Here is a 121896-nt window from a genome sequence, read left to right on the forward strand (position 1 = left end):
TCAGTTTTTATTGTTGAGATGGAGATCCTTCCTGTGGTGGACATGCTTGCTAGACTTCCCTGAGCTTTTCCTCTCCCCTTCAGTTCCTGCTTTCATTCTCTTTCCCCCCCTCCGTTCCTCTCGCCCTCCCTCTTTTTCCTTTCTTGCTTTCTTTCTTTCTTTCTTCCCCCTTGCTCCCTCCTTCAAACATCACGCCTGGAGCTGACACTGAGCGTGACCCTGCCTTTATTGTTGCAGCGGGGCAGAGGCGCAAACACAGGGCAGGGACTGTCACCCCAGTGATTAAAGAGCGCATGTTTTCAGTCAAACGCCTCAGAGGGGAGTGATCCCAGAGAGAGAAATAAGGAGGAAGGAGTGGGAGGGAGGGGGAGACAGGCAGGGAGAGGCTCGGAGAAGGGAGATAAAGAGCTTCTAGCGTTTTCACAGCTGAAAAATAAAAGCATTTTGGGGAAAACAAAAAGCACAAAAGTGACATTTGCAAAGAGTTTGGGATTGATACATCGTGCTGATACTTCAATAAAGTAAAATTACACATATTAGTCAGTGTATTCCTCTGATTATATGATAAAAGACTGCAGCTTTTCAGGAGTGACAGTCTGGAAAACATGCACTGAACTTTGTGTCACCATGCCTCGAGGAGCTGCTAACCCACTGAAAAGATTCAATTAGTATGGAGTTTTAACATCACATGACGGCCTATTTTCTGTTTCAGATACTTTCTTCTTTTGCTTTAAAACTGTCATATTTCAACATGTTAACAGGCAAAAAATATATTGCCACTGTCATCTAAGCTCCATAAACTCTCATTGGGACCACCACATGTGTGCAGGCAGGACCAGCAAAATGCAGCTATAGGCAGATGTGTCCTTGGCGGTTCAGAATGAAGCAAATAAAAGAGCGGCTTGTTGAGTTATGGCTAAGAGTAGGAAAAAGAGAGAGTCATAGATGTGACATTTTGACCATTAGACCTTGCGCCGCAAAATATTATTTTTATTAATGTGAACAGAAATCGGTTTCTCCTACAGCACTCACGAGGATTAAAACAAATAGGGCCATGAAAGCGCCAGGCAAGGAAAGAAATAAATAAATAGCATGACTGCCTACATATTTCATGTAACAGTCACCTCCAAGAGCTGTGGGCCTCTGTGTTAGGCGTCCAAGCTAAACACTTGGAAGTTTGCTCAGTCATAAATTAACAGCTTGACAGTCTAAAGTGTTCAAACTAATTTGTCAAATCTCGCTTGTTTTTTTTCCACCGTTTAAATTCATTACAGCAGTTTTTCTTTCTTTCCACAAGACTTCCAGAAATATGTTTCCCAGTACCATGCAGTACTCTGAGAAGATAATTCTGGAAACTAAAAGCCTTCGACTGTACATCACTGTGTCGAAACCAAAATCCATCAATTCCCCTGCAAAGAAAGAGGCTTGAATTAATTCCCACCCAAGTACAATTTATCTCCACGGGTTGCTGTCAAGGGATTGGGCTCTGAAGAACCTCCAGGCATCAGATCAACTTTCATGGCTCATCAGCTCAACAACTTGTATTTCTGTTAATTCAGCAGTCATGTTCTGCTAAAGTGGGATAATTATTATTGACAAGTTTTTGCCAAACATGCCAGTGCAGAGTAAACACAGATGATGCCTTTGGCTTAGAGCTGCAGACGAACAAATGTCATGCAGGCCAAACAGAAACAATACTGCTGCATGAAGGCTGTGCTGAGTATCCATAGTAATAGAATGGAACTGGTCCTGCAACTGATTCCCTTTGAAAGGAGGCACACTGCAAACCTATATTCCCTTTCCTTTCTTTCCCCTCTCACATATACAATGCAATGATTCCCAACCAGAGATACTTCTGCATTGACTGAGAAAGATTGTGGAATACCTCAGTGATTTAGGAAAACATAGAAATTATGATTTGATCAAACAAATAAATATGAACATAGATACAGTATGCTTTAAAGAAAATATCCTAACAAGATACCCGAACCACCTCAACTGCCTCCTTCGACTCAAAGGTGCGGCAGCTCTACTGTGCCCTGATGTCTAATCTTCTCTACCTATCGCGAGGGGCTGAGCCCACAAACCCTGCTGAGAAAACTCATTTCATTTTGTTTCCACAGTCCCATTCTTTCGTTCACTACCCAAAGCTCATGACCATAGGTGGAGGTTGGAACGTAGATCGACTGGTAAACTGAGAGCTTTGCCTTCCAGCTCAGCTTCCTCATCACCACAACAATCTGGTACAGCGGCCACAGTACTGCCGATGCCGTTCCAATCCGTCTGTCCCTGTCATGCTCCATTTTGTTCTCACTTCTGACGCAAAGATACTTGAACTCTCTTGCATGGGGGCCAACCTCACTCCCAACCTGGAGGGAGCAATCCACCCTTTTCCTGCAGAGAACCATGGCCCCAGTCTTGGACATGCTTACTTCACACTCAACAGCAAACCACCCGCGTGCATTCTGGAGGTCACAGTGTAAAGAAGCCAACGGGACCGCATCATATGCGCAAAGCTGAGATGCAATTCTAAGGTTCTCAAACCCGACGGTCTCATCATCTTGGCTGCGCCTTGAGATCTTATCCATAAATATCACTAATAAACTGCCCTGTGTTTGTGTCAAAATATGATTATATGAAAACTATATATTAGAAATTGAATCATGAATATACAACTATACATACACTGTAATATATATTACAAATATTGAAATATATCAATACTTTTGAATATCTTTGTTAACCTCTTTGCTAACCTCTTTTGGAAATTATGGTAGTAAGCTAATACAGTTGTGGCCATTATTTCTTGTCTCATATGTATTCAGAAATAGATTTTTGTGGACTGCTAAGGTGGATTAAGTGAAAGTTTGCATTGCCTACTTCACGCAACGGTAAGAGCTTCACACTGTGCAGCACAGTAAGGCGAGGTCAAATGCATGCTCAAGATTCTTTTGCCAATCAGTATACACACGGCAGATTTTGCTTTTGTTTGCAACCTGCATACTACATGCTACATGTTGGCCAAATCAGTGTGTGCTGCTAGTATAGCGGGGATATTGAATGCAGCCTACTTCTTGGCCGGACACAGTTACTTCCTCAGATACGCGCTGCTTGCCAGACAGCCACAGTGATGACATGATTTCAGATGGTCAATGCAAGCAGCAAGCAAAAGTCTGGCACATGACCCCCCCATAAAACCGCTTGTTGTTTTTGCATTACAATTTTGTACAGATTAAACAAATGAGATATAATGTGTTGACAGGTTTAGGGACTGGCTCCAGCCCCTCCGTGACCCTGACAGATAATCGGTATAGATAATGGATGAATGGATGGATAGACAGATTTACAGATACTGGTTGGTATTTTTTTTTACCATTGCAGTGAGTCAGACTAGGTGTTTCCCCTCATTAACAGTCTTAGTACTAAGCTAACCAGTTCTTTAATGTAGTTTAATATTTAACCAGAGCTAAGAGAGTGGCATCAATCATTTCAACTAAGTCTCAGTAAGGAAGCAAATAAACGCTTTTCCCAAAAGTCTTTTGTTTTGGTGTCATGAACAACATCAACAAAGTAATGCATATCTGAACAGCCAACAGGCTCAGTCCCCTTTGCAATCCTTATTAGAGTTTCCTCTCATCCAGTTCCTGACACATGTCAACTCCCATCTCACATCTTGTCTCATCATCACATCTAGAGCCACATACTAATCCATGTTCCCTTCCCAAACCCTTGGCTGTGTGTGCATGTGTGTGTGGTCTACGTGACTGTGAATGCATATGTGTGTGCGCTGTAACCAAAGAGACAGACAGGCACACGAGCATGAAATCCACCAAACCTCCTCTAATTCCTCCTGTAATTTATGGCTCTCAGATACATGTCAGGCTGAGGCTAAACAAACGGTCCTTTGTCACTGGCAGCAGCCTTTGATCAGGATGAATCGGATTCGCTGTCTCGCTGCCGCAACAGATCTGCCCTGCGCTGCTGCCGCTGCTGCCGCAATGATGAGTTCTACTCACACACACACACATGTGCAGCCTATTGGTACTCAAAGTTTTCTGCTCACACCTCAACTCACACACATTCTTCCTAAATTCAAAGCCTGACTCCCTTCATCTGTTTACTCTGAACTTGTGACCCTGCCTAACACCCCACACACCCAGTCTCTCTGCAGGATGTCTTTACAGCCGGCCCCACTGGGTGATTGACAGCCGTGGGGGGAATTATCGAGCCGTGGGAGGAAAAAGCAGGAGGCGAAGCTCTGAGGTCAAGCAAATGCAAGCAGAAAGGAGAGTTCAACATCTGTAGAGTCACACAAGCTGATGTGGGTACAAACTACCAGGGCCTCTGCCAGGCCAGCTCACACAGACACACACACACACACACGTAAATATACACATTCTCACCTGTTGGCTGCCATGTTGGAAGCCACTCACTGCAGATTCCATCCAAATGAAAACATAAGTTTTTGGCTGGGATGTTTTGAAATGTGTGGTGTCGTGGGATCCTATTTAAGCTGTCAGCGAAAGCGACATGCGAGTGCGTGTTTGTGCATGTGTCCACGTGTGTCTGTGTGTGAGGAGTAGTGGTGTAGAGTGATTAAGCACGTCACTGTTGGCCTGTGGGATTGACAGTAACGCCGACTGACTTGGACTCACAAGGGGGAGAAAGACTGGGGGCACTTGTGTAACAGAGACGCACAGGCAGGTACTGTTCTCCCGCCGAGCTCGAAACAAACCGCTGTTGACATCCCTGTCACCACCACTCATTTCTAGCGCTCAACGAGATTAGACTCAACTGGCGTTGGTAGAGACAGAGGCATCAAATTAAGCGAAAGCGGCTGACAGCAAGCATGTTCACTGCGCTGGCTTTCTGCAGGCTGTTTTCTTCCGCTTTGCCTTGCATGAAATGTTATCTTTCAGCCCGCATTCCGAGAGGAGGGATCAAAGATTAAATTTGGGGTAGATTTGGGGAGCCGTTTGAAGAGCGAACACACCAAAAGGAAAACTGTGGGTTCAAAAAAGGTGAACTTTGAGGTAGAGATGCATTCAAGGCATGCCTGGTGAAGAGATTTCATCATTTGCCTTCAACTTTTGCAGACTTTGTAGCAATGACATGGGCATAATTCAGTGCTCTCTCTTTTTCATTGTCACACACATATACAGATATCATGTTCCCCACCCATTCATCCACCCACCCACACACACTTTCATACATCTTATCCCTCACACACATGCACACACAGACAAACACACTATCCCCACCCACCTACCTACCCGTGCGCTCACATGAAGGCTTTTTGACAGAGTAAAGTTGTCAGGGAAATGGAGAGGAAATGACACAGGGCATATTTTCACAAATCTCCCCTGTTGGCATACTCCACTCTGGCACAGGGCCTGTCAGCAGCCTGTCTCCTCAGTTTAGCCATCAGACACAGTCAGAGTGCCAAACTCACTGGGACATGCTTGTCCTCAGACGGGAGGGAAGACAGAGAGAAATGTCAACGGAGAGAGACACAGAGGTGTGTGTGTGTGTGTGTGTGTGTGTGTGTGTGTGTGTGGATAGGTTTAAGAGAGTGACTCTGAGGATGAGACAGAGGACAAACTGTAGAAGGGAAATGTAAACCGAGAAGGAAACAGAGGAATACAGAGGCATGCTCAAAGAAAAAAGTCAAAAAGAGTTAAACTAGTGGCGCGATTAAGAATTTTCACATGCTTAGAAAGAGGTTAAGTCCAGTGCTAACCCTGCTGCTCTCACCGCTCCTCCCCCATACAGAAATGTCAAATGCCAGGCTATTATCCCTTTTACCGGTATTGTAACATAAACCGCGGGGCTTGGGGCGCCATGCGTCACCGCGACTTTGGGAAAGTGACTTTGATGAGGTGGCGGACGGCCAAGGCAGGCGGTCGCACATCTACCTGCTTCACTGGAGACACTGCATTGGCCCTGGTGGCTGTCTCCGACAACCCCCTGCTCTGCTCCTAAACACACACTCCCCAGCTGTGTGTGCCATCCTACGGCTGCAACACACACTCTGCTGTTCTGTCACACACCTCAGGGCTAACACAGCCTCCTGTCACACAGCCCAACTAATTATCTTGGCATAAAGAGGAAAAACACCAACAGGAGATGTTGCACATATTTTAAACAAATGCTGAGACTATATATCCTGCATGACAGACATGGCAGAGGCTATGAGCATTCAGGCTATTGCTCCAGTTATTTTAAAGCGGAGGTCTCAAACTACCTGCCTCAGGACCGGCTCCTGCCACACAACAATTTTATAAGGACTCTGTCGTGCTAACGTGCTTAGAATGTATTGTTAACTGTGATTTTTTTTTTTTAAAGAGGATTTTAGAGGACATTTTATTTTTCTACAGTAGCAATGTTGCAAAAATCAGAGAATAATATTTAAACAAAGCAAGCAACACCTTTTACAATTTAGCTCAGCAAAACACTACTCTGTTTCAACCAATGTGGACAGCTGATTCGTTTCTCAGAAGTAATCTCATAAGTTTAATGTGACTGCTACCTGGGTATAGCAATATGCATAGGATATATGAATGGACAATGCTAAATGGTTGCATGGGCATGAGACTCTCCTGGTTGAATCATCAGTGCACGGAAATGAACTAATTAAGTCATCTATGACTCCTAAGCAGCATTTACCTATGAAACATTCAGTCACCAAGTCTAAGATATTGCATCATTGGTGGCAGTGAGTAGACACTAAGGATTACACAATGATACATGACTCAGTTTAAAGTATTTACCCAAATACAACAATGAAGTGTTCTGAATATTCTACAACTATGAGTCGCACCTCTGACTGGCCTCTGCGTAGGATTAGTGGCTGAGCCCTATAACATATTAAATGAAAGAACGTGATTTCTCAGAAACAGTTGAAAGGTTGCAATAATTAAACGTGATACCAATCTACACTTTTGTTAAATTATCCAGGAGACTCGTGGCTCTCTATGTTTAGTCGAACGCAGGAAATCATCCCGAAAAGAAAGAAATGGGAATTTGCAGTCACCGCTGCACAGCTCTGCACTGTAACTGACAGACGTGATGTGGTGTTTCTGGACATTTGGCAACCACAACCAAAGCTTTCAAAAGGTAGGAGCACAACAGGAATTGGTAGCTTTCTTTTTGAAGGGTAAAGAGCTGAAGGAGAATGGAGGTCAGTCTGCTGCTGCCGGGCTGCGTGGAAGCCTCGTGGGAAAGACGGAGGCCAGAGCCACCTTTCACCACCACCCTGTCTGCAACAGGGACAGCGCCAGGAGTACAAACAAGGACATGTATGTCTGCTGCTGTTTCCTGTGTGTGTGTGTGTGTGTGTGTTTGTTTACATCATTCTACTGGTTTCTGCCCTGGGACTTTTGATTATCCTGTCCTGGGGGAGCCGTCTCCCTGGGGATTGTGGGTGATTAGCTTGTGGCCATTGCCTGTCACCGCTTCCCCCCTCATCTTTGCACACGCACACACATATTACGCACACTGGGAGCAGGAGATATGGTTTACATGTACTCCCTAGGCAGTGTGAGGTCACCCAGTTCTCTATTTCAAAGGAGACAGGGTCGCTGCTGAGCCAGCCGAGGCCCTGTGGAAGCAACCAGTCATGTGTGATTTTCCAGTCCAGTGCTCCATGATGAGCGAGTATGGCCGTGGCGCAGCCCCAAGGGCCCGGCCCGCAGAGAGACTGGCGGGCTTGGAGCTTGTCCACCTTCTGCTGTGGCGTTGTCGCATCATTGGGAATGAGAACTCATCATCGCCTGCCAACCAGCGCTGCAGTCATCATTCTCCTCCGCTCCCTCGGTCTCACTGGGGCCCCAGCCCTGGTAAATTATGCTTACCCACACCATTATTAGACTCATTATAGACCCATTTGAGTGGCTTTCAGCCTGTCACACACGCTCAACTATGTCTTCGGCTTGACTTGATTTCCTCTGACAGGCTTTTCTTAAACTAAAAGGCTTGGGAGGGGAGTGGAGAGACGGGATAGTGGAGAGAAAGAAGAGAATGCAGCTTGAAGGAGTCAAGCAAGGGTCTGGAGGCTGATGTAGAACATTGATTTGCTTTTATGATGAGACACATATTACAGGTTTTGGCGTGGCTCACCATATCTAAAGAAATACATTTTGCATTTCAGTTGGGAGCCTACAGTTATAAATGGTTTGAGGGGTAAGAAAACTGGCAGCTTTAGTCTATCTTGCTGGTTGTTGACACATTTTTAAACACAGTTGAGAAATGACCCTCATTTCTGGAAACCTAAGGCCTTTCAATTTTACTGTGCTTGGCAAACCGATGCAGCTCACTTGGATTCGCAATTGCCTGTCAACTGCTGTGTCTGCCATCCATTCATTTCCCAAGTTGTGTCCCCGCTAAGCCCTTTGCAACATCTTTCATTCTGTCATCACAAACATGATAGGGAATTCCCCAGGAGAAAGGGAAACTTCACTGGGAAAAGTTAGGAGAAGTGTGTACCAGCTCCCCTCCATGCTAAACATGAACAGAGCCAAGATCTCTCGATCTGTGATGGCTCATTTGGAAATGTGGCCCTGGGCTCTTGTTCCCTCTCGACCCTTGCCAAATACAATAATTCTTTTTCATTTCTCCAGCTCAATTTTATAATTTTGTGATTTTTCACTGTCAGCTATGGCCTTTTGAAGTATCTTATTGAATTTCCTGCTGGACTTCGCTCTGAAGTCCATTTTTCGTTTTGCCTCAGCTAAGCTCCCGACTGCTGTTTCACTTTTCTGTCTCTGACAGTATTTTGCAACATGGTCAACCTCTAAAGCTTTCCCAGTTCACTTTCCGGTCTTAAACCCACTTTTTAAAAAAGCTCTCCTCCTCCTGCCATCAGTTGCAATCATTATTTCTTCATCTGGATTTCCCGTTATTTTTACCAATATTTCTTTGCTTTTCACCTCTCGACTCTGTCAAGAGTAGCTGTGGGTGATATCATTGTCATGTCACTGCTTATTTACATCACATGGATTGACAGGAGGGCCCGGGCCAGCTCTGCTTCTGATAATGGCTGATCTAATCCATACCACTGCGTACTTTCTCCCACTCAGCTCTTCTGTTCTTGGCATCGATGCCTTTAAACCCAAAAAGCCTCTCACTCTCACCCCCCTACATGTGTTTGCAATTCCCCTCCAGGGGGTTATGATTCAACAGCGGCATCATCTCAATTCGTCTCAAAGCATGAAGCATCGCAAGAGAAACTAAAGTGGGAGACAAGACGGCCCTCTCTGCCCCCCTTTTAGAGGCAAGAGCTTGAGTGTGTTTGGCGGAGTTGGACGTGAGGCTCGCTCTTTGGGATGTGGGAGTTTAAGAAGAGAGTGCCACGCTGGCCTAATCACATTATGGGTGCCATATTATGTGTCAAGCTGTCACTTTCAATTTGAGCCACCACACTGCAGCGGCGGGCCCTGGTTTTTCTTCATATTTCTGTTTTGATTGGGGCTTGATAGTGACGAGGCTGGAGCTGGGTGAACACGGGAAGCAACGGAGACGCCATTCTACCGAAGAAAGCTGATCATATGTTTACAATTAGTATTGGCTGGTGTGTGGACTGAGGGCATGTGTGTCTCTATGGAGGCTGGGGCAATTGTTCCCACTGACCTCTTCACACCGAATCACATGTCTAATCTCATCTTGTCTCCCGTTTGAACTGATGTCATGTGTCTCATCGTCCAATCTGTCACACTGGTTGACGTGGAAACCATGTCGAAAGGCTGTTGGGGGGGGGGGGCAGGGAAGGGCCGTGGGGTTGGTGCAGGAAAAAGTCTGCATAGTCGCTCAGCTCCATGAGCAGGGTAAATTGAGGAGATAGAGACTGACAAGAGGGAAGGAGAGGGTAGAAGGGGTTATGGGATGGGGGGAGCAGGGCGTGAGTTCAGTCAAAGCCAATTGTTCTTCAATTGAGTGGAATGACTCAGAGGAATTGGTAGAAGTTGGGTCTTTTGTGTGCAAGCAGCTGAAACATTTGAGAGATCGAGTCGAAATCCCCCGTTTTTATACTCTGGAGAATCTGTTTTTACAGCTATTCAGATCCAGCCTCCCCTGAGCAGTCACTGTCCTCCCTTTCTCTCTCCCTCTTTACCACCCCTCCATTTATCTATCTTGCACTCCATCTCTCCATTTGTCTCTGTCCAATAGATCATTGGCTTGGTCATAAAGCCCAACCTGCCAAGGCTGAGGGCTTCGAGCTGCTCTTTCAGACGAAGCCTCACTATCAGTTGAAAGAAGAAACAAAAGTAAGTGCAGATGAGAGACAGAGGGAGAGGAGGAGGGGAGTAGAGAGGGAAAGTGAAAGGGAGTGTCGGGCCTTGGTGACCATGCTGACATCCTGAGACATCCAGCTGGGAATCTGTCATTTCTAATGGGTTTTCATCTCAATCTCCTCTCGAAATGCTAAATATTCCCTGCTATCAGAGGGATGTTTTACAGCCAGTAGATGACTGAGACAGAAAATCTCATCCTCACCGTATCTAAATTTGAATCAGCAGTCTGCAGTTGAATGAAAAGTTGCTGTTAGCTGTGAAAATACATATGAATATTATAGGTCTTACAACATAGTCTTCTCTCAAAGGGTGATGGAAAAATGGTTGGAAGAAGCCCAGCACAAATATATTTGCAGATGAAAAAAAAGCAGGAGCCATCCATCCTTTGTCGATACCGCTTATCTTTAAGGGCCGCGGGGGGGCTGGAGCCAATCCACCTGACACTGGGCGCGATGCGGGGTACACCCTGAACTGCAAGTCAATCACAGGGCCAAGACATAGACACAGCCCTCACAAGCACGAGCAGAACATACAAACGGCACACAGAAAGACCCAGGCAGGAACCGCTGGCTGTTTGTGTCAAGCGATTCCATAATGCAAGTATTGGCCCAATGTGGCAAATCAGCTTGGACCTGAAAAAATCTGATTCTGATACAGATATTTACTATCAAACTGATAAAGAGTCGTGGCTACTAACAAACTAGTTAAGAAAAATCAGAGCATACACTTAACAAAGCAAAGCAAAGCTGTCAGATAAGTGTATAACAATGTGGCAGCTTAGTCTACTAACTACTCATTACATACTCCTTATGAATTTTATTTATTTTTTATATGCCAGTACATAGGGGAAGACACCACAATGCCAGGAGCAGGTCTTCCATTTCATACAGGGTGTAGCTCAGTGGAGTGGATGCCGCACGGCAGTCACGTTGCTGAAGCTACATGTTTTCTTCCCGGTCATTACCAAACCCAGTATGTCTCATGCTTCTGTGAGGCACTTTGAACAATTTATTTCTGTCGCTTTGTTGTTAATGCAAGACTAATCCTGTGAAAGGCAATATATCCATCGGTCGTCAACATTACTCATGCTTAGTTCCTGTATGATTCTGGCCAAGTTACAAAGGACAAATGATACAGCACAAGGACCTGATTATCTGAATGCAGTTAACAAGGCATCCATATAAGCGCAAGTAACTTGTCATGCTCGGAGTGTTTCATTTGACTTGATTTATTATGCCTCATTTACATTCCTGCTTCTCACTGAGCTAATGGTTCATAAATCCTGTGTAGATAATGTCCATAGATTAAAGTGAAATAACAGGCAGTATAAATCAATCCCAGAACAGAGTGATCCGTTGTTTCAATAATGTGCACCATTAGTTTGAAAAGCAGGACTCTTTTTCTTTTGTTTCTTTCTATAACTCCTTTTACTCATGAAAAATGGTAAAATAGTTACATTTCTGCGTGAGTCAGTAGCTTCTGGCATTCATACATGACATGCCTGTTTTGTACAGATTACTGTTTGGTTTTTTTCCTGTCACAGAACCCCTCAATGCTGTATTTTTAATTTTTTTGCAGTTGAATGAATGTTTTTCCCCCTGGCTTGACTACTAAACCCACTTTGGTCACCCTGCTAGCATCCTCACACCAACGTAACTGCTATTATATTTTTAGTTGAGCTGTAGAAAGAAATGCTACAAAAGAGGTGAGTGGGGGGATTGGAAAAGCACATCTGACAAAAAAAAAAAAAGATGATAGAAATTTGCAGAGCATATAGAGACTGGTGGGGACTTATCTTTCTGACCCTTTTGACACAAATCCAGCATCTGTACATATTAGAGATACCTTGTGAATGAATATTGAGTTGAAGATGTAGCAGGTTGGTTGCAAACTATAACCCTGATACTTCCTGGTCCTGCGTAAAGTACTTCCCCTAAAGCGTGGATGTTTTGGGAGCCTTGAACTGTGGTCCCTGAGCTACATTTCCACTGGTAAAGTGGCTTAAAAGGTTCCTGGAAAAGTTTGTCGCAAAGGGCTATATTTGATCAGATTGTTCCGTGTTTAAGAGTTCCACAGGTTCTAATACATGAACTAAAAAGTCGAATTTGCCCAGAGCTATGAACCCAGGAATTAGATTTAGAGCCTGTTTCCTACAGTCGAATGGCAGGTCAAGTTCTTCGGTTCCCAACAAGGTTCTTATTTTCCCAAAAAGGCTCCTGTAATGAAAAAGGTGTGTATGTCTTTTTCTGTACTACAAACTCAAATACGCAATGAACATCACATTTCTCACACATATTAAGATGAACGCTCATGAACCACACTGATGGAACAACAGTCCCACTCATATAATAACAAACACAGACACACACACACACACACACACAGACACACACACAAACAAGCCTATATATTTAATCCAGCATCTAAGGGAGGACTGAAAAAACAACATGCTCAATGGTTTATGAACACACTCAGCAGTTCCCAGCACAAGTGGGGTTTAATATTTTATGAGAGACCAAAAGTTATGGACTCTAATAAATATGCACACATGTGCAACTTGTGCAGAGTTATTGGCACTGGCAAGCTACATTAATATGTCACATTAAAGTAGACCGCCTGTTGACAAGCCCTTTTTTACCCTGTCAGTGTGCACGCTCCACACACACTTACACACTCAGCGCCATTGCATGTCTTCAATGATCTGTATTTTAAAGACTCGTTATGCACTTGTATCCTAAAACTCACAGCAGAATGTATTATGTCTCCAAGGTTCAGTAACACAATGCATGTGTGCCAACCTCTAGTGAGAGGAAGTAGCAACTCTAACAGACAAGAGTAAGAACAAAATTTAGAGAGAGAGAGAGAGAGAGAGGGAGGGAGAGAGACATCAAAGGCCAAGTGTTTTCCATACAAGAGGGCGAGCAGGGCTTCAGATCAGACAAGCTCCTCTGTAAACAGCCTCCTCAGATCCTACCAGCAGGAGGTTCCCCTTCAGCACGCTGCTTTGTCTATCAAAGTGCTCCCATAGTATTGAAGGGGCACAGGAGCAGTCCTCCTTGCCACTTCCCTCCCTCCCTCCTCATATAGAAAACCGGGCCTCTACACCCCCCCTGACACTGAATCACAAAATAAAGGTGATTATCTCCTCCCACCCTCACCAGCATTTCCACCTCTTCTTTCCCTTTCCAGCACCTCATTCTCTGTGTTCTCCTTCATGTGTTTCAAAGGTTTCCTCTCTTAAAACTTTCTCCTTTCACCTCATTTCCTCCTGCTTCTCCTCCTCCTCCTCTGCCACCCTTCAAACAGCTGTTTTGTTCTTGGGAAAACACTTTTTTACAGGAGGCATACTCTAGATCTGCTAGATTTTGTCTTTTGGCCACGGCTTGTTTTCAGCGACTATGGAAACTAGAGGAAGGAAGAGGAGCAAGAAAACCAGCAAAGAAACATGGAGGCCAAAGTGCAGGCTACACTTAATAGCAAGAATACTGGGTCTTATACTGTGGAATTTCGGGGCTGATTCCTTGTTCTTCTTCTTGTTCTTCTTCTCCTTCTTCTTCACTTTACAATGGGGCTTCAGGAGCCAGCTTTACAAGCTCTTCCCTGCTCTCATCCTCCACTGATCAAAGCCCGCTCGCACAGATATATTTCCCCTCACAGACAATGCCTCTTCTCAAGGTGCTGTCAGGTTCCCTTCTTTGCTTTAATTTCATCTCTTAAACTTTTTTTTAATCCCCGTACCCCCTGCCTCCCTTCCCTCTCCTTCTTTTGTGAGGGCTGTCAGCCGTGACAGTTTGTTGCCGGGAGGGACTTGTGGGAAGAGAAGGTAGGTGCACTTTTACAAAGAGCCGCCGCCTGGCTGCACCTCACTCACACTGTCACTCAAAACAGCCCGACTCGCGCTCGCACACACACACACACATGCACACACACAGGCGAGGTGACACACCCCGGCTTTCATGCACCGGCTTTGGCAACAACGTGATGCTTGCACATTTACACTCAAACCCACACGGCGAAACATGACAGACACCTTGACCTTGTGTTTGTTGTGTCACGTAAGGTATCAGCACTGAAGAGAGGGGGCCCGGACGGGGAGAGAGTGTGGTGAGTTGGACTGTGAAGCCAGTTGCACTGTCTGGGCGTCTCAGATCATAAGCCAGAAGGAAACTCGGAGCGACAGAGCTGTGATGGAGCGCTGGCAGAACCGGCGCTGACAGGGCTTAGATGACAGACAGAGGCTGACAGACGCTGACATCTCCCTGTCGCCTCAGGGAGACACGCGGCCCTGAGTGAAACCTGAGGAGTCCTCCCTGCAGCCATAACTACCAGCCAGCCCTCGCAAGCCTAATCCCTTAAAGTTCACACAAAGACGCCCGGGTGACAGAAGGGCAGGAGCAAAAAGGAAGACAAGAGGAGTATCATTTAATTTTCTGAAAGAGAAAGATGATGAGCAGAGAGTTCGCCTTGAGGGGAGGGACTGAGTTTGTGAAACATTAATTACACCTTTTCCCTCCCCCCCTCCGCCCCCCACCCATCCCGACGCCCTGTCTATCTGTCTTCATTTTGGCAGTGCTGGGGAAGCTTACAGCAGGTGAATAGCTTCATCTGTTTTTGCGATAGCAGTTGTAGGCAAGCAGGGGAATTATTCTGATGTTTGCACCTATGCTTCAACCAGCATAATATTAACAGAAGATGCCAGTAGCCAACATTTTGTAATGATATTCAGCATCTCAGCTAGAGCAACTCCAGTGTCTGAGATAGCCTCTCTTTTCATATTTAAATGTCGAGTGTTGGATAACAAACACCTCCAGCTACATGAAGCTAAATCCGAGATCTTTCTTTTATGTCCTTGTCACGCTATTAACAATATCCACTCTTATGTAGGAAGCCTCTCTGCTAATGTTAAGTCTGCTGCTGGTTTAGCTGTCATGTGTGATTTTGACCTTTCCTTTGATGGTCACATAACAAAGGTTGTGCAATTATGTTTTGTTCCCAAAGTAGCTTTCCCTTTAAAAAAAAAACCTGTTCCAGTCAGTGTGGAAACACAAAATAGAAAATCAAAAATGAAATACAAAAAGACGTACCGCATCATCGGGTAAGGAGGGGCCGACACAGTTCAGTGACTCTCCTGTTTCACAGCAGGTCTTATTCTCACTTATATTGTCTTTCAAAACAATTCTTATTGACAAATTTTTCTGTCTCTGCTGTCAGACAGGTAAAGGAGTACCAGAGAGTGTTTTCATTGTAGCTCATAAATCCTACCTGTTAACCAAGGTGAAGAGCAATTCCTCCATGTCAATCAAAATCTAACCTGTCTGACAGCAAAAACCGTTGTTTTCCTGACACAGGTGACAGTTTTACCACACCCACTATAGAATACTGAACAATAAAACGTCCCTCGTGAAATGCTAAATTTATTCATGCGTGGGGTCTGGCTTTCCGAACGGCGTTTTTTGTTTTTGTTTTGTGCATAGAGCCCCTCAGTGAGGACTGTGGCTCAGTCAGGGCTTATTTAAGCACGGGCCAACAACACAACACTATATGCTGAAACTGGCAGGTGGTATCTGGAGGGCATCTGAGGACTTGCATTCCAAATACTCTCCTGCCATTATTAAGCCATTTTTAGCCTCAAAATTGTAGTACGCCATCAGGAAATCTAGCACAAATTTGAATGCAGCACAATGCAATGTCATCTACTTGTGCATTGTGTTACCGCCTGAACTGCAAGTTTACCTTGCAAACATGGAGGCATAAAAACCGCCATAAAAACTTTATAGAGTTATAGTTTTGTAAACTGCTGTATGTTGTTTTGGCATCTGAGAAGTCTGAAAAGTCAGGGATCCACCCCTCAAACTGAACTTCATGGATCATGTTTCATAGCTTCACCAGTACCTTTAGAAACAGGCCCGCACCAACACCGCCTCCTGTGTGAGGTTTGGTCAAAAAAGTTTTTTTGAAAGTTTATTTCATTAAATTTATGCTTATACTATTTCAAATGAGAGGTTATGAAGAAGGTCAAATTACTTAAAAATAAGAGAGTAGTGCGTGATGTTTGACGAGATCCTACTTCTACGTGAGTTTGGAGTTTTCTAGGCAGCAATGAACACTTAAGCTCCAAGTAGATGACGGAGTGTCAGAGGTGTTTTCTAGAAGCTCACTGACGGCGATCAGAACATGTATGAGTCTGCATTAGTGTAAATGAATCTCCCCACCCTTACCCCCCGGCCACCCCACCCCACCCCACCTGTGCTGAATGTCATGGCTAAAGAGATGGTTGTGCTGTCTTTGATGAGCAAAGGTGCCTAATTTCACACCTCCCTTTAAAACCTCAAGAGGCGAACACTCAACTCCCAGGAATGAGGATATTAGCTTGTCAGTGGGGTGACAAGTTTAGCACAATGGGTGGTGTTTGGCTGTAGCGGATATATTGGGCAAGTCAAGGGGTCGCAGAGGAGCAGTCACATGCTATTAGGCTAATGCTGGTTCATGTTGCAGGGGAAAAGGAGGCAAACTGTTTCTTTTTGTGGGCTCGATGCCTGTTAGGCTCCCTTACCAAACTCACTTGTACTTTAGCCTTACTGAAATGAAGCAATGTGGGAACTGCACATCCAGTTTGTTGGAGTATTGTTATCTAAAAAGTGTAGCATGCACACAGACACAACTTTGATAAAAACCAAACTATGTCTCAACATACTTACAGAAAGTCAGCAGCCTTTTTTTATTTCAACCATTTGGTAAGTAACACACATTAAAGCTGCATCGTCTCAGATCGTATGTAATGTTTGAGTCGAGGGAAGTGCACCCATACATCTGTTTTGCAACCTTCAAAGTTATAGTCTGTGATCTTGGGTGTGAATGTTGAGTGAGTATCTATAAGACATAATGTATTCTCCACAGTTATAACCACCCCCCTCCCCCCCAGCCTCTTTAACCCAGTTCCTCCAGTGGCAAACAACACATTACTTTGACTGACAGCTCCAATCATTCTACTGTGTTTGCTTGGCAAGTTCCAAATGTGACTGACACTCAGCTCATTGGATGGGGGTTGCCAGGAAAGGAGGGGAAAGGGGCAAGAAATTAAACAGAAAACAAAATCCTCCCTGCATGACAACTCCCCCCTCCTTCTGCCATCTTCAATCCCCCCGCCTCCATTCCTCCTCTTCCATCCTTTTCCATCATCTTTCCATTCCTGTCATTCCTTTCTTCCGCAAAATCCGTTTTGATAGCAAATCACCACGGGCCCGCCAAATGACAGATAATCCTTCACAGTTTTATCACTAAACCCTCTTCTTCTTATTTTGTCTTGGAGCATGTACAGTACGTACAGCTGCCGTGTTTGCTGATACAATCTGCCAGCCAACACGAGCCGTGGCAGATCGCACCAAAGAATGGAAGAAGCTCGCCTCCACAGCCGCAGATAAATCATAGTAATATTCTGGATTTTTTATTTTAAAAAGATGACGCATTTTCGCGTGTTTATGAACTGATGTTCTCCGTGTTCCAGTATTCTACATTTATTCTGCCTCCCACCTCATCCTGACCCCTACTGAATAAACAGATACAGAAATAGAACCATACATGACACACTAGAGATTTGCATGACCATAAATCAATAAAGGAATGTGATGGAGCAATTTGCATTTTCATCACAATCTGTCATAAAATCTTAGACTAATATATGAATGCCAGCATTTTCATAGTATGGCAGATGTTACAAATTGAAGTCAAAATGAAATTTAACATATTACTGGAATCAGGAAGGCTTTTATCTTGGACTTAATATCTATCAATTTGAATAGGAAAAATTGTTTCAGCTTAGTTGTAATAAAATGAAATGACATTTTGCCAGTTATCAGCTTCCAGCCGCTGTGTGTGGACCTGTTGAACCCAATGTTTTCAGTCTCAATCGCAATGACAGAAGAAGGGAAGGGGCCGATTTACTGGACTGTATATTATCATCAGGGTAAAGCATCCAAATAGAGAAAAAAGTAGCCCAATGATCACAAGCCGCTCAAAACTATTTTTTATCTGTCCAATTGAGCAAGAGTTGCCCAAATGGGGCCCAAACTTGCAACACTGATCACCAACTATTGTAGTGCCCAACCACAGAGATATTGTACCCGTCAAATTAACAGTCCCCAAAATGTCAGAGCATAGACTGATACTGTATATACTGATTTTGTACCAAAAATGACTTTGATTTCAGGCTGACTTTGTGAAACTACATTTCAAAGAAGTGACTTTTTTCCCCCCAACATGCTGCCAGTTTTCTTTGATTTTTAAGAAGGATTGATGCCTAATAAACATAATTTGAGACTCGATGCAAAAGATAAACATAATAGAAGCTACTGAATAGAAACTCCCTAAGTAGGCATTGACAGCCATGACAGAATGTGAACTGCCCCTATAATTTACCTGTTACATGGCAATTATATCTATTAAGAATGAGGAACGTGTTTTGTAGTACGGCTGCATAATGACTGATCATAAGCAACTGTAATTTATTGTTGTCAGTCTCACGACAAGTCAGCCCGGCTGGCTCATCAAAGAGAGCAACGCCTGAAAGAGAGGCGGATGACAAATCCGGGTGGTGAGAAAGTAAGGCAAGGAATTAACCAGATGATTTACTCCGGAAAGCTCTGCCTCCAATAATGGGTTGGCCTGAGGGATGACTCTGATCCAGCAGAGAGAAAGAAAGAAAGAGAATAAAGACAGTAGAGAGCTTCGACTCTTCATTGTTTAGAACATTTACCCTCCGATGTTAAAATCCTCATCTGATGAAGAGGTAAATCCTCCCAGTCTTTTATTGAGCGCTTGATATAAAGGAGGGTGAGCCTGAGAATTCATTCATACACCTGCACAGGGTGTAATGCCTACATCCTTCTCCCTTAGGGTCAAACAGGCAGTAAATCTCTTTGTAAAATAACTTCCTTTCAGCGGCCTTATAGCAGATGTGTCAAGAAGCACAAAACAATAAAGGAAGAGAAAGAGAAGCATAGTGGGGGCGTAAAAAGAGGATCGATAGAGAAATGAAAAGGCAGAGGAGGGTGGAAGTAAAGTTGAGAACACGAAAGGAGGATCTTTGATGTGGTTTGTTGGTGTTACTGTGAACAGAGCGAAAGGTTGTGTAATATGTTAAGTGCATATGAAAAATAAAGGATCCACCATTGGAAATGTTTTGGGAAATCGTAACACTCTGACACACTGAATTCTCAACATCATAGAGAATTCAATTCAATAATGAGCTTACGGTCCTTTTCCCCCAGACACAGCTGAAGGGGTGTTTGTGCTCACCTTTGTTTGATCTATGTGGCATTGTGAGTGTAGGAACAGTATGTGTGCGCTTCTCAGTGCGAAAAAAACAGTGTTATGTTAAGTGTTATGTTGGATTTGCAAGGGAACATGATTTATTTTGTGGAACTTTGATCTCCTAAAAGGCTTTGGGATTTTAAACAACAATAAGTCTCCTTGGCCTCAGTTTAGATAAATGATGTGCCTGTTGCGAGAGTCCAGAATAGGTTTTATTCGAATGATCAGTGTTTGACACAGCAAGAGAAGAGGAGGACATTTTGACAGGTTTTGGCAACCCAATTCCGAAGACGAGAAATTATGAGATCATGTAACTTTATGTCAAAACAAGGCCTATAAATGGAGGCTGTTATTTATTGGAAGTAATAATGCATTTTTTAAAGTGCATGTCCGCTGGACCAATTCATACAATGCTAATGGGCGGCAACCGGGCGGCTGTGGTCAGAGGGTAACCAACTTGCATGGCTTATGTGTGTGAATGGATTAATGTGGATGTAATGTAAAAGCATAGTCACTGTGGCTATGCCTGTCAAGTTTTCTTTTTTCGCACAAGATACAGTCTACAGTACTAACAATACCAGATTCAGAAATTCTTAACAACGTATTTGCAAAATGGGTCAGTGATTTCACTCAGAGACAGACAAAGCTAAGTAGCTAATTATCATTGGCTCCTTAAATAAAAGGCTCCTTAATATCTGCTGGATGGCGACATACAAAATATCATTCTAAAATTCGGAGGCTAAAGCTATAAGCCCAGCTGATGATCTGTGCCGAAGACAAAGAAAATAAAGGAGCGCATAAGCCCTTTTTAAAGACAAATCTCACAATACTGCTGTAAAGAAGACCTGACACATTATACTGACTTTGCTATTTTACCCTGAACCAAACAATGCCGGCATAATGCTGCCCTAGTGTGTGATTTTAGATAGCATGCTGGTGTTCCAGAGGCAGAGGAGATGTGACAGGCGTGACGTGTAGCATAACAGCGTTGGATAACAGGTCTAAACAACAGAAACACACCCCTGTCCCATCCTGTCACTTCACCATTTTTACACAGACTCTGATTCGGCTCTGTTACACAATAATGCCCCGTGTTCCGTGTTTGGACATTTTACACAGAGAGTGAGGCGAAATATTAACTAGAACTAGTGAAGATAATGGAGAATTTAAAATCAGACTTTTTATCTTCTGACCTAACTCTGATTGGATGTTTAGCTTGCAGAAAAACATATTTGGACATAGAATTTCTAATGGTTACAGGATTTATTCCTTATTGTTTTTATTGTATTGGATCAACGTGTTTGGCACATGTAACGCTGACACGATTGGGCCGGAGCTGCGGGAGTGTAAAGGCCCTCAAATCAGGCAGAGTCACTGATGCTTCACTGCACTCTGACATGACAGCACCCAGGACTGGCTCTCTTACTCCAGCACACACACTTCCTCCATGCACACTTGAAAGGGCTGCAAAGGTCGAAAAGCTGTGAGCTCATTATGAAGCAATTTTTTAAAAAAGAGTTGGGAAATCAGAAAAATTGAAAAATATATCAAACATGATTAACTGATCACCGGGGAGAAATGTGCTTCTTTTCTAATCCCCAAGTGCTGAAGAGGTCAGAGGTCATTTTCAGCCCTGGGATCTGGTCTGGGTCTGTGCCTTTTCCCAGAGGCACTTCGGCACAGCGTATGTTTGCTGACTCCCAGGCCTTGACCTTGGAGCCGCCTGTTGGAAGGGCAGATTCTCCCTACTCACTACAGATAAACAGATACAATACGCCAACTCACAAGAACAGAATGGGAAACACAATGTGAGGCCTTGTCTCGGTTACACAAGGAAAAGATTATAGATACAAAGAAATGCCTTAAATGATTTCCAGGGAAATTGGATTTCTGTTTCTGAGTGTACGACGGGACATGGTCTGTGTTTCTCATTATGTTTTGTGTAATAAGCAGTGATGAAATCTCTGCAGCCTGCTCTCCAAGTGTGTGTGTATGTACGCACACGCACACACACACTCTTACAGCTGCGCTACAGGATGAGGTAACCTTAAAATGAGCACGCACTATGATAATGTTCCTTATAAGGCCACGTGACTGCTAAAAAACAATTAAGTCACTTAAATTTAGATCACTTAGACTCACGTTCCTTACATGAGGATGTGAGTCTAAGTGATGTCTGTCTGTCTATTTATCTATAGATAGATCTCCTATTTCACTCAGGATGTCTGTGGAATATCATGTAAAATTACATTACATTACATTTGTGGAAGCATAGCGGTAAATCTGATGCAAGGACAGATTGATATATACACACATGTATACACTTTTACTCCCATCTGTCATTTTCCCCTGTAGGCAGTCTGTCAGGAGAAGAATTCCTCCCTGCAGGCCTACTGAAATGAACAACCTCGGCCAGGCCATGGATTTGGTTTTAATAGCAGCTCACACAAACACTGTAAATTTACAGCTTTGAACTGCTCACTGAAAAGAACCTCAAATTTGCCAAAGCCATAAGTCCAGTCAGCAGTCTCTCACTCTAACCATGTCTCCTTCCTGTTCTCTCACATTTCTTCAGTAAAAAGTGACTCTCTCTTTTTTTTCCTCTCTCTCACAGACGTGTTCAACCTGCATATGACCAACCATGCAGACTGGTCTGCTCATTATGTCCTGAACAAGGCCAAATGTTATCAATAAAAAGCACTTTTAGCCACACTAGCGGCTTCGCTCCAGGGATGGCAATGTCAGTTGGTCCACCACTATTTTTGTCATGGTCCCCAGAGGATGAATCCCAGAGACTACTGATGTTTTTCACGTTCCCCTCAGGATAAATTGTACCATCTTTAGTGAGCCCTTGACCTTTTATCTATTGCCATCACCGCATCAAAATTTCAATTAGTCCAATACTAACTGCTGTTGTATTTAGTGCTGAAGAGCATGTTAGCTTGCCATTTTCGTGAGCACATTACCATGTTGACGTTCGCATTTAGGTCAAATCAAAACTGTCTGCCTGACCAAGCTGCTAATGTGGCTATAGTCCCCTCAGATGGTGTATATGATGCTGTGCTACTGTGCTATTTTTAACCTTTATTTTATTTTATTATGTGTGTTCCATTGAACCATTTCTGTTCAGGTAGATAGAAGACGGAACCAAAAAAATGTGAGACAAACTAAACAGTGACTAAAGCTAGCATTATTAGGTGTTAGGGTTAGTGCGTTAACAGTACAAATCCTTAGGTAACATGCTCCACGTACTGCCTCATGTCCACTTTTCACATAAAGCTTTCCACTACTGTCAGAGTTAGTCCAAACGTACTTTATGACCACCCATTGTGAATAGAACACACACTTAATCTGTCTGAAACATTCATATTTTGTGATTAAAGAGTCAATACTCAAGTCAGAGTTGTTCCACATAGAAAACCTTCGTGCAAACCACAGAGACTGTGACTTTACTCAGAAGAACCAAGAAAATGTTTTGGGCTCCACGTGGTAAGGGAGTTTCTCTGTCTTTCTTCGTTGCTGGCAGCTGGAGGTACTCAGCACTGACTCTAAAATGGAGCTTTGAAATAGCAATCAATGCCTTTATACTGCAGGGAGGGCTCGTAAAAGTGTCGTTGGGAGGAATATATGATGTCGTATTTCACCCTCCCCTCCCTATTTTTAAACACTGAGTTATGGCTGCAGAAATGTGTACCCATTAAAGGTGATATGATGTATTTTCTGCCTTGTTCAGAAGCTCATTCATCACCATGGACCAAAAAGAAAGCTGCACTTACTCTTTCACCCCTTCCTCCCTCATCTTCCCTCACCCCAACACACCCCACCCTGTTCTTGTACGCTGTCTTGAGTAATTTACGATACACCGGTAGTGCAACCTCCTGGCAGGAACTGCAAGAGCAGCCTGCTCTCTCTCCTGGCAACTAAATAACCTTTTATAAAAGACCATACTTGGCCAAGTCATCTGCTGCTGCACATTAAGACAGAGCTGGACAGAGACTGCAGACTGCAACATACAGACAGAGGGAGGGTGAAGAGGTGAGGTCCCGATGGCTAATGTGGATACAATCCATGACATTCTCCTTTCTCAGCGTGAGCAAAGAAAGGCCATGTTGTTTTGAATTTCATGAATAATCAGATGTTTGTAAAACTCGATTCATTATCCTGAAGGTTGAATTGTCATCTTTAATTTGGGTTTCCGAACTTCACCAAAGTTTCAGCAAACAGATTCTTTGACTTAACTTTTGAATGTTGGATCCTGTCTGAATTGTGGACACTAAAAATACTTCATACTTGAATTTGCAGAAATTTCTAAAACTCGATTTTGAATTTTAGGAAGGGCTTTCAGCCGGCATACATTCATGCATTATTTTTCATACATTCAATTTCACAATTAGATATTAAGTTTATTTGTTAAGCCATTAAATAAACTCCCTGCTTTTCTATAATTCCATTATGAGAGAACCTATAAATCTATATCCCAACATCCCAGCTACTGTAACCAAAGCAAATGTGTACCTACCCCCTCCCCCACCCACCACGGTGGCTCCACAGCCAGGTCTCTCGTTCGTTGTAGACGTTGTGCTACCATGTTAGCTCAGTAACTTGGCAGTGGCTCTGACTTGTTTTTCAGCTCAGTTTCACTGTGCTACTCACTGAACGATTCATTGACTCACATGCACTATTATGCGTGGTGACTGCCCTGACGTCAAAACAGAAGACGGAGAAGCTCAGATTACAACACACACATAGTAGGTGTGACTTCATTCTTTGCTCAGGTCCCCATTATTCCACGGTATCTTTACAAAGTAAATCATTGTTTCATGCTACATTCATGTTCTTAAATAGCTTCAAAGAGCTTTAAATTACACTTCTAGAGTGCAATAGCTATGTTGCTTTGTTGCTACTGTGTTCCTGTATTGTCTGCACCTTGCTCATTTGAGTGTGTGTGCAATATATGCTGTAGGATTGTGGTTCACAGCTTTCATTGCATAGCATCGAAGTCTCTTCGAACCTCCCTTGTCACAGGCACACTATCAAGTAGATAAATCAACTGAAGCTGTAATTATTCCTACCAGAACAGAGTTGTTGCTGGTGCTGTTGCTACTTCTATGTTTTGTAGTCACCAAAGGTAGTGCATGAGTGTGTGTGTGTGTGTGTGTGTGTGTGTGTGTGTGTGTGTGTGTGTGTGTGTGTGTGTGTGTGTGTGTGTGTGTGTGTGTGTGTGTGTGTGTGTGTGTGTGTGTGTGTGTGTGTGTGTGCATGTGTGAGTGTGTGTGCACATGCTGCTGTTGCAGTCTGCTCCCAGTGTCTGCCGACAGAGGATTAATCTCCCCAGCTGAGGCAGTAGCTAAGGTCAGCAAGGGAAATATTTCATAAGTGTCAGCTTGGCCCGTAGCCCTCAACACAGAGTTCGAAATGAGAATGCACGGTCGCATAACAAACGGCCGTGTGTGACTTTGTGAGGCTCACACGGAGCACATGAGGAGAGGGGGGGCGTGATATATGGCAGTGCTTCACTTTCATGTATTCATCTGAGGCGGTGAATTACTGCCAGGGACAAGCACGGTGCTTTGTCACCACAAGGACCCAGTTGAGACAAATATTTTGGCCACACGAGGTCTGTGTCTGGAATGCATTTTCCATTACTGCCTGTTCTCAAACCCCTGTTTTTCTTATTTAAGGAGAATTCATAAAAGTAAAATCCAACTTCTGCTTAGTTCAACTGAATAAAGCAGGATCATCTAGAAAAAAAAAAAGCAATGAATGTGTTGTTTTCCATTGGGCAAAAATGGTCTTATATATTAATTTTGTCGTATTCACTTCATTTAATACTCTCGCTCTCCTGCGATGACCCAGGGTTGGCAAGAACATGCAGAGAGATTAATGGCATGGGCGGGCCGCTTCAGTAACCGTTTGTTTGATGTGTCAAGCATGAAAGGCGCTGATTTACTTACACATTGATAGGCTTTTAATTGAGCAATGCCATCCTTTGTCACGTCAAAGCTATGGCAGCTAACATGACTCTGCCTAACAGCGGGTTGTGATGATTGACATGTAGGCGTACTGCTGAGCCCTGCCTGTCCCTTTCTCGTCACCATCCACAGTTATGTTTGGCAGGAACTTTGCAGCTACTGCAACCTCCAATAACTTCTGTTGCTTATCAGGTCATGAATACCAGATGGAGTCTATCTGAGTTTGAGCTTCTTTTCAAACCTCAACCTCATTTCCCCGATGGGCGAATGCATTGTTTTTTGACTGAATGCATGCTTCCAGCAGCCTTCCCTTCAACAAAGGTTGGATGATGAAGACACAGAGGCGGTGACCATGAGTGGAGGAAGCAGCATTGACTTTAACAAGCGTGAGGAATGTGCTGGGAAGATTTTCTTTGCACGGCCTGTTGTTCTTCCTTTAACCAGACCTGTCACGGATCCAGCTTGTGAATACCTTGACTGTGCTTCTATCAAAATGACCCCCCTCCGTCGTCAGACCAATGGAAAAAAAATAATCTTTTGATGTCATCTAAAATTTCACACAACAATGTAGGACGATCTGATTCGAGGCAGACGCTGTCTGGCAGTGCAGACTCATTCTCCCTCTGCCTACTCCCCTCGTCTCCTCCTCCTCCTCCTCCTCCTCTCCCTATGCTCTTGATAACTTCTCAGTGTGGAGGACAATAGTGGCTTTTGTTTCCAAGTGTGGAGAGAGGACTTAAGGTTGCACGGGTGTGGGCAGTGTGCAGTCTACGTGCCTGTCTGCGAATGCGTTTCAGGTGTTGCAAGCACGACAAGGCGGAACTCTGCATGGTGTAGGATTCGGAAATAAAAGTGCCAATCTGCGAACACAGAGGGAAGCCTATTATCCCAGTGTGATTATAATGCAGACAGATAGACGACAGGTAGGCAGAGTGGATAAGAGCGTTAGCTTGTGAGACGTGAGGAACTGACAAGAGAGACAATCTCCCTCCTAAACTGGAGAGATAAGGTTGACAGCCACAGTTCTGACTCTGACACACACACACACACACACACACACACACACACGCACACACACACACACACGCACGCACACGCACACACACAGATATAGTATGTAGACAGTCAGATAGATGGCACTGTAAAAGAACTACAAAAACACACACTTTTAAGATGGTATCATGCACAGTACGGCCTGTCTAATTGTGTTTTTGTGTACAGGCTACATTTTCTTGTGTGAGTGCTTGCACATTCAACTGTGAAAGGATTAGTATGTGTATGTCAAAGACAGAGGGAGAGGCAACCACAGAAAGATAAACGAGGAAGTGTGAATACATTAAGTACACTGTGTAGATATTGTTTGTGGACCTTTCAGCTCAAGGAAATCCTTGTTTCAACATTCTGTCCTGGCTGGAATGTTGCCTGCGAGGCTCTTTTTAAGTGTTTGGGTCTGAATGCCATGTCTGCTACACCCCATGAAACTGTCTTAATCCACTTTTTTTCCTTTGGTTTTATTACTGCTGGAGAAAACACTAGGGGTAAAGCAGAGCCCAGCCTCAGGCCTCTATTCCCATTCCACACACCCCATAAGTCAGTCACAGATAATTAAATAGGAGTTATTTACACTCGTTTTCCCTCCTCTGCCTTTCTGGCGCTTTTATCATCTCTGTCCTTCTCTTTGTACAGTACAACACGCAGCCAGACCTTGTCAAAGTCTGGCTGACATCAGTGAAGGCCTTTAGAAATATAATAACTTGAAAAGAAAAAAAGAAACAAGACTCTTATGAGCTCACATCAATGTCAGCCCCTCATTAAACAATCACGCAGAGCATCTACATAACGCTAATCCCGGTGTGCGCCACAGAACGCCTCAGCACTTCCAGACACAGAGCAAAAGACAAACGAGCAGATGAGGATTTGCTTGAGCCAGGTTTGAAGAATTCAGCTGCCTAATGTCAGCATTATATATTTACTCTGGAGTCAGGCAAACAGCAGCTTTTCAACACGGGGATGAATTAGGCCCCGCCACAGAGCTATGGCGTCCATTACAGGCCTCAGCAGCTCTATAAATCACAGGATCACAGGGGCATGTGGGGTCCGCTCCTCCTCACTCCTCCTCAGCCCCTATCAGCCCCATCCTGGGGGTTTTGTTTGGCTGCTGGTCCAGCCAAACCCACTGCTTTGATAGAGCCATGGAGAGGGATGGAAATGCCCCGAGGGCCAGCGGGACCTGGACATGCTGAGAAGCCTCTTCAACGGTAAAGCTGTCCCCTTAAAATATCCACAACAGGAAACAGCCATCAGTCATCGACATGCCAAAACAGCTGTTACCAGCCTACATCAAGGGGACACATGAAAGGAGTTGCTCCCTGTTGTTTGAGCCCTCCCTTGTTTCATTCTCTTGCTGCCTTTGTCTGGCTTTTCCCAATGCCCTCCTCTTTGGTCTCCTTTTAAAACACCCCCCTTCTTTATGCAACTCCACCCACGCTGCAGCGACTTACCCACTCACCCTTTTAGCAAGTGGATGACTGTGTGATAAACAAGAGCACAATCGGAAACCTCATAACTTCACTAGCAGTCTGTGTTGTAAAGAAATATTCGAAATCCCCTTTAAACTCTCCGCGGTACCTTTAAATCTCACACGGAGAAAGCAGTTGTTGCACGTCACCTGTTTACATGCCTCGGACCAAGGTGATGACAGACAGTTTTAAACAAACAGACGGATTTAAAAGAAGATTGTACTGCACTTAGCCCTGCGGCGTCCACATTTGCGTTCACATATTCTTGGAGCTCTGCAGGTCATTGAAGCATGAGTGGCAGTGTGTGGGTGATGAGTGACGACTAAGCCTAATGATGACAGGTCAAACGGTGATGCTGTTGAGCGAGACTGAAGTGACTTCATCCTTCTCACGCTGCCTTTCCTCTCAGCTGCAGATAAATGGCAGCAGCCATTATGATCAAGGAGCAGGCTGATGGCAGATCAGTTTGATAAGTCCAGCCTGTGTTGTGAAATGTCAAACAAGTTTACTTATTAAAACCTCAGAAAGAAAGTCTTGTTCTGCTTTTCTGTAGCCAGTAATCGATGATCCATGACACTACTTTATACAGACTGAATGTAACAGTGCTGTGAAGTGTTAGATCATGGATCGGATAGCTCTGGCCAAGCCGTCTGATTAGGTGAAGGAGTGTTCCAGCCAGGATGGAAATCCCCATAAACACAGCTTGTTGTTCTTTATGGAAAAATTAAGTTACTGGGCTTACTAATGTGGTAACCCTCACCCTAACCAACTCCATTGTCTTTTTGTTTCCTCTGTTTCATGTTTATACACAGGATGGAGACGACTTTTAAAAGTGGCATTGATGTAAAACTCGTGTAAAAAAGCGTATCCATGGAATGTTTTTAAAGTGTATGACTGTAAACCCCAAAACTGTAGATGTCATTCACTGTCACAGCAAAATACATGAAAATCGAATTATGTCAATTTGCTTTCATCTGGAAAAATCGAATCAAGTCCGGTAGCAGCTGCAGTTGGTTGCTATAATGCAATAAAGCCATTAACATACCAAAAATCTCTATGGACAGTTTATTATTTTGAATTTAATGTAGTCTACCTATTTACAACACATTCCATACGACTATACAGAGTGCTAATGCTCCACGGTGACTTTATTTGGTCACACAGAGCTTCTGTGATACAGTATTAATACTGTGTATATTTGGTGTGGATGTGTCTTGTGGAGGTCACTGACACACATTTCCACCCCTACATTACAGCCTGGGTATGAGGGTGAGGCCAGAAGACAAACCGCGCCCCCTCCCATTGTCCCGCCCCCGCTTGTGAATGCGGGCACTTGTGATTGGACGGCGGCTCATCGCTTTGAAATCCCTCCCCTCGCGTCGTTAGTATGTGGGAGAAGTAAGGTACTGTGAGGCTGCTGCAGAGGGAGAGATATACACACGCCGGCTGAGTGTCACACACACTCTGCGGGGATATTTCTTCCACTTGCCCCGTGTTTTGATGAGCTGTGACTGCCTATGGTGTTTGGTTATTCCGCTCGATTATACTTTTTTCAGCACTGGATAAAGGATTATTTAGGAGTAATTAGCGGGTGGTATTGAAGAGCCCGTTAGAGGATCACATTTGGGCGATTTGTTCCTTTTAGAGACAGCTTGGGTCCGACACGGTGGACGCGCACCGCGCACATGCCCTTCTGGATTACCGCACTCTCCTTCTGTTGAATTTATCATCATGAAACGTGCTGGTAAATGAATTTCAACCCTGCGTCCACTCGTTACATGCCACCGTCCCATTTCGAGCCCCGATCCAGATGAGAGATCCCCCCGGTGGACCTGAACCGCTTTTACGCAGCCAGTCCCCGGAGCGCAGCGCCGCCGACACCAGCGGTGAGCCACACCGGACAGGAGCAGAGAGACCGTCTGCTTCCAATCCCACGTCTTGCCCTTCTCCCGCGGACCCCTTTCGTCAGGCTAAAAGGCTTCCCATTCGGATCATAAAGATGTTGACGGCGCACAGCGGCCACTTGCTGCACCCGGAGTATCTCCAGCCCCTCACATCCGCGCCAGTCAGCATTGAAGTAAGTGAAGAAAAAAAAAGGAAATAAAATTTTCTTTTACTTCTGTCTGAAGTACTTTCTCTTCCTTTAATTTACCAGATCATAATGTAGTACACGGCGCAGGTTGCCATTCTGACAAATTCAGTATGTCAGCATATGCGCCATTTTACGCACCACGATTAATGGCAAGTTCGATAGACACCAGAGTTCAGAATTGTATAATTACTGCAGAATTTATTTATTATATAAAAGAAATACAATCTATTTATTTTCCGACAAAATATAATAGTAGTTTCTCGACCAAATGTCCGTGTTGTCGTTTATTAAGTTTATTCACTTAAAGAAATTAATTCTAACTTAGCATCTTCTGGCTTTCTTTGCTTGTATCAGATATATATTGTTCAGGGCTGATGTGGCCTTTATTCTATTTATATAGTACATTGATTGGCAAGTAAAATGTATTATCAGAATATTAATTGAATTAAGACATTTCATAATTATGAATTATAAATGTATTTGAGAGTCTAATGATGCCAAAATTAAATCAACTTTTAAAAAGCAGTTTTTTCACCTTCTTGCTCTCTTTTTCCTTCTCAGCTGGATGCCAAGAAGAGTCCTTTGGCTCTGCTGGCCCAAACCTGCTCTCAAATTGGCAAACCAGACCCTTCCTCCTCTTCCAAGCTGGCCTCCCTCTCCTCAGGCAGTCTGGGAGACAAGGAATCGTCCAGCCGGTCTACCAAGTCTGGAGAGCAACACCACTCCCTGGAGGACAAATCCAGCTTCAAGCCTTACTCCAAGTCTCCAGGCGACTGTCGTAAAGATGTTCAAGTGACAAAGGGGCCTTCAGATAAAGCGGCTTTCAGGGTGCCAAATGGAAGCTCCGGCAGTAGTACTGCTTCATGTCCGTCCTTTCCTCCCCACTCCCGGTCACCCAGCTCCAGCTCTCCACCCATGCACACTCAGAGCCAGTCCCACAGACAAAGTCATTCCCCCATCACGCAGTCCCCACAACACTCTCAGGCCCCGCACATGGACAACAAACCTGGGGGCTCAGAGCAGGTCAGCTCGGACAGTAACAACAACAGCTCTGGCAAAAAAGACTCAGATGCAGTTAAGTCAGGAATGGACGGTGCACAGTTAGCCAACTCCAGCCACATACGGGCCAGCGCCAACTCCAGCAATGCCAGTTCTGCCAGCAGCCCGCGGCCGGAGAGCAAAGCCGACCCACAGGCCTCCTCACAGCCTGGCTTGGGCTCTGGGCACATTGCCCCCGTCTCCCCTTTCAAACCAGGACATTCTGTCTTCCCCTTGCCTCCTGCTACCATGGGCTACCATGGCTCCATTGTTGGGGCCTATGCTGGCTACCCTTCCCAGTTTGTTCCTAGCTTGGATCATAGCAAGTCTAGTTTGGGTTTAGGACTTCCAGGAAAGCACCCCAGCTCCAGCCCACTCACCGGAGCTTCTCCTCCATCCCTGATGCAGGGCTTATGTCGGGACCCTTACTGTCTGACTTACCCCAGTGCACCCCACCTGGGAGGAAGTAACTGCTCCACCTGCGTCCATGACCCCTCCAGCCTCAAGTCCGGGTTTCCCCTGGTTTACCCCTCCCACCATCTCCATTCCCTGCACTCCAGCTCCTTGTCATCCAGCACCACCCCCACCCTGTCCCATCCCCTCTATACCTATGGTTTCATGCTCCCCAATGAACCACTGCCTCATGCCTGTAACTGGGTGTCTGTCGGAGGTCCCTGTGACAAGCGTTTTGCCACATCAGAGGAGCTACTAGCACACTTGCGTACCCACACAGCCCTGCCTGGGATGGTGGACAGTAAGCTGTTGTCAGCCTACCCTTCCTCAGTTTCATCATCAGCCTCCTGCCACCTCCACCTGCCTCCGCACAGCAGCCCAGGTACCCTGCCCAGCTCCTTTTCCCTCAGAGGCTCTCCTGGCTTAGGTCTGGCTCGTTACCACCCTTACAGCAAATCCCACCTGCCTGGAGCCCCAGGACTTCCAATGCCATCCCTCCCCTCCTCCGCAACCTATTACTCCCCCTATGCCCTCTACAGTCAGAGACTGGGCTCTGCCTCTGCCCTCGGATACCAGTGATATAATATAAAAAATAGTGTTGACGCCCACATACTGCAGGCATCAGCTTGGACTCTCCAGAGCAGCCCTGAAGACATATTCTTGAGATTGGGGTCTTCATCAGTTCCAGGGCATCATGCCTGATGGCCTGCTTGCCAGGAATACCACCTGTTAGCCTCAGGATTGTGACTGGTGCTGAGAAGGCAAAAGACCCTATGATGGATTGTCTGCACAGAACCAACAGACTTAAGTGATTAAAGACAGCGGAACACAGAGCTTGAAAATGAAATGGTTGGATTATTACAACAGTCTTGGTTTTGGTTTTTGTTTTGTTTTTCTCTACATCTGTTTCCCAGAACTGAAAGTCTGTATTTATTTTACACTCAAGCGCTTGGTATTCAACTCTGGGGGGGAAATTTTGCTGTCCAAATAAATTGTTCTGAAGTATTCTAACTGAAAAAGAATGATTTAAGTATAGTACCATTATGCCTATCTTACACTCTAAAAAATAAAAATCTTGCACCACGTTGAAGATGGACTGTGAGGCTTTATTCTGGGGACCTCTTTTTATATCCTTTCCTCTCTGCTGTTGTTATTTTTTCCTCATCTTATTTAGACTCTGGAGAATTGCATGTCCATTAATTTTTATTTGTAAATATGCAAAGATGTAATATTTTTTCAAGCTTTCGTGGGGTCAGCAAGTTGGGTTCACGGATGCAAATGGTACAAAGATAAGAAAAGATGCTATGAATAAAAGATAATGATGGCTGTGCTATCTAATCATCAGAAAAAGGTCTTATTTTGATAAATAAATGATACATGATTGCATTTTAACTTGTTTTTTCTTCACTGATTTACTATGTAGAGGACCTTAAAGAACTTTTGGATGGTATAAACCTTGCCAGACTGTTGCACTGCACTTATCTCAGTCTATCTATCATTTTGGCTGTCACAGCCATGCTATATGTGGCTGTGTGTAATATTTCATGGCTCATATCAGTTGACAGGGCTGTCCCAAGGAGGACAGGCTGGGTCACACTAGCCCTGTTAGCTAGTCTCTGAGGACTTCCATCCCTCCTCCTCTCTTCACCTTCCACATTGCTTTTGTTGTTGTGAGTGCAGCTTTTAATTGCTGAATCTTGTTTGTGAGCCTGAAAACAGCCTCCTCAGCAGAGTGGATGGCTGTGTGGAGTGGCCACTGGGTCACTGGGACCTCAATAATGACCTGAGGGAGGTGTCGACCCAGGATCTCCTCACGGCCTGACAGATTGGCCTGCAACACAAAGGCCAGGGCTGACAATGGGAGGCGGTTAATAGAGAAATATTCATCAAAGTCCTGACACCTCCCCTGAGGAGAGCGGGCTCTCTTAGAGTAACCACAAACATGGAGGCCTGCGTCCTGATGTGAAGAGTCATTTTCTTGCTGCTCTCTGCTGCGCTGTGGTTTAACTGAAGTCAGCGCTCTCCACTCAGAGCTGTTAGACACTAATTCAAAGGGAAGGAGTTGGTCTATCTTAAAGCCCCACCGCTGCCATTAGAGTGTTTCAGCCCTGATAATGTCTCCGTGTCTCCACTCTATTTGGCTGACAGGGTGTAGGTGGCACAGAGCAAAGAGGCTGTAGTCTCCAAGGCGGCTATTGACCCCGACTCCCAGACTCCTCTACTCTCGCGGTTCATTAGCACTCCAGACAGGGGAAAGGCGAGCACAGGTGTCACTTGACAGGACCATTAACAAAACGAATGACCCTCCCAAACCACATCCAGCCCCTGCCACACCAGCAAGGTCACGGCGGCCTGATCACCGCTCTGGGTAGCTCTTTTCCGATGCTACACTTATTTTTCTTCTTTAGAAACTAGAGACGTGTACTTCTCTGGAATAGGACAGACTTACTTTCTTGTTGCCCCTTTTTTGATAGAGTTTATAAAGTAGTCTAGACAAAATGGGTCAAGGATAGTGTGGTCTCAATGCTGAATCGTACATAATGTATTTAGTGCAACATTTCTTTGTGGCTTGCAAGGCTGTACCGTTAGAGATACACTGGATTGTGTTGCCCCCTAAGGTTGTGAAGGTGAAGTACAAGAGAAATCTGTGTAACAAGGGAAGTTTCATCTCTCACACATCTCACACAAAACACAGCTACAGCGTCATTTTATTTTTGTTACGTATGAATGTGGATTTTTGGGACACTGTTTTCTAAACTGTAGATAGAGATTTGGTTACATTGGCTTGAATCTAAAGATGATTCACACTGGAGGTCGTGTAGAGGGGAAAACTTTCAATCTTGTCAGGGAGGTGGAATTAATTCCACTGTTGCCAGTTTACACTCGTTCATCAAATGCCTCACTATTCTCCTCATCCCCACGCTCATCAATCTCCTCCATCTAACCCCCACCCCCACACACACACACTCTTGCAGCTGAGTCAACACCCACTCACTCCATTTATGTCGCCTGTGTGAGGCTGTGTGTGTGTGTGTGTGTGTGTGTGTGTCCACAGCAGGTGACAGGCTTAATTCTGAGTCCTGTCTTGAGTAATTTGTCATTTTGTCCACAAAGTGCTACAATGCTAAAATGCTTATGCTATGTTATAACAGTGTGTCAAGCAAGATTGAAGTCCAGTCACCCTAAAAAATTAAAATAAGCATCAAACAGTTAAACCCCAACATTTTGATCAATTTGTTAGAGGGAGTTAATATTATTACCTCAAAATGTTTCTGAGCCACTGTCTCTCTGGTCTGGGTACGTACTGATAGTGGTAATCAACTGCATAGATACCACACTTCCAATGTAATTTTGCATCAATTGTCTTACTTTTATTAACAGTGAGAAAGCTATATCTTAGCTTAGCATAAAGACTGGAAGCTTGCCTGGGTTCAGCCCGAGGTAACAAAATACCCCTGAAGCACCCTTAAAGCTCACCAATGAATATATTACATCTCGCTTTTTTATCCCATGCAAAAAAAATAATGCAGAAACCACTTCAAAATGAGATTAAATGTGTTACGAACAATAATGGATTCGTCCTTTAAGGTAATAATGATAATAATAATGCATTTGATTTATAATGCACTCAAAGGTAGGAGAAGTATCGAGAGTGGTAGTAATAGTAACAACAGCAATAGTAACAGAATGACAGTATTAATCAAAGAAGTAGCAGGAGTATCAGAAGAGATAGTGATGGTGATGGAGGGGGCTAATATTTTCCCCTCTGTGCGTCAGTGCTGAGACGGTGCAGAGTGCCACTGTGAGGTCCTGAGCAGCCGGGTGACAGGCCTGGTGATTAATGACGACAGGGTGTGGAGCTGCTCTTCAATTAGACGCCAGCTCTACCCCAGCTCACCATCCCTGCTGACAGCCAGGACAGAGAGAGAGAGAGACAGTCTCTCTCTCTTTCTCTCTCTCTCTGTCTCCACAACAAAACATTAACCTCAACTCCATGACTACCACCTCAGTGTTAAACATCAGGACACAATACAGAGCCTTTGGCATCCAACAGTGACCGCAGTGTTAAAGCAACCCAGATGGCGTGAACACATCCCTCATCAGGGCCTGTCACACAATCTCTGCTTTATTTCTCCACATAAACCCTGTGACGGACTACTTTACATGCCTGCTTCACCTCTCTTCTCATTCACATCTGCACTGTCAACCATGCTGTAATGGCTGCTGTGAAAACAATAACAGCCGCATTAAAGAATTCCAGGTTGTTTAGCAGGTTGTGTGCCGGCTGGAGAATTTTCCTTCCACTATTCCAAGCACACTAGTGTTTTCTTTGTGAGACGCTGAAACTTACACTCCCTCTCAGTAGTGTGCAAAGTTGTTCCAGCATTATGTTTTTGAAACAAATGTTACATAAAAATGCTGGTTACTGCTTTCTTATGAATAATTATGGACAGTATCCTGGACCGTTTGGATGAACCTATAGTGTAGATTCAATTAAAGAGGAATATATTCATGGACATACATAGGATTAACGTGTGTTTTTTTTCTCATAGAATAATGTGGCATTAATATTCGACAAAGCAAACTAGGATGCACTAAACTGGATGAACAATTTTCTAAAAAGGAAACTCTGGACCAGCTTTTCTCACCGGTACCTGAATGCAACGGTTCAGTATAAAAAAAGGTAAGAAACCACGTTTGAATTTAGAACATTAATTATTATCATAAGCACTGCTGCAATTATTTGATTCTGAAAAGTTAAAGTAACTTGAAGAGTGTCTACTGGCTGACAGAGGGAAACACCATTCGTTGTTGGTTTTAAGGGGAAGCTACAACACAGCAAGGTTAATAGAAGCACTATGAGTTTAGTCTCCCTAAAAGATCAATTTGACACTTTGATTTATTGGCTCTCTTCTCGATGAGAAGATTAATGCCACCTTCATGTTTGTCCGCTGATTATCAAACTACCAAGGCAGTCGGTTACCTTAGCTTAGCGTAAAGACTGGACGTAGGGCAAAACAGCTAGCCTGGCTCAGTCGAAAGGCAACAACATCCAGCACCTCTGAGGCAGGAGAGCTGATTTAATATTCTATTTGTTTATTAAATACAAAAACCAAATTCCTTCCAGTCTTTATGCTAAACTTTGCTTATAATTTCTCAGCTTCATATTGAGTGGCATTTAATTTCTTCAACTTGATGTCGGTGAATTTCAGTTGTTCGTGAACGTGTTCAGTTTTTGTGGTTATTTTAGCACTTACTCTAACCGATGACTACAACGCCAACTAATTCGTCCTCTATGGTTGAAGGTGCTGCTAACTTAAACAGTTCATACTTAAACACATCTAAACACGTCAGATACTTTGTTGTTTGAGTTATTATTGGTTGAAAAATATTGTAACGCATTGTAGTGCAGCTAAAAATGTACCTTAAATCTAAATGGTGTATAGTTTCTGCTTATGGGTTGATTCCTTTATTGATCAGTAACAGAGAACGACTGTCAGCGCAGCTGTAGTTTCAAACAGAAATAGTGCATTTGATTTAATTTTCAGCCAGCCCTGACCTTGGCAAACCTCTCTTGGCCTTGACATGGAAAGCTGCCCAGAGCTGCTGTGGCCCCTCCAAAGTTCCAGTGGTGTGAGTAAGGACTGTTAATAGACATACCCTCCCTAACCACTGATGGAGAGATGAACGTTTCAATTACAGTACGGTGCACTGCTAATAGCACTTGGACCGCGTGTCCAGCTGGATTCCATTTGATGCCGCGCTGGGAGCTCGGCGGCGGAGATGTCACGAGCGTTCCGCAATGAACGTGCCTTGGCGGGGAACGAAGGGCAGCTCTGACGGTCCTGATTCATGCCCTGATTGACAGCTTGTTTTTCCTTCCACTTTGATGCAGCCTGTGGTCATAACGTACTCACATTAATCATCATAGGCCTTATGTCTGTTTAATGTCTTTCCTGGATGGGCTGAGGCTGCCATTATGATGGTTTCACTCATCTTTTCTACTACAGTGCAGGCCAGGATTTACAGTTTATACCCACTTCTATATTTGCTTCTTCTCTTTTCTTGCAGGAATTTTGCAGCCACATCAAGGCAGAGCGAGCTTTCTGAAATTATAGGCATATACTGGGTAGTAAACAACATCGACAAACAGGATGAATGAGAAGGAGGATTAGGATCAACCACACAGAAATGAGGGCAACAATTCTGATTAGAGTGAAGGTAAAATAAATGACCTCTAACTATGTATGTGTAAGTGACATAAATCTAATGTAAACTTATGTCCAAGCTAAGCATTCTTAAAAAAATCACAGATGTCACTTTATCTTGCTTCGGTCACTGAACACACATGAGATGTTTGATGGCTGAGTGACAGTTGAGTGTGACTTCAGCTGCCAGTGTGTCTGTGCGCCACCATCACTCAGCTGTGTGCTACTCAGGCATAGTTGTGTCACAACTGTTCAAACAGTTTTTTTTTGTTTTTTTTTACAGTATTCCACATGTCAGCACATTGTAGGAGCAGAGTCCTGGCACACTGTATACATTACACATCTGTATGTGAGCTGTGCTTCTCAGCCTATGTAACGGTGCATTAGAGCCATATATAAACCACATGTATATGGATATAGTATGATTATCAATTAGCAATGCTTGCAATATTTTGTACCAATGATGACGATGATAATAACAATAATAATAATAATACTTATTATTATTATTATTATTATTATGGTTCAGTTCCATTAAGTGTCCCCATGAGCCACGACAGCGAGCATTTCTAGGACCAGCTCTCCTAAATGGAACAGAGTCATTAATAAATCATAAATCAATAATGTTGAATGATAGCGTAGTGCTTACCTGTGCTTTTCCAGCTATGATGTGTCAATATTACTGCCATGCCAAATATTTTCTTACATCAAAATGGCGCATAATGTCTGTCAAGGTCAAAGGTGGAGTAAAGCAATTTAGCGTTGCACTAAATAAAGCTGGAGAGACTCGCAAGAGACACAAAATGAACTGATAACATATAAAGCCACTGTGCACTACTTAACTGTGGACCATTCACAGTAGCAATTTAAATAAGGGGAAACAATTTAACAATTATCACTGTTTGCTAATGCTTTCTATTTGCTAGACGGGAATCTAAGAGGCTGGTTAAGCTGAGATTTTCAGTATCTCTGTCTTTCTTGCAGCTCTACCTCCCTTGTCTCCCCGGGGTGCTGCACTGACAGCTCCACGGTCCCTGGACACTGTTGGACAGTGCTGTTGGTCCAGTGTGACACAGTGGCCTGATTCCTTCACACTGAATGCAATAAGGTGTTCTGAGTGTCTGTCCTGCAGAACTTAAGTAGACAGACAGAGTAGAAATTTGACAGAAAGCATTTCACCCACCAGAATAAAAGTCCTTTGACTGCCTTTTCACTGTACCTTCACATGGTAAAAGTTCACACACAAAGAAACACAAGCTTTGTGATGTCAATTTTAGAAAATTAAAACTCGTTTTGTTGAGGGAAACATAATATTCATGTATAGTTGGGTCTGCTGATTACAACCTGTCACAGCTCATCATCAAATCTCACAAACACACATTTTGGTTTTTAAGTTCCTGACAACCTTTCCACATTAAGATGTTCACGGTTCATGTTAGTGGTTCTATACCATCCATGAGCTCTCTGTGTTTAATTTAGCAGGACTGTGTCAGTGTGCGATTGTGCACTCACATACACAAGTTTATATTAGCAGAGGTCTTGCGGTTTGTTGAGTGAAGGTGAAAAAAAAAAGCGTATTTTCCACAGGCAGCATGATTATTTTTACTTTTTCGGAGACCCCTCCCTCACTTCTACAGTCCCTCCTCCATCTTCTCCTCCCCCTAGTAGTGAGTTCCCCACATGCCTGTGATGGCGCTTGGGGCAAAAAAAAAAAAGGAGAAAATGGGGAGGGGATAGGAGGGAGAGCCAGGGAGAGGGCGGGAAGGGAAACAGAGCTGATTATCCAAATACAGTCATTAAAGGGGAAATGTGTTTTTCAAGCTGTCAAGATGATTAATGGGTGAGAGCAAATCCTCACAAATGCTCTTGTTTAGTCTAACTGGCAGACACGATCCTGCCCATTGATTTATGGCAGGCCTGCTGTGTGAGACCATAGTGAGGTTAGAGGGTGTGTGAGTATATTTGTGTGTGCATGCATTCATGCCTGATTGTGTGCATGTGTACGGACGCCTGCTTGTGCAAGTGCACGTGTGTGTTCATGTTAAACTGCGGGTTGGTGTGCACACATATGTATGCTTATGTGTGGTGGTGAGGGGGTGCGGTGGGGGGTGGGGGGTGGGGAGGAAGGAGCGTGTTGGTCCACATGAGCAGAGGAGTGGAGGAGGGATCGGGCAACACAGGAGAGCAGTGAGTGAATTCTCCTCATCAGCTTTCACCCTCTGCTCTGACAAATCAGCTACACAAACCAGAGAAGGTTAGCTGAGCCCTTTCTTATTTTATGGCTCCGTGATTGAACATCAACAACGGGATCGATGCTCCATCCAGAATGAATCAAACAGCTGTCCAGAGGTACTTAGGCTTTCATCTGTCACTTGCCAATATCCCTCCTCACAGATGAGATTGGAGCAGAATACACAATATTTCTCTCATTCCTCAACTGTAAACTGATGTTTGGCCTGTGATGTAGATAACATTACCGAACAACACCTTTTGAGAGGGCAAAGCCATCATCGGTTAGAATGTAATTCACTAGCAAGGACCACGGCACAACTTAATGTCATTTGAATTCAACGAAGTTCACAATATTCAAAATATTGTATGTTCAGGACTGATGAATGGATATGGATGAAAGGGGTGAATGTGGAAGGGAGGCGTCGTCTGGCAGGAGGTCCGGGATGTATTGGAGACCAGGCAGAGGGAGACTCAGTTTGGGGGTTCTGTCTCAGGCGTGTTCTCCACCTGGGCTTGTTTCAGGCCCCCGGACATTACCTAGAATTACACATGGGAGAGGTATGCACCAGATTGAATGGGAAAGGAAGAGGGAAGGGAATGTAGTTATGGATGAGTTGGATGTTGGATGAGATAGGGAGGAGGAAGGATGAGGAAAGGGAGGGTGGGTTGAGAAATTTGAGACAAACAGCACTGAATGGGTTGACTGGATATAAGAAACCTGTGGCCTTGCTCCTGTTAAGTTAAATCATTAACTTCATTAAACAGAGTGAGTTTTATGAGCATTATGTCTTAAAGGAAAGGTTTTGGATGTGGGAAATACACTCATTTGCTTTCTCGCTGAGAGGAAGATGAGGAAATCGACAGCGCTCTCATCCTGTATATGTCTGCTAAATATGAGCCAGCCAGCAGCTGGTCAGCTTAGCTTAGCGTAAAGACTTATATGGAAAAGGTCAACAAGTAGGTTTGGACGGAAGTGAGGAAACTTCTGTTGAAGACAGAAACTTCCACAGAAATGAAAATCTAAGCTGGAAACCACAACCGTCAAATCAAATATCTGCCAGTTCCTTTCAAAGTGGGACAAGTTTACACGTGTAGAGCAAATTATTTGCATTTTAAAGGACTATGCATACATTTTGGAAAATGTGCTTATTCATTATCTTGAGAGTTAGATTAGCATCTGTACAGTTAATATGAAGCTACAGCCAGGAGTTGATTAACGTAGCATAGCATGGAGACTGAGACAGGGAAACAGCTAATGTGGCTCTGTCCAAAGGTAAATACAATTCACCAGCCAGCACCTCTAAAGCTCCCCCATTAATAACACATGGTGGTGACAGAAATTCCCTGACCAAGAAACAGTCTGCAACCCACTGTAAAACCACAACTTACTTTTCACACTGAAGTTATTGTTTGCATTAAACAAAGAGGATAACATTTGTTAATTAGTGAACTTTAGAGGAGAGGTGCATGACAACAGTTTGAGTTTGTTGGCAAGTTTGGTTTTTTGGGTTGTTTTTTTTTTTTGCCCACAATCTTGTCGTGTGCTGGAAGCTTTATTTAGATGTACTGCGTTCTGTACTTCTAGAGTCTTCTAGACAAAACCTGCATGCATTTTTTTGGCACCCTGTATCACCCATTGACATAACACCATAGTGATCAAACCTCTGACCAGTTCATGAAACATTTTACAATTGCTGATCTAAAGTCTTTCACTTTTCTGCAAAAATTTTCTGGCAAAATCATCCAGCAAAGAGAACCACAGACAAAGAAAAGAGTACCACCTTAAAGAAAATGAGAATTCATCAGTAAAGAATTTAAAGACTTCAACAGATCTCCCACACTGTTTGTGGCAGATGATTCCTGAAAAATGTAGAATTCCCTGGTTTCTGAGTTGACTTGGTGTTACTTTTCACTGTGAGCTGTGCAGAAGTTGTGCAGTATGTTTTTGTAGTAGCTTGTAAAAAAGAAAATAAATCAAGCCATGAAAAAGGTATTCATTATATCATTATATTCATTTTCTTTAGTTTTTCCTGTCTCTGTCTCTTGCTATTTTCTGCTGCACCAATCAAAATTCTCAACAGCCAAAAATGAAGTTTCATTGTGAATAAACTTGACCTTCAAGAAATGTTAAAATAAACTCCCTGAATTTATTGTAAATACTTATTGACCCCGCTCTGATGGAAAGTCCCAGTGCACTCGTTTCAAATACGTCATGGTGTAGTGGTCCGGTCCAGCTCTCCAGGCTGGTCCAGATGGATGACTAGCAGCTGTTGGCCCTGCAACCTCTTCCCTCAGCACAACCATTAAGGCCTATCTGTCTGCAATTTCCTCATTCTTCCTCAGTTCCCTCTGAAGTCCACTCTGATCGCTTTCCCACACCCCCACAGCTCCGCACAGCACCACACTGTACGTACACTGCAACATCGTTTGGCCTGAGCAGACCCCGGCACATTCACTGGACCAATTACCCTGTCCACCCACACATGCATGCACACACAGGCATGCGCACACGTAGGCACACACACTTCCTCTAATAAATTTCACCAAGAAGCAAAAGTAGGCAGACACCCATGAGGAAGATGTTAAAGGGAGATTTCTCCAACCGGGAGAAGATTAATGTAGCACCACAGAGGGAGGCCAGTTGTGTAACTTTGTGCTATGGGACCTCCTCTGGGACTCTGGAGCACTGTGGAGAGCAGGATATTCTAAACTCTCAAACAGTAATGGTAACAGATGATACTGAGTAAAGGGGATGGTAGGCAGGTGGGCGACCAAGCCTTTACAGTTAAATTATGACTTATTGGTGTCATGACATTATTGTTGGGCTCCAACTAGAGCCAACAAGATGCAACAGATTGGATAAATTGCTCACTTTGCTTTAATGTTGCCGTAATCAGCATTCTTACAATAGAAATGTATATGAATTATTGCGTGTAATGTAAAATGGGTCGCTCGTAAAGACAAAGAGAATTATCACTTGACTGCAGTTCCCTTCGGCTCTGGGGAATTTTCAACCAAGGCGGCTCCAAAAACCCACAACCTGCACTGCAACAAACAGCAGACAGACACAGATAACAACTAGCTGGTGAACATAGTGGAGCATTTAGCAGCTAAACAGCCAGATGTTTCCCTCAGGAGTTGGTGGAGACCAACCGAGCTCCAGGAAAAGTGAATATTGAACTAAAATTTGTCAAGTGGCCAGATACATGACTCCAAATGAAAGCTTATGTTGCTCCATCGCTGCTTGGAGTCTGAACACTGTTAGCTAACACATTTCACATTGCAATTTGAAATGCAAATAAATCAGTTATTGCATGTTTAAACATATTTAAACAAATGCTGCATTTCGGAGTGCATTAGCAATGCACCTTAGATGGCACCAGACTCACAAAAGGACTTTCCCCCCAGTCCTTCTTGGGGCTAACAAACATGCTTTGTGCTATTCAGACGTTCAACGAGGAAAGTCTGCTCATATTTCAGGTTTTTAAGACATTTCCAATACCACCACATCAGAGGAAGAGGTTGTAAAATACAGCTTTACGAAGCATTTATTGAGCTGAAACACAAATTGTTAAATTGCTGTTACAGTCACAAACATTGCTGCACCTAAATCTTGTTTAAGGTAGAGCAATTAAGAGCAAATTCTAACCTGAGCTGACCCTGAGTCTGCTAGAGCCAGCTGAGTCCTGTTGGGTTCAGGTACAAGTATGCGGCTCTGGAATGGAGAAGGAGTGTTGGAGCTTGGCTGAGAAGTCCAACAGAATCTGTGGCATGTAGCCCAGCTGTGAGCTCATTCTCTGTCTCAGTATATGTACACATGCATACTGTATATATTCACTGAATGTGTGTATACATGTTCAGTTAGGTTTATTCCAGCTGCAAACTCAGCACCTGGTCTCACAGCTACATGTGTATGTAGACATACATGTGTGTGTGTGTGTGTCTGTGTGTGTGTTCATGTGTCAACAACCAATGATTAATGACCCATGGCCCTGCTTTCTTCAGCTTCCTTCCTCTACACTCATGTCACACACATCATCACGCGTCACCGTAATGGACGCCGGCAGCCGGCTGTAGCAGCTCCTGCTTCACTTTATGGATACAAACAGACCATAACATCCTCCACATGCAAATACTCTCAAGCATTTGCATTTTAAGCTGCAATGAAAGAGTCTGCATGTCAGTAGCTCCATAATGTGACATCAGTAAACATCAGCCCTGCTATGACCTGAAGTGGGGGGTCAACCTTGTGATGGTCCAGGTTTTTTCTGGACTGACTGACTGCTGTTGCAAGAGGGGTGATGACACTACAGCGATTTATCACTAAAATCTGCAGCTCCCCTCGAGTTTATGGGGTTTTAGAGGAGCACTTTGCAAGTTAAAGAGCCAGATACTTCCCACAGGAGTTGGTGGAGACCAAAAAGAGAACTAAAAATCCTCAACTGTAACTACTACATTCATCAACATGCTATATGAATGCTAACGTTGCTTAGTAACTGCTGCCTGAGAAGATAAAAAATTGTTTGCTTATAAGTGCGCCAAATCAGTGTGAAAAGCTGATGATATGCCAGGGTTCTAATGAAATAAGACTGATTCTAATTAGTAGCTTCACTGTATACTTCTGCACTATGTACATTTTTGTTGGAAAGTGCTATATAGATAAAGTTTATTATTATTGGTATTATTGTAATGTTGTTTAATGTGTATAATTTGTTCCCGCTGCCCCAAGTGGCCAAAATGAATCAGTTAATGTATGAAGACAGTATAGGGTGACCATGTTTTCAACACCGAAACCGGAACCCTTAAGTGCACCTCCATCATGTATGCGTGCATGTATGCACTTTTGCATTTTCATCAGGATGGAGCACTATTATTGTAGACCTTAGCACACCTACTAAGCACACCTTTCAACAACAGGGAGAGCATGAATACAGCATTTTCGTGGCTGGGTACTTTTTGCCAGGATTTTTATCTTGGCCAGGATTGAGCCTCCAGTCTTTATTGCTAAGCTAAGCTAAGTTCCTGCTGGCTTTAGCTATATATTTGGCAATATGAGAGTGGTATTGATCTCCTCATCTTACACTTAACAACAGAGTGAGTAAGCGTATTTCCAAATAATGACTAATACTTCTTTAACAAGAGAAAAAAGGTCAACAATTGAGCTGATATAGAAATAATATTTACACATTGTCTACATTTTGGCCTTGGCCATTTTGGCCAACATTTTTTTATTATTATCTAATTAGGCTTTCATGCTGATAACCACTGACAATTGCCTACTGATAATATAACAGTACTTTTCAGCTCCTTGATTGCCATCAAAGAATATTATACAGCAGGAGTCAGACCTACCAGGCCTATTAGACAGCCATACATGTAACAATATATCCCTACTAAGGTCACATATGTTTGAGAAATGTCTCTAACACACACACCCAGTGAACACATCTCATCCATCAAAAAATGACAAACTTTTCCAAGCCCATCCTGTCAAACACACTTATGTGTGGGACGTCCAGAAACTGCTGCAAAAGGCAAGTGTGTGTTCATGTGATCACGTGTGTCCTGCTTACATGCTGCAATGTGTTGGCTGTAAGTGGGTGCGAAAGAGAGGGAGAGAGACAGGTAAAAGAAAGAGGGAGAAAGGGAGTGGTGCTGACAAAGAAAGAGAAAAAAGTGAGAGGGAACCAAAGATAAGGACAGAAAAAGAATGTGCAGTGGAAAAAGAGGGCGAGGGGATGAAGAATAGGGAACAGCCGAGACACAGAAAGCAAGCGAGTCTTGCATGTGTGTTGGTTCCCAGCCCTGTCAGGGCCCTGTCAGCCTGTGATTTATGGCACAGAGACTGGGAGCAGTCTTCGCTGCCAGCTCAGTATTGTTACAACTGACAGCTAATGAGGCCGGACGGGCTTTCAAGCACAGCACTTAACAGAGGCCTCCATCTTCACGAGTCACGAGCTCTCCTCTTTCTTGTCTCCCCTCTCTTTCTCTCTTCCATTTATTTCTTCTTCCAGGGTGGCAGCAGAGTGCCGAACTACCACGAGATATCTGGGGGTGCACAGAGAAAATAAGGCAGGCCGACAGAGATATATGGGCGACACTTTGTTACTGCTGCACTTCCACACTCTTCCCCCTGCATGCTATTAAGCCAGAGGCTCAGCTCATATAAATGAGGGAGGGTGGAATACACAAAGGGAGAGATCCAGCTTCCTCACTGCAATTTACTTCTCTTCAAAAACCAAAATATTCCACTCTTTCTACAGTTACCCTGTCATGTTTTCAAAGCCTTCTCAGTCTGTGATTATGTGAGCGTGATCTGTGTGAAGGTACCTGAACTTTATAGCCCTGGCTGTGGTGTGTTTTACCTTCAACACCCGTGGCTCGGACTGTATGGACCCCTTTCTATAATCACTACCAGAGTCTCTGGCAGGGCTGCCCTCCCCCCTCCCCTCCATCTCCACCACCTCCTCCCTCGGCCCCTGGTTTCTTGTCAGTCGTGATTAATGGCACTAGGGCCCCGGCGCGGCTTATGCTGCCAGTTCCAGCGATGTTCCCTTGATACTTAATGAACTCTGACAAACTTCTTTTCCCTTGCTCTGTTGTTCCCTTTCCCCTCCACCACACCGCCCCTCCCTGTTTAAAATGCACGACACAGAGCTGCCACTGCAGCACCTTGGGGTTAGCTCTGGTCCTTTGTAAATTTCTCAAGAGGCCAACATCTAAAAGTAAGGTGCCACAGCCATTTTAGTGTCAAGACCCTTGCGTGTCACTTCCAGTAGTTAATTGCTGATTGAGAAGGAAATAAATTGACTTTTTGAGTTTTCCACTGACTGCCCTTTTAAATTGGAACATTGTAGCATAATCTTCATCAATAAATGTCAAACTTTTTGTGTGTTTCTTTTGCAAAAAAGCAAACCATATCCACTGCAAATTAATACACAATTAAAAAGAACATCTGCTGCAAGATAGCAGTGAAAATCTCTAAAATGTTAAAATCATGGCAGGCAGTAGAATAATGCAGCCTTCTCTCAGTCTCCTCATGGAAATGAAGCAGTGGCTCTCAGCTGGTCTCTGTCGCCATCTGCTGTTCTAATCAACTCTCACTCATTCAGAGTCAAAGACATCTTTTGGACTTTCTAATACAACCAAAAGTTTGAGCACTGTTAAACGAAATGAACTCGTGAAAATGATTAAATTAAGTATCTTAAAAAACGGCACTTGATATTGAGTATTGATCAGACTTCCTTGGTAGGTAGAGAAACATTTAGTGTCATCAATATTTGCAGATAGAAGATACCCAACCAACCATTGTCTAGTTTAGTATAAAGTTCCTGGAGTACAACTTGTTGATAAAAATTCTACTGATAATTGTGACGTACAACCAATAGAAATTACAATTTTAATGCTACTGTAATGGACGGACAAAACTATAGTAAATTCTGATTCAAGTTCAGCATTGCTTAGTTCCATCCCAAGCAAGGCTAAGCATGATTTAGTGACATACTAGTGAGGAAATGCTGTGGAGGCTTATCAGCACAAGGCAAATTCTTTAACTAAAGAGGGAAATTAGGTGCATGGTCAAGAAAACCTTGTAACTAGAAACAACAACAACAATTTGTAGCCAAAAACATTAATTTACTGGTGGACTAAACAGAAAAAACATGACTTAAAGCTTGGAGGGCCCTCGCACTTTCACGCACGTTGGGGTGGGCGCCGGCTGCGTCCTGTTACCGGACAGTGACCTTTCCATGCGTGTCAGGTTTTTGACAGTGCACGAAGGAGTTACATGTCACTTCCTGTGTCCCCCATGTGAGAACAGCCACTAATCACGTCCTATATTCCAGCATATGAAGTGTTGACTACACCGTGAAAATTTCATGCAACTCAAATAATGATTGCCACAGACTTCTTACTTCCAGTTCCCACTAGGTGGCGCAATGACTGTGGTTGCTAACTGGCATGTAGATGTCTTCAGGTTGGGACTCTTATTAAGCAAGACAAGTGTGAGACAGATTGGATAATGTACACTGAAGTTACAGCAATTTCCTGTTTCATGGCGAACACGACGTTGCCACGGTGACAGTGTTTGACGAAACCTCAAGAGCTTCATAAGTTAGTATCAGCCATGTCTTGGGAATGTTTGACTGAATTTGAAGTGGCTGTGGCTAACCTGCTGGGACGGACACTCAGAGAACAGAACGTATCACTTCCTGTCACCACCAGGTGGCGCAATGAGTATAGTTCAATATTAGTCTGTAGATGTCTTCAGACTGGGACTGTCAACAGACGTGTTGAATTTGGTAAAGATAGGACCTTGTACAGTCGAGTAACAGCTCTTTGAAATCTTCATGACGAAAGATCGAAATTTCGCCGTGCTGCCATGGCAACGCCTTTGAGTAAGCACTGTTAGTTGTCAGCGTGGAACATCATCAAGGTCTTGAGGCTTTCTTGAAACATGAGAAGTGTGAAACACACTGGATAATCTACACTGAAGTTACAATAACTTTCTATTTCATGGTGAGATATGGAAATTTGACAGCTCGCCACAGGCACGCCGTTCAAGTTTTGTAGAGACTTTTAATAACTTTTCATCGTTAATGTCTTTTCTAGCAGCTGACCAAGTTTGAAGTGGATCGCCTCAACCCCCTCGGACTAGTTCGTTCATTTATGACCCCTGTAAATCGCCAAAAATGTACGGAAAATCCAATATGACCGACTTCCTGTTGGGTTTAGGTCATCCCTCCAAGAAATCTTGGTATGTGTACATAAAACACAGTTCCGGGACTTGAAATTAGGGGGCGCTATTGAGCCATTTGCAAGACCCATGAAATATGTACTTTTTCACCACAAGTTTCATGAGTTTTCGTGTATGTTTAGGCTCTCAAACTTGCAATTTATTTCGGATGCATTTCCTTACATTTCAATAGGGTCCTCGCTCCGCTTGGTGCTCTGGACCTAATTAGACATTAAGAGACATTAATAGAAGACAAGTTAAATCAAAAAGATTTTTTCAGAGAGAGATGAAACAAAGATCCCCAGCTGGAGGTCTTAAACCATGGTAACTATGGCTCAGAAGAGCTTCTGATGAAATATGAGTCGATCCTACTCATCAGTGTGTGAATGGCAGAATGTGAATGAGGCGTTAAAGCTCTTCGAGTGGTTGAAAAGACTGGAAAAGTGCTACAGTCCATTTACAGTGCTGTTGGTGAGCATCTTAAATCCTACGCCTCAGGAAAGCCCAGAGAGTTTCTCGCTTTCTTTTTATGGGACGTGCATTTAAGTGAATATTATTGCAATGATGAAATGAAATCAATAGAAGACTTGTAATGTTCCCGTGTGCAGGACACCTGTTGACTTCTGGCTCTAACCAGCTGCCTACTTTGCATATGCCTTTAGCCAGGTTTGTTTTGTAAATTATTTAGAATGTACCACATTTCTTCAGGTTTGATTTTAGCCCAGTCACTGTGGTGTGAGCTGGAACATCTCATCAAAAATGTCCAACCCAGGCAAGCAGTGAACATCTGCGTGGAGCTTGCAGATGCTGCTATGGGTGTCCTGTGGTTTACACTACAGGGACACACAGACTAGATGAGCCTTGAAGTTTACAAATCCTGGAAATTGCTTATTAGATTTCAGATGAACACATTAGTCATATTTTCCTCTGTATTCCAGCCAGTGAGCAAATAATGAGTGGGAGTCTGGTCAACTGTGGCACTGCACATGCAAAGGACAGAACCTGTTAGATGAACACCCATCAGAGGGTGCTAATGTGAAGATCTGGGTGACGAAGAGTGAAATTCTAATGAAGAAGATGATAAAAGGGGGAGAAATCTGGATCATATGGTTCAAAAAAATTGCAACAAGAAGAAATAAGGCTGAAATGTGGGGGAGGAAATGGAGATTTGAGTTCGTAAAACTTTTCAGGAGAGAAGATTAGATGAAATCATGACTTGAGGCTAAATAGAAATAATTTAGAGACAGTTGAGTCATTTTTAGGGGTTTTTATTTTAATCCCAGATTGTCATGGAGAGGACACATTAAAGTATTGTGAAAAAAGTTATAAATGTGATGAAATGTCTGGTAGGGTTGGACTGGGGAGCCGATAATGCATCCTTGAAATCCATATACTATTTTTTTTGTAGCACATATACACTACTCACAAAAAGTTAGGGATATTCAGCTTTCAGGTGAAATTTCAGGATGAGCCTAAAATGCATTCTAACCTTTCCAGGTGAACTTAATGTGACCTTCTCTAAACTTTTGAATGCACATGTCCAACTGTTCAGTGTTTCAGTACTTTCTGCACAAGTTGCTGTTCTCTAACAAGAAGCTTAACAGCAACATTCACAACAGGTTTGATCCATGAATCCACCAATACATTTCCTGCTTCAGTTAGAATTAGTATTTAAACAGTCCTCCTCATCGTGCTGTTCACACTCTGACATCATGAGACCAAGACGACACCTAACAGCTGATCAGCAGCACCTCAACACTGGAGGCTTCAAACAGGAAGTCCTCAGACGGAGGTGTTCACTGAGCTTAAAGGGTCACAGAGTGTCATCAGGAGGTTGTAACAGTGATACAGAGACTGGAAGAGTCACAGAAAGGAGAGGAGTGGACGTCCTTTGGCCACATCCCAATTTATTGAGACACTGAAAATGTTTTGTTGTGGTATACCCACCACTGTTGTTAGATTTTCTTTCAATAAATTGTTTAAGATGAATAAAATTACCATTGCATGCTTCTACTTAAATGCCCTACTTTCATGATATAATATCACTGTAGCATTCACTTTTTACATTTTCCATATATTTCACCTGAAAGTCGAGTATCCCTAACTTTTTGTGAGTAGTGTATGTAGGAAGTACACAATACAGGCTCTGTAATCCCCAGCCTCAGAGCACAGATCTTCTTAAGTGTCTTCTTAAATATCTTGAATATATATTGAATTATATTCCATTTTGTTTGCTTTACAGTGGGTTGAGCAAGCCAAGACAAGCAGTTCTAGTATGTAGTTATTCAGTCTCTTATCTGAGCAGTTTTATCTCAGGGGTACCCAGTAATTGTGAGGACCTACTATTTGTTATGTTAATACATTTAAAAGTAATTATACAAGGCCCTGAGATCCCATTCATTTGGCTTCCTGCTCATATTGACATTCTGGAGAGTGGGCAAAGTAGCCAAGCAAGCTCTTAAAAAAGAAAACATAGATACCAGATATACACTTTTTCAAAATCAGATGAAAAGGACATTGTATGAAAAGAAGTGGCCGTGGTAATGGAGATCTGAGGACGACACTCACATTTAATTCAAAATACAGTGGATCGGGTGAGAAATAGGGAAGGCTGTAGAAAAGGAGGACGTAATACTGACCAGAGAAGAAGAGAAGGTGATTTAAACAGTGCTCTTCACATCATAAGGAAACATTCTGACCAGTTTTTGTGAATACTGTGAGATGGCAGAAACTGTAGAGTATGTGAGTGTGTGTGTGAGTATGTGTCGCAAGAAATAGATATCAGAGAAAAGAGACATGGCAGAGGCAACAAAAAGGTCAGTTCTAACAGCAGCATATTGGACTGTGCAGAAAGTGGACAAGGCAAAAAAAAAAAAACACACACTGGGCTGATGTATGTGACATTGTAGGAGTTCACTGACTCTCCAGAAGGTGGCAGCACTGCCGCGCCTGAGTGCTGCCCGTAAACAGCGAAGAAGAACAGGAGGTAGCAGGTGGCTGCGGTTCCTGCTTCTGAGCTGTAGCTGGTGTCCCCTCGGACCTGATCACAGGTGAGCTCTGCTAAACAACAGGAACACTCTTTACTGGCTGTTGAAGCCAAGTATCTGCTGCCCCCCCCCCTCCCGCTTTAGTTTAGTGTGACGGCAGAAGAGATGAACGTGCACAGACTGGTTGCTAACTAGTTACGTTAGCAAAGCTTACTCGGTGCTCCGTGTTGTGTTGTTATTTGACGCTAACAGCGAAGTGTAACGAGGTTGTGACATTCAGGTAACTGCTAGCTCTGTTATAGAAGGAGGCTCCTCCTGTTTGAGGCGGCAACGATATGGTTCTTTCGAGTGCTTCGGAGCTAGCTGTGATAGCATAATGTAGTTACACTATAGTGTAACTGTATTGTAGTTACACTATGCTATCACAGCTAGCTCCGAGGCAAATAAAAGGATGTTTGATAGGCTCCCACATAACAGGAAGGCTTGTGTCGGCGCCGCCGTACAACACTATGGCTCCAGCAGGAGTCCAGTGTCTTAGCAGCAGGGTCGCCAGATTGTAATGTTTGCAAATCCTTCCTAATCAAAGCTGAGACAGCTCCTCATCTACCCTCATCGGGCTGCACTAGCTACAGTAAACATCCCCCTTTAGCAGTGAATGGAGACTCTGTTGTAGATGGTACCGGCGGGCTTGTTTTGCACATTACGAGACGTTTCTGCACTTTAGCCTCAATCCTCTTTAAGTGCAACAAGGTCAGTGAGTCCCAGCTGATGCCTGACTAAGCCTGAGCTGAGATAAACCAGTGAACAAGATGCCATCTCCACTGTGCTGCTAGAGTACTACACAAGCTGCTGACAGAGCGCGCGTCATGCTGACTGGGTGGATACACAAGTCCATCAGATACACAAGTCCTGATGGACGTGTGTATCTAGGTGAATTTAAGGCAGGATGTTGTGTAAACTCTAAAAGAGAAACTCAGTACCCATCTGTTGATTTTTCACATGCTGCCCTCCCCATGTGTCTGCCAGGATGGCACAGTGGGGTGCCATATTCTCAATAATTGCTGCTCTTGGAGGAGCAGCGCTCTTGGCGTCCGTGCACAAGATTGATGAAGGACACACTGGAGTTTATTACAGGTGAGGCTGCACCACATGTGTACACTTGTTTTGTTTTTTGTGCCTGAGACATGAGTGCTGCAAGATGCTCTGTTGTAAAACAGACCACAAATAGGAGAGCATCTGCTTTATAGAGGTTTGCCTTAAGCAACTTCTAAACTCCTGTAAATACTTGGGGATTAAGACAGCTGTGGTTCTGTGCTTCTGCAAACTGAGTATTTGAAGGCTCGTCGCTTGCACGGACATGCAGTAAATCTCACAGGTTTCATAACAGATGAGATAAATTCAGCAATTGTGTGCTCTTAAAACTAATTTTGAACTCCCACTGACTAGTAATACACTAGTAGACTAAAGGGCAATGAAAGCACCTGAGCTCTAACTGCTAACACGTACCAAAACACAGTCATTGTCTCCTAAATAAAGGCTTATTAATGGAAATATACGCATGTTTTCATTACGAGCTAAGGTTCCCGCAGGAGTTTTATTTTGTCCTAAAGACTGACCTAAAATATAATGATCAACTGTGTGTCTGTCTGTGTGTGTGTAACACAGGGGAGGGGCTCTCCTGACCACCACCAGCAGCCCTGGTTTCCATCTGATGCTTCCATTCATCACCACCTACAAGTCTGTTCAGGTGAGTCAAGTGAAGGCAGTTGTATTTTTATAGCCTTTGACCCTTATTTCTTTAACAGGGGTTATCCATTCAGAGAATAGCAAACATGCAACAAATTACACAGTAGGTAAAATAAATACATTCATTCATTGATAATATAGTATGTTATTATTATTAATATATTGTATATCAATATATATGATAATTTTGATTTTGATGTGAACTGATTGACATCAAACAGAATAATCTAAATCCTTAAAACGTCTCTATCTCTATCATAGAGATGTTGATTCAGCTGTCGTGGTGCGTTTCATGATACTGAAACGTCTGACATCCAGGAATGTTAAGTTTAACACATTAAATGATGTGATTTCATGCTCTGTTGATGGATTTACTCCCACCACCTTTTTTGTAATGATGACAAAAAGCATTTAGTGTTCCTGACAGCGGTAAAAATGAATTAACGTGAATGTTTGTTTTTGTCTCGCAGACAACGCTGCAGACAGATGAGGTGAAGAACGTACCATGTGGCACAGGGTAAGTCATGTGTTTTTATTGGTTAAGATGTGGTCTCAAGACATATTACACTGATCCTTCATCCTGCACCCTCCACACTCCCACGCAGCACTATGGGTACTATGAGTACCAGCAGCACATGTCTGAACCACTGGCCTCACCAGGACTGATAACACAATCTTTTCATCCTGTGCTGATGTTTCGGGCAAATCGTTAATGTTATGTATGGTCTTTCTTTCAGCGGAGGAGTAATGATTTACTTTGACCGCATAGAAGTGGTGAACTACCTCATTCCATCAGCAGGTAAAGTAGGTAAAATCAGCAGTGTTCAGCAGGCCAAAAACATCAACACTGTATTTATCCTAACCCCCCGTGCATTTCACTTCACATCTGGAAATAACTTGCCCCAGACACTTTGGATGTTACTTAAGTATGTGTTCTGTGTACTTTCTGACCTGTTTCCCCTCCCTGCAGTGTACGACATAGTGAGGAACTTCACAGCAGACTATGACAAAGCTTTGATATTCAACAAGGTTCATCATGAGCTCAACCAGTTCTGCAGTGTTCACTCACTGCAGGAGGTCTACATCGGCCTGTTTGGTAAGTGTGGTGGGCTGCAGATTGGGCGTTTACTAACTGCTTATTTGAAATGGCTCCTCAACAGCCGTGTCCGGAGGCATTAGAGTGTTTCCAGGTTGTCTGTCTGTCTGTCTGTGGATAGGCAGATACTGTAGGCTCGAACAATAACAAGTGTGGGTTCATTTAAGCAAAGAGAATGAAAAGACACCACTCCATATGTTCATATGTACAGCAGTTGTTGAGTGCAGCGCGTACCGGCCACCCAGTGAGACGAGCCATAGATTTACGGTGTTCTGATCTCTAAGCTGTAGGCTGACTACATGCTGTTCATAAACTAGAATGTCCGTCCGTCCGTCCCCGCGACCTCAGGAACGTCATGAGGGAAATTATAAAAAATTGGGCTCAAATGTCCACTTGGACACAAGGTTTAACCAATTATGAAACCTTGTCTGTCAGGGCTACAGCTTTGTATAATTTCTCTCAGAATCAGTTTTAGTCAAGCATCTGAACACATTTGACTCTTGTTTCTCTCAGTGAAGTTACACTAATGGACATATGTCGTGACCTGGGCCCGCTCCCTTAATAGGTCCTTATTGGATCCCCGGCCGCCAGCAACATGAAACAGACAGGATGCAGTTTACCCGTTTATTTGGCCCCTCCTTTTGGCACACTTTCAGTTCATCACAAGCAGCAGACACACTAGCCAGGCAGTTCTAACACAAGTCCATGAAAAAACACACGTGAGTAAAAAGGGTTCAGAGCATTCACATTACAGTGGCACCAAACACACAATTCATAAACACACAGTATAGTCACCGCAACCCACACTATGCTGCTGGCAGTATGCTGTAGCCCCCTGCACACTCGTAACCAGAAAGGGGGGCGCGCACACACACACACACACACACACACACACACACACACACACAGACAGACAGACAGACAGACAGACAGACAGACAGACAGACAGACAGACAGACAGACAGACAGACAGACAGACAGACAGACAGACAGACAGACAGACAGACAGACAGACAGACAGACAGACAGACAGACAGACAGACAGACAGACAGACAGACAGACAGACAGACAGACAGACAGACAGACAGACAGACAGACAGACAGACAGACAGACAGACAGACAGACAGACAGACAGACAGACAGACAGACAGACAGACAGACAGACAGACAGACAGACAGACAGACAGACAGACAGACAGACAGACAGACAGACAGACAGACAGACAGACAGACAGACAGACAGACAGACAGACAGACAGACAGACAGACAGACAGACAGACAGACAGACAGACAGACAGACAGACAGACAGACAGACAGACAGACAGACAGACAGACAGACAGACAGACAGACAGACAGACAGACAGACAGACAGACAGACAGACAGACAGACAGACAGACAGACAGACAGACAGACAGACAGACAGACAGACAGACAGACAGACAGACAGACAGACAGACAGACAGACAGACAGACAGACAGACAGACAGACAGACAGACAGACAGACAGACAGACAGACAGACAGACAGACAGACAGACAGACAGACAGACAGACAGACAGACAGACAGACAGACAGACAGACAGACAGACAGACAGACAGACAGACAGACAGACAGACAGACAGACAGACAGACAGACAGACAGACAGACAGACAGACAGACAGACAGACAGACAGACAGACAGACAGACAGACAGACAGACAGACAGACAGACAGACAGACAGACAGACAGACAGACAGACAGACAGACAGACAGACAGACAGACAGACAGACAGACAGACAGACAGACAGACAGACAGACAGACAGACAGACAGACAGACAGACAGACAGACAGACAGACAGACAGACAGACAGACAGACAGACAGACAGACAGACAGACAGACAGACAGACAGACAGACAGACAGACAGACAGACAGACAGACAGACAGACAGACAGACAGACAGACAGACAGACAGACAGACAGACAGACAGACAGACAGACAGACAGACAGACAGACAGACAGACAGACAGACAGACAGACAGACAGACAGACAGACAGACAGACAGACAGACAGACAGACAGACAGACAGACAGACAGACAGACAGACAGACAGACAGACAGACAGACAGACAGACAGACAGACAGACAGACAGACAGACAGACAGACAGACAGACAGACAGACAGACAGACAGACAGACAGACAGACAGACAGACAGACAGACAGACAGACAGACAGACAGACAGACAGACAGACAGACAGACAGACAGACAGACAGACAGACAGACAGACAGACAGACAGACAGACAGACAGACAGACAGACAGACAGACAGACAGACAGACAGACAGACAGACAGACAGACAGACAGACAGACAGACAGACAGACAGACAGACAGACAGACAGACAGACAGACAGACAGACAGACAGACAGACAGACAGACAGACAGACAGACAGACAGACAGACAGACAGACAGACAGACAGACAGACAGACAGACAGACAGACAGACAGACAGACAGACAGACAGACAGACAGACAGACAGACAGACAGACAGACAGACAGACAGACAGACAGACAGACAGACAGACAGACAGACAGACAGACAGACAGACAGACAGACAGACAGACAGACAGACAGACAGACAGACAGACAGACAGACAGACAGACAGACAGACAGACAGACAGACAGACAGACAGACAGACAGACAGACAGACAGACAGACAGACAGACAGACAGACAGACAGACAGACAGACAGACAGACAGACAGACAGACAGACAGACAGACAGACAGACAGACAGACAGACAGACAGACAGACAGACAGACAGACAGACAGACAGACAGACAGACAGACAGACAGACAGACAGACAGACAGACAGACAGACAGACAGACAGACAGACAGACAGACAGACAGACAGACAGACAGACAGACAGACAGACAGACAGACAGACAGACAGACAGACAGACAGACAGACAGACAGACAGACAGACAGACAGACAGACAGACAGACAGACAGACAGACAGACAGACAGACAGACAGACAGACAGACAGACAGACAGACAGACAGACAGACAGACAGACAGACAGACAGACAGACAGACAGACAGACAGACAGACAGACAGACAGACAGACAGACAGACAGACAGACAGACAGACAGACAGACAGACAGACAGACAGACAGACAGACAGACAGACAGACAGACAGACAGACAGACAGACAGACAGACAGACAGACAGACAGACAGACAGACAGACAGACAGACAGACAGACAGACAGACAGACAGACAGACAGACAGACAGACAGACAGACAGACAGACAGACAGACAGACAGACAGACAGACAGACAGACAGACAGACAGACAGACAGACAGACAGACAGACAGACAGACAGACAGACAGACAGACAGACAGACAGACAGACAGACAGACAGACAGACAGACAGACAGACAGACAGACAGACAGACAGACAGACAGACAGACAGACAGACAGACAGACAGACAGACAGACAGACAGACAGACAGACAGACAGACAGACAGACAGACAGACAGACAGACAGACAGACAGACAGACAGACAGACAGACAGACAGACAGACAGACAGACAGACAGACAGACAGACAGACAGACAGACAGACAGACAGACAGACAGACAGACAGACAGACAGACAGACAGACAGACAGACAGACAGACAGACAGACAGACAGACAGACAGACAGACAGACAGACAGACAGACAGACAGACAGACAGACAGACAGACAGACAGACAGACAGACAGACTACTAAATAACTAGCTCTGTCTGGGGGACTGGCGACTCACCCCTAGCCGCCTGTGAGGCCCACTCCCCCAGCGGAGCAAACAAAAGAAACACAAACCACAACCAGTCCAGTTTCCCCTATCGGACCCCCCAAGTCTGTCCAGGAACTGCTCCTGGTAAGCCCTGATGTCCTCACTGCATGTGGGTCATTCCAGCAAACGTCCCCGGCTCCCAGCACGCGTCTCCTGCATCGGCGGTGTGGGCCCTCGGCCTGGTTCTCATCACTCTACCCGTCTGCTCGAGTGCAAGAGTGTCTCCCCTATTTGTCCTCTTCAGCAGCCAATCAGTCACTCCAATCCCAGCAGCTGGCTGCTGATTGTGGCGGTGTGGGCCCTCGGCCTGGTTCTCATCACTCTACCCGTCTGCTCGAGTGCAAGAGTGTCTCCCCTATTTGTCCTCTTCAGCAGCCAATCAGTCACTCCAATCCCAGCAGCTGGCTGCTGATTGTTAATTCATTGACAGGGTAGCTGGTAGGCAGACACTCCACACCCATTGTGGGTACAACCCAGACAAGACAAAAACAAAAACAAAAAGCACACATCCCTGGCTGGGATGTGACACCTGCAGCAGTGCTGTGAGTCCAGTCTAGTTTTTTTTTGGTTGATTTTATGAGTCCATCCTCTTCAGTTCCTCTCTCTGGTTGACAGCCAGGACAGGGGGCCTCACGTTCCTCTGGCCGTCCACCACAAGGTCATTGGTTTTGCTGAGATTGAGGTGATTGTTGTTGCACCATGTGGCTGTTACAACACAGCTCTTAAGCCATAACAAAAAAAAGAGGGAAATACACAATTGCACTGGGAAAAAAACCAACAATTATTTACAGGAAAAACTGAATTCTTTGACTAAATGTATAAAATGATCAGTGGGTCAGCAGTGTTAGTGCATGGCTGTGTGAAAGTGTAGTGTTGTATGGTGTAAAATAAGTGCAACTAAACCAAACAAAAGAGAACATGGTGTGAGTGTGGGAGTGTGGACGGCCATAGCAGAGCCAAGAGGATGTCACATTGTCCTCTGTACCCTTCTGTAAAAATAAACAGCATGTTTCTCACTAGAAATGATTCACTGGAGGCATACATGTCAATATAGTGATAGCCTCCATTTCGCCAAAAACTACACTTAATGCATTGTTATTAAATGCCTTCAAATGCCACTTCATATATTATACGAGTGTGGACAGACAGCAATTCTAGTTTATGAACAGCATGTAGTCAGCCTACAGCTTAGAGATCAGAACACCGTAAATCTATGGCTGGTCTCACTGGGTGGCCGGTACGCGCTGCACTCAACAACTGCTGTGCATATGAACATATGGAGTGGTGTCTTTTCATTCTCTTTGCTTAAATGAACCCACACTTGTTATTGTTCGAGCCTACAGTATCTGCCTAACCACAGAGCGCAGATGCAACACAACCAGGGCAGAACTTACAGCGTCCACACGAAACATCATCATTAAAAGAGGAGTAAAAAGTTTCCTCAAGCTATGCTAGAAAGGGCTAAAGTCAATCGTGGTCACATAATTAGAATATATGTGTTCTAGTTCTGACCAATGGTTATTAATCTAAAATCTTTATTTTCTTCCGATAACTTGATTGTGACATAATCCACTTGTCGAGAGATTGAAAGTATTCTTATCGGCTTTCCCTCCCTCCCTCCCTCCCTCCCTCCCTCCCTGTGTCTCTCATACCTTACTCCCACAGACCAAATTGATGAAAACCTGAAGCTGACACTGCAAAAAGATCTAACATCTATGGCACCCGGACTTATCATACAGGTACTGTAAGACTGCCAGAAAGACTGCACTGACGATCAGGTTACTCAAGTGCAGCAGCTGATATCAGGACTGTCAGATCCAGTGGGGCAAAAACTCGTGCTTTAACACAGTCATGTTGTTAAAATCATCAGGTTGGTGCAGCTCGGTTAAATTAGTGATTGGTCATGTTTTTTTGTATTCATGTGATCATTATGTAACAACATTATCTAAGCTCAGAACTTCGCTTGCTAGCTTCCGGAGCTTGCAGCTTTATTTTCCCAAGTTGCAATTGGCTTGAGAAACCAATAATCTTAGAGCACAGAGGGTCCTTGAACAGTCTGACTGTCTTGGCTCCACTCCAATGATAACTCCCCCTGAAAAGCTTTATTTTTTTTTTTAAAGTCATGTTTCTTGTTCCACTCCCGGTGGCTTTATCTGCCTGCTTCAGAATTTGTGTTGGTCCACAGGCGGTCCGTGTCACTAAACCCAATATCCCAGAGAGCATTCGCAGGAACTACGAGCTCATGTGAGTTGTCCTTTTTTCCGTTCTCAACATTGAGTGTTCTGATCCATGAAGCCTCTGTTGTGTGTTTACTTTCTCTCCCAAATGGATGGACCTGATGTCCATCCAGCTCCCCCTGCCAAGTGTAAGGAAGACTGTGCTGTTTCATCTCAGCCTCAAGCTTTCAACAGAATGTGCTCAGTCACAACTGAGTCATACTCCTTATCACAGTTGTAGGAAATTAAAGACTTCATGTAAGTTGTAGGAAGGTTCAGGGAAGCACTTTGGAAAGTGGGAGTCACACACTCATTCAAGTCAGATGTGTGCACTTGTTGGTTCTGCACCAGCGTAACTTAACCTGCAACTGTAGAGAAGTTTACAGATTTGAGTAGTCAGCTCAGTATTATTAAACGTGAATTCAAATGGTAGCTGCTGAATGTAAGCGGGCAGCAACCTGACCACCAGTTCCCATGTTAAAAGTTTTTAGTTTTATCCATTTTATCCTGCAAAATAACATTAGATACCGCAAAGCTGCATCTTATTTAGAAATTTGACCTACTGCAATTACTGTAGTTGTTGGCAAATACAATGTTAACAGGCTTTTGATAATGAGACTTTGGATGAGCATACTTTTGGTTTCACTTACTAATAAGTGGTTCAAACCCAGTTTTGTTTTTCCAGCCTGTCTGACAGTCTGAGCATTGCTGTTTCTTACTCAACTGGACTCCAGTAATGTAAACATGTCTCAGATGGTCCAAACTGTGGAAACTAAGCCCGGGGGCGTAAAAGAAAATTAACTTTCTTCCAGTTTTATTGTTTTAATTTAGAGCGATCGCTAGAGAAATAAATAGCACTTAAAACCCAGATTGATGTGGTTGATATAGTAATGGGATGTCTTCCAAAGGCTTGCATCAAGATGAAAATCTGCGCTTTAGTGCGTAGGCTGAGCATTTTGGTCCACATGTCTATGATGACACAAGGTTCAGATGCTGGACTGGAAGTTTTGAGCTGAAAGTCCTGGGGTTTAGACCAATTCCCAATGTATTTGACTTTGACTCAGGGCTGACTCACTGTGAAATGGACCGATGCTGAAGGGCTGTTTCCTGGACAGTTTTTTCCCGTAAATCTGCAATTCTGTAGTACCTACAGTTCCTTGTAGTGTTTAGAAAAAAGCAAGTTTACATTCATACAGCAGAAAACCATTAATTAGCACTATTCACGTCAGCATCTAATCATCATAATTATAGATAACTACTCAGATTTTTCTGAAAGCTCCTCCAGTTTGGTGCTTAATTTTAGAAAATGCCTGAGGCAAACCGACATGGACAACGAATGTTAGCAGCACTTAAGGTAACTAATTATATTACACTGTTACATTGCTCACATTACTAACTCTCCAATCGTACATGTCTTGAGTTGAGAATACTCGCATAAACATGGGAATTGTTTCCATAAGGGCTGTCATGATTTTCAAGAAATTACAATACTGATATTATTACAACATCTTTAGGAATTTTGAAATACTATTAATAATAATGATAATATTAACATCAGACACTTTGAATTTCCAAGAGAAATTTTCCAGAGAAATTGCACAATAAACAATTAGCTGAATTAACTGTAACAATGACCTTAACAATACCAGAGTGTAGAAAAAGAGTAATGGGTGGTAAAAAGGCAGCCAGATGAACTCGCAAACAAAAAACCCACAAGGTCTAACATCTGCCATCAATACAATGCACACTGAAACATAATCTCTTGTGGGGAGCAGGAGACAGTGTGTTTGTGTGTGAGACCACAGGCTGTCAGCAACATACTACAAACATATTTCTTCTTTCCATTCCTCACACTATTTTTAAGATAATACCACTATTTTTTAAATATCATGGTCAGTGTCAATATGGGTACATGGCAACGCCCCTAGTTTCCATTGCTACCTTTCAACCCTCATGACATGAACACAGCATGTCATGGAAAATGTGTAAGCTTCCACCTAAAAAAAATGTCAATACAGTGTTAGTTTAATGTCTATGGCACTCAAGCATGCCAAGTACTTGCCCACACAGCCCTGAGTAGAGGTCTAATAAGGTGAACGCGCACGTGTGGGTGTGCAAGAGTTTCAGTGTGTGCTCATGTCTGCAGGGAGAGCGAGAAGACGAAGCTGCTGATCTCTCAACAGACTCAGAAGGTCGTAGAGAAGGAGGCAGAGACGGAGAGGATCAAGGCTGTGATAGGTGAGAAAGGAAAAAGCATAATAACAACATAACAAGCGTAATTGTTCAGGGCGACGAAGTGCATTAACGTGCTTCTTTGTTTTACAGAGGCAGAGAAAGTGGCACAAGTAGCAGAGATCAAGTTTGGACAAAAAGTCATGGAGAAGGAAACCGAAAAAAAGATCTCTGGAATCGAAGGTTTGTATGTAGTGGTTGAAGAAGTACTCTGATCCTTTGCTGAAGTAAAAGTGCTCACTACACGTAAAAGTGTTGCGTTCCAAACCGTACTTTAAAAAGTACAGAAGCGCCATCACCATCAAAAGTATAGGTAATTGTTGTGAAGAAAGTGCCCCCTCTGTCTATATATTGTTATACATCACATTATTAGTTTCATAATACTAATAATACAAAATAATATAAGCACCGCCAGTGCCCAGCTAGTCAGTCAGTGCCTCCACCAGACCCTGCTCTTTTTTTTGTGCGGGATCACAACCCAACAAGGTTGAAAACCACTGGCTTCATCTTGATAATGCATTGTATTATATGAGCTTCAATGTAAAGTCTTAATTTGAAGGCAAATACAGCTGTCAGACAAATGCAGGTTAGAAAGCACAGCGAGACGGAGTGAACTAGAAATGTTGGATCAAAACCAAAAGTAAGCTTTGCTCCTCAATAGAGCATTTTTCACAGCAGAAATGTAGGCACGTCGTAACAGGATTAATCACTGCATGTTACTGTGTGCGTGCCAGTTCCCTAGGTCCTGGTATTGTGCATGCTGGCTCATTGATAAAGACACACTTTTCAGTAAACACTGTAAAAGAAGACTGTCGACACGTGTAGTGCATCAGAAATGATTGTGGGTTGTTTTTTTTTTTTTAAATGGTGTTATGATTACGAGTAGGTCTCTAAGTGACTGTCAGCAGCTGTGATATTCACAATCTGACATGCTTATTTTCAAGCATTTTGAGTTCTGGTTTGCTGTTTAGACGGACCTCATGCTTGTAGATCCCATTATTTGTACGGCAGCTTCCTGCGTTCGGTGCAGTAAAGCAGTTTGGACTTTTTATTCAAAACAACTTGCCATTGTTGTGTCTGACAGTTCATGTCCGATTCACAGACGGTGCTTTCTTGGCCCGGCAAAAAGCCAAGGCGGACGCAGAGTTCTACACAGCACAGAGAATTGCAGAGGCCAATAAGGTAAAGAGCAAACACTCCCACCTTAGCCAGGACAGATCCGTACAGGAGAGTCCGAGCTGCTCTTTTGTAATTTGAATTCTGTTGCCCCCTCCTGCAGCTGAAATTAACACCGGAGTACCTGCAGCTAATGAAGTACAAGGCAATCGCAGCCAACAGCAAAATCTACTTTGGGAACGACATACCCCAGATGTTTGTGGACTCTGGCTCTACAGCGAGCTCAATCAAGGCCTCAGCAGCCATGGACATTGTTGATGAGCAGCTATTGGACGCTGATTAGCAAGGAAAGTAGTGGGACCCACAGGACCACCCAGGGCTGGAGGCTTATCTGCTGCAGGGCAGGTGCCTGACCCACAGGCTGGAAGGCAACTTCTCCCTCTGGCTCAGAGAGGCTCTGCGGACCAGGGCCCGTATTTCTCAAAAATCACAGAAGCACAGCTAGAAATCACATTAGAAGTTTGACTTGGATGTAACATTGTCCTACCTCAGAGAGTTATTTATGAGACTTCCTATGCTTCTGCTCTGATAGAGGAGGGGATCGTCTAGACTCAGTAAATTAGGTGGAAGAAAAACCGAAATGGCATCACTCGTGGGCGTATAATAAGCTCTTTCATTCGCTGAAAACAATCATTTGAAGGAACTGGCCCTGCTGCTGCTCAGCTCTTGTACCTGTACGTCCAGACCGTTGAGCCACATCATTAAGAATCACAAGCCATTACTACGCACGTGTTTATAGTGTGTTGTCCATCCATGTGTCACCATTTGCAACCATTCATTAACCCTCTTAGTTACTGTTGCTATGCCTGCCTACAGTAACTACTACACACTAGCACAGTACACATGCAGTTACAGTGACAATGATGCAGTTTTATCATCAAAATTGTAAATTTTTTTTTTTTTTTTTTTAAGTGTGCCCTTGACTTCAATGGTAGTTAAAAAAGATTTTATTAGCTCTAGCAAGCTGATTAAGCTAACGTTAGCTCCATGAGGTGGTGGTCTCCAGCTACCTTTTAGTGCTTTCGGCTGTCTCGATTTAATACAAGATTCTCCCTAAAAAGATCTAAGATCTTCAAGGTGCACTTGATGGGCCACATACACGATGTCATACTAACGCTGCCCACTCTCGCTGGCTGAGGTTGCTGTGAAGTAAACTTGCTTAAATCCAATACAGAGCCGCTAACGTCAGCCCTAAACTCTGACGGGCCTCCACCCAGTAGGTAGATGCTGCACAGTGGATGTGCTCACAGAGTAATGTAGTGTGGACAGTGAACTTGCTACTGTATTCACCAGACATTAGCACAGATAAAGACAAAGTTTAATCCCATACTTTCGTCCTTGTGTGTTCAGTTTTGAAAAGGTGATTTAAATGTTAAATTCAGAGCTCAAATACAGCCTAATTCACACCACTTAAAGGCAACCGGTGTTCAGTGACGGGGGTTTAACAGTCCATTGCATCAATTTAAAGTTTTGTGAACGGGGCAGTTGCATTCCAGGAAAAGACCGTTTTCAGTGACTTTTTCTACATTCCCACAAGTCCAGGGCAGCTCCGCTAAATCCTAGAGGACTTCTAACGTCTTGAAAAGTTAAAGAAAAAGATTAGAATGTTGATAAAAGAAGGACCATACATGTGCTGCTTATGGCCATGGTAATTTCATAGTCTGCGTTGCTTGAAAAATACGGGCCCTGAGAAGGTATGTGACTGCAGACAATACAAAGGGATGATGAATGTACTGTATGTTAGCCACTGACTGTCAGGTCTAATATCATCACTCCATTTGTTTGTGTTTATATGTTTGTGTGAAATTTCATGTAATCACAGGGGATCTCTTGAGTATTGATTGAAGTTGCACCACATTTAGTTGTATTCGTAGGTAGCACTTTGCTTTTCACACTGTACATGTAGCAGACAGAGAATGTTTGTGCAGCCGTTACTGTCTCTTTTGCATTGGGAAGCTTTATATCAAACACTGCCCACTTTGAAAAGATTTTATTGAGTTATGAAATGAAGACGTCTCAAAGTTTTCATGACCGAACCACAGTTCCCACAATGGGCACACACTTTTTCTGCTGTTTTTAATAATCTAATGGAACAATTTCATGAATGTCTTGTAAGAGTCTTGCCTTTGAGCCTTTGGCAATATGATCCATTTCCATAGAGGAAGAGTCTCCGTCATTTAATTTGGACACCGCAAAACCATTTTTCTTTTTTTTTATAGAAAACCAGATTTGATTAGGGCCAAAAACCAGCCTCCATTTAATGTGTGACCTACTGTGTTTTCTGTCTCAGAAGCAATTCTTTCTGTAACCACTGACAAAATGTTTAGTTTGTTTCCCAGCTTTCGGCAACTTTTTACTATTACTTCAACAGAGGTGATGTGTGATGTCACGCAGCGCATGGTCACGTGTTAATGACCAAATTATGAGTTTTCCAAATAACTGCTCATTTCATTCTGCAGTTTAAAGCTTGGGAAGAAGGTATGCAGGCATGTTTAGGCATTGATCTGGGGAATTTGACTTTTTTTTTTTTTATTGTGAGAGAATATTTCTGTAGTCCGAATAATGACTCATGTCAGGAATTCAGTGCAACTTCCATTCATTATTTCTTGTACAAAAATTCTAAAGTGTCGCTGGCAGAGCTCTCTGTCGTTGTCTAAAGTTGCTCCAGTTAGCCCTCAAAGTGACTTCCACTTGTCCTTTTAATAAGAATTTTTCAGATTGATTGAGACTTAAAATGACTTGAAAGGCAATTTTTTTTTTTTTTTTGCAATGATTTCAGTTGTGAATGTGACAATAAAGTAATTTGACTTTACTGCTAGTTATTCTTTAAGAAAGCAAAGGAATTATTATTTTTTTTACTTACATTGCAAGTTCAATGTGATGTATAGGATGTTTGTTATTAATTAAAGTGTGCTCCAAACACAATGAAAACATTTGCATATCACATTATTTAAAAAGTAATTAAGTATAATGTCTCATCATCAATCAGATTAACATAGTTCTTTTAGCCTTAGCCAATCTGATCTGTTAATGTATACAAGTTGTTAAAGAGAGCGTAGTGGTGTCATTACAAATCAAAGCAGTTTGAAGTGTCCTGATCAGATTGCAGATATTAAAACAGTAAATATAAAAGATATTTTGGCTCTAAGACTAAACATGTTTTTTCCACGCCTTGATGTCATGGTTGCATAACATGCTAGAGTGGCCCCAGGGCACAGATTTGGTGAATGCTTTACTTTAAAAAGAGCTTTTCTCAGAAAGCAGCTGCCTGTTGTGGCTGAGAACAATACTATGAGAACAGTGAGAGTGAGTAAGAGTAAAGTTTCAGCCGGACAGCTGAACAATGAGTTGAAACTCACTATGAAGTAAACCCCAGAAAAGCTGCTAATTCTCTGTAGGTTCATACTGCTAGGAACGCTTCTGACCTTATGACCATGTCGTTTTCACTCTGTCATTTGATACGTTGTTTGTATGAAAGCGTTCTTTATAGCTGCTTAAAGTCTTTAATGACATTCTGCCACATGGTCCCTAAACAGGACAGAGGATTGGGTTATAATGCAGGATGCCCCTTAGCTGACGTTGTACAAATTCCATCCTGCACAAATGAATTTGTTAATTTTATAACAGGGGCACTGAGTGTTAATGAACGTTACTGTAAATATGCCAGAATTAGCCAAAAGGCTAGTTTTCGTCTGTAGCTCCTAGCCAGGAATGACAACAGATTCCCTAAAAGCAGAAGAACAAAACATAAAACACCATTATTATTGAAATAGGGTGAAATCAGTAACGCATAATAGGACACTGATATAACTGAGGTTAAATTAGAAAATCTTTACATTAAAGTCCATGAGAAGCAGTAATCAATATGTGTTCTGAGTTTGTTGACAGCGTTATTAACCACCCATCCAAATCTGAATGATTACAAAAAATTGCCAAGTATATAAGATTAGGTTTCAAAATCATGCAAAAAATAACTAACAACACTAAACTATTTGAAGTGCCTTTGATATGTAATGTAGTGCTAGCAGAGAAACTGCTCGAACTCACAGCCACATTTTGACACAAGCCATCTAAACACTGGTTATCGGGGGTTGTGGTGAAAAAAGAATAAACTGTTAATGTCAGCTCAGTGTTTACTTCCTGGAGACAGAGCTCCCGACATAGAGGCACTCTTTGTTAAAGGGTTGGGTCATGTTAAGGAGGCTCCAATGCATCACTGAGCACATCATTTTTCAGTTCTGCCTAAGACATTGTGAGACAAAAATGGTGAAAAACTGTTCAACTCTGCAGTTCTGTACTGCATAGTTCAGTCTCTTCACATAGTTTCAGCAGTTCTTTAGAAATGAATCTCTGAATTTGCTTTACACAGACTTTAATGATAATACACAGAGCAGGCAGCAGCTGAAGCGTAACACACATGAAATGCTGAGCAGCATTAAACAAATATTAGTTAAATCAAGCAGGCGGGTGGTGCACAGGCATATAATAAACATGATATAAGCAACACATAAATCACACTGAGAGCCAGAACACTATGGAAAAGCAACAGGATAACTCATGCATGCAGTAGAATGAACATAACATGCAGGCTTGGTAATGCAGGCTTGACTGAAATGACACTGTAAACTTGCATGGTTGGATAATTTACCTGCAGTGTAGTGCAGGGACACCAATCAGTAGTTCTGTATCATTCACCCATATCATGTCGTACTGTCTCTGCCAGTTTTAGGTCTGAGGATGTCTCTTTTTCCCCGACACATCTTCAGATCTAATCAGATCTGAGACATACATGCAAGGAGCAGTGTAATCAGACCTCTCTATCAATGGCGGGGGGAAAAAAAATAGAAGGTTAGATGTGACAGTGTCCCTCCAGAAATCCCCTACATTTCCATCAGCCAACTCTGTGTGGGCGGTTCAAGCGCGTCATCTGGGGGATTATTTCATCACTTTAGGTGAGAAAGACAGTAAGGCTGACACTTTTAATAAGCTTTATGCATCTACACATGAGTGGATGCGGGGCCCCTCCTACCTTCGTGTGGGGAGAAGGACTCCCCAGGACTCGCCTCCTGAAAGAAGCGGAGCGGCAGCCGCGGAAAAACACCTAAAATATCCTATCTTCTCTGAAATGTGATTGAGATAGAGGTTCTGTCAGGGATTAATCGCTCTGAACTTTATTCAAAGTGGATTCGCGTAACTTCTGTGAAGATATTGTCTCTAAAAGGAAAACACAGCTGCTGCATTTGTCTGGACATTGTTTTTTATTGAAGAAGTTGTGATGTAAGAGTTCGTGGTGAAGAGGTGAAAGCCGTGATGAAAGTACCCTCCACAGACCATGGAGATGCATGTGCACCTGTCCTCCAGGGGCTATGGGAGTATGTGAGGGCAGGTCAGGAGGAGATCCTGCTCTCCCCTTACCTGCCTGCGTCCTACGCCTTCCTGACGCACGTCCTGCTCTGCGCACCGTTCTTCGCGCTGGACGCGCTGGGGAGCGTCTGTCAGCGCGTCCGGTCCATGAGAATCACTGCGGGCTCGGGTCCGCCGCCGTCCCTCCGACGATGGTTTGACTGCTTTTGGAGGGTGCTGTACAGATACCTGACCACCGTCCTCCCCGCCACCGCGCTGTTCCAGACACTGAGGGTCCCCAAATTACCGGTGCTGGCTCCGTCCTGCTGGCAGCTCTTCGTGGAGGTCTTCGCATGTTTTCTGCTGTTTGACACGCTCTTCTTCATATGGCATTTGACAATGCACAGGTGAGCATCATGCCTTTATTTTCCGGTTGATTATTGATGCTGTGGAGTTTGGAACAATCAACCTTTTCCATTATACAAAGCTGACTCTCATTGGTGACCAGTGAGTGTTTTCCATCCTGCCAAGAACAGAGAACATTAAACAGCCAACACGTGCTTGAGAAACATATCAGCTGTTTGCAGCTTCAGTCTAAATATTAATATTTCCTTCATTGACCCCATCAATCTATAGGTCATATTGGCCATCAGTGGAAAGTACATTTGCTCAACAACTGTAAGCCTCCTTGAACACTTGTTCAATTCAATTCTGATGTAGTTGTTCTTTATTTGAGCATTTTAAATGAAAATACAGCAAAATTGTACATCTTTCTGACAACAATAGTTGTCTTAACATAGCATGGAATTTAAAAATCTATAATGAGATTATTCAGTGCATACACGAAGGCAATTAAAACCAGCCAACAGTAGCCGATAGGATAGTTATACCCACCAGCTATAATCCACTAGTGTGATACAGAGGTCATTTTGCCTGCATAGTGGGTACTTTTATATTTACAATGAAATATCAGGGTATAAAAGGTAAAGATCTAAAGACAAATATGACTTCTACAATTTCACGTACTGAAATATTGTGTTGACACATGAGTTGGAATGATTTGTGTGGTCCAATAACAAATCTGTTCCACCTGATATAGTTTTGATCAATGACAATATAAATGGGATTAGAATCTTAAACAACAACATTCTTTTATTATAATTAATTATAATGTTTTTCAAGATTACTTGTTGTAGACTGCTGGAAATTCTGCGCTCTCGGTCACAGTTATGGTACTTAATATTAAAATGTGTTGTAAAGAGAATATTTCATACTGAACCTCTGGGACTTGTGGGGAACCCGACCCACTGAATCCTACAATTCCCATAATGCCACTAATTTGCATCTTTCTTTAGGCGTGTTTGTGCCTGTCACGTATTTCAAAATCCACTCCACCACTTTGTAACACCGGCAGGTCTGTTCAAAAGGTTAAGTCTCAAGTGCAGTCTGAGATAACTCCAGTGACATCACTGTGACACCTTTAACTTCAACTTGCTCAGGGACCATAGGTGTCCTGACAGTTGTCTTCAAAGAAGATACAACATCATTTGTAATAGTTGTAGTACTGTAGTAGAAGTAGAAGTAGAAATAGAAGAAATATTAGTACTAACTTTCTTATGAGTAGACTGACACTCAAACATTACACCATTCTGGGAATATTGCATTATTTTCCATTAGTGTAACACTATATGGACCCTGGCAGAAGCCGCCCACATCTGAGCCTGGTTCTATTTGAGGTTTTTTCCCGTGAAAGGGGAGTTTTTCCTGCCACTGTTGCCTAATATAACATCTGATGCTCATGTGGGGATTCTTGAATCCTTAATTTTGAATTCCTGAATTGTTGAGTCTCTCTCTTAATTAAAGACTTTGGTCTAGACCTGCTCTTTATGCAGAGCGTCTATAGACACTGTTGCCCTTAAAGTTGGAATAATTGTTCAATACCCCCAATTTTGTTAAAGCCTGAATCCACAGTTTGCAAAGGTTGATTGTGGTTTAAGTTTCACTGTGATATGTTTGGAAGAGTTTGATCAATAAAGTTGAGAAGATATACACTTTATTTATCAAGAATAAATCACATTGTCACAATCATTTCATGAGAAGAGGTAAAAAACATTTTATTCCAACTTTATGGGCAACAGTGTATATATATATATAAATAAAGATTGATTGATATGGAGAGTACAGCTTTTTATGTGTTCCTCACCAGGGTCCCCTGGCTATACCGCAACATCCACCAGATGCACCACCAGCACCACGTACCCTTTGCTCTGGCAGCTCAGGACAGCAGCTCGGCCGAGTTGCTGTCTCTGCTGCTGCTGGCTCTGGGCAGCGCCTGGGTGGTGGGCTGCCACCCTCTGAGCGAAGCCCTCTTCCACCTCATCAACAGCTGGCTGGCCGTGGAGGACCACTGTGGCTACGACCTGCCTTGGGCTCTGCACAGACTGCTGCCCTGTCTGGGAGGAGCCCCCTACCACCAAGCCCACCATAGTCTCCACAGTGGTAACTACGCCCCCTACTTCACCCACTGGGACTACCTCTTTGGCACATTGTTGTACTCACGTCTAGAGTGACAAAGCTGGTGCTCCAGCAAAGCTATCAAGATGCAATGAAGGATATTTTCTACAATTTTTGGTTGCTCCTGATCAGTTTTTCATACTTTTCCTGAGGAATATGTGATCCAGCAGCTTATATCATACCAACCATTGCCATTTCAGTCACATATCCTGCAGTTTCAAGACATTTTCAGAGTTGTGACCACAAAAGGCCATTTAAAATAAACTGACATTTCCACAAATTCCCCAATCAATACTGCATACTGAGGGGAGCACAGGGATTACACTATATAACAAGACAATGAAGCACTCGACAAAGGCTTGAACTAATGTGCAGTTGATTTCCTCTCATGTCTCGGGGGTGCCTTTCTTTCGTGTTGGGGGCGTAAGGCTGATAATATGTGACAGATTTTTGGTGGTTAATGTTGATCATATGTGTACTCAGACTGCAAATCTGAGTGAGTTGTTTGCAATGAGCTGATAATTCACTAATGCCAGGCTACTTTACAAACTGCTCAAGGTAATAGTTTGAAATTTTGGGAAATACTAGCTGCTACGACCAGCAGCTAGTCAGCTTAGCTCAGCATGAAGACTGAAGAAAGGGGAGAACAGCTTTCCTGCTACATATTTCTGGAGAATACTCCTTTATATAATGTAACAAACTGTAAAGCCTCTCTTTTTGTACAGAATAAACATAGTTTAACATACAACACGTTTGTTTAATCTGCCCTCATCCAGGAAGCTTGGGGTCCTGGTAGATGGGCTTCACATTTCACATACAGACATGTGAATGGTATAAAATCTTCTCATCTAACTCTGAAAATGTTAAACTATTCCTTTAATATCACTAAATGATTTGATATCAGTCTTGCCTTTATTATGAAAGGTAAGACACGTCTCTGGCTTTCTAAATAGTAAAAATGTAAATGGTTAAAGTGAATATTCTTTGAGCCAAACCTGCACCATATTGAAACCGTACGAAAACTCTTTGCAATGTTTGGTCATTTACACATTGTTCTAAATTTTTTTTTCATGAATTACCATCACTGTGGGAAAGCTCTTACAAATACTGGGCTTAATAACCATGAGAAAGTATATGACACATGCAGGACACAGATTTTTTGTGCTGTTATTCACCTCAGTTTGAGGTGTTCTGTTGCAGTGATTTATGTGCCTTGGGCCTCTCAGCTGTCAACTTCCTCTGTTAACTGGTTCCTTGGGATTCGACTAAGAAATCAAAACCACATGTATTTAGAGATGAGAAACCTTTCAGCCACCGTTTGCCGTCTAAGTTATCTTTTGAATAATTTTTTTAACAATATGCAGACAGGCGACAGACTACATACTTAAACATCCAGTAATGTCATGTCCTTTGAGTTTAATTTCAACAGAACTGGGATCATGCCAGATGATCTGTAGCTACCTCTGCCATGCTCTTTTCATGAAAGAGGGAGTGCTTGAGATTGCTCAAGATTCCTATTCTTCATCACAGGGAGATATATAGTCTAACACTTAATGACTCACCATGGGCAGGCAAATGCAACTATTTCCTTGTGAAATAAAGTCAACCTTAGAAATTAGATTTTTTTTCTCACATGAAGCAGCCAGCTCAATAACAACTAAATATGTTTTTCTGAGGGTCTCTGGCGAGTGAACACTATTACTTTGAGAATGACACTGGTACAGTTCATTCTGTCCTTACTTGTACTAAGCTCATTTAGCTGAGAAATCAGTCTGAGGGTAACATTACTTGGCCTGCATAAGTGAGTGAACTACACGAAACATCTGTTTGTCATTACTGGGTCTTTCAATGGACTTTTTGAAATTTCGCAACATCAGAGTCAAAGGCAGATTGCTAAAAGGTGTTCATACATTTTGAGGCACTTTTGCATATGGTCATGAAGCAATACTTGAGTTAAATGTTCTTTGCCTGGGAAGTGAAGAGACTAAGCGATGAGTGCTGGGTGGTGATGATGCCAAGAGATGGAATGATAAACATGTGACCCAAAACGGAAACAATCAGGCCCTATTACAGACCCCACGTCAGAGTCGAGTCATGCAGCTTTGGGTGACACACATCAAAACACACGTTCACAGCGAGACACACGTCGACGTCCTGCAACTGACGTCACGATCATCATTAGGCAGCATTACAGGTTTCTGAAGCACTTTGACTGGTCTGTACTACATTAGGAAGTGTTCAGATGGTTAGCTTGTGCTCCTTAGTTAATAATATGGGCGAGATCCTTAACAAACTCCACCACAGCAAGAAGTGAGATTAAAGTTATGTCGACAGATGGAGCCAAAACAAGAGAAAAAGCACAGAGCACTCTCCAACAATTCTTATCATCGGAGCAAATACTAAAGACTTCCCATTTCATCATATTTCCTGCCAACCAATGACAAAGGCCAGATTCATATTTCTTCCAACATTCTGTAAATATTCAATTAGTGAGCTTTACATAGATGAGGCCGCTTGTTGAGGTTCTTGCCCTCTGATCTGTAACCATTTTTAGATGACCTCTGCTCTCATCTTACTTGGGAGCTCCCGACATGTTTGTTTTCTGAAACATCTCAGCGCACTTGATATTAGTGGGCTGCTGCCAAGGACTATTTGAGGAAGCTTTGAACAACAAACCTCCAGAACTGCAAGTTCACGTGCAAAACACTGTTTGACTGAATATAGATGAGAAAACAGTGTGTGCAGCAAATGCTGTAGCATATTAGAATTTTACTGTATAGTGATCCACAAAAATAAAATAACCTTTTTTGTCAAAACAGAAACTTGGAGGTAGCAAAAGCATTCTATGATCAATACTTTGTACAATGTAGCAATGTCGGCAAAGTTATATTTACCCCAGACATACCTCTCACCTGCTTTTTTTAGTAAACCTTTTCTGAATAAATGATAATGATGACTGTATTAACTGAGACCAATCTCATATCTGTACATTATGTAGTATGAGGCTGTAAAGGAAGAAGCTACTGGTAGTTGACTTAACTTAGCTCGGCTTACCTTGGCGTAAGGGCTGGTAACAGCAAGAAACAACTAGTCACTCTGTCCAAAGGTAAAAAAGTCCCCCTTCCAGCACTTTTAGCATTCAACTGTCTGCCCATTGCCTGACTGTCTCCACCCCATAGCCCTTTATTTTCATGTTTAACCCAAATTCAGCTGCTGTAGTGGTGTATTGTACCCTAACAGAGCACGTCCTCTCATCTTTCCTAAAACATTAGTGTGTCACATATTTATGACAGCAAAAAGATAATAGAAATACGTATGAATCTGGTCTGTAGCCTTTTTTTAACTTCAGTGTGCGGTTGGTACATGAAAAGAACAACACAATGCTCTTGTAATCTGATTTAACCTTCATAGAAACGTTTTAGAGAACATAAAGAGATACTGGAGTCCAGATCAGATGTTTGGTTTGTTGTTCACATTCCCTCTCCACCGACAGGTTTTCCATCATAGCTGTCTGCATCTGCTAGCTGTCAGTGTGAGCAGCAGGCCATCCATTTTGTTCATTAGCAGGCCTTCCACTCAGTTTCCCATGGTTCTTTGTTTGTGTGTCATGTATGAACTACGACCTGTGAGCTGATACTGTCTGACTGAATGGTCTGAATGTCAGCAATGCATTGTATCATTGGTCTAGCAGCGTCTTCCTAAAGTAATAGAAAAGAAAGTTGACAGGCCAGGATGCTTTGATTTATAGTTGTCATATGAAAATAGATCATGTACAATGAAAAACACCATCAGTGCAGTATTTTAGCTCCAAATATTTACGTTCTTCTTAATATGAGATAATCCTAATGACATTTTGAATAACATGGTGTTTAACCTTTCTGAAACAGTAAGGATGAGCGATTAGTTCAAAGATAAGGAGACTTTTCATGTAGGATTTGTTAAGCAATCGTTCTTTATTTCTCTTCCCAACAAAATTAATTCTGTTCTGCAAATGCATTGTCACTGATACAAAACCTGCTCTACGCTAAGTAACTTACAAATTTACATATATAGTTATCTACTCTGTTGTAAAAATTAATAAATTAAAACAATAAATAGTCTTTTACTTGACACAAGCAGCAGAGGTATCAAAAGGCTTTTGACAAAAGAATCTGTATTTCTGTGAGTGTATTTCCTTCGGTAGCCATTAAGAGAACAAACAAGGCGCACCTTTTTCCACTCTTGATTTTTGCCCTCAGAAAATAACTTTCCAAAAAGTCCATTTTTACCATAAAAGTGATGAATGATTCAACTGAGGAGCTGGAGACATGTTGGGGGCACAAGGTGACAGGTCAGTGAGTTGAGCCAGTAAGATTATTTGTTGCTTAGGAATGTGGACAACCCCTGCACCCAGGTCCTGTCTCACCCCCCATCCCACCTCCATCAAAAGTTGCCCGGAATGGCAGTTCTCCAAACCTGAGTGGTGGCATACATGTTTCTCAACCCCCACACCTTGCTATCGCTGTAGCTTGGGGGAGAGGAGAAGAGGCATGTGAAGTGGGAAACAGGGTTGGGGTAGATAACCCTGCCACTAGGACCCCTGCACAGCGCCATCGTATCAGGAGGCAGCAGGACGCGGGAGATGGGCCTGGAGAGTTCATGTCTTGTCAGGTTGCCTCAGAGAGGTCATTTCACTGCACCAGGACACATGAAGTGCTGATTAGTGTTTGCTTCGAGTGGGGAGGCCGGAGATAAGTGGAGAGGAAGACAGATGTCAGGGGGAAGGAGAGGGCGGGGGACCACTGGCCCACTGGTTCCCACCAGGCCGCACACTGTGTTCGATGTGCTGGGTTCGGTCCTTTGGGAAATCTTGTGCCTCTTCAGTCTTGTGGGTATGAGGACACACCTTGGCATCGCTATTGGAGTGTAGATCTGCAGCAACTGATGGCAACTGATACCCATACCTTTGACTGTTCTTTGGAGTTCTTGTCTATGTTTTGCAGTTGAAAACATGTATTTGTCCAAACTCATTCATTAGGAGTACATAAAGTTTCATGAATAGTGAACGTGCACTTCCAGTGTCACTGAGCGACCCTTACAGAGGTTCCAACAATTTTTTGAAGACAGTTTTGGCATATTGCCTTTTTCAGCTCATTGTCAGTTCTGTGTCTCTCCTCTTACTGTAAGACTTTACGGAGAGTTAAACTCTCTCAAAGCATGGACTATCTGCAGCCACACTCGGCCACCACCATGCCTTCAAACTTATACTTGTATGTGACCACGCCTGTGTCATCCAAGTACAGCAGAGAGATTGGGTCCAGCTTGGTGGGCACACAACAAGCTCGTGCCGCCTTCTGAGGACTGTTGATGCTGATCAGTGTCTGGACAATTGCATGTTTGGTGGGTGTGACATGCTTTGTCAGTGGGAAGGAACAAATGCCAGTGCACTCGAAAGCATCGTAACCAGTGGGTGCCAGGATCCAACTGTCCCATCCAATATCTTTGAACTCTACGTACAGAGATTGTTTCTTGCAGTGGTTTCCCTTGGCATTGCGACGAATGCGTGATGCTGTGTCGTATATCAGATTGGAGCGCATTTGGATGAGGTCTTCTTCATCAGGTTCACCTTCCTCATCTTCTTCTTCCCTGTCGATCCCCAGCCCCCCCCACAGCCCATTCAGACCAGTCCCCAGGTCATTCTGGAGAACCATGTTAGAGGTTTCATGGTCAATCATCTCATTCAACTCGCGCTTGTCATCACGGTGATCACTACTTTGGTCATCGGAGAAAACAATTAGCAGTGGTTTGTGTTTTTCTTCAGGGCTGGTGTCAATCTTCATGTCCCCTTCGAGTGGACTGCTGTCCTTGTTGTCATTTGTCATATCGTGAACATTATCTTCATTAATCACGCTGGCTATGTGCACTTCCAACCCATGTGTAGTGCCATGGTCATATTTGCGCCAGCGTTGAACAGCAGCAGTTAGGTCAAAGGCCTCCCAGCCATTATCGGTGCCATAGACCTGTCGCGAAGCCAACTCCACCAGCTCTATCCGCCCTCCTCCCCCTCTGAATCCATCACCTCTCACGGTACTCTCATCAGTCACGTTGTCATCTCCGTCATGTGATTTCAGTTCATAGATAGTGACCTTGCGGTCAACACCAGCATAGAGGTGGCGGTCAGTTTGGACAAGTGTATAGAGGCGAAGCTCGGCTGCTGTGATGCGTTCATGGTGAGGGACTGACACATTGAAGAGGAGTGGGTGACGCCTCACCCCTCCAGCACCCACAACACTGGGAGTTGAATCTGGGGAAAAGAAATAAATGATCAAACATTTTGTGTTGTCTTTTTAATGAGGTTCTGCAACATATGCTAACCCTATCCTAGACAAATCGTTTTCAGGATTTTGTCCTAAACTTCATCCTCAATTCGAAAAAATGTAACTCTTATTTTAATCTTATTTCAAGATGTTCTGTTTTAGAATAAAATTAGCATTTTGATGTGAACAATGTCTTGCAAAGAGAACAAGAAACAAGGTGCTTGGGTTTTAATTACCTCTTGGTTCACACATGCTTGAGGCTACAGTTTACTTAAAAAGTGTACCTATATACACTGTTGCCCTTAAAGTTGGAATAATTTAGTTTTCCCCCAATTTTGTTAAAGCCTGAATACACAGTTTGCAAAGGTTCATTGTGGTTTAAGTTTCACTGTGATATGTTTGGAAGAGTTTGATCAATAAAGTTGAGAAGATATACACTTTATCTATCAAGAATAAATCACATTGTCACAATCATTTCACGAGAAGAGATAAAAAACATTTTATTCCAACTTTATGGGCAACAGTGTATAACAGCACCCTTGTTCACAGTTTCATTACACTCTGTGAGTGTGATGAAGAAACGACAAATAATAACCCCATGAAAAATGTTGTAAAAGTGCTCATAAACATAGGATAAACTAAGAAGGAAAAACTAGTTCTCATTTTTAATCATTCTTTATGATCAGCAGGGGCATCATATCTAAGCAAAAGATCTTACCTTCATTTTTGAAGCTGCGGATGATGTTGGCAGTTGGCATGGCAGTGCGATCATTAGCAAAACGATTGTAGAGTTCCATCATGTACTCAGGCGGCTCTTCTCGTGTGCTTCCAGGGGACAGGGGAGGAGGACCCAAGCCAGACAGGTTGAAAGTCCGCAGAAACTGTTCCTTTAGGCTCTCCAGCAGACTCTGCATGTTCATGTTGTTGTCCTGCTCCAGCAGTGATGGATCCACAACCCCCCCATGTCCATCTCCCAGCCCCGGAGCAGGGCGATGCCTCCGATGGGCGTTGGAGATGGGGTTGCTTTGACTACGTTGAGGCCCCTGGAGCAGCAGGATGGAAAGCAGCAAGAGCAAAGTCTTGGAGCTGCAAATGGTTCCCAGTTGAGAGATCCAAATGCTCGCCATGGGAAAAACAACCTGCAGAATTTTATGCCCTCTGGGGTTGTTTATGGATGATCTGATAGAACAGTAAGACAAAATGATTGTAATCTCTGAACGCCTTAATCCAAAGGTTAATTTAAATTGTTGTCATTTGCATGGTAAGAAAGTTCAGGTTCCTTGGCTGGAGATAGTAGTGTTGTTGACCCTTGCAGTGTGTATTCCCACTGCTCTCTTCCAGATCTCTCAGCATTTATTCTCATGCACACCTTTTGATGTCCTTTGCGACAGGGCTGCAATTCCGGTGACAGGGTGGCCGAGGGTTGGCTTTGTCCGTCCGAGTCATCTCTGTTGTGTCCTCCCCTGTGTCAGTCTCCCTCTGTGCTCTGTTCTCTTCTTCCAGAGTCTTTCTTTCTGCCCCTTATCTATGATATGGTGGGCTCTGCATTGCACAGTACTTATGGTCTCTTTGCTGGTGTGTGTGTGTCCGTGCGTGCGTGCCTTCAACTTTGTGTGATGCACATGAGCGTGTGTTATCTCACAACTTCCTTAATGAGGATTTTGTAAACACTGTCCTGTAGCCTCTTCCTTGTGGAAGTGCTATTTTGTTTGGGTGGGTGCTCCAGGGTTGATATTCTTCATTTGTTTATTTGCTTTGTAAATGGTGGAGTTCTGCAAGCTGCTGTCTAGGCTCCATTGACCATTTCTTTTTGACAAAATACGCCAAGGGTCCGTTGATATCATTGGATGTAACAGGATACATCTATTAAGCAACACTTGTCCAAATGAAATTGAAATGCAATGAGGTGTGAGGCCTTAATGACCAAGCTGACCGAGCTGACAGGGAGTCTGGAGAACATTTTGAGTAGCTCACAACAGCGTAGTACAAGATAATCCTTCATGTTCATTCAACAGAATAACAACAACCCCCCACCCCCACCCCACACCCCACTGAATTGTTCTGCACTTCCTCTTGTAGTAGGTGGACACTGTCTGTTCAAACAACATAAAAATGCAAGAGCAAGAGTGTACAACAGAAGAATAGCTGAAGTACGTAATCATGAGTTTCATTTCTCAACTACTCAGAAAACGGGTGACTCATGGTGAAAGACTCCCACCATCCAACAAGACAGTACTGAACGTGTGGCTATACATCATGAAACAAGCTGGGCCTGCTACTCTACCACCATGGAGGTCAAGAGGCTGTTCAGATGTTTTCTGATGACATTCCAAATGACTCACACTGACGACTCAACAGATACGAGTAGCTGTTCTGTTCGTCACCTGAACCCTCATCCCACTATACGGCTGTCCTTCATTCCTGAGCTTCTTTGTGTGACCTGCAGATACACTCCTGATTGCGGTGCGTCACAGAGATGGGAAGGGATGAGCTTTTCCTGCCTCTGCCACTCATCTGCCAGGCTGACAGTTGACAGACATGCTGTTATCTGTCACTCTGTTAAACTGCTGCCGCAACAGACTTTCACATCTTCCTGATGGCCGAAAGAAGGCTTGATAATGGCAATGTCCTTTTGTACACACACACACACACACACACACATACATTCACACAGTCAGTCTCATCCATCTGGTCTCCATTATGGACCTCAGAATGGACTCAGAGTTGCTATTTTTGGATTCAATCTTCCAACAGACAATATTTTGTGCTGATATCCAATATCCGACATTTATAGCTTTCACCTGCATTTCCTCTGCTGTGGTTTATGTTTTAGGATTGGTAAATGTTTTGAAAACTAACACACTCCCAGATATTATTTCTGGCAGCTTCATTGATTGCAGTGGAACAAAACTGGCTTATCACCACTGTATAAAGTCATAATGTTAGCAAACACTTGCCTATTACACATCCAGCAGACACGGAGCGATGCTATTGCTATTTGGAGTTGTGTTTCCAACAAATACTTCATTTAGCTCTGATGTGGTCACCAACTCCTGAGGGGAAATATGGCTTTAGCAGCTAAGTGCTCCACACTATGCAGCTAGTTGCTATTTTCGTCAGTCTGCTGTTTAGTGGGTAGATAGCACACAGATTCTTTGCTGAAAAAAGCTGCCTGCTGCATCTGGAAACAAGGTTGTTGAGATCCAAAACAGTAAAGCTGCAGGCTGTAAAAAGAAAGCTATGAGCTGAAAGAAACTAAAATCTTGTAGCACTCAGGGGAACTGCAGAGTCAGGTGATAATTCTCTGCGGGTTTGTCACTACGAGTCACCCCCCATGTTACACATAATTCTGGATATTGATCATTGCAGCTTTAATTAAACTAACTGCATTTTATGAGTTGAATATGAGCAATGTAAAAGGGCTATCTAAAAGACAGACTAAAATGTAGCAAAAACCAAGATTGCCATAAACGTTTGACATTCATTGTCAATCTTATCTTATCTGCCAAACTGCTGTTAATAGCCCTGGCAATGTCCTGATAGGACGCCAACTCACTGTTTTTATTTCATTATAAAAACCTTTTGCTTCGTTTGTAATCACTTCAGTTGTCTCTGACGTGCAGTTATCACTGCTTCTCAGCAATGATGTACAAATACTGTAAAAAGGTATACTGATGTGTTGGTGTAGTCATTATGTAGTGTAGTGTAAGATCGTTTTATGCATCAACAAAAACACATGTGTGCTGTCTTAATAATTTACCTCACAAATGAAACATCAAACAATGGATTCTTTACTCCATACATGACATAGTTTATCCATCATTAACATTATTCAGTCCAGTTGATCCCTGATGTCGTCGGGCCTCATTTCTTGCATTTTCAAGTTGCAACATGTCCATGCAATTTTGTGTGGTGTTTCGTTTCCTATATGTCCTGTAGAACAGCTACACCAGCTCAAGGCAGTTCACATACAGTGGCATGACTCCTGCGTTGGGGAGGAACAAACTTGTGTTGCATTTCAAGTTTAACATGGATAGTGGCATTGAAGCCTATTTATAACTGTTCTCCGACAGACTTTCCTCACGGGCACAAACAAATGAGGCAATAATTTATCATGAGGACAAAACAGGGCAACAATGGAAACGATCCAGCATCCCACTGGAGGATGGTGGTAATTTCCAGAACTGGTTCATGTGAAATTAACTCTGTTGAGGTTAAAGAAGTCATAAACTAGTGAGTCTGCAAAATGACTGTTAGGTGGGAGCTTGTGGCTCTCTGGCGAGGAACTGTTAAACGTCTTTTTGCAGCTCCTTGTTGCGTCTTAGGGCTTCATCTCGGCTGCGCTCAGCATTCCTCAGGCAGATCTCCAGAGCTGCCACATGACGGCGATCTGTCTCCAGGGCAGACTGGAGCTCTGCCACTGTTGCCTTCAGCTCCTTGTTCTCCTGCTGCAAACTGCAGGGCACAGTCAAAGACACAGAGGGGTTAGATACAAAGTAAAAACTCCAAATAATAAGAAAGAAAGAAGAAATAATTCAGTCTAAGGAATGTCTGTCAGTGTCTGCCTCTGCAAAAGCAAATTAATCTAGTTCAAAAAAGAAGTCAACAGTAATATTGAGCCAAAGAATTTCTACACCTGTTTTCACTTTTCTGTTCTAGTCCAGGACACTGACTGACATGTCTGCAATATTCTCAATTCATTTTTGGAAAGAAAAAAGGCTGAATATGAAACACAAGTTGTCAAAATACAACTTTTTGCAGTGTAAGGTCAAAGGTGCCACATTCCCTTGGGAAATTTCTTTTCATCATTTCCTTTTAACTTTTCAGATGTTTGAATTGAAGGACTGTTTGCTCCTCTTTGGGCTGTAGGTGTATATGTTGTTGTGTTTTCACCTGAGAACCTTGTTAAAATGTTTATTTTGTGATAATGAAGAATTTCATCCATATTTCCTTCAAACTTATATGAAAAAGTGTATTCGACATGTAGGGGTAGTCGTCCTGTGTGCGAAACCTCGGCTGAACTCACCTGTCTACAAGCTGCTGGCTGTCTTGCTTCCCCTCAGACCTGTTAGCGACCTGCTGGACTGAACTGCTCCCTCTCAGGCTTCCTACACTCTGTAGCTGCGGCAGCACCAGGGGAGGTCGAGAGTCACTGTCAGGTTTTTGGGGATCAGCAGTAGAAGAACCTGTGCTGTCACCTTCTCTCTGGGCTGTTAACTTATGCTCTTCCTCTTTGTTTTTGATCTGAGAACCCCCGAACAATGAACCTGAACTCCGGAGGTCCAGGATCTTAAAAATGTCCTCCGACAATGTCCCGCTCTTCTCCTCCACACTCTCCTGGATGCGACTCCACCGGTTGAGGACCTCCGTCTTGGCTGCCACCCCTGTAAGGAGGCTGTTGAAGGTGGGCAGGGTCTGGGTGCGTTTGCGGGGACTTCCGAGCCAGTCGTCTGTGGAGGGTGAGCGAGGCTCCTTAAGTGTATTTGGGGATGGGCTACAGTTTCTGACAGGACCTGGACTGTCGTTGTCCTCTTCCTCTTCTGGAGACTCAGATAGAGATGCATCACCCATCTGGGACAAACACATAACTGAAGCTAAATGACAGGAATATATACTACACGTGTGTGTCTAATACTATAGCAGTCTTTCCTCAGACCATCCGCCTGCTGAACCTGGAACAATAGACTTTATGGACAATCTATTCACAACCTGCAATATTCTGTCATGCTTGTTTATACAGCCACATATTTGGCACAGTTTTAGACTTTTTGAATTATTTATCTCCATCTTTATACGTGTGCTTTTACGTTGTGTTTCTACTCTTATTGTTTCACTTTGTGTGCTTATTTCATACTTTCATACTCAGAACATTTCACTGCGCATTATACTGTGTATAACTGTGTATGTGACAGATAAAGGTCTTGTCTCATCTGTGTGTAGAGCTGTCAATAGCTTCTCTATTCAAAATCTCTGCTAGTGGTTTAATATTGGCAGGTCAGCTTATTCACTCTGTGGCTGAGATGTGAAGATGAATGCCACTCTCATCTGTCCATTTGATATATCACTGCACTGAGTGTTCGCTTCGCAGGCTCTGTCAAAAGGTAAATCAGGATCACTTTTAAGGTGTTATATCTTCTTAACAACTGTTGGCGCTTTTAAACTTATCAGCAAATTTGTTTCCACTGATGTGATTTTGTCAGTAGATCAACACGGCTTTCCCAATGCATACGTGGCTTTTTTTTTAGATATTCTGCTGTGTGTTGTTTTTCCACTGGCCCTGGCCTTGTCCTGTTTTTAGTGCATGCCCTAGTGTTAACTTGAGTATAGCAGAACATGGACATTAAAAGTATGAAAGGGTCTTGATGTGTGGTCAGCTGCTCGTACCTCTGCAGACTCCCAGCCCACAAAGCTTCGGGGAGAGTTCTTTTGGCTTTCCGCCTTTTTTGAGGGAGCGGGGGGGAGCACGTCTTTGGAGAGAGGAAACAGAGTCTCATGCTGTCTGATCATCACTGTCATCAGCTTCTGGATCTGAGGAGTTGCTGCGAAAAGAAACAAACAAATGTGAAAAGATTGCGATCACTCGGTTCCTATGCAAATTCTTGATTCGCTTTCTTCAATCTTTTGAAAATTCACTTGAGCTTATTACAGACAGTAGATATGAGCATCTAAGTGAGATATGCCTTCCTAACTTGTCAGGTCTTTTTTGTAAAGGGCTTGTTTTATTTCACTAAATACAGTTACTAAAAAAGAGAAGGATGTAGTCAGGCTGCAGTATTGCCCAATGTCATTGCTTAATAAAACTACTAGTCATAAATCATTTGCATACATGGGAAGCTACACAGTTTATACAGCTAATAGAGAATATTAGACTTATCCAAAGTCACAAGGTGATACACATCCAACATGTTGGTTCAGGACACGTCAGTGACGCATTCTTACCCTTCATCACAGTGATGGGATCCTCAATCTGAGGTTTGAGCAGGTTGATCCCCATCACAGTGGCCAAGTTCTCCACATTCATCTTATTCACCTTTGAATGTAGCTGCACCTCAAACAAAAACCTGCAAAACAAAAAGATCAGCAAAGTTCCAGATGCAGGTCAGTGTGCATTGGGACTGGAAACTGGTCTCAGACCTGCATGGGGCTGATGTTTGTTTTTTACCAGAAGGATTTTGTGAGAACTGGCAGATGAAGCCAGAAGAAGCGGGACATGCCTGTGAACAAATAACTTTCCAAAGATAGGATGCCCTCTCTTACCACAAAGGCACGGTTTTCCCATAATGCTTTTAGTCTCTTGCCTCTACTCACCGGCAGATGTAACTGAGAAGGTTGTAGTTGATCCTCGGGAGAAGAGCGATTTGTTTCTCCAACTTTTCCCAACCCTGACAGGACACATGAGTGAGAGATTAAAGGACACGTACACTCAAAATGTCACAGGTAGCTTCATGAACATGCATGTACAATATATGGATGTATAGGTATATAAGCATTACCTCCGTGCTGCTGCAGTCCAGCATGTTGGTGCAGTCCAGGAAGTCTTGGTACTGAGTCCAAGGCACCACGGGCTCAGGCAGCTCACGCAGGTACAGCTTGAGCAGCGATGCCACTGTGTGGACATCTGTGTCACTGCGGCCAATGGCATAAATCCAAAGAGTGTCAGCTTTATCAGAGTAATTTCCAACTTAGATCTGTGTAAATATTTTACTGGACTCATTAAGGTCTGTTTTACGAAGCGCTCTAGGATTTTGCTGTTCTTGGTTGTTTTGCATCCCTCTGCCTTCCATTTGTTCATTTAACTACTGCAACAGGCTTAGATTACATTTTGCTGTTTACCAAAAAAAAAACAATTCAAGGGGAAACAATAAATCTTGTTTTGTTTTTGGCCTCAAGCTTGTAGTAAAGCATCTTTCAGTAACCCCTCTTAACTCTGTTCACAATGGATTACAGCCAAACAAGTCAGGTTACATGTTTTAATGAACAGTGCTCAGAGCTTATGATGTTGAGTAATACAGGCTTCCTCCTGTGTGCCTGCTAGAACAGGATGTGGTATCGCTTTCAACTGAGCAGACAGCAATCTATCAGCCGCTCTGCATCTCTCTCAGCTCTCCTTGTTTTCTCAGTAAGAAAAATCTGATGCTGATGATTTAGGTCAGGACGTTTCTCCTTATATAGCAGTGGCGTTCTTAAAGCTCATACATTTTCCAATCACATTGAAAGTGGGTTTAAAATGATTTTATGTACATTTTTAGTCATTTATAGTGTTTTTGACACGTGTGAGCCCGCTGATGTGGTGAATAAACTACTTTATAACCACTTTATATACTGTATTTCGCACTCATATGCACAATACAACCACTACTACTATTACTGAAACATATTTGTGTGGAATCAGATGAAGATGTTGTTTTAGAATGAGTTCAGCTTAAGGACGTCCAATAAACAACCAGTATAATACTGAGGCAGACAATATTGAAATCATGACTCATCTTTGTTGGTTCATATGGCTCCAGCTTGTACTGAGGGGACAGCGAGTGTGTTACCTGGGGAAGGAGGGCCTCTCTCCTGCATCAAAGGCGTCCCTGAACTGTTTGACAGCATTGTCCTGACCAGGGAGGCGGAAGATGCCTTCTTCATCCAGACCATGCTCTTTGATGAACTCCACGCACTTCTGCACCAGGATCGGGACCAGGTTTTGCCCGAAGCGTTGCTCGTATGTTACTGTGTCCATGAGACCCCTTCCAAACACTGCAGAGAGGCTGACAGGTGAGACATGACATCTTGGACCACTAATCTGCATGCAGTACGATCAATCAGAAAGAATGAAGGTTATCTTCGTTTATTTACTTATAGAGAGATAGTTCAGCATTTTGAGAACTCTGCTAAGTCGCTTGCTGAGAGTTAGATGAAAAGATAGGCACCACTCTCGTGTCTAAGGTGAACATGAAGCCTCAGCCATCAGGTGGTTAGTTTAGCTTAGCATGAAGACTGGAAGCAGGGGGAAACAGCTGGCCTGTGTCACAAAGAACATGTTTTCACATGTTGCTTTTACGTGGATTATGTGCTGGACTGTTTCTTGGCAGTGAGCAGTGACTTCCTGGTTTCCATCTTTTTACCCTGAGCTAAGCTAACTGCTGCTGCTGACTTGACTGAGTGCAGATTTTTTTATAGTTTTTTTATAGTCAGTCAGCACAATAACTGTTTCCCCATTTCCAGTCTTTATGCTAAAACAAAACTGACCAGCCGCTGGCTCCAGCTACATATTTAGCGTACAGAGAGAACTGTACCAATCTCATCAAACTTTTAGTAATAAAGAGAGTAAATGTATTTCTGAAAATGTCCAACTATTCCTTTAATTTCCAGAAAAGTCACATTGGACAGTTGCAGCATCATACATGACCCCAGCTTCCACAACAGTGTAGTGTTTTACTGCACCTCCACTTGTTGGTATTCCGATGACCCTGCGCAGAGTGCGGACCCACTCCTCCAGGTCACTCGGGGAGTTTGCCATGAACACGTAGGGACATCGCTCCCTGTCTCCGGTTGTACCTGTGAAACGATGGGTGTTGTTGGAAGGATGCATCTTAGTACAGCACAGCTCACAAAATGTCAAACTTCCATAAGTATTTCCAGTGTTGCCATCAGTTCAAGGTAGTTTTTGACTTCCTACTACGCAGGTAAAGTGTTGTCTCATATAGATAGAAAGAGAAGCGTGACACAAAATTGGAAATAGTCCCATATTTTGAAAATGCTATCATTAAGGAAATGTTTTTTCTCTAAGTTATGAAGAAGACAGAAAATAGATTATACAAGGCAATAAAGGGAGCAAAGACTACTCACAAACCCCATCCTTAGGTGTGAGAATAAATATGCCTGAGGCCAGTTTTGCTAACCAAAAGTGTTGATTGCATGCTTACGTGGTATGATCTCAAAGAGGTACTTCCCAGGGTCATCTGGGTTTGAAGGGATTTCATTAACTTTACTGAACCGCAGCTGGATGACTCCCTGGAGACCAAAAACGAGAGCACAGACAGACAAAGAAAGAAGCACATTAGACGAATGTCCAATCCACACATCTGTCATATTAAGAACCAACCAGAAAACGCTCACTCTTTATCTATTATTATTTGTTTTGGGATCTTCTCATGCTCTGTGATCATCACAACATATACAGTACAGAGTATTTCCCAGTCCACCTCCTTTATCTCCCCTTCCCCTTCCCCACCCACAGTCCCACTCCTTGATTTCCCAAAGTATGTGCCTCTCCGTGTTCACTGTCAGTGTTCAGTGTATGGTTATTTCATCACATTTTCATGAATGCTCCTCTCCCTTCCTGTGTCACTACCACTCGTTTCTAAACAGGAAATCAGACGGAGGGGAGAAAAACAAACACATGTAAGAGGAGAGGTGAACAGAAGAGAAACTTAGCAGAATGAAGTGACCTCATAACATTTTATACCCTAAAGAAATGCAGGCCAGAGATGTACGTGTTTGTTTGTTCTTGATATGCTATGCATTAATATGGTCTACAAACATGGGTGGGTACAGCACAATGAGGCTTTTGCTTCCCCCCATGTGTAACCACCACTGACATTCCAGTCAGTGACGGGGGTGTATTTTTAATGTTTGCTCTGCTTTGTCATGAGAGGATGACCATCTTGTGTTTGACCCCCATGGACGGAAAGCTCACAAAGACTACAGGGACTTAGCCGGGTGAGGCTTCAACTATCATGTGTTTTGTTCACAGGAAGTGAGCAAAGTTAGTCACACAGCTCTGTGGTGTTGATATGATGATAATGATAAAGGACACATTTCCTATTAATCTATTAATATGTAAGACAATTGATGCAAACAATACTAACTTTATATTAGTAAATGTGTAGTTAGATAGTGCTGGTTTGCTTTTACTGGCTCACATCGGTGAATGTAAAAGAAATAGGTCATGATGTAATAGAGAAATCATGTTGATGACAGTCACATCCTTACATATAACTAATTAAATGTGCCAAACTCAAAAAGTTATTGTACCCTTTTAATATGGGGATTCGTAATATTTGTATGACTTGAGTTGTATATAATATGCACATGTGTTTTATGGAGAAGAGAGCAAAAAATACATCACACCTAAAGTAACAGCATTAGTAACTGCTAAAAACAACTCAATTCCCAGCGTCTCACCTGGACGGTGGTCTCCTTGTCATCTTTGTGATAGGTCAGAGTGCTTCCTCTTAGCACAAAGTAACGCTGCTGCCAGTTCTTAACTAAAGACCTCTGCTGTTTCTTGAGCCAGCCAGCCTTCAGTGGCCTCTCCATGGACCTGGGGGAGCGCGGTGAGCCCTGGCCAGGGCTTCCCTCTCCAGGTATCACACTCTTGGATCGTGCTGCCAAAGACCACAAGAAAGTACCATGAATAACAATCCTCAACGTGCTGTGTCAGAGCTGGAGCGATGAAACGTTACCAAAACATCTGTGCTATACTCAACTGCAGCAGAACACTTCCTCTTTTTAGCATGAATATGCATCATCAGTGCTGAAGGGGCCTGCTTTCTGTAACCTATCCCCACCTATATCAGGCTGAAAGGAAACTTCTGGTCTGAGCAGGCCAGTTTCCTGTGGAAGGTGCATGTATGCAGCTGTGATTGTTCTACATAAATAACACAGTGATCTGCAAGAGACTGACCATCAAACAATAAGATAGAAAGGTCAGAGAGTAAGTTGTGTGCAGACCTCACTTGAAATGAAACTGGCACATCTGATTTAGACTTTTTTTTTGAAGAAAGTCACCCTTGAGTTCTGTGCCTGTGAGAGGCCATGATGTGATGCTTTAGTGGACTGATGAAAGAACAGAGGCAGAGGCCTACGTGGCCCAGAGAAGGCAGAGTCTGATGGAGACGGTCTGAGTAACACGCAGGGTGGTGGGACTGCCGAGATAGCTGGATTGAGATTGAGCCCACTTGCTCAGTTGTTCTTAAATTCACCGTGTCTTGTTGAGCAAGATGATAGAGAAGAAGAGAAGAAGAAGGGCTGCACTCGGGTAAACAGGAAGCTGCCATATCATTGCTAGAGGCCCGGCGATACTTTCAAGGTCTCCACCTAGAGGTTTGAGTCTTTGGTCTAATTTTAAAAGCATCACCCTCCCTTGATTAGTGGAAAGTTAAAGTGCTGTTGAGGAACCCTGAGCCCACACACAGAGGCCGATGACACACCCCACCCTCAGCTGACAAACACACAGCTCCTTTGCACCAGCCTCAGTTTGTGTTGAGCCTACACTCTCACAGCAAGATGTGTTCAATGTCCAGCATCAAAAGCAATTTATGTCAAGACTTTCACATCAGAGAAAGGAGAAATTATACTGCTACCGACTGTGTGGAGGCTTTTTATATATAAAACAACTTAAGACATTTATCATATCATTAAATTCATGGTCATGATGAGACATAAAGTGATACCACCCTCATGTCTGCACTCTAAACATAAAGCTAGAACACTACTTAATCTGACTCATAAACACTTTATTTGACCTTTTTATAGTAATCCGTACAAAAACAGGCCGTTTTGTGCTGGACTACAATTTATAAAAGAGTATTATTGAGATTTTAATCTTACTTTGGACAGACACAGGCTAGCTATTTCCCTCTGTTTCCAATCTTCATTCTAATGTAAGTTAACTGGCAATTTACCAGTATTTAATAGATGGATGTGACATCTCTAAACCTCTCTAATGTACATATACATATCATATCTAGTGAAGCACATAACCTCCCATGAAAATTGTTTTTACACTTCGGTTTTTGTGCAGATTAAACAAATAAGATATGAGAGGTTAATCATTGAGCTTTAGAGGTGCTGGTAGGTGGATTTTGTTGCCTTTAGACAAAGCCAGGTTTGCTGATTCAGCCTGCCTGCAGTCTTTATGCTAAGCAAAGCGAAATGGCTGCTAGTTGTAGCGTCATTCTTAAAGTACAGACATGAGAATGGTATCGATCTTCTAATCTAACTCAACAAGAAAGAAAATTAGCAAATTTTTCCAAAATGTCAAACTAGTCCTTTAATCCTCCATGAGGTAGTTTATCTGTAAATCATCATATAACATTCATCCCTGAACACTGACAGGTTTGTGGTTGTCCTCTTTATCAGATGAACATGAACACGCACGTTCACATATATGTAGGCATGCAGTCACATACAGACATCCACAAAGTCAGAGCTCTTGTGTCAGTTTCCTGCTGAAAGCCTGCGTCACTCCTGTTCCAGGGTATAATGTCTGCAATCTGATGCGGTCCACAAAACATCTCAAAGTAAAAAAAAAAAAAAATCACCAGGAGGTCATCAGCTGTGAGGAAGTTATGCTCTCACACTGAAACAAGAGCATGATAATAGCAACAGTTGATATTCAGTCAAAATGAAGCAGAAAAAAATAAACGCCCTATACACAGCAACTTCCTTCCACAGCGCTGAACAGCCAGTACCACTGATTGTACAAGTGATTAGAGCTGAAATAAAGCACGTTGTGAACAGCAGCAGGTCTGTAGCTGCATAGAATTTATCCAGTCACTGCTTGTGTGCAAACCTCTTTCACCTTTCAGTGTTGCAACTGTTGTGCCATCCGAGCCCAAGAGGGAACCAGGCATGGTATTGCACTGATTCCACTCTATGCAAACATAATTTGTAAGTCTAGACTGCAGGATGGTAACTTTAAAACACATGACTGCACAAAGATTTGCAATGTGCACACGCATGCACACTCAAACGTTGGTCAGTGTCTAACTGAAACCACTGGGAGTTAATTTTAGGACTTGACTCAAAGTTTTGAATGTCAGTTCAATGTGCTATGTCAGGGGGCTCTATATTAGATGACAGTGATTTGTGTAAAAAAAAAAACAACACTGGTTACAGTCACCACACAGCAAGCCACCAGGATGGCCAAAACCCCACATTAAGAATCAGTTTACCCTGAATTCATATGCATAGATAGATAGACAGACAGATAGATAGATAGATAGATAGATAGATAGATAGATAGATAGATAGATAGATAGATAGATAGATAGATAGATAGATAGATAGATAGATAGATAGATAGATAGATAGATAGATAGATAGATAGATAGATAGATAGATAGATAGATAGACAGACAGATATTCTTGAAAAAACACATCTATTCTGCTGTGTGGATACGTACAGATACTCTGTACAGTCTCAGGTTGCTACTGTTACTCGGCTTAGTGCCTGAAATGTGAAGAGCTGCAGCCACTCTGCTGACAGTGAACGCAGCACGGCCACTGGCTTACCTATCCGAGCTGTCTCAGCCTTGAAGGTGCTGAAGTCCCAGTTGCGAGGTAGCTTCAGAGACATTGTCCTCAACTCATACCATAGGTCAGTGTTTCATTTCACACATAAACCCAACCAGACCGCACACACACATTGACACACAATCGAACACACACAAACTGGAGATATCGCAGATCACACTTCCTACTTCCTGTGTGTTAATCTGTCTTCTTCTTTTTTCAACTCTTCAAAACGCGTCCTCTCATGTTGCCCTTACTTCCATGTTCATACTTGCTCTGACAGAGGCATCAGAGGTCTGCATTAATGACTTCCAGGCTGATGCACTGAAATGTGGAAGGCTCCAGGGTTTTCATGTAGTAGTGAGTTTTCAAATGACTAATGTGTGTTCACCAGTGACAAAGAAGAAAAACACCCACGGGTGTCTTCATAAAGGAAATGGTTGTTACCTCTAGGTTTGACTCCTTCAGTAAGCAAGTCGTTTCACAGCTCAGGCTGCAGCGGGGAGTCGGTCTTTACTGAGAGGTCTTACGGTCAAAGCTTGAGATATCATCTCCTGACCCTTGAATACAGCGATTGCAATCTTACCCTATACAACTAAAATTATGAAATTCGTCAGCGGGTGAAAAGAAATGAACTGAATATCTATTTCCAAAATGGGGAAGACGACCAAGAGGGAAGAAACCAGATCACACACAGCGCACCACTCTTTTTTATACCTTTAATTTTGTTTGAACCAAAGCAAAGCACATTTGAGCATCAGAGTACAGCTTTTCTCTAGACAAATGTACAACTCAACACAAACCATTGCACAGTTCAAGAATAATACACTGAAATCATACAGCTTTGTAAGAGAATCTATGACCACAAAATAAAATGGGGAGCCTACAGTATGTGGAGACAGTCGCAACTCCCATACATTCCTTTCAGAGGGTTCTTTCGCAACGGCAAAGTGGCACTGTGTTGATTAGAAGTGGCACAGAGGTGTTTCTTGTGTGCCACAAAATAAATTTAAAAAAAAAAAATACAAAAACAATCAGGTTTTTATTACTGGTGTGTTTGTCCCTCATATTCTGCCTCCGTGTGGGCTAACTTTAGGGTTCACTGGAATGTATCAAACAGCAGCAGCAAAGGGTCAAACTTTACTGCTCAGATGCAGCAACAGTGTCCCGCTTGATCAGCCGACCACAGGAGCTCCAGCTCTCTCTAGTGGCCGTCTGGAACACCAGGCAAGAGAAATGGCAGTACAGAGCTGCAGGGCTAAAAACCTCCACCAAGGCATCGAAGCCTGAGAAATATGAGATATCTACGAATGCTGAGACAGCAGTCCTCACGTTCCTTTCTGGAAACTACCCGTCTACTCAAAGGGAGACAAAGCAACACGGCGCTGCAAGTTTCTGCGTTGCTTCAACCTGCACTGCGACACAGAAGTTAACACAGGACAGCTACCAGGGACGAGCCTAGAAAAACACCCAACAGCACTAAAGTCACAGCAAGAGAAGACGGCACTTCTCTGCTTTCTCTCTCCTATATGGCAATAATAAGACTTTTATTCTTCTAACCAAAAATACCAAAGAACATTCAACATGTTTCTAAACATCTTCTTAAATGTACAATATAATAGCTTTGAAAAGGTTTAATCTGCTTACAGTAAATAAAATAAATACTTTAGGAAAGATCAAACCGGTTGGGGATCACAGCAAAGTCAAGCCAAAGATGTGGATGAAATGACGTCTGAAAAATATGAATGGAGTGACATTCAAATATAGGAAAAACACATGTCATGTCATACTTAGTTTCTACCACCCAGAAAAGTCAATGTTTATAGATTGATTGCCATAATGAAGCTAAAGCAAAGTAGGGCCTTCAAAAAAGTCCTTTGCTTCAAGATATGTACATTTTTAAGGACAGAAATCTGATGAAAGGAAATTTAAGGTGGAAAACTATTTCAAAAATGACCCTGATTAATTAATATCACGTTTATTGACTCTTTCAAACGATTATCATATGAGACACCAGGATACTGGCGTTCGCATCCCTGCTACACTGACTACTGTATGAATGCTCATATTGCTGTTTGTCCTACAACACTGAGTACAGGAATAGCTGTGCCTGGGTTACAATAATAGTACATGTAATAGTAATATACATAATTCACAGAGGTCATTTGGCTTTCAGTGACGAGGACGAATCAGTTGTTTTCTCTGATTGGATAGAAATGAATGGTGGACAGTCTGAGGTGATTGGTTGATTAATGAGTGTGCTATGATGAGTACGGTGAATATACTGTTATGTTAGCTTTAATGCCTAAACACATCCACAGCTCCACCATCCCTCCAAAACAACCCGTAAATGAGTGATTTTTGCAGATTTTTTTTTGGCCGCATCACTTCAGCAATGTAAGCACGCTGTGAAGTGCAAACTAAACTGACTTTAGCTTCTGAAACAATACCAACAGGAAGTCTTTACAAATCTTCTCACGATCTTTAAATGCAAATCTCTTGTCAACCTGTTGCACGCTGTAAGTAATAAATAGTTAATGGCTCAGTCAGACTTGAAGGAAAATAAAAATATTCTCAATAAAAATAAAGATAAAACGCATTCAACTCAATAAAAATGAACAAAGCAGATTGTGTTGGCAGTTTTACTTTAGCAATTTTGTACTGCACATCGTTATGACATCATGACGGTCATTTTCCGTTTTCTCAGACGTGACCAAGTCCGCTCCCTGCTCCCTCCACACAAGCCGCTTTTAATAACAAGCACTCTTATCCTCGTGTAAAATTGGTGGAGTGCCCCTTTAACAGATGCTAACATAACTACAACTCAACACTCAACAGAGATGCACTACTATGCTGAAAAGGGGTGCTGGTGTCCGTCACCCTGGCCTTCAGAAGCTGCTCCTTACAGCCCAAAACCTGGTAACCCGGTAACTTAGCCGTTCACCTTAGGACTGCTTGATAGCGCACGATATTCTCATATCATGTCAGTGAATCGGTGGCAATGTAAATGATTAATGGCAGTGAACACGGGGGAAAAGACGCACTCGTGAATGCACGTGGCAGATGGCAAAGCTGAATTTAGTCTGAATAAAACAGACACAACATTAAGATATAATAGAACATACCAAATATAAAAACCATCTATGTATAAATAGAAACAATCACAACAAAGAAAATTAAAACTTAAATTTGGCGAGGGGGTGCAGCTGGGGCAACAATACAGTGAGTAACAGGGTTGAGAGCAGTGCATTAAAACAAACCAAAAGTACAATAAAATATAAACACACATTAATAGGTATATAGAGGTTATCCTGTGTACAGGTAGAAATGTACAGCTGACCGACAGTTTGTTCAACGGTATGAATAGATACAAGTTGGCTAAAGTGGAAATGTGTAACAGTACAGTAACTCACTAACTCAACCTGAAAACACTGGTGTCAGAAACATGATTCACACACTGGATGAACACAAACATGCTCCACTCTCACACCCAAATCAAATGGAATGACCCAAGGCTGGACTTTTTTGTTGTTCCTTTTGTTTTGTTTTTGTTTTTTTTTTTCTTGGATGTGTTCTCGCTCACACAAAGCACTGCGAGTCCCCCAGAGCTCCAGGGTTGCATGGGGCTCCCCCCTTCCAGCGCTGCCCTTCTGTCTTCGTCCTCCTGTCAGGGCGAGCCGGGGTCGGGTGTGGCCGGCTCTAGGCGGCGGCCTCCTCCAGCGCTGGCAGCAGGCCCTTCTCTGTCAGGTGAGCCTTCAGGGAGTTGAAGATGTGGAGCTGCTGATCGGCACGGAGGGCCAGGAGCTGCTGGATCACTTTGCTCGGGTTGGGGCCCCTGAGGGGAGGGAGAGGATAATCAAGCACAGATCCGCCATCTTCCTAACGGTGATTGTCCAATCATAGCTTAGCAACCGTAACTAGGCCCACATGTCTAGTTTAGCTTCTGTGTTCAGACTCGGTCTTGTTTCTCTTGAAGAAGTGAAACATACAATATGAAAATAGTAACAAAAAAGAATAAACTATAGAGCAAGCATCCAAACTGGCTGTGTAAGAACAAGTCAGCAGTCTGATGGCGTATTTTTCTTTATCATGACGTGCTGTAACATTAAAGCTAACGAGCTGCTCTGCAATACCTGGGGCCTGGTTTAGTATATATATATATATATATACACTACTCACAAAAAGTTAGGGATATTCAGCTTTCAGGTGAAATTTCAGGATGAACCTAAAATGCATTCTAACCTTTCCAGGTGAACTTAATGTGACCTTCTCTAAACCTTTGAATGCACATGTCCAACTGTTCAGTGTCTCAGTACTTTTTGCACAAGTTGCTGTTCTCTAACAAGAAGCTTAACAGCAACATTCACAACAGGTTTGATCCATGAATCCACCAATACATTTCCTGCTTCAGTTAGAATTGGTATTTAAACAGTCCTCCTCATCCTGCTGTTCACACTCTGACATCATGAGACCAAGACGACACCTAACAGTTGATCAGCAGCACCTCAACACTGGAGGCTTCAAACAGGAAGTCCTCAGACGGAGGTGTTCACTGAGCTTAGAGGGTCACAGAGTGTCATCAGGAGGTTGTAACAGAGATACAGAGACTTGAAGAGTCACAGAAAGGAGAGGAGTGGACGTCCTTTGGCCACATCCCAATTTATTGAGACACTGAAAATGTTTTGTTGTGGTATACCCACCACTGTTGTTAGATTTTCTTCAAATACATTGTTTAAAATGAAGAAATTACCATTGCATTCTTCTACTTAAATGCCCTACTTTCATGATATAATATCACTGTAGCATTAACTTTTTACATTTTCCACAAATTTCACCTGAAAGTCTAATATCCCTAACTTTTTGTGCGTAGTGTATGTGTGTATGATGATCATTAAATATTGGCCTCTAATATCACTGGCAAAATCTGTTAATATTTAACTACACATGGAGATAATTACCATAATCAATCCTTATTTGATAAAGACGAGCGTTTACCTGATGAAACTTGCAATGTAGACATTAACAAATGTGGCCATGAGGTACTGGCAGTCGAATCTGTCCATAATGCCGCCATGACCTGGAATAGTGTTGGCAAAATCCTGAAAGGACAAAGGACAGCGCAGACAGACATTAAAAGGTGGAACACAATAAGCTTTGCAAACACAGAATATTGTAAATGTAATTAGGCACAATCTACAGTACAGTACATACAGTACATACAGCACTTCACAGACATGAAAATAAACACTGTGCAGCAGCCTGACAGTGACCAGGCCTCCTCCATCCCCACCTTGATCTTGAAGGCTCTCTTGAAGCCGCTGGCAAAGAAGCCACCAAAAGGCCCCACAATGGAGGCAAAGCTGGAGAGAGCAATGCTGTGGATCTGGAACGGATAGAGACGCACTGTGGTCTGTGGACACAAGAGGGAAGAGTTAGACTAGAGGCTGACTGATGGGGGGGGTTCTAAAGGCCGATATATTAACAGTAGTTTGGAGCAGGAAAAAGTCCATGTTAGACCAAAATAGAGATCAGCTGTTCGACCGGCGTTGGGACTCTTTGTATTAGTTGGAATGAGACGCAGCAAAGCCGAAAAGATGGCGGAGAGAGAGCGGAGGTGAGTCTTACCCATCCAGTGACAGACTCCAGGATGCTGGGCAGGGCGTAATCCTGGAGCTGGAAAAGCTCCGATGGCTCACAGTCCACCTGGAAACTATTGGAATCGTTGTTGAACTCCACCGGACACACAAAGTAGCGCCAGCCGGCCATCACGTAGGAGAGCTGGGAGGAATATACAGGATTCACTTACTCTACAGTCACATCAGCTGATTCTGAATTTAAAGCAGCCCAGTGATGACAAGCTAAAGAAGAGGACAAGCCTCCTCGGTGTGTGTCCGCACCGACTGGGAACATCTGGTGCGAAAATGTAAATAAAACAGCCGAAATGTAGAATCAGGGCGCGAATGAGAAATCCCATCATACCATGATGCCAAACACAATGGTGGCGAAGAATCCCCCGATGAATCCCTCCCATGTCTTCTTAGGCGACAGCTGCAGAGAAATCAGTCGAGGTGTGGTCACCATGTTTGCATTACAACCAACACTGGACACGAAAGTGATCTTCACATACTGGGTGAGTAATGTACTCTCAACATGCGAGTTTGATTGGTGGAATACAGTCTGGCCATCTGGCACTTGGGCTAATACGACATTATGAATCTTAGAAGAAGAGACGCAACCAACCTTGATGAGGGGGGTGCGGCCGAAGAAGAACCCAAACATGTAGGCCATAATGTCATTACAGATCACGCAGGAAATTGGCACAATGAACCTATTCAGACAAAAAACAAGTCTACATCAGAGTAACACAATCAGTATGAACTTTCCTAGTTAACTGTCCATGCGCGAGGTCGACTGAACAGAATTGGATCTAACATGATTAGATTTACTTATATAAATATATTAGAAGAATATCAAAGAAGACAAAAGGCTGTTTACTGACCAGATCATCCCCTCAAACAGGTTGTGAATGATAAGGTGAGACTGCGTCACCACAATCAGCAGAGTCACATGGGTCCAACCAAACTGTGGAGAGAACACAACAAGCATGTGTGTGAAATGGACTTGTAATTCAAACCTTATGAGTCTAATTCTAAGTAAGGTCAAAGGAACGATGACTGTAAGCAGTGACAGGGCAAAATCTGCTAATAGCAGGAGCTAAAACGTGACCGCATAACAGCTCGATCATATCCACAATATGATTTGAAAATGTGGGTGGAGGAAGCGTCTCCACCTCGGCATTAAGAGCTAGCTGCAGTCATCACTTTCAGACAGGAAAAGACTGTGAGCATACTCAACTGACGGGTTTGTGTGTGTGTGTGTGTGTTCTACTGGCACAAGGCAGTATGAAAAGACATTTTTTTTCCATCTGGATTTGTTTAATAACCCAGACCAAGAATTCTATGAACCTCATCCATAGAATGGATGATGTGTTATATGATTAGATGCTTAATTTACCAAGCAACACTTCAAGTGTATCATTCATTTTGTGGTTACAACCGACAAAGTGCTGGAAGAGCGTTCTCTGGCCCACTTCTCCGCACACTTGCCGATATTTCAGCTGGCATCATTAATATCCCAGCGGCCTTGAGGCTGGAGGCCAGGGGGAGGCAGGGTGCCACTTACCATGTAGAACTGAAGGCGGTAGTGCTTCTTCACCAAACTCAGCACAAACATGCAGAAACCTGCAACAACATGTCAAATAATGTGTGAAATACTTGATAGGGACATAATGAACTTACTGGATTTAGGTTGACCTATTTCAGACAAAGGCCAGAGATAATGTGCAGTTGATAGATGAAGAGCTATTTTTACACTGTGTACAAGACTGAGGGGAGGAGAGGACGTCCTACAGCAGTTTTAGATTGTCATTCGCTCTTTTCAAGGTTAGATGTAACATCTACAGCATCGGTTGCACAGATTTGACCATTTTACGACACCTCGTGGTATGACATCATTGTATTCAAAACCTCAGCGCTAAAAGAAGAAAGCCGGGCTGTTCGGTTTCACCTTGAATCTAGTTGGCAAGAGGCGACAAAGAGTCTGTGTGCTTCCTTCCTCTGCACATCCTGTTTGGCACCAGCCAGCCGCCACAGTAGCCCTGAATCACTAACGGACAGCCTGCAGTAAAGGAAGTGCCTGAAATAACCTACTCTGAAGTATCTCATCTAATAACTGATATCTATCACTGATAGAGACCCCAAAGTTATCAAGTTTGATATTCTATATGTTGACATGCAACACTTGATGCCTTTTTTTGCCGAACAGACATATTTCTGATTGGACGTTTATTTACATTTCCCTTCTGGAGGGCCTAGTTAATCAATCACTGTCATCTGCTGAGACCAGCCTGACCGATCCTGACGCCACCTTGTCTTTAGTGACCAATCTAAATTAGCAGATGACTAAACATACTCTAAACAGTAGCCTCACTCATTGGATACATGTCCCTCGCTGTGTGAAACAGCACCTCTCTTCCGTTTAATGGTTTCAGTTGATAAAATGAAAAAGGTATTTATTTCTCCGACCCTGAGCACATTCACTAACTGCCAGTCCCCCTGCTGCACCTTTGAATTAGGCCGAAACAGATGTTCTAGTACGTTCTAGTAAAAAGTAGTCATCAGAAAACCTATGAATGGCTGGAGTCTTGATAGTGTTACTGCTTTGTGGTAGCCCACATGTGCCCACGTGACTCCCTCCCTGCTTCGGCCAGAACACTGTTTGTGCATCTGAATGTACTATACATAAATATAGTGGTAATGACTGCCATGGTAATGTGACACCTTTTCAGAATGAACTGTGAAAACCCCCCCACACACACACACACACAAACACACACAGACACGAGGACCTTCTCAGGCTCTTCTTTTCTCTTCAGACAGCATCTGTACCTGTGAGGTAGAGGGCAAAGGAGATGAAGCGGTGGTATTTGCTAAGGATGCGGAGCGGCTCCTCCCTTTGCACCAGCGTGAAGAAGTAATCCGTCACAGTCTCGCCATAAAAGAAGTAGTTCACACACAGCAGGAAGTACCTGTGGGGCGCAGGGGTGGAACAAATGTATACACCTGACAGCTTTGTGACATAATCATTCAGTATGCCTGCAGAAAAACCAGTGAGGCCGAGACATTCAATTCACTTCCCTCCTCCCCAAACGGCAGAAGGTTGAGTTATCTACCGTACATGGAATAGTTTGGGTTTTTCCATCAGGTTTTTCAGGCTCACGGCATAGTGAATGTCAGGACTCTTCTCTATCACACTATACTGTTCACCACTACCGCTAAAGTCAAACAATTGATTCGCAATGTTTTCGCTGATTGGCTTAAATAGTCTACGATCTACTCAAAACTTAAACGGGTAAGGAAAACAAACCTCAGCGAGTCTGCAACAAAATAAAGCATAAGACAACAGAATAAGACACAGACGCAAGCAAGGATATTCTCTGCGTTCGTGGCACTTCTATCAAAAGGTGTGATATTGTTATGTGTGTGTCTGTGTCCTCACCAGCTCAATGTCCTGAACCAGGGCAGGTGGTAGGAGTGGTACACACTGTAGCCGATGGTGATGATTTCTTGGAAGCACTTGATCTGAACACAGAGGACCTGCAAAAAAGAAACACAGCATCATCAGGGACGACACTACTGGAGCATTAAACTGTGTGTGTGTGTGTGTGTGAGAGAGAGAGAGAGAGAGAGAGAAAGAATATGCCCTATGTTCTAATGTCCTACTGACACAAAATGGCTGTCAGCTCTATTTTCAGGGGATTCCCAGATGACAGGAGCAGGAATCCTGCACGTTATTAAAGAGCCTGGATACCATTAATCCACCAGATTATGGTTTTCATTTGGGTGCTAAAAATCAAGCAATTATGAACCTCAACACACCGTCCAACTCAGTGAGAAAATGAAGTGTGCCTGTTCTCTAAATGTGTATCAGACCGTGGCGCAAAAGTTACATTTCAAACCATGAATTTTGTCAATTGTTACAACTCTTTGCCCCCCCTTCACCGGAAGTACTCTGTACTCACAATCATCATAAGCACCATGGGGCCCAGGTAGATGATGATGAAGAAGAAGGAGATCATGGCTAGTGTGAGAATGCCTCGCACCCACCAGTTCTTCCATCTGAAGGAAACACACACACACACACAGTTCAGTTCAAAGTCTCCTCCAAACTATATACATGCAGCTCTCTCTAACACTATAGTGGCTCACAGAACAACTCAGAATACATAAATAAAATAAATCAATAAAAAAGGTGTCAAACATCCAAAAATATTTTATGTTTTTTACTGGCCATCTATTCAGGGGAGGTTTACTGAGCATGCTCAGTCCCTGCTTCACATTTGTATTGTTAAACACCGTAAAGGCAGTTCTCATTACTGCAGACAAAACTCAGCAATATGGCTTTCTCTTCAACAACAGTGATGGCACCTTGAGGAGAGTCCAGACAGGGCCTTGTTTAGAACCTCGGGGGTGTCATCAGGAGCGACTGGCACCTCTGGGACCCCTGAGTCCACCTTGGACTCGCTGTCGGACATTCCATCCTTTTCCACCTTCAGCTCGTTGTCTGAGCCCTGAGAAACAAACGGACAAAAGGAGAAATAAGACACGGGCAGTCAGTAAAGACATGTTGAGATTTTAGCTTGTTTCAGCTCAGATTCTGGCAGCAGTTTGAGAAAAGCGTTTATTTAGATATTCATACGATAAATCAAATGAATTGTGCCGCTTTTTTATTTTTTGCAACTATCCAAGAACATGGTATTTGACTGTATTTACATATTTCCAGCAAAAGAAGGCTTGTGCAGCTAAAGGAATGTAAATGCAACAGTGTAAACGGTGAAAGTGAACTAAACACTATTTACAGGATGTCTGCCGTACAGTAGTAATAGCCTCAAACAAAATCCCATGATGGCATGCCCTAGATTAGATGGCTCTGGGCATTTTTTGCCCTTTATAGCACAAACACGCAACACATCTTGCATGCCATGCAACATGTCAGCTGCCCCGTCTGAGAAATTTCAATTTGGCACCGTTTTACCAACACAAGTAACAAACTGCTGTTTGACTTTCTGAGCCAGACGCAGTAATTTATGACGACATCGTTGAGTCAAACACTGTCACTACAGAACTACAGAACAGACTAATTGCAGAAAGAAGCAGCCACCAAGGTCTGCCTTGGTTCATATAACACTTCACTGCAATGTCGGTTTATCATTTCGGTATTATGTGAGAAGTCGTCTTATCTCGAGCAAACCACTATACTGAATAGCTTCCAGCAGATTTCTTAAATAAGCACATGGCCACGTTCATGATATTGTGCTAAAGGCTGCACGTCCTACGCAAAAAGTCCAATGCTTGACAGACCTGCCGTGCCTGGCCAGTTTGATAAGCTATGATTAAATTATCACTGGTCAGGAGAGGGTACTGTGTATACAGTCTGTCTGACACACAGTCACCCTACACCCTATGTATACCACTTAATTCACAATAGATATAAACTCTGTGTTCTGTTAATTGGTGCGTAATCAGACAAATATTGACATGTCATTGAGCAAACAGCAGCAGGTTCGTAATGTGAGTGTAGACACGCAGTATCAAGCAAACAGCAGCAGGACTGCCAGGGCATAGTTATATGTGGGCGGCTTAACACTGCGCCAAATCATCTCCATCCATATTGTTGATTTCTCAGAACCATCTGTTTAGTAACAGGGGCCCGGTGGAAACACAGCGATTTCTGCCTCTGCATGGCCACAACAATCACAGGATGGATGTCATCAGACGGCGGCAGTTACACAGCTCCAGTTAGTCTGATGAAAGCAGAGAGGTTTCTTCAGGCCAGTCTGTCATTTCACTTTTCTCCCCCCCCCACTGGCCTCCCTGCTGCTGGTGACCAAATTAGGCGTCTCTCCTCACATTCTCACAGCAGATGGCCGGCTTGCTGTTTTGTGACGCCAGCTCCGTCTCACACTAGGGCTTCAACAATTACACACAACTACGCTACTGCAGCTGGATATTTTCTATATTAATGACTTTGTTGCTTCTTTTCTTATATCGTGCCAATTATTTTGTCCTATCACTTTAATGTTATTCATGCTGTTTGTTACCACAAAGGCTACACAAGAACATTTCTGCCAATATCAACTTTTTTAGGACTTAATTTCCCTCCCTAACAGGCAAAAGGGACATTATACAATCAGTTGCCACCTTATTATATAACCCTAACTAAAACTAACATAGTCTAATACAACACAATACATACAATAAAATAGAGCCGACTTTCATGAAGGTTATAACCTTCATTTTTTGTTAAAAATGTAATCACATCCATATTCAGTGTACTGTTTTGTCATTCATTCTTCCATGAAGGGTGTAAAGGTGCAAAGAAATGCTTCACTAACAGAATTTACACACTGTGCAACTCTTTGTTTTAGAGTGTGATGGTGCAATGCTGTTGTCCAATTCTCTAAGAGATCAACATAATGTGCAACATATCAGTAAACTAAACTAGTCTAGTCTAGTGGGTTAGTTTTACAGTTTAAAAAGATTCTTTTCACATTAAATCAAGACACTTTTCATGTTACAATGCCGCATTACTAGATACCAAATTATAGTTATATATATATATATATAACAAGAAACTACTTGCTATAACATCAACATACCAACAGATATCACTCAAAATGTATATATATTTCTAAAGAAGAAATATGTTTACATGGAAAACGTGTTGTGATAGGCTGAGGAAGGTTTCTCACAACAAAAAGATGGGATCATTTAATATTGAGGCAGCAGCTGCAACAGTCAGAGTGTCTCTTCTCTGGATCAACTCAGCTTTCCACGATTCAGAACATTTCATTGAATTTCCTATAAACCATATGAAACACTCAAAATAGTAGGCACTGTCAATAGTTGTCAAAAACCCTCCAACTGAAAGCACCAGAACACACACACACACACAAGAAAGACCCCTTCTCCGCCAGCTGGTTTCTATGGAGACAGTATCCGTCATTCAGGATACTTGAGTTAAAAATAGGCGCTTGTTTCACATAAACACTCCTCCCCTTTCATGCTTTCTGGTAGACCAGCGGCTACACTGAGTGACTCTGTTTTGTTTATCTCCAATTCACCGGAAAAAGCTAGATCTGCAGGTTGTGAGGGGATGAGCACATTCATGCTCAGAGGACCCATCGTTGGTGACATGTAAGAGCTTTTAGACCAACACACCAACACCCAGATGGAGTTTGAGTCCTTCAAAAGTAAAACAAAAAGGAAAAGATGAGCTTTGTGATTCGGATTTTCAGCTGTGTCCTGTTGAGAGTTCATCAGCAAATATTTCAGAGCAGCTTTAAAATGCCTGAATAGCTGAAGACCACCAGTGTGTTCACGGGGTCATTTAGAATAACATTTCCCATCGTCGCCAAGAGCACACAGCGTTTTTAATTAGACATGTGCACAGCCAGATGATGCAACACATAGATATCCAGGAATGGTGTTGCTTCTGCATTTTGGAACATCTTCAGCGTTCATATGGTTGGATAAAAGCGATCCACTCAGTCTTCACTCCACCAGCATAAACTGTAGGCTTACATTGCATCCTCATCTCATAAACCAATGTCATTTCCTTAAGAGTTATTCTTACAAAGCTGATTCAGATTAAAAGGTCACAGCAGGGCCAGAATGTATTCAATAATCACCTTTTTGACAGCCACATCACTGGATGGACATCAAGCAGAGCAGCTTTACGTCCTGCAGTAATAAACTTTATCTTGTGGATAAGCAGTTTGCCTGAATTTCCACAATCCATGCACGACACTTTCCACATCTGCACTTGCATTTTACCCCCCCACTAAAATCTTAGATCTGCTCTAGCATTTGTACTAGATAGATGGGTCTGTATCAGGCTAACCTGGATGCTGTCCTTACACAGGCTTTAGCTTTACATTGGTAGAAATGTGTAACATGTAAAACTGCTGTGGATCATCCAAGACATTTATTCAGTGTAGACGCGTAAGGTTCAAATGTCTGCATTCTCACCTTTACGTCACAAACTACTGACACATAAAGTGTTAGGTTAGCTGCAAAATGTCATAGTACTGGATGGGCTTCACCAAATGACGTGATTCCTCGACCACTTTCCCATCTGCTTTTAGTTCCTCCTGCCAACTGTCTGTGATCTTGTCCTCTCGCCCTACATACTGTGGATCCCCACATCCATCACACCATCACCACGCCCCTTTCTCGGCTCCGACTATTCACTGGGAAGCAACTTTCATATCCATGTTGACAACAAAATGCGTGCATTTCCCTCCGGTTTGAACGCAACAGGAGTATGAATAATATGTTGCTAGACAGCAGTAGGCAGCTGTTAATATTACTGTAGCAGTCAGACCAGCCAAGCTAATGTTACACTGGCAGGGACGATGTCAGCAAGCCCCGATCGTTGAACAGTCGTTCAATAAACAAGATAGCTACAGTAAACATTTGACTGCAAGAAAACCAAATAGCCATTAGCAACATAAGCTAACTATAACGTTAGCTAACAGTCTTCACCAGTTATTGGAGGAGGGGACATGGATCGTTTCGCTCCAGGCTCTTTTACAAGCTTGTTTAGACCTGATTTAGGATCATGGATGTGACTAGCTGCGAAACGTCATACCATACATCATTCAAAGATTTTACAATTTCACATCACTTTGCTTAATGTGAAATAAAAGCGCGCACACAAATATAACGTACAGTTTTTACTATACAGTAGGGGTCTTTCTATATATCGGCATATATCTGATAGAGAAAACAAAGTTCATTTTGATAAAATTTTCGCTTTTGCATTTGGTTTGCCTGTTGTTTTCGCGACGAAAACACACCCAGGAAGACCGTAGGTAGCATCAACCAATCAAGTCTAAAATTTGAGTGGTTTGGCGGATGATTTGTACGGCGTATTTAGGTTAGCGCTGTTATCGTATTTCTCTGAGGTAAACGACTGTGCCCTCAGCAAAAACAACGTCAAGTGTAGGCTTTATATCGTTTTTGACAAGACTTCTTTTCTAGCTACACGAGCCACAGGATAATGCATTAGGAACCTCGCACAGCCAGCTGGCTAGCTAGCTAGCTAGCGTTAGCATCGCTTCCAAACAGCAGAGGTGGGTCCTGACGAGCGTTACCTTGTCCTCTGAAGGCTGCTGTTGTAACGTAGGGTCGGTGTCTCTGGCCCCACGGTGCCTTAGCTCTGTCATCTTAGCAGATCGGAGCCTAACGACAACAGCGAAGGTCCAGTGGCTCCGAGACACTTACTCGATATTTTGAGTGACAGACCTCCTGGTTTCCTTCTAGCTAGTTTATACTCAGGAACACTTTTCATTCGAAGACACACATCGGTGTCAAGTCAGCCAGAATAAAAGATAATGATAACTTCCGGTTTTTCAAAATAAGACCTGATTGGTTATATTTAAGCGGGGTAATTCTACTGTCATAATAAAATGAAATTAAAAAATGGAAGAAAAAACTATATTTAGGAAAATTTGATGTTTAATTTTGTTGATCTAATTCCCTGTAGTGCTCTTGTGGCTGAATCAGTCATGAACTTAACTGATTGGGGCAGCAGCAGTCAGACATTTACACGTGAGAGTGTGAGGCTCTTAACTGCATTTAGTTGTCCAAGTTTCATTTTGATGGTTTGTTTGTTTGAGGTGTTTATTCTTGTGATGTCTTTTCGAAGACACTGAAGCAGAAGTCATTTATATCACATTTAAAGCTGTGCAAGTTTGCAAAGTGGTAAATGTGTACTTTTATTTTGATGTCACAGTGCTCAAATGTTTAGTTGTATTCTGGCTAACTTGACTCTCTGACGTCATGGGAGGTGTGGGCTATATTCAAGACAAATACTGTGTAAAGGGGTTGGAGTGCTCCAATTGTACATAATCAAACAACTAAACAGCATTAACGTGTAGCCTTCTTCTTCATGGCAATAAATACCTGTAGCTCTCTGGTGATCATCAGGCCTTTGATGACTTTGTCAAATAAGTCCCTTTCACATTTGAAAGTTACTCTTGATACAGACATTGACTGTGGTTTTACATTCACTCACACTGTAAAATATGATGGCAAGCGACTTTATAACAGTGACACTTTAGTTTTCCGCTAACCTCACCGACTACAATACAAGTTCAACTTTTTAAAACCTCCAAACAGCAAAAGTTCTCTCTTCTCTTTAGGAATATAGTCCTTTGTCCTTTGCATCAAATAAATATAGTAACATCTTAATATCTTGAGGGTCATTTGTTAGACAAGCATAATGATGTTATTATTACTGTCTGTAATTTGCACCCTTAACACCAAGTGGCAGCAAAAGCTCACTAGAACTGTGTGTGTGTGTGTGTGTGTGTGTGTGTGTGTGTGTGTGCGTGTCAGCTCCATGGCCTGACAGCAGCCAGCATTTATAAATACTTAATGGCGTACCGCTGTTGCAGCAGAAGTGAAAGGGGGATGAGCATTGCAGCCCAAAAACAGTTCAATAGGACCTGACAATATTCCACAGGGAGTTCACCTCTCTCTCTGTGGCCAGTGATGAATGGTATTAACAGGGCTGGATGACGGGAACAAGCAGCCATGAAAGAGAACACAGTTATTTAGGATCATTAGGATCATCAGAGGTGATGCTGTGAGGTTAATCTTAACATTATATCAAAGTTTGGTTTTTTTTCTAATTACTGGAATGCACCACTGTCCCTCCTCTGTACTGGTCTACCTGTCCTTCTGTCATATCTGCATACACGAATCACTGACTCACACTGAGTCATGACTCACCAGCTTTTTACACATCATGGAGAAGAGATGAAATCAGCACACTCAAAATGGGACTTCACTGGCTAAATGTTTAAATGTTTTATCATATCTCCTCGTGTTTATTATATTCTCTACCTCTCTTAGTATTTTCTTTTTTGCTTTAGTTGACAATCACATGTAGTCATCACGACAGAACAAACGAAATGATCAAATCAAATACGGTCAAGTCGTCGTTTGTAGTTTTTGCGATTCATTACTCGAGAACAAGAAAGAATATTTGTCAGTATTGCGTTCGTTCCTGTGAGACTGAACTGATGTTGTTGCCTACAATGAATTATGACAGATCCTTGACTTTAGTGTGTGAAAGGCTGCATTCAGTTTTACCAAATCAGTAGCCCACTCCAACTATCACATATATATACTATGGTTTTCTTTTTGGTCAGGAAATATTTCATATATCAATTCACAAACTTTATCTCTGTCCCTAACTGATTAATTACAATCACTCTGCATGACTCGCATCATGGCAAGTATACATGTTAAAATAAAGATGCACGATTAATGCTATTTTTGAAGGTGTCTTGATTCACTGTCCGTCCTTGAGGTTTTAAAACATCTACAGCTTCTATGACGCAGCAGTTCTTTTAAAACGTAAGAACATTGGCTCAGAAGCATTAGCGTGACAACAACAATATCCCACCAGGCACTCACATACCCACCCCCGCAAAGATTATGACTGCAGTGTTTTCTAACTGTCTTCTGTGGGGGGCACTTCATCCTTGCTGCAGTGTGATGACACACGGCAGGCTGCACATGTACGGTGTTACCGTGTAGAGTCCCCGCCATGCTGTGACTGTCCCACCCTGTGGCTCACAGTCAGTCACCTGTTCCTGCTCGCCGCGGCTCTGTGTGTTTCAGGCAGCCTGAGATTTTGGCTGGAACTCCTCAGCAGCTCCTCCAGAACTGCAGGGCTCTGGGACATCTGCAATGCAGAAGTCTATATATAGACATGGAGTTACAGGGAGAGAGAGAGGGGGGAGACAGAGAGACACAGACAGACACAGAGACAGAGGGATGAAGGGAGACTGAGACGGAAAGGACAAGACAAAAGAGAGAAACAATGAATGAAAGGACTGATACTTGAACTGAAAATAACTGGTGACTTAAACAGGCTCGACTCAGTGCAGCTTTGTCAACTCGATGCCAAATGCTAACTTTTACAGCTTATAAAAAGTAAACTCCTGGTTCATGCAAAATGCAAGATATAAAATACCGAGAGAGTCCCAGAAAACCCCAGAAGCACCAAACCGACCAAGCGTCCGCTCAGGATGTCGGCACTTGCGCTCGCAATGCCAAGGTCATGATGAAGTGTGTTTGCCAGTATGTTTGTGTTTAACTCACTTAAAAGAGGAAATGTAATTACATGCTTGTGGGCTCCCAGCAGCAGGAACGGGGAAAGGTGGTTGTTAAATGCTGAGGTTGACTATTTATTGCTTTATCTCAAAGGGTCTTGGGAGGGCAGTGGAGGAGGAGGAGAGCAGTTCAATTATGTATGCACCTCCACAACAACAGAATCTGCTGACAGCAGAGCTCAACACGCACACAGTAGCGGCATTGGCCAAATCAAGGACGACTCCACAGTCCAGTCGCTGGCGGGCCACAGGCCTGCGGAGTTGTGGGATTGATCGGACTCTTGAATTTTCAATAAATCTGCCCTCTGACACGCTCCCTGTCTGGCTCTCCATCACGGAGGGCCATGCAGAGTCGTAACTCTTCCTGCGTCACGGCCGAAAAGCAGAGCATCAATCATAGCCGGCTGAGCCCAGCATGCGGAGACAGGAACGTTTGAGCAGCAGCAGGGATTCGCACAACATATCACTGTAAAGACAACACATCGTGGTATCACAGGTTGTCATGTTCTAGGCTGTTTCTTGGCCGGCTAAGCCTAACGCTCGCCCGGCCAACCTGATTTTGCAGATATCCATGAAATGTGTTGATTACGTGTCGGAATTTAAACACATTATCCTCCCTACATGGCTTTGTTGCACTTTGTACTGTGACCCCTGCCTGCCACTGCTCGTTGACGCTGTTGAACCATATGGAGAGGGCCAAGCAACCCGCTATGTCCTGTTTCCAGTCTGTATGATAAGCTAAGCGAACTGGCTGCTAGCTGTGACTTCATATTAAACACACAGACACGAGTGGTCTGGGTCTTCTTATCCATCTCAAAGAGAATGGGCATACGTCCCAAAATGTCAAATTATTTCTCTAACATCATCCTAAATGCTGCATATGCTGATAAAAAAAAGAACCACAATTTGATTGATGTTTGATTTAATTTAGTTATAAGAAACGTAATGACAAGTAACTGAACTATGGCTTAGTGGTCCTCTATGTTGTACACAATTACCAAATCAGTTCAGTTTATGGCATTTAGAAAGTAACTTAACACTCTCTGCAGATACAGATGGACCAGTGGGCCCTTCGCCCAACTTCTTATTGATCGAACCAAGCACGTCCAGAGAAGCATTTGCAGCTCTGGTCCTTTATTTTGTTGTATCAAGTTGCCTTTTACTTTTCCTGAAACTCATGCTTGGTCCAGTATGCTTTCAAAATACTTCAGTTAAAAACATTTGTCCTCACTACTTGTTCCTTGCTTTGCTGACAGTTTTATTGATTGTCCGTTTGTGGCGATAATGTTTTTGCCATTGTGCTGATTCTCCCTCCCACACACACACACACACACACACACACACACACGGGACAACAATCTTTGAGCAGGGAAACAGTCTCAGGCAGTAATGAAGTTCTTGTTGGTGACAGCAGTGTTTTAACAGTTTTATCCTGCACTGTTGTCGGCCATGCCTGCTCCTATCAACCAACCACCCAGTCAACCAATCAATCAATCCATCAATCTTTATTTATATAGCGCCAATTCATAACAGCATTATCTCAAGACGCTTTCCATAAAGAGCAGGTCTAGACCAAACTCTTTAATTAAGAGAGAGACCCAATGATTCAGGAATTCTAAATTAAGGATTCAAGAATCCCCACATGAGCAGTATCAGATATTATATTAGGCCACAGTGGCAGGAAGAACTCCCCTTTAACAGGAAGAAACCTCGAACAGAACCAGGCTCAGAGGCTCCAACAGTTCATGCTAACAACCCTACCCATGCCATTCCTGCTCCTCTTTATTTTTGGCCACACCAAGCAAGTAAACCTTGGTCTTGGTCTGACTGCAGATTGAGGCTGGGACTGCTGCTGGAGGTGGGGCCTTATGCTGCTTCAGCGGGTGGGGCAGAGGTAGGCCTCCCACTGGTGCTGTTGGATATTTCCTCTGCATGCCAACGGACATAACAGTCTGTAGAGGGTTGGTGTGGGTTCCTGAAAAGGGGACTGGTGTTGTCACAGTGGGAGAGCCAGAGACCACCACTTGCATGGAGACAAGCACCTTCACCACATGAAGCCATTTTGACACAAAGACAGGAGGTGTACGTAATAGAACAGAAGTGATAATGGATGAATTCCATTTAGACTTAGACTTCTTTTATTGATCCCCCATAGGGGGAAATTTACATGTTACAGCAGCAACAATAGACAAGAAAGAGTGAGTAAAAGCAACATTGGAAAATAAAGCAATAGCAAAATAAATATGTGTTGTGATTGGTTGATGTGTTGTGAATATTTACACTATGTATCATAAAATAAAATGTGAAATGTACAAGTATGGACAGCTGCTTCAGTTTCAATGTATCAATTACCACTAATGTACAGTAGGTCTGGAACAGTTGAAGGTTACGTACCTTGCTCAAAGGCACCTTTAAAACGACATTTATAACTGGGGGGAGGTCTACTTGTTTACTTTTACCCACACAGGAGTAACAGCATCTGTCTACTTCCAGTCACAGGCCTGCGTCACCTTAGCCTCCAGGAATCACTCTATTCCTTTTTGATAATGGAAGGAGCTGCATAATGTCTGCTGGGTAATATCTGTTCATCTCAGCTTCTGGCTGCCTGGACCCAGAGGTGAAGGATGGGGCCAGCTAAGATGGATGGCAGTTGCCAACACTCGCCCGCCTGTGCAGCTGTCACCAGCAAGAACTTCATTACTGCCTGAGACAGTTTGTTTTCCAGGTTACAGATTGAGGGCCTGTTCACTTCAGTGGGGTGAGGTTAGGGGTAGGGGTTGTTGTAGGGCCAGAAAGACTGCCTCTTACCACAAACTACCACCCATTCAATACCATGGCATGGCTGGGAGTCACTCACCTGCAGGGAGTATGTATATTTTCAGGGCGACTGGTGTTTGTTTTCAGGATGACATGCTGTCACACAAATGGGCTTTCGGTCCAATGGGAAATAGGCTACCTTGGAATAATGGGACATTGGAACAATGGCAGTTGATGCACATATATGAGACAAAAGCATATGTGGACGCATTGAGGTGCATCAAAAACAGTCAGTCAGTGTTGCTTCCAACAGCTGAAGCACTTACAGGAATTTAATGATCAGCTCAAATGTACTTATAGAAGGGATTTAACGTTAGTGTCAATTAAACAAAGAAAGCGGTTAACCTGTCAGCTGAAGCCTGAGCACCGAAAGCAGCTGACATGTCAGCTAAAACACACACCGGTGTAAACTGAGGTTTCAGTTGAAATGAATGTGTTGAAAGCATTTGTAATCAGACAAAATGTAGTCATTGAAAGCTGTTGCAACGTCCTCAGAGGGTTAAGAAATGTAACTAGAAGTATCAGTTGAAAGTATAAGTGCGGTTAAAATGGAGGCACTGTAAGTAGCGATGTGTCGTTTGGAGTGAAAGTGCTGAAAGCAGGTGAAGTGTAACTGATGGAAGTTGAGCTGCTGGTTTGTTTGTAAGAATTTTGAAAGAAAGAAAGCTGAAATGTCATTTCGGCATATTTTGTGAAATGTAGTGTTTTTTGAAATGCACTTTCTGAAATGTTGTTTTGTTCTGAGCCTCAGGGCCGACGTAAGGATGTCCCGATTAAATACAGGCTGGGATCTCAGTCATCATGAGCCACCTGTAAAAAAGAATGTCTTCTTATTTTATCGCTTTTAGCAGCTTTTTCAACTGCACCGTTTGATATTGTCTGAAATATATACAACACTGTGCATTCAGATAGGTTTTATATACTGTTGGCCTTCCTGTTTTTGTCATTTTATATACAAACCCCACAGACCCATGTGTGGTCATTTTTAACTGGACAACTATGGAGTGAAAAGTCTTTCTTTTTCAGAGTCAAGCCATTTGAAATACATTAATATATCTTTACATTTGATTTGAATATTTCTCACTTGTGTTTTTCTTATAATATTATATATGATAGCAATGTAAAACTGTTATTGTACATATTCCTGCTTCATAGTATTAAAGACACAGAGATGTGACGGATGTTTGGTTAATAAATGTCTTTATTTGGCTTTGAGAGGAATATCACTGCATGAGATAGCAGCACGTATACAGTCACAGTTGTATAGCAGAGGTCTGGAAAGTGTCAGCACTCTTCAGCCTCCCAAGTGAGATGCAGGTGAAAACATGTTTTATTTTAACTTTCAGTCATGGTTAAGGCAAGTTTTTTTTTTTTTTTTTTAAATTGAACACACAACAAGCAAAAATCTATCCCATCCAGCAGATATTCAAGCTCCAAGAGTCAGGCCATGCATTCATACCCGTTAGTTGATTCATTTGTCAAAAAGAAAAGCCAAGTGGCTTAAATGAGGACAACAGTGAAATGAAACTGTTCAGGGCAAACTGATAGAAGGGGTTATGGTGAAAATAGCCCTTATATGCAACTCTGTACCATATAGCCATGACCCCTGTGGCATCTGCCCCACCTGCCACTTACAGTCTGAGCTGAGGGCTGTCAGTGTCATCAGCAGCTGCCCGACGCTGACAGCCACGCTCACCATCACCTTGTTTCCTTTATCCAGCTACATTAAACAAAAGCACCACTACACTTAAATGAGGAGAAAGACAGAAGGTTGGCCTTCTTCTGGGTGAAGTGAAGGGAAAGAAATTAAGGAAGTAGACTTGCAAAAAAACACTGAACTCTAAGTATGATGGCGGATAAATTCATTGACAAATGAACCAATCAAAGGGGGGATAATTCATATTCCCAAGAAATTATATATAGCGGCAATTTAAACTCTACATTTTTCATTCCAAAGATGCACTTCCTCACGGAGAAGCTGCAGGACTCCCCCCCGCCCCCGCCCACCTTCCCACCCGCCCTCCCAATACATTTCTATGTACAGTTTCTCTGAGCACCGAGTTGCCATTATTGCCGTGCTATGATCACTGAATGGAGAATGGAAAAGGGCTCGGATGGCTAGTGGTACATTTCATTTTGTCGTGGTGGGATGAGATGCAGAATTAAGTGGAAAGGAGTGGAAGAAAGAGGGGAGTAGAAAGCATTCACCTGCTGTGGGAAATGTGGGGTTGGACTTGCAGCTCAAATAGAAGCAGTGTTTCCTCTAAACGTTCCCGTGTAACAAGCCCACATTCAGGAATGAGCTGGTAGAGCTGATAAAATCTTTAACTTACAGTACTCCCCAACTTTTATATGTAAAAATCAAATAGCACCGTAAAAGTTGGACCGGCTGTTACTCATGCTCCAAGATCTGTGCGTTTATCTTAAAGTCTGTGTGCTGACAAAATCGTTACTTTCAAGGTTTTGATTGCTTTTACTGTGGATATTGATCATTAATGGCACATTTGCTGTTGCTCGCATGAAGAGGAATCATCCCCTTTTTCAAACTCAGGAAACTTTGTGACATCATGCTAGCTTTCCAAACGTCTCTCTCTGTGCTTACGTGACGTAAAATCGTGACTGCAGAGTTCGTGAATGATTTAAACTCTTCCGCCGTTGAATTACATCTATTCCCTTCTAAAGCGCCCTCTCCGTCTAGTAAAGTTTGTACTAACCACGTGTGAACCACAGAGCAAACAGAGACAGAAAAACATAGTGGGTGTGAGGCATCTGGAGTGTGCACAGTGTGTGTGTGTGTGTGTGTGTGTGTGTGTGTGTGTGCGTGTGTGTGTGTGTGTGTGTGTGCGTGTGTGTGTGTGTATGTGTGTGTTTGGACCAGATCCATAGAAGTGACTGATGGGATGAGGAATGTGTTTTTGATAATGATGAAGATGTCGACACAAGCAGTTTAGCTCTTGCTGCTCTTGCCAGTGGGGCTCTCCTTCTTCTTCTCCTTCTCCTTCTCCTCTTTCTCTTTCGGCTTCTCCTCCTCCTCCTCTTCCTCCTCCTCCTCTTCCTCCTCCTCGCCCTCACCCTCACCCTCGCCCTCGCCCTCCTCCTGGTCATCTCCCTCCTCGCCCTCCTCTCCCTCCTCGCCCTCCTCCTCATTCTCCTCTCCCTCCTCTGCCTCCTCCTCTTCCTCTGCCTCCTCCTCCTCCTCCTCAGGCTTGGCTCCGGGCTTCCTGTAGGCTCCGAGGGTGTAGGTGCGTGCTGACATGTAGGAGAAGCCGGGGTAGCCGGACTGGACCATGGCTCCGCTGACGTTGCTGAGGCGGCACTCTTCGCCTTCCAGCAGCTTCCTGCAGACAGAGAGACAGACAAGGGATGACGTCGCCTCTGGTCTGGCTTTGTTGCTATTATTATCTCTGCGTATCTCCCCTGAGGGATCTCATGTCACTGGAGTATCAGTGGCAACACCTCTGCTGTCTGTTTTGGTATGTTTTTCCGGAAAATTTCCACAGTTGCTGAGTTTGATTTTTGTAAGGTTTTGTGTTGTATCACTTCTGTTCATCTATCTGGTTACAGCAGGGAAAGAACTGATCCAAAACACTCTTAAAACTGTTTACTTTGTTATGTATGTTTATAGTTTTTCTAGTTAATTTTGAAAAGCCTTTCCGTAAGCCAGGATAGTGGAATTTTACATGTAATGTATCCACTGAACTTGAGTTAGGAGAAACTAAACACAAGATACAATAATAATAACCATTATTATCATAGATAATAATATGGGATGTATTGCACATTTAAAAAACTTAAAAACTTAAATTCAGGTTAGTTGAATCTCCCAAACCAATTACTGCTGCACTGTTTGTACTGCAGCCCACCTGTAGGCAGCAATCTCAATGTCCAGCGCCATCTTGACATTCAGCAGGTCCTGGTATTCACGCAGGTGACGGGACATTTCTCCTTTGGTGCTGCGCAGGGCAGCCTCCAGCTGCTGAATGGTGTCCTAAACACACACACACACACACACAACAAATCAGATTATGAAATGCTGATAATTTTGTCGTGCTCTCATGAATAGAGAAAGATTGATGAGCTGATAAGCATCTAAGTAAAGAGAACAAGGAGTGTGTTTATTTGTGATATAAGGGATTCATGAAGGACACTCCTGTGATCACATATCCCAGGTCATGTCCTCCATCACTGTCCACTGTTCAGGGTGTACTTGAGACTTAAATTGATGAGTCTGATATCCTGTGTGTTTTATCCACAATTTTTAGTATTGTTCTGGATTTTTGTTTGTTTTGTCTGCAACTTTGTACGCTGCCATCTTGACTAGTTTCTCTAGAAAAGAGTTTCTGATACCTGGTTAAATAAAGGTGTCATCGACGTACCTGCATCTCTCCAATTTCATTGTTGTGGCGATCCTCCATCTCTGCAAGCTGCCTCTCCAGGGCCTCGTTGTGGCCCCTGAGGGCCTCGATCTCCAGGGTGCGGGCCTGCACCTGCCTGCGGTACTCGCTCAGCTCCTCCTTAGACTGCTTCACAGCATCCTGGTTGCGGGCAGCCGCCTCGGTCACGCTTGCAAACTTGGAGCGGTACCAGTCCTCGGCCTGGACCTGGTTCCTCGCTGACAGGTTCTCGTACTGAGCCCGGATGTCCTTCAGAGCGGCAGTCAGGTCCGGTTTACTCATGTCCATCTCCACGGACACCTTCATGAAGGACAGGGGGAAATAAATAAATAACCGCTTTATTGTACTTTTTTTTCTTATTGCTTATTTGTTGATAAACCATATTGATTTGGATTCTGAATAGAATAGAATAGAATAGAGTTTATTGCCAGTTGTACGAGCTTAAAACCAGGTTAAAAACAGGTAGATTATGGAGCACTTTCATTTGCCAACAAGAGCAGGCTTTCCATGGTGCCTCTCTGTTCCACTGAGCAGATGACTTTATCTGTGTCTGTTCTTTGAGCCGCAGTGACTGTAACTGACATTGTAACTCACTGGTTTGCTGCACTTATTGAATTTCACCACAGATGGCAAAAAAGCCTTTCAAGCCACACTGGACTACCTTTAGCCTTTACCTTTAGAACTGACCAGTGATTACAAAACAGTGATGGTGTTGGAATATCTGTTGGAAAACCGTATAAAATAATCTAATGTATTAACTGCTGGCTTCTCAGTCACACACAGTGTAATGCTCACAGTTAGACTATCTCCTCTGGTGATATATACATATATGTATAAGGTGAGCAGTGTGCTGATGAGTTGCAGTCCGCTGAGGTGGACTGCTGCAGGACTGATGAGTCGACTGCTGACTCAGACCCCTCTGCTGGAGAAAGCTGTGCTGTCAATATCTTAGATGGCAATAATATTCCCTGCAGGACAGAGGAGAGACCCTGGAGAAATCTACCCAGCAACCATCACTCCGCTGCATGACTTACTCAATACTACTGTACATCAATCAACTGATGAATTAAAGTTGCTGTGAAAGTTGCTGCTATCAGTGTCCCTCCTCTTCTTTCTGTTTTGATCCATCAGTGACACGGTGAGCTCTAATTTTGCTCTATACATTAAACAGCTTCTGTAACTGTACACCAGTCGTTATTATTGATGGGTTTGTTAATAAAACTCTGTGGCCAATACGAAACAGAACTTTTTCCATCCAACTGTGACAGTGTTTTTACTGCTGAGCTGGCTTGAACTGTGCATAAGAACGTGGCCCTGCCTCCTGCTCCTTAGGGCGACCACACCCCTTGATTATGCGCTATTTCTCCGCATTTCCCCCCCCCCACCACCCCCCACTCTCCTCCCCCTCTTCCCCTCTGCCCCCTTTCCTCACTTCCCTTAACATAAACAGCAGCATTATCCTCAAAATATCATCTAACAGCCGGGTTTTCAGCATCCTGCTGACCTTGGCGCACTGTGCGCACCGTCCCCACTTTAACCACACGCTTTGTACAGGCGGCACAGACTGCTTCATTGCTACAGATGACACACTCTTTTGGCATCTGAAAGTTTGCACGGGGGCGTGACGGAGCGAGCGGGACGCTGCGGGGAAGGGGGGGGGGGGGGGGGGGGAGACAGCGCATGGTGCTGAAACGGAACTGCAGTGCCATCAATTATCCAGTGCGCAGTGCTCAGTGTGAAGAGGACGCAGGACAGACACGTTGTAATATATTCAAATGATGGACTCCCGGACTAGTTTGGGGGAAAAGTGCCATTACAGTAGAAACAGCAGCCTGTAGTGCGCCTGCGTGGTTAACTAGTTTTACTTTGTATGGGTTATTTGTGGCAGATCAATAATTCTTTCATCCTACTTGCAGCATTAGAAGTCACACTGTGGAGTCCACAAGCATTGTGCCACTGTGGCAGAATTATATGTTAGATGTTGTTTTATGGTAAATGTGTGTGTGTGTGTGTGTGTGTGTGTGTGTGTGTGTGTGTGTGTGTGTGTGTGTGTGTGTGTGTGTGTGTGTGTGTGACCTGGGAGAGTTTACCACCTGTCAGTGCACTGACCCCCCCCAGCTCATCACAGGTACCTGTGTGGCCTGCAGAGACGTCTGCAGCTCCTGCAGCTCCTCCTCATGAACTTTCCTGAGGAAGGCGATCTCGTCCAGCAGAGACTCCACTTTCTTCTCCAGCTCCAGGCGCGCCAGGGTGGCGTCGTCCACGTCCTTCCGGTAGCTCTTCAGGGTGCTCTCCGCCTCCTCGCGCAGCCTGGTCTCTTCGTCCAGCTTCTCCCTCACGCGCTCCAGGGTGTCGTTCATCTGCACGCAGTCCAGGTGCATCTGGCTCTTCTCGTGCGTCAGCTCCTCCACGCGTCCCCGCAGCTCGCGGATCTCCTGCTCGTAAAGCTCGTGCAGGCGCGACGGCTCGTTGTTGCGCTGCCGCAGCATCGTGACCTCCGCCTCCAGGACTTTATTCTGCTGCTCCAGGTTGTGCACTTTCTCGATGAAGGACACGAAGCGGTCGTTGAGGCCCTGCAGCTGCTCCTTCTCGTTGGTGCGGATGATCTTGAGCTCGTTGGTGACCGCGGTGGACTGGGTCAGGTCCATCGCGGAGTCCGGCATGGAGGAGAAGACGCGGCCGGGCGCAGCTGACCTGCGGTAGGTGGTGGAGGGCATCGCGGAGGAGGAACTGTAGCTGCGGTGGCCGCTGCGGTAACTCACGGGGTGCAGGCGGGACGGGCTGCTGCCGCTGCCCAGACCCACGCGGCCGGACCGGGGCGCATCTCCGAAGATCTTCCGATAGGAGCTGCTGCTGTAGATGTCGCCGGAGTAACTCATGTTTCCTTCACTTTGGTGTTGCCCGGTCCCACTGCTCTGTACGGGAGTGCGTGGAGTTCAGGAGTGTGTGAGGGTGAGTGTGTGTGTGAGAGAGAGAGAGAAAGTGAGATGCGAGTGATGTCTGGCCAGGACAGGTGCTTTTATAGTGAAGGCGCCGGCGCATCATTTGACGCAGGGACCACAGAGGATGAGGGGAAACCTGCAAGCTTTTGCAAAAGCCTCCACCCTCTGGGGAGACACGAATTCACTCATGCAGCTCCTCTTTTCTGCTTTGTGGATCAGGCATCAACACACAAATGAAAATTAGACTTTGTATGGGGGCTTTACTGTGGCCTGTTTGACCCGAGAGCTCACACATCCACTGATCTTCACTTTCCATCAAGTTAGCCACTTCCCTTCATGTTCTGCACATAAAACAGTATTAAAAGCACACATGTAACCTGGTTCTCGCACTACACCCATCACCCCAGTGGACTGTCTCATGTTACCGTGGTCCATACTGTCCACTGTCATTGCAGTTTTTCTTTGCTGTCCCAGCACATTGGCGAATGGGATCGATGTGTGGAGCTGTGCGCCAGAGTATGTTTTGGTGCTGCAGTCTGCATCCAGCTACCCCCCCAGCCCCCAGCCCCCACCCCCGACTTCCGCAATATCGGAATATGGGATAAGACTTGTTACAGTGGCCTGATTCTTGTGCCCCCACGTCATGGAAAGTCTCATCCACAGTCCTGGAGCGTGGAAACACCAGTGATGGCTGGATTATATGATTTCCACCCATTTCCATATATAATAGACCCCCCCCCCATATAATTTAAGTATATTATACTTAAGTATTAACTATAAGTGCCTTCAAATGTGTGTAACCCTGATGTTTCACACAGTTGCGTTCAGTTTCTGTTGGTAAAAGCCAGCACTGGGGCTGTGCGGTGTGTTTAAGTGCTTGCGCAGAGCTGTCGCTGGCCTTGGTTCCGATCCAGGCCGGGAGGCAGGAGGAGGACCACGCCCCTGCAAAGGAGAGAGAGAGAGAGAGAGAGAGAGAGAGAGAGAGAGAGAGAGCAGCCACCCACAGGACTGCAGCCTCACCTCCTCCAAACACCACACAAGGCGTCCCAGTGCTGCTGATCACACTGCCTGTCTGGTTAACAGCCCAAACGGTGAAAAAGTGCAACACGGCCACAGCCAAGTCATCTTAAATCAGCGCAGAGCAGTTGTGACGGTGCTTCCTCTCCAGTTGGGAAGGAGAAAGATCCAAATAAAGGCTGTTTTAGCAGTTTTCTTGATACCAGTGTTCACCTACTTGATTTAGCTCTAAGTCCACATTTATTGGTATGAGGAGAAAGTTTTTGCTCCGCAGCAACACACTCATAATAAAACACTATCAGCCTTGAATTCTTGTTTCCACACATAGTTTTTTTTTTTTTTTTTTTAAAAACATTCCCTCATCAACTGGTAGATAGC

General features: G+C 43.4%; 7 protein-coding genes across 8 annotated transcripts; 3 read left to right on the top strand and 4 right to left on the bottom strand.

The window, feature by feature from the left end:
- Window positions 1-29525: 29525 nt before the first annotated feature.
- znf703 (zinc finger protein 703) lies at window positions 29526-33035 on the top strand. Its single transcript, XM_070833679.1, has 2 exons — window positions 29526-30166; window positions 30743-33035. Exons 1-2 carry the CDS (start codon window positions 29900-29902, stop codon window positions 32249-32251), a joined length of 1776 nt encoding a protein of 591 aa, XP_070689780.1. The 5' UTR covers window positions 29526-29899; the 3' UTR covers window positions 32252-33035.
- An 18792-nt stretch (window positions 33036-51827) lies between these two features.
- erlin2 (ER lipid raft associated 2) lies at window positions 51828-64969 on the top strand. 2 transcript variants are annotated; one of them, XM_070834489.1, is made up of 12 exons: window positions 51828-51897; window positions 52861-52968; window positions 53500-53581; window positions 54051-54097; window positions 54318-54379; window positions 54551-54676; window positions 60199-60272; window positions 60719-60777; window positions 62896-62987; window positions 63075-63164; window positions 64084-64163; window positions 64261-64969. In XM_070834489.1, exons 2-12 carry the CDS (start codon window positions 52862-52864, stop codon window positions 64438-64440), a joined length of 999 nt encoding a protein of 332 aa, XP_070690590.1. In that variant the 5' UTR covers window positions 51828-51897; window position 52861; the 3' UTR covers window positions 64441-64969. The 2 variants fall into 2 exon arrangements, with proteins under 2 accessions (XP_070690590.1, XP_070690591.1); XM_070834490.1 differs by lacking the exon at window positions 51828-51897 and adding an exon at window positions 52007-52114.
- A 4498-nt stretch (window positions 64970-69467) lies between these two features.
- On the top strand, window positions 69468-72775 carry ch25hl3 (cholesterol 25-hydroxylase like 3). Its single transcript, XM_070834239.1, has 2 exons — window positions 69468-69907; window positions 71707-72775. Exons 1-2 carry the CDS (start codon window positions 69468-69470, stop codon window positions 72068-72070), a joined length of 804 nt encoding a protein of 267 aa, XP_070690340.1. The 3' UTR covers window positions 72071-72775.
- Window positions 72776-77215: 4440 nt separating this feature from the next.
- bmp10 (bone morphogenetic protein 10) lies at window positions 77216-79437 on the bottom strand. The gene is made up of 2 exons (XM_070834323.1): window positions 79029-79437; window positions 77216-78297 (listed from the first exon to the last, which is right to left on the bottom strand). The coding sequence occupies exons 1-2, from the start codon at window positions 79435-79437 to the stop codon at window positions 77216-77218; spliced, it is 1491 nt and encodes a 496-aa protein (XP_070690424.1).
- Window positions 79438-82080: 2643 nt separating this feature from the next.
- arhgap25 (Rho GTPase activating protein 25) lies at window positions 82081-92896 on the bottom strand. Its single transcript, XM_070834488.1, has 11 exons — window positions 92600-92896; window positions 89486-89688; window positions 88225-88312; window positions 87743-87856; window positions 86851-87055; window positions 85804-85936; window positions 85619-85692; window positions 85250-85371; window positions 84695-84849; window positions 83337-83881; window positions 82081-82765 (listed from the first exon to the last, which is right to left on the bottom strand). The coding sequence occupies exons 1-11, from the start codon at window positions 92661-92663 to the stop codon at window positions 82600-82602; spliced, it is 1869 nt and encodes a 622-aa protein (XP_070690589.1). The 5' UTR covers window positions 92664-92896; the 3' UTR covers window positions 82081-82599.
- Window positions 92897-93303: 407 nt separating this feature from the next.
- Window positions 93304-107502, bottom strand: cds2 (CDP-diacylglycerol synthase (phosphatidate cytidylyltransferase) 2). Its single transcript, XM_070833992.1, has 13 exons — window positions 107316-107502; window positions 102586-102728; window positions 102180-102276; window positions 101657-101754; window positions 101047-101186; window positions 99782-99840; window positions 99099-99181; window positions 98840-98927; window positions 98579-98647; window positions 98225-98377; window positions 97890-98009; window positions 97595-97698; window positions 93304-96434 (listed from the first exon to the last, which is right to left on the bottom strand). Exons 1-13 carry the CDS (start codon window positions 107385-107387, stop codon window positions 96299-96301), a joined length of 1362 nt encoding a protein of 453 aa, XP_070690093.1. The 5' UTR covers window positions 107388-107502; the 3' UTR covers window positions 93304-96298.
- Window positions 107503-116112: 8610 nt separating this feature from the next.
- Window positions 116113-120438, bottom strand: neff1 (neuronal intermediate filament family member 1). Its single transcript, XM_070834285.1, has 4 exons — window positions 119692-120438; window positions 117542-117859; window positions 117029-117153; window positions 116113-116503 (listed from the first exon to the last, which is right to left on the bottom strand). Exons 1-4 carry the CDS (start codon window positions 120436-120438, stop codon window positions 116113-116115), a joined length of 1581 nt encoding a protein of 526 aa, XP_070690386.1.
- Between the last annotated feature and the right edge of the window lie 1458 nt (window positions 120439-121896).

The sequence above is a fragment of the Pempheris klunzingeri genome, chromosome 7, assembly GCF_042242105.1.
Source record: "Pempheris klunzingeri isolate RE-2024b chromosome 7, fPemKlu1.hap1, whole genome shotgun sequence".
NCBI classification, from domain to species: domain Eukaryota; kingdom Metazoa; phylum Chordata; class Actinopteri; order Acropomatiformes; family Pempheridae; genus Pempheris; species Pempheris klunzingeri.

Coding starts and splice junctions, on each gene's coding strand:
- znf703 (XM_070833679.1), top strand. CDS start 29,900: ATGAGAGATCCCCCCGGTGGACCTGAACCGCTTTTACGCAGCCAGTCC. Junction 30,167..30,742: donor CCGCGCCAGTCAGCATTGAA/GTAAGTGAAGAA, acceptor TTTCCTTCTCAG/CTGGATGCCAAGAAGAGTCC.
- erlin2 (XM_070834489.1), top strand. CDS start 52,862: ATGGCACAGTGGGGTGCCATATTCTCAATAATTGCTGCTCTTGGAGGA. Junction 54,677..60,198: donor GGTCTACATCGGCCTGTTTG/GTAAGTGTGGTG, acceptor TTACTCCCACAG/ACCAAATTGATGAAAACCTG. Junction 64,164..64,260: donor GAATTGCAGAGGCCAATAAG/GTAAAGAGCAAA, acceptor CCCCTCCTGCAG/CTGAAATTAACACCGGAGTA.
- ch25hl3 (XM_070834239.1), top strand. CDS start 69,468: ATGAAAGTACCCTCCACAGACCATGGAGATGCATGTGCACCTGTCCTC. Junction 69,908..71,706: donor TGGCATTTGACAATGCACAG/GTGAGCATCATG, acceptor GTTCCTCACCAG/GGTCCCCTGGCTATACCGCA.
- bmp10 (XM_070834323.1), bottom strand. CDS start 79,437: ATGGCGAGCATTTGGATCTCTCAACTGGGAACCATTTGCAGCTCCAAG. Junction 78,298..79,028: donor CCGCAGCTTCAAAAATGAAG/GTAAGATCTTTT, acceptor TCTTTTCCCCAG/ATTCAACTCCCAGTGTTGTG.
- arhgap25 (XM_070834488.1), bottom strand. CDS start 92,663: ATGTCTCTGAAGCTACCTCGCAACTGGGACTTCAGCACCTTCAAGGCT. Junction 87,857..88,224: donor CCTCTTTGAGATCATACCAC/GTAAGCATGCAA, acceptor ATCGTTTCACAG/GTACAACCGGAGACAGGGAG. Junction 85,693..85,803: donor TGGACTGCAGCAGCACGGAG/GTAATGCTTATA, acceptor GTGTCCTGTCAG/GGTTGGGAAAAGTTGGAGAA.
- cds2 (XM_070833992.1), bottom strand. CDS start 107,387: ATGACAGAGCTAAGGCACCGTGGGGCCAGAGACACCGACCCTACGTTA. Junction 101,755..102,179: donor CCATGGTGCTTATGATGATT/GTGAGTACAGAG, acceptor TCTTTTTTGCAG/GTCCTCTGTGTTCAGATCAA. Junction 98,648..98,839: donor GCCGCACCCCCCTCATCAAG/GTTGGTTGCGTC, acceptor ATTTCTCTGCAG/CTGTCGCCTAAGAAGACATG.
- neff1 (XM_070834285.1), bottom strand. CDS start 120,438: ATGAGTTACTCCGGCGACATCTACAGCAGCAGCTCCTATCGGAAGATC. Junction 117,154..117,541: donor ATGAAATTGGAGAGATGCAG/GTACGTCGATGA, acceptor GTGTGTGTTTAG/GACACCATTCAGCAGCTGGA. Junction 116,504..117,028: donor ATTGAGATTGCTGCCTACAG/GTGGGCTGCAGT, acceptor CTCTGTCTGCAG/GAAGCTGCTGGAAGGCGAAG.